The sequence below is a fragment of the Macrotis lagotis genome, chromosome 1, assembly GCF_037893015.1.
Source record: "Macrotis lagotis isolate mMagLag1 chromosome 1, bilby.v1.9.chrom.fasta, whole genome shotgun sequence".
In the NCBI taxonomy this organism is placed as follows: domain Eukaryota; kingdom Metazoa; phylum Chordata; class Mammalia; order Peramelemorphia; family Peramelidae; genus Macrotis; species Macrotis lagotis.
The window spans coordinates 561896128-562018023 of record NC_133658.1 but is presented as its reverse complement, the minus strand read 5'-3'; the positions used below and the strand labels follow the sequence as shown (position 1 = coordinate 562018023).

Sequence of the window (121896 nt, the reverse complement as noted above, 5' to 3'; positions counted from 1 at the left end):
ACTAACAATATTGTGATCTCATCTGACATGTATGGAACATTCCACACATTTTTACTTTTCTCTTTTAATTAAATTTTCTCTCCCCCTCTTTCCAATGAAGGAAAAAAAAGAGAAAAGAAAAACACATATTCATAAAAATATGCATAGTTAAAAAAACAAATTTTCTCATTGACTGTATACAAAAATAGCTCGGTCTCATTCTGACAAATCTATCACCTGCCTCTCAGGAGAGGTGTAGTATGTTTCATTACTGATCCTTTGGAATGATGGATGATCATTGTATCAATCCTAATTCTAATAGTTTATCTTTATAGATTGATTATATAACTTGTTCTCCTGGTTCTACTCATACCATTTTTTATTATTTTATAAAATTCTTTTCAATTGTTCATTTTTATAATATTGATATTATTGTATAAATTATTTATCTGTTCTGCTCAATTTACTTAGATCATACAAGTTTTTGTAGAGATAGAGGTGATGCAGATCATCAGACTTAGATATTTACATTTACCTGTGTGACTGAGCAAGTCACTTCATCTATCTGCCCTGGTTTCCTCATCTGGAAAACGGGAATAATAATAGAAGCCTAACTCCCAGGGTTGTTGTGAGAATCAAATGATATAATTGGTTCAGTGCCTGTAGCTTATAGGTGTTATGTAAATGTTGGTTATGATTGTGATGTCTTTGAAATAATCTGCTTCTTTGTTTCTCATAGTTCCATAATATTCAATCATATTCACAAACAACAACTGAAATCCATTGTAGAATGTGAGTCTGAGGACCAACATATGGTATCCCTTTGTACCGATTACAACAAATACGACCCATTCTGGAGTACTGGAGAATTATTATAGACCTATGTCTTCAAAAGATAAAGTGCAAGGGAAGTTTGCATTTATATCCATTTTTACTGTGGAATTCTATTATATGACATTTAGTTCTTGGGCCAATTTTTCCTTTGTGTTATGTTTGGATTTCTTTCTAGGGCCTTGGATTCTGTTTCTGGACCAGATGCTCCATTTCCACAGAATAGATGAGTGTATCTGCAAACATCTACTTGTCTGTAAATATCTCTGCCAGGCTGAACTGATTCAGTTTGGGTTGCTTAGTTTACCTGATGATACTGAAGAGAGAGAATATAAGCTTAGTCCATAGTTCCAGTACTAAAATGTACTCTGAGTCTCTAATTGTATGTAGAGCAATGAAGATCTCAACCAGAGGAGTGGTCGCAGAGATTATTCTATTCCCCCTAAGACTACTGATAAAGGAAAACTAATGCCAGACCATTCTATAATCAGACACTTAGAGCTTTATGAGAATGTTCTGCTTGATAATTGCTGTCTCTTCCAAATTTTGACTTTGTTTATCATTTGTTAATCTATATTTATATAACTTTATATTTATGAAATTCTTTAAATGTCATTCATTTGATGTTCACAACCACCCTAAAGGTGTCATCCTCTGTATTTTGTCAGTGATTAAAGACAAATGGCTGAGATGGCCTTCTAACCTAGCTCTTGTGGTTCCAAATCTACCATTTGTTCCACAGATCACAGTGGCTCTGGGGGCAATTTATTTGCCTATAAAAATGAAAATCCAATAATCTGACCCAGCGATATAAGTATGCTATCACTAGGTGACACTATTGAACTGCAGCCCTATGATCTAAGTAGGATTATAGATAGAGAGATTTCAGAGACCAGCTAATCTAAACCCCTCATATTACAGATGAGGAAACAGAGGGCCAGGGATGTGAAGTGATTTAACCAAAATCACAGAGCTCACACTCTGCAATTTTTAACCCCATCCTGCCATAACCAGAGTAACTGTACCATGCAAGAAGAGGTAGGGTTTAGGGAATAGGATATAGTAGCATTTCATTCAGTAAAGTGATTTGCATCACTTTAAAAAATGAAAAATAAAATGCATATCAAAATAGCAAACTTAGCTTGAAGCAACAAATCAGGAAATTCCTTAAAAGTTCCTCACTAATCTTTAATGTTTCACCTTGAATCTTAAGTCCTTTTGGGTGATTTGTTCCCAGGCATTGGTGTGTCTAAGGCTGCTTAACTCTCAGTGGTTTGCCACACACCATTAGGGTAATTTTCTTTCCTGGGTTATATGGAAGGAAGGAAGATTGTAAGCCCTCATAGGTGTGTGTGACATGGATTTATTTGAGGCAATTCAGCATTCAGTTTTTCAATATTAATGTGACTGATATAAGAAGGAAGGGACAGTGGAAAGAAAGGAAAGAATCATTTACTAAACTCTTACTCTTATAGGTATTGTGCTATGTTTTAAAAAGTATTATAAGGTGCCACAATTATTCTAATTTTATGGTAGAGGAAACTGAGGCAAACAGAAGTTAAGTGACTTGTCCAGGCTCCCACAGTTAGGAAGTGTTGGCAGCTGGTTTTTTGAACTCAGTTCTTTCTTACTCCAGGTCAAACACTCTATTTACTTTATCCCAAGTTGACTGGTCAGTTATCTGATTTCTTTCCATTACTCATAGTTAAACACAGACTAATAGGATCCCTACAGAATAGGCTGTTTTCTCTCAGGAATGCATAGATTATGTATCTTCCCTAGACCTAGATTTTAATAGGTAAATTCCAAGGAAGATACATCAGTCCCAACAATACTTTTCATTGCATACAATCATGATCCAATAGCTTTTTATAATTTTCATATATCAGCCATACTCTATTCGGTGCTATAAATAGTGAATCTTGTATAGAAAGAATAGGAGTATTTGTGTTCTGAAGTAGGTTCTATTGATCTAAATTACACATTATAGAAGTTCAGATTTAGAGGGTCATTACAATTCTGAGCTTCTGTAATTCTGTGATTTAGATCACTAGTCTTAGGGCATCCCAATTCCTGGATGACTGCCATCATGGGTGGGATGGGTAATTACATGTGCTCATCTCCAACTCACCTCTGAAATTTCCTTTTGGTCTTTTCCAAAGGTCAGTTCTCCAATTCTCTATAATCATCCTCCGACTTCTATAGAACTTGAAAATTTTGACCAATCCACATTTCTAGTAAGTTCTTAATTAATCAACAAGAAGCTTTTGAATATCTACTATGTACCAGCTATTAATCTATTTTGGGGTTACAAAGACAAAACTTACCCATGTGTGAAAAGGAAATGATTATTCAAGTTCAAGGTTGTGATCCAGAAACTCCTATTAAATAAAAGCATCACTTGACATGAACTCTTTTCCATCGCTATTTATGAGGAAACTACTTTTGGAGTTCATATAAACTTTCAAAAATCTATTCTTTACATGGTTTTTACTTAAAGTGTTTGATGAGGGGTGCAGAAATTCACTACTCAAAGGACAGGAGAAGAATTAAACTCTCATTGTATGCAATCATAAGAAACACTAATCAATCAATTTCAAAATGAAGTAATTTGATGAAAGGAAAAGTTTTTTCTTAGGGGTCTGGGAAAAGAAAAGGTTTGCTTTCAATATCATAATAAGGATGTTGATTAAAATTTTGATGGATCTCAGTGAATACTTAGGTCAGAACAAGGACCCAGATTGGAATTTGAAACTTTAAATTTCATATTTTCCCTTAATTTTCACATTTGAAGATAATTTGAAACCTGAGAGTGTTTTGAAATTTGAAAAAGAAAGCCAAATAATCATTCATACTAATAAGAGAGGAATCCAGTCATAGAATTTTCTGTCTAATCTAACATTTATCATCTATCTGCTTATCTAACATCTATCATGCATCATGTCTTATCTTTGACTATCTATTTCTCATCTGATTATCTACTTACCTAATCTGTTAATCTAACTTCTATCATATGTGTCTTTCTGTATCTGTCTGTCTATTTATCTATCTATCTATCTATCTATCTATCTATCTATCTATCTATCTATCATCTATCTCATCTATCTGTGTGTGTATCTGCATGTGTGTTAATTATTTTCCATCAGCTACCCTACTTTTTGGACTTCTTAATCATGTCATGATGTGGCCTAGGAATCTCATCTTTGCAAAATTTCATCAGGCTATAAGACTGAATTAGCACTGACACCGACACCTCCTCTGTATTCTCAGTCTTCCTGGGGGTCAGAGTCGTAAGTTCCCAAATCTCCAGTTAAGGAAGAGGCCGAGGCAATCAGTTCCTCTTTTCCCACTTATTGAACTGCTTTACAATTTCTTTGGACTTCTCTAAAATACTCTCTTAATTGGTAATTTCATCCTTTCAGCTTCCTTTTGTGTGTTGCTCTACCACATTAGGGAATGTCTTTTTTTATTTGTGTTTTCATCCTGGTGGCTTAGCACAATGGTGGCTAAGGTACTTAATAATTGTTTATTGATTGACTCAAAAACATAGGGAGAGTACCCAACATTTTATTTACAAAAATTCAAATTGCATGTAATATAGGTTTTTTTATAAAATGGTATAAAAATAACATCTTTTATTTTGTTAATTTGAGAAATTCTAAAATTTTATTTTAATAGGCCACTCATTCACTTTCAGCTGTTATTACTCAAAATTACTCACAAAGTTTCTTTATAGTTTTATAATATTTTGTTAGCTGCAATATTAAGTTCTTCTCTCCTCTCTAAAGGTAAGTATATGAGTGAACTTCTAAGTGGTCAAGGGTAGAAGCTCTGAGCTAAGGCTACCACCTTCTTATTTGCAAGAAGACCACCATAATTGAAGCATCAAGAGGAATTGAATTTCACTGCAAATCCATAGGATTTATACTTCTACTATTTTCTGAGAGTGGGCTAATTGCTTGGGACTTCCTGCCACTTCAATTTTTGCCCATGATTGCCTACTAGGAATAAGGGATTAGATTTCTCTGGACTCTTAAGGAGATTCCTAACTAGGAATTCTGAACCTAGAGGGAAGTTCAACTGGTTTAAGGTATGACCACAGCTGCTATCAGTATATGCAACTTCCAATAGCACCACCCTTCTTTATTTTTGAAATATACATATATATATATATATACATATACACTTACACACATAATATATATGTATATATATGTTTCCAATTATATCTAGTAATAATCTTTAACATTTGTTTTTTTTTAATTTTGAATTTCAAATTCTCTTCCTCCTTACCTTTACTCCCCATCCTTGAGAAGGCAAGGAATATAAGACATATATATATATATATATATTTAGAGAGAGAGAGAGAGAGTCATATAGAACACATTTCCATTTCAAGCTTGTTGTGAAAGAAAATACAAACCAAAAAAAAAACAGAACAAAATAAGAAAAATAAGAAAGCAAAAAAGTATACTTTGATCTGTATTCAGAATTTATCAGTTCTTTCTCTGGATGTGGATAGCAATTTCTCTATTAAAAAAATAAGACAGGGCAGCTAGGTTGCGCAGTGGTTAGGGCACTGGCTCTGAAGTCAGGAGGACCTGAGTTCAAATTGGACTTCAGATACTTAATAGTTTCCTAGTTGTGTGACCTCAGGCAAGTCACTTAACCCCTTTGCCCCTTAAATAAAAATTCTAAAAAAAATAACAGAAATTTATTTTCTATCCTTTTTCCCTCAATACTCTATTGAAAAAAAGAAAAAGCAAATTTCTTAACAAAAATATATTGTCAAGCAAAATAAATTCCCTTGTTGGCTGTATACAAAAATAAATGTTTCCTTTTATATCCTAAATCTCTTAACATCTCTGTAAAGAAATGGATAGAATATTACTTAATGATTTTTTTTTAGCTTTTTGCAAGGTAATGGGGTTAAGAGGCTTGCCTGAGGCCACACAGCTAGGTAATTATTAAGTATCTGAGGATGGATTTGAACTCAGGTACTCCCGACTCCAGGGTCGATGCTCTATCCACTGAGCCACCTAGCTGCCCCATTTAATGATCTTTTGAAGTCATGAATGGCAATTGTATTGATCACAGTTTTATTATTTCAAAGTTGTTTTACATTAAAATGTTGTCATTGCATAACATGTTCTCTTGATTATGCACATTTCATTCATCAGTTTGTCCTAACAAGTATTTCTTTTTTAAGAAAGTAATGCTATAATATAAATTTTTCTTTAAGTCCTACTTACTACTTACTTCATTCTGAATATATAGTTCATTCCATGTTTCTTTGAAATCATCTATTCCTTCAATTTTTTTGGAACAATAATATTCCATCAGATTCAAATAGCAGAATTTATTCAGGCATTCTCCAATTAATGGACATTCCCTTAGTTTCCAGGTTTTGGCCACCACAAAAAAGAGATGATACAAATATTTTTGTATGTATAAGACTTTTTCCCTTTTTTAAAATTATTTCCTCTGGGTATAGACCTAACAGTGATAAAGCTAGGTCAAAAGGCATGCAATTGAATACTATGTGGTATACACATCTATTTAAAAAAACTAACAAAAACTTTTCCCCAAGTGAGTAGATTGAAATATTCATTTCTTCACGTCTTTGTTAAGATGGGGAAGAGATGGACAAAAAGGCAAATAAGGATTCTGAGTGATTTTCTTCTTTAGGATCTAGGACTGAATCCATTCCTTTTGTGGGAGGAAGGGGTGTGACTGCTATGATTTAGATTGCATGAACTTCTGCACAGCTAACAGCTCCAGGCTGAATAGCTATTTCTCTTGGAATAGTGGAACCTCCCCTCAGGAAGATTTGAATTCAAATTCAAGCTAAGATATGTATTAGCAGTGTGTCATTAGTAAGTCACTTAACTGCCCTGTGACTCAATTTTCTCAGCTATCAAATGATGATGTTGGACTTGATGGCCTCTAAAGTCTCTTCAGGCTCTCAACCTGTGGTCCCATCATAAATCTATGATTATGCTACTTGGAAAGCAGTTAAGAAAAAGCAGACTCCCAAAGATAAGGATTGGCACATCCTCTCTCCCTTTCTTCCTCCCTTACTATGCCTGCTTCTCCGTCAACATAATGAATAAAAGTCACCTTGCTTTGTAAGCCCCTGCAGGATTTGTTCTATTTAGGGAGAGTTCTGTTTGCAAGCTGCTGTGGACATTCTTTGGGGAATGTGTAGGGGGCATTTTTATGTACAAAAGAAAAGGCGTGTGTGTGTGTGTGTGAGTGTATGTGTATTGTGACAATGTGTGTGTGTGTGTGTGTGTGTGTGTGAATGTGTGAATGTGTGATCTCCAGTGCATATTAGGGGTGATATCACAAAGGACAGACAATGCAGAAAAGCAGGTTTGCACCTAAAAGGGCTTTGCAGTGGAAAAATTCCATGGCCTTCTGCTGTTTGGTAAAAAATCACCTACATCTTAATAACCCTGAGAAATGTCACTGAAAGAAATGGCTGCAGGAAACATAAAAAAAAAGATTCTTTCAACTATGTTATAGTATCTTTACATATCTATACACTGACTTTCAGAGGACATTTTTCTTTTAAAAAAGGAATAAAAGGAAAAGAGTCAAAGAGAGAGAGAGAGAGAGAGAGAGAGAAAGAGAAACAGAGAGAAACAGAGAGACAGAGACAACACACACAGAGATATTAAGACAGACAGACACAGACCAAGAGACAGAGAATGAACTTTGAACTTGGGAGGGAAGTAAGGAGGGAAGAAGAATAAGAGAACACATGACTTTTTTTTGCAAGTCAGTGTTAATTCAGTCTTGATTTTTGTATTACAATTATTTTGTATTACTTGATTTTGTAAGTGCTTTTACATAGGGAGTATCTATGACAAGTAGCCCTTACTGCTGCTTTAAAACAGAGGAGGAAGAAGGAATGTTGAGGAAGGAATTGAAAGCTTTTTTCCTTTTATAGAAATAAGCACCTCACTAAGAATTCAAAAGATTAAAGATGGATCATTAGCTAAAAGATTCTTTCTCAGATCACAGACCTCACAGGAAATGCTAACCATTTGACAAATCTCTAACATCTGTTACTCCCCCTCTTTTGGGCAAGGGTGAGGGAGAAAAAAATCACTACTACCCTGAAAAACCAATAGTAAACCTCAATCACACTTTTTCTTTCATTCCTTGTGTGATCTTTGATGCACAATATTTTGGTTTAGATGCTAAGCAGAAGAGTAAGGGGAGAATAGCTAATTTATTAAGGCTAATTTGCCTCAGTCCTTTGACCTCTTCCACAATGGGTCAAAACAAGTTGATGCAATGAACAGAAGCTCTACAGATTTAAAAATGGAATGAGTGAAATGTAATGGACTGGATTTGAGGAAGGCTGGTTATTTGCTAACCAACAATTTAGTCATTAAGTGTTTTGAGGCACTAGGAAGGACAAGTGGAAAGCTATTCTTTGCTTGGGGACATTGAGGACAGTCTAATTCTAAAGCCCAGAGAAGTCTTTATTCTGCCTGCTTGACTGCTATGTGCTTTCCTGAAAACTCCAGGCTGGTGGATGGATTAAGTATTTGAAAGAGAGAGAGAGAGAGAGAGAGAGAGAGAGAGAGAACAAAAGAAGAAAGACAAAGAAAACAATGGATAGTGCAGGAAAAAGGAAAAGAAAAAAGACATTTTGTGATTTTGTCCCTTGTGAATCCTATGTCAATTTGGGGAGTAAAAATAACCAATGCCTTCTCTTCATTATTCTGCCTTGTTGCTAGGTGGTTTTGCTTCTACTTTTTTTTCTTTTTCAGTTTTTGTAGAAAACCAGTAACATTTCAAAGATGATTTTGGGTAAATAAATAGCTTAGAATGCTAGTGGAAAAAATGGGAGGGTCAGACTGGTCTACCATATGCTTATAGCCATTGCTATCATATTAATCCCAGTTAAAATGAAAAATATCAATATTTTTTAGCTGCAGTAAGAAGTTGAAAGGATATATCCTTTAACTTATATCTCTTATTAAGCCAATAAAATCTCTGAAGATCATAATGTTTGGAATGGATACTGTTGATCCTAGAGACATTTATAAGCACCCTGTTTCAATTGGAAGCAAATGCAGATGCCACAGTTAGCAACTGTTTAAGGAGGTGATTCACATCTGATGTCCCAGATGACAAATGGGTCAGAGTAATATAAAACACCATTGCTCTTATTTTCTCAACAGGATAGAGACCAGGTGTTGCTTATTTGAAGTCCCAAGAGGAAAGATTAGAGAGTTTCCATTTCATGACAGGGCAGATCACCTCCAACTGATTCTGCAATGCAAGTGTACTTGATTGGGGGTGGTGGAGGCTTGAATGATGGTGGTCTCTCCATGCTACAGGAAAGAAAAAAAATCACTGTTTAAATCCTGACTATGACACATGGATGCAAAGGTTAAAATTAATTTTTTTTAATGAAGAGGCAAAGAAATCAATGACAAAAAGAAAGATCCCAAATATGCAAAATTATTTAAAGAAACATTTTTTCTGATGATAACAAAAGACTTGAAACAAACTTGGGAACCCATTTATTTGAGATGGTTGAGAAAATAGGAGCTTATATAGCTGAAGGAACATTATTGTGCCAAAACAGACCACAATGTGATGAAATATGAATTTATATAAAGTGATGTAGAATAAAATAAATACAACAGAAGAATAAGCTACTCAATACTTACAAACAAGCAAAATTTTAAAGCATTCACATACACAGAAACTAGCAACTAAATTCAGGATAATTTTAATGACCAATATTGAACCCAGATAACAATGACTATGAAGACCACATTCAGTAGATGTACATTGACATACTTGTTGAATTTTTCTGTTTTTCTTTGTTTCTCTTTGCTACAAGGGAGGATTTTGGGGTGGGTGGAAGAGTATGTAGGGAAGTGATTGTGTTATAAAAACAAATATATTAATGAAGTTTATTTTAAATAAAAATTTAAAAGTGGGGGATTTTGGTCACAGAAAGGAAGTACAAGTTAAATTGAGGACTAGTATCATTGCTAAAATTATATGGCATATTGAAATATTTCTGTACATGGTTGAGGTTGTTGAGAAACAAGTCATGTGAGAGGAGAAGATTGAGGAACTGATCAGCAAGAGAGTTTGGAGAGATTAAGGTCCAGGTTAAGGAGAAGGCTACAATAAGGTCCTGAAATTTTGAAGAGAGAAAGCAAGCTGACCTTAAAGATCTCTCTCTCTCTCTCTCTCTCTCTCTCTCTCTCTCTCTCTCTCTCTCTCTCTCTCTCTATATATATATATATATATATATATATCAGCAATAATGAAATGATATAGAATCAACTTTAAAGGAGAAGTAGATGTTGAGTGACTATGACAGAAAGAGGATTAGAGAGTAGCAGTGGGGAACTAGATGGATGCTAACTCCTCCTGACTCTGGACATCAAGAGGCAATGGAGAAGCAGTCAATCTTGGAGAGTGTTACTAACATGTAGTATCTACAGAAAAAAAAAATCCAAATTCTCATGAAGATAAAAAGAGAAGGAATATGAGAGTAAGAGATTTAAAATGAAAGGGAATTTAACCATTAGCATTATCACAATTGTTATTATTCAATCATCCAAAGCCAACAAACAGTCCAAAAGGAGAATGAATGAAAATAGGGACCAGGGAGGATAAAAGCTAGTTTACTATTGGGGAGGGCAGCTTTACTACATGGTATTCCTTGTGAAGTCAGTCTTTGTCCTTCAGGTTAGGTAGACCTCAAGAAAGGGATATTATGGCTTCTTGATACTAGTGGAGCAGGAGTTTGGAGGAAAAGAGTTAGTTGACTGATTCCACCAGGAATCCCCTGTAACCTAGGGAAAATCACTTAACTTCTATGGACCTTGATTCCCTTATCTATCAAATAGTCTATAGGAATTATTAGTTTTGGGTTTTCTAACTCCTAATTTTTCACTTTAATTATTGATTTTAGGATAGTGTTTTTTTCCATGTGTACATAGTTTCATTTATTTGAGTATTCTCTTTACTACTTTAAGTCACATGTACTAAATGTTTTAGCTATTGAGGTCATAAAATATCATCTCGGTGTGATAGGTCTGGGTAATATACCTCTTTGAATTTGGGTAAGTATAGCCTCCAAAGGTAGGTATATATATTTAGTCTGAAATTAGGCTCATACTAAAAGCCTTTCCAACTTGGAAGGGTCTTCCAGATCTTCTATTTAGCAAGCAAAGGTTTTGAAAACCTATCATTGGCAATATAAGTTAAAAATAAAGGTAAAAAAGTGGTAGTATACTTCAGAGATGTGAAGACAATTGATTGAAGACATATGAGCTTAGAAGGTTTGACTACATCACTGTATTTAAGAAGATATAAAAAAATGAAGAGATCTATGCATATTACAGAGCAAGGGTGAAGTAAGAGATAATCTTAGAAAAAGAGTGGTAAGAATCTCTCTCTCTTTCTCTCTACATATATATATATATATATATATATATATATGTATATATTATATAGATATAGATATAGTTTTTGCAAGGCAATGGGGTTAAGTGACTTGCCCAAGGTCACACAGCTAGGTAATTATTAAGTGTCTGTGGTCAGATTTGAACTCAAGTCCTCCTAACTCCAGGGCTTGTGCTCTATCCACTGTGCCACCTAGCTGTCCCTGAAGAAGCCCTTAAGAATATATTATAGAATATATATATCCAGAAGGAAGAAATAGATGATAAATTCATAAAACAAATCCGGCATAGAGAAATAATATAATAGTGATAGGGGATTTCCATGATATAGACATATACTTGAGCTCCCTTTCTTCTAAAACAGAACAATTGATTCCTTAATAATTATTTTATCCTTCAAAAGCTGAAGGAAACAATGAAGAGTACTGATATTCTGGACTTGATCCTGACAAAGACAGAATTTGTTGCCAAAGTAGAAATGGAATGAACCTTGGGAAGCAGTGATCATTTCATCTTAGATTCTGTGATAGAAAATGGGAAAAGTCTAATTAGTATACCATAACTTTTAAGAGAGAAGTTTTCAAAGAGGTAAAAAAGAAAATATTTAGTATCTCATGGACTGCAATTATATGAAAGAGGTCAGACTAAGATGATGGATGTACATAAGAATGAAGTGCTGTCGAGACAAATAAAATATTTTGATAGAGAAGAAAAGGGAATATTATTTAAAGAAGCCAAATGTCGATACATAAAAATGCATTGAATAACTTAGGTTTTTTGTAAGACAATGGGGTTAAGTGACTTGCCCAAGGTCACACAGCTAGGTAAGTATTAAATGTCTGAGGTCAGATTTGAACTCAGGTTCTCCTGACTCCAGGACTGATGCTCTATCCACAGCACCACTTAACTGCCCCTAGCTTCTTCTTTTTTTTAAAGAGGAAGATGAAATGGATTAAAGTTGGACATAAGGGTAGATAACAGGAGAAATACAAAAGAATTGCATAGTCAATCATTGTACTTCTTGTTCAAAGAAGACCAAAATGATATCTCTGTGTTAGGATTTGGGTTGTCCAACTGTGACTGATCAGACCAATATGAGCTTAGAAGGTTTGACTGTGTGAGCCATGATACCTGATGACTGTTTAATAGTGTCTCCCATGACTCACAATAGAGTTCTTTTTGTTTTTTTTGTCAAGACAATAAGGTTAAGTGACTTGCCCAAGGCCACACACTAGGAAAGTGTTAAATGTCTGAGGCCACATTTGAATTCAGGTCCTCCTGACTCCAGAGCCAGTGCTCTAGGCACTGCCCCCTAGCTTTCCCCTTGTTTTTTTTCTCACAATTGATTTCAAAGTTCTTTAGAGAGACCTTGAAAGTGTCCTTGTATCACTTCTTCTGAACTCCATGTTTGTGTTCTTTGTAAAATAGTCTTTTAGGCAAATGGACATTTAGCATTCAAACAACGTGGCCAGACCATCAGACTCACACTTTCTGCAGTAGAGTTTGAATGGTTGTCAGTTCAGCTCCCAAAAAGACCCCAGTGTCTGGTCCCTTATCTTGCCAGGTGGATCTTCAAAATCTTTTCAAGAAAATTCAAATGGAAGCAATTGTTTCCTGGCATTCACTGGCAGATTGTCCAGGTTTCACAGTTATACAACATTGAGATTAGCTCAATGACCCTGCAGATCATCAGTTTGGTAGGCAGTCTAATTTTTCTTCTTTCCCACCCTTTCCTTTCCATCTCCTGAATGCTGAGCCAGTTCTGGAAATGTGTATGTGTCAATTTCATCATGTTTGTGTACATTCCTGGAAAGTATACTGCAAAAATAAATATCCATGACATTCAAAATTTATGATGGATCTATGTATGGATGGTGTGGTGTTGGTTGGTGGAGAACTTCTGTATTCTTCTTATTAATTGTAAGACCAAAATGATTACAAATAGCAGAGAACTGATCTATACTCTATTGCATCTAAGATTCAGAGACTACACTGAGTACATAATTATATGTAAACAAAAAGTCACGTACCAATTCTCCCTCCACTTTACTCTTGACTTTTAGCCTTTTCAAGTTAAATAACACATTGGCAATGCAGTAGCTGACCTTGTTACTGTTTTCATTCTCTTTGAAGGCAACAAACAACATGGTTGAAAACATCATGCTAAAAAGTATGAGAGCAAACACATAGTCCTGTTTCACTCCATTAGTGACTGGGAACACACGAGAGCATTATCCATTATCCAGAACCATGCAAGCATGCCATCATGAAAGTGGCATATAAAAGTATTGAACTTCTCTAAGCAACCAAATTTTTGCCATGATCTTTCATAAGCCTTCATGAATGTCTGAATCAAAGGTTTTTGTCAGATCAGCAAATGGACAGAAAATACCATATCAATTGCTCAGCTGCTCCTTGGCCTTTTTGGAAGCCACATTGACTCAGTCATATGTACCTCTTCCAGATGAAAGATCAGCTTATTAAGACAGACACAGAGTCTGGAAAGAATTTTGCTGGCAATAAGTATGAGAGAGATCCCTCCGTGATTGTTACAGGACAACCTACTATTATTATTTTAGTATTATAAAGTTAATGGCAGGAATGTCAAAGCTTTGGATGACCTGAAGTTGGCAACAATGCCATGGAAACATGTGTTATTATTATAGCTATAGCTATGCTAGGGATAATAGTTAATACTACTACTCAAGGAGTGATGACAACTGATGTTGAAGACAGAAGGCTGAACTATTTGATTGCCATTTTAAATATTGGCTTATATTGAGGAGGATGGTCTTTAGAATGGAAATAATGGGACAAAAATTATTAATAGGGAGTATAAATCCAAAATAAGTGAATTAATAGAAACAAAAAACAACTCCATTAAACCATATTGAATCTAAGATAAGAATAATAATATAGTAATAACTCATCTTTACTTAATATTTTGAGATAAACAAATTCCCTTACCCCTAACCCCTAACCCTTTCTTTCAAGGTCTTAATTTTTTGCTTAATATCTGGACAATACAGATAGAGGAAACCAAAAATGCAGAATCTCACTGATTAATGGACTTTACCCTTGATGCTCTAAGAGATCTATACAAAATACAAAATTCCATTTGTTGATAAATAGTTTAGTGAGCAGACCTTAACAGAATTATCTTGACCTTTCAGGAGGTCCTACCAGGTCAATGAACACTTCCATGATAATACAGATGTCAAAATATCCACATGGGCCAATGGGTTGGTAGAAAGGCAGGCTGCAAGCTATTAGGTGAGGACACTCATTGGTCAAGTGCTCATGGCTATCTTCCCATGTTGGGCAATAGAGGAATGACCAGAAATAGAGGGGAAACAAAAATAACTTGGGAGATTTCCTTGTAATTGAGTCACCTTAGCCATGCTGGACCAGTAAATAAGGATGTAGGTCCTCTGGTTAGCTCCTTATAATTAAGCAAGTGAACATAAAACCTGCAGTTCAATTCTCTGAGGCCTCCTGTCAGAACTTATGATCTCTATCTCAATGGAATCATATCGAAGTGATTAATACTAATTGGAATAAAATAGAGGTCAACAAAATAGGGGTCCAATTATTTGTCTTTAACACCCTAGATCACTAACCCCGGATGTACTACCTTCCAGGATTCTGATGGAACTTGAAGATGCAATTAATGAAGAATATATTACTGAATGCTTTAGATTGGAGATTTGCCAGAAGTACTCAATTGGATATCCTTGACAAGAAAGAAGGGTATTGCCTACCTGAGTTTATATGTAGGTAGACTTGGAAATGTTTGAATGTCCAGAACCAAAGAGAAATGATCAGTGATCAATGTCTATTTGAATGATGACTATAATGATATGCTCTGTACACTAATTATTTGTCATTGGTTCTGTTCAGGATTCAAATCATTGCCTAGAATGAAGACATTTATGGCAAACTTGTCAGCTATATACAACTATATCTCAGTGTGATTTATGAATCTCAAAAAATGGTCACATCATTCAAATCCACACTTTATATTTCCATCAAACTGAAATGTATTACCATATTTTTCATAGCTTTAACCTCATATAATATGAATTTGAATATATGCTATCACTTTATGGTATTTCATTATTCACAGAAATTTAACTGCATATGGAATTTAGTTGCGTATGACATTATAATAGCTAGCTGATATAATAGCACTTTAATATTTGTAAAACACTTTTCATGTTTGATATCTCATTCAATACTCACAAAAACCCTGTAAGGTGTTATTACACTCCCCATTTTACAGAAGATAAAACTGAGGTTAGGTGAGTTGTCTAGGGCCACACAGAGTACATGTCTAAGATAGGATTCTACTTCAGGCTGCCCAATTCCAAGTCTAGTTTTCTTGCTGCTATGCCAACTAGGAGGAATAGCTAGCAAGCTGTGAACTAAAATCTGGATCTTAAAAGATTTCAGTAGGAATTACAACAGACCAAAATATAATGATACAATTTGATAGAGATAAAAAGTAAAAGCAGATACTTAAAGTGAAAATAAAGTGGACAATACAGGATTAAAAAATGACCCATTAATATGCCAACAAAAATCTGGGATTTTTAATGAACTTCAAGCTCAAAATGATTCAACAATGGGACACTGGAGTCAGAAAAGTCAATGTTATCTTTCTTAGGTTTTCATAATACAAGACTAAGTCCAGAATGAGGGTTGCAGTTGTTAAATTATCATTTACTTAGATTGTATCAAATCTTTGCAACATTGTTTTCTGTTCTGGGAACCACATTTTAGAAAAGGCATTGACAAACCACAGCATGTCCAGAGGAGGGTAATCATGGTTATTGGAATGTTATGGCATATAAAGATTCATTGAGGAAATAAGATTTTTTTTTAGCAGGCAAAAGGAAAGATTTAACACATAAGAATTGTCTTCAAGTATTTAAACCATGGTAATTTGTTTAAAGAATCATTATTAGTTTGTTTGATCCTAGGAAAAAGGAATAAAAACAAAGGGCGCAATTTGTATGGTTATATTTTTCTCAAAATAATGAAAACCTCTAACAAATATTTCTGTCCCAAGGTGCAATGGACTCCCAATTGAGGAATGTTCTTTCTAGCAGTTTTCAAGAAGACCAATTATCAGGGATTCTGTAGAGGTAATTGCTGTTCAAGGATGGCTTGGACTAGATGACCTATGAGTCAACTGACTCTAAACCTCTGTACTTCTCTAATCCTTGAAGAAATGAGTCTGAGACCATTCCCTCAAAATAATGTGGCATCAGAGTGGGACTTCAGTGATTAGAGATAGATGGATGACATTGTATTCTATAGGGGACAATTAATAATGCCTCTCATTGAGACTATGTAGTATTGGAAAACTATTTTCACAAATCCCCTTCACTTAATCCTCACAACATTGTGAAACAGACAGTTGTCATCTCAATTTTATAAGTTAGGAGACTGAGGCTCAGAAATTTTCAATAATTTCTTCAAGGTTATTCTGTGATTGGATGGCAGTAGTAAGAATAGAACCTAGGTGTTTGGATTATGCTTGTTTTACAACTGTGCAAAGAATCCTTTGAAATCATATGATATCTCATATATGAATGTGGATCACCATCTCCACTCATAGCAACAGGTGATATGGAAGAATTTTTCATGCATTAATTAATTTGAACTAATTGTGAGTTATTTTCAAATATGAGCTTTTTATTCAAAAAAGGAGAATTTATATTAGGGGTTATTATTACCAATGAGCTGCTATTACTGATGATGATAATGGTGATAGCTAACATGAACTCTGATTAAATATAACTAGAAATTCTGGTATATAGAGAATAGTCAGTTGAGTTGGGGGTGTGAGGAAACCGCTAACTAACTCAAGAGTTCTTAATTTATTTCATGTAGTCTTTTGGCAATCTAGTGAAGGTTGTGAACCCCTTCTCAGAATATTTTCTTAGACTAGTCTTTTTTGGTGGAGTGGACAATGTGGTCACATAGCTTGCCCACACAGCTTTTTAACTTGCCCAAGGTCACATAGTTAGTAAGTAATCCACTATACTACCTAGCTTTCTCCAGAATAAAGTAATTGAAGGAAATGTTAAATTTCATACTGAGATGAGTAGAAATAATGATGAAGTTTTTTCCCCCATATATTTTCACAGACCTCTGGTATTTATCAACTGAAAGAATATAGATTAAGGGGGCGGCTAGGTGGCACAGTGGATAGAGCCCTGGCCCTGGAGTCAGGAGTACCTGAGTTCAAATATAGCCTCAGATACTTAATAATTACCTAGCTGTGTGGCCTTGCCTTGCCAAAAAAAACCCTTAAAAAAGAATATAGATTAAGCACCTGTGGTCTAAAGCATATATATATATATATATATATATATATATATATATATATATATATATATATATATATAAAGCATATATAAGAATATAGGTTAAGCACCTGTGTCTAACACACAGATTGAGGCTATGCAGCCCAGGACACAGTCAGAATTAAATTAAAAAGCAATTGGGAAATATATAACAAAATAAATAAAAATACAGTAGAGCATAAGTAATGCTAATGTGTAGTTTTCCAAGTCAGTATGTGCCAGTGAAGATCCTTAATATTTAGTAACTCCCTTGTGCATTTGAGTTTGACACCACTGGTCCAAGGTATGACCTTCCCCCCCACCCCCCCCCCGCACTGTTGAGGTAGATTGCTAGATTAGTAGTAGAAATTGTGAGATTTGAACAGTTTGAAGATTTGAATGTCTAGGATTTTGAAGTGGATTGGGGTAGGGAAGAAGACTGAGCCTGGGACCAAACTTACTGGAGAGGTAACAGAGTATTTTAGAATTCCATAGATGATAGATACAAGGGTCCAAAATATAAGGGAAAAGTGATTGCTGAATAATGTCAATAGAAAGGGCTTAATATGGGAGTTGAGAGCAAGGACTATGCCAACTTCTGGTTTTGTATATAAGAGGATGTTGGAAAAAAGAACAGTTACTCTTAGAGGGTGTTGAGACAAGTTTTATTCAGAAGAAAGCTAGATTTTAATGAGGAAGGTGGAAAGAATATGAGCAGAAAAGGTCCAGGATGAAGGGGATTTTGTTAACTAAAGAGGATAGTTCCTGGGGTGCACAGGGGGAGGATAGGAACTGAATAAGATGTGGACTAAGTTTGCCTTCACTGCTAATCCTTAACCCTCTCTTGATCCTGAACTGATTTTATTTGTCACAAGGGGCTTCAGGTGAATGTTGTAATGACCATTAGATTCTGTGGAAGAGCCTGAGGACCAGGCAAGGGAACTGACATTCCATGAAAGAAATATTCCTCTCCCTCCCCCATGTTAGTACCTGGGAAAGAGCCTTGACTACTATGTGTTAGTTTAGTTGTGCCTCTGTACATAAAGAATGGGGCATCAGTTGGGAAAGTCAGCTGTTATTGTTTTCAGTTGAAACGGGGTGGGGGTGGGTTGCTAGATGATCACAGACCTGGAGCTGCAAAGGACATCTGAGGTCATCTAGCCCAAGCCTCTTATTTTACTGATAAAAAAAAAACCTGAGTCCCACAAATGAGGGAGCATTCCTCCACAGGAAATGCATGGAACCTTTGGACAGAACTATTTGTTAGAAGGTTTTTTTCATTATTTTGAGAGAAAAATCTACCTGGGCAAATTATACCTATTGTCTCTATTTTTTTTTCTACAATTAAACAAATCAATAATAATTCTTCAAACAAATTACTGTGATTCAACTACTTGAAGACAATTCTCATGTGCTTTCTAAGTTTTTTTCTTTTACATGCAAAATATTTATTTTCTCAATGGATCTTTATATACTGCAACATTCAATCCCCCAATAACTCTGATCTGCCTCTTCTGAACATGTTGTGGTTTTTTAATGCCCTTTCTAAAATGTGGTGTTCAGAACAGAGTGCAAAGATTAAGTGACATGTTCAAGGTCACACAGGAAGTAAAGGTCAATGCGTGGATATGAATATCAGGACTCTGAATCCAAAGGCAGTGTTCTTCAGTCTGGATTCACAGTAACTGACAAATTAATGGTTAAAGGACTTTAAAAATGGTTTTTCCCCTTTGAAACATAAGGACAATAGCTCATTTGTTGATAATGCTTAAAGTTTTGCAGAGCTGTCTCTAAATATTTCATGACTCTGTAGGGTAAGTGTTCTTATGATCACCATTTTGTAGAAGAAGAAACAATTTTAGTGACTTGCCAAGGGCTGCCCAATTTATAGGTGTCTGAGGTAGGATCTGAACCCAAACCCTACCTCCAAGTTCTGTGCTCTATCCAATATACTATGTAGTATCTCTTCAGATGTAGAAGAAGGCATATGAATCCTTCACCCTTTTCCCATCTCTTCCACCTCCTACATCTTTCAAAAAATTCTCTAAAAGCTCACTTTGTAGGAAAAATACTGGAAATTTTTCTTGAAATTACTTTCTATTCTCTAATTTCACACTCCAACATTCAGGCCCAGTTAGACCTAGACTGTTCAGAGATGCATGAAAATGAAAAATAATGAAGACTTAAAAGAAAACCCAATTTAGGTTTTGGATAGGGGTGAGACTCATTTCTCATTTCATGCACATTGATTTGTTCAGCCTGATAAATGAATGACTTCTAAGCCTTGGTCAAGTAAATGAAGAACAGTCTTAGGAGACTATATAGAATAGTAGAACGCACACCACACACACACACACACACACACACACACACACACACACACACACAGACATAGATTCTTAGCATTAGCACCCTTTGGTTCAAGTCCCAGATCTGCCCTTCATAGTTGTGTTGTTCTAGGTAAGTCTCTGAGATGTAGTCCTTTTATCTCTAAATTTATGATTGCTGAATTTTTAGTTTCCACTACTAGTATAGTTATGAAGGAGATTCTATGTATTAGGGTAACTTATAAATTGCAGCATATTGGAGAAGGAACTGGGTCTGAAGCCACAGGAAGTGAGTTCAAATCATTTAAAAAAATTTTTTTTTTAGGTTTGTTTTTTTTTTTTGCAAGGCAATGGGGTTAAGTGGCTTACCCAAGGCCACATAGCTAGGTAATTATTAAGTGTCTGAGGTCAGATTTGAACCCAGGTACTCCTGACTCCAGGGCCAGTGCTCTATTCACTGCTCCACCTAGCTACCCCAAGTTCAAATCCTTCTAATTTGACATTGGGCAATTCATTTTTTTTAAAATTTTTATTTTCTCAACTGTAAAATAAAGTTGTGCGTGGGGATAGAGGTTAGACTGGATAATATCTACAGTTGCTTCCAACTCTGAATTCTGGATTCTTTTATTCCTTTCTTTATATTGTCTTGTTGTGTTTCAGGGTCCCCCCCCCCGTTAAAAAAGGGGCCCAGCTCTGTGGCCACAGTGGATAGAGTGATGGCCAGACATCAAGAAGACTCATCTTTCTGAGTTGAAATCTGACCTCAGATATTTACTAGCTGGGTGACTCTGAGGAAAGTCATTTAACTTTATTTGCCTTGTTTCTTCATCTGTAAAATGAGTTGGAGAAGGAAATGGCAAACCACTACAATATCTTTGCCAAGAAAACCCCCAAATAGGATCACAGAGTCTGACATGACTGAATTAATGGAATAATCACAATAACATCACCAAAATACTTCGGAGTATAAATTAAAAGGAATCTTGAAAATAGAATGTGAAAAGTACTACCACCCTCCACTCATTGAGCGATCTACTTCCAGATAGAAGTACTCACATTTCCTTCCAGTACTGACACCACTTTCTTATTCCAAGGCCAAACAGAAGGAAGCATATAAAAAGCAATCCTGCCACCATCACTGGCCAGGGCACTCCACTTGTTGTCTTCTTAGACATAGTACCTGAAAAAGATCCATCAGCTTCAGGGTTCAACAAGATGACTCAAAAGATTTCCCAGTTTTCTCTGACTGCTCTTCAATTTTTTTTAAATTAGGACAATGAAGTGATGTTCTTTTTAGTCAAGAAACATTAAAGCATAAACTGGCTATTCTAGACAGTGGGGCAGATATGAAGGCAAATAAGGGACAGAACCTTTCCTCAAGGACCTTATAAAGGAGATGAGCTGCACAAATCTACAATAGTTCAAAGAACTATGACTTTTTTAGTATCCTACTGCTTTTCATAAAACTAGATCAGGTTACTTTTCTACCTCTATAGACAGTGTGATCCTGGGCATATCATTTCACTCTATTTGCCTCAGTTTCCTCATCTGTAAAATGATTTGGAAAAGGAAGTGGGCAAACTGCTTCAGTATCTTTGCTAAGAAACCCCAAAAGGAGTCATAAAGAGTTGGATATGACTGAAACAATTAAAAAAGATTCTTCATTTGTGGCCGAAGAGGTTTCTGGGGACATGATGTAATCCAGAGGAGTGGTAAAGCTCTTTGCAAATCTTAAAGCATTATATAAATGGCCATTGTCATCCTCCTCTCTCCCTCCTCTCCCTCTTTTTCTTCCTCCTCTTTCTCATCCTCTTCTTCCTCCACCTCCTCCCCCTCTTCCTCCTCCTGATTATTTATTACCTTACAGGCACCAGACTTCATTAAGTTATCACATTGAACTCGTGCTAAGCTCAAATAATATTTATATAGCAAAACAGGGGTGGGCTAACAAATGTTTGAATGCCTAGACTGTCCAGGAAAAAAAAAATACATGCTCAAAAATTTTGAATTTAATTTTCATTATTAACATTTCTCTAAGTCTAGATTATCAACAAAGCAATAAATCAAGCCTTGCTTTGTAGTGATAGCTGATTCCTGAGATGTAAGTGCTTACATTGAAAATTTAACAATTCACTCTCAAGTCAATTAGAACTGACTTGGACCCACCCCTAGCTGTGGTTGAAATTTGTGCCTGTCAGTCTTCAGCTAGGTAGACCTCAGACAACAGGCACATACATTTCAATGCCAGAATGAAGCAGACTAGAACAGGATTTTCTACTTCTTAGAACTCTAAGCCTCTTTCAAAGCACAGAGTAGATTCTGCCTCCTTCAGAAAACATAACTGATTCCTTCAGGGGCTAGAACTCTCTGCCCCTGAAATGACATTCTAATCATCAGCATGATTGTGTTAGAAAGAATAATGAATAACAGCAACAAAGGGAAATTAAAAACTGGATTCTTACAATAATGGCCAAGCTTGTAAATGATCAAGAGTTCAGGAAATGCAGCTCCCTTCCTACTTTGAAAAAAGTATATATACTGTCAAGACATAGTAGGCATTTTGGTTAGCTTTGTTAAACTTTTTCTTTTCTTCATTTAAAATCTTTGTTATAAGGGAGAGTTTGCTGTAAAGAAGAGTAAGTCCTAACCCACTTGGATATATATATATATATATATATATATATATATATATATATGCATATATATACACATATATATGCATATATATACACACAAATACATATATAAAAATACATGTACACATGCATATTCCAAGTACACACTTCATATGCATAATATATATATATATGTACATACATACATACATACATATATATATAAAGCACATATATCCAAACAGGTAAGGACCCACTTCTTTGTGCAGTAAACTATCCCTTATAACAAAAATATATGTGTATGTTATATATGATATATTAGATATAAATACATAATATACATGAAATATATACTTGGAAATATATATATATATTGGATACATATGAAATAATATATATGGAAATAAAAGTAGTATAAAAATGAAACATTAAATTAGATTTTTCAAAAAGAAATTATTTTGAATAACTTAGTGATTTCTTTTATCCACCTGTGTTTATATGCTGTTTCTACTGCTCCAGCTCTAGTATGATTTAAACTATTTGAGGGCAAAGGATATTTGTTTTTTGGTTTCCCATGTTTTACCTAATATCTGTCAAATATTAAGCTCTCAATAAATATTTATTGAATTAAGTTAAATGATAAATAAGTAGTTTAATAACTACTAAGTTTGCAATAAATATTATTGAATTAAGTTAAATGATAAATAGGAGTAGGGCTGAGTTTTGAGACATGACAGATCACTTCTAAATAGGACAATTTCAGAGAAGATACAGAAATTTCATGGAAAAGTGGTATTTGAATTGACTCTTAAAAGATAGGAAGATTTCAGTAATCAGTGGCGGGAGCAAGGCAGTCTGGGAATAATAAAATATGTGACCAAATAATGGTGGTTGGAAGACAATAAGATGGTTTGGAGAATAGTGAGTAGCAGTTAGAAGACTTGAAGGAGAGACATAAAAACAAGGTGGAAGAACCTTTAAATATTCTGTGCCTAAGAAGTGTGAAACTTGACCAAAATTAATGACCTAGCTCTGATATGTAATGTTTGTTCTTCATTTTTGAAGAAGACTATGACATCAGGGAGGTGATGCCATGACAAGGACATGAATTGGATTTGAGGGAGGGGTGCTGTGCTAAGTCACCAGACTCACTTTTTGCTCTAGAGCCATATGTATCCAGTAAGCAGATATGGATCTTGACAACTGGAGGTGACCCTGGACATGAGGCAATCAGGGTTAAGTGACTTGCCTAGGGTCACACAGCTAGTGAGTAGCAAGTGTCTGAGGTTAGATTCGACCTCCTGTTCTCCTGACTCCAAGGCCAGTGCTCTCTCCATTGCACCTCTTAGCTGCCCATCAACATTGCTCTGACAGATATGACCACTAGTAAGAACTTTCTGATCTTTCAGGATATCCTGAATGTCTTCTATTGTTGTTGTTCAAAAAGTGTTGAATTGAGTCCTGAATTTATGTAAACATATTTCCCATTCTGTCAGCAACGTGCTTCTAAGGTCTTAGTAGCTCATTTATTCTTGGGGTCTTCTAGGCCTTCATTGTGAATTAAATGACAAAGGAATAAAGCAGAGGCAGTAAAAAGAGTTCTGAACTTGATTCAGAATGTTTGAGTTTCAAATCTGGCTCTGCAACCTTCTGCATGGGCAAGTGATTTCACTTTTCTGGGCTCATGTCTTCTCATTTGTAATATAAATATCCAAATAAAGTCTCTTCTAAATCTTTGAAAATTTAAGTAACTAATTTCCCTCCTTAAAAGTCTAACTGATTAGTAGAAAAAAAGATGCTTCATATTCCAGAATTCCATATTCCAGAATAAAAATATTCCAATGTAGAAATGAAATGGTTAATCACAGTCAGTTTCTGACCTCTCCTGCACTGGGGGGGGGTGTGGGGGTGTGGTCTTTGTTTTCTCAATAGAGAGTCTTTAAGGCTATGTCTCCCTTGTAAGAAAATATTTAGTCCTTCCTTTTTTTTAGGGTTTTTTTTGGGTAAGGCAATGCCCAAGTCCACACAGCTAGGTAATTTTTAAATGTCTGAGGTCACATTTGAACTCAGGTCCTCATGATTCCAGGGCAGGTGCTCTATTTACTGTGCCACCTAGCCTTTCCAGTCCTCCACTTTTGATAACCTAATTGCATAATAAAAAATAAAACAAAAGCAAAAATTAATATTTAAACATAAAGGAAAGGCAATATATGATGCAATCATTAGCATTTGGGGTCCCTGCAAGTAATTCCCTGGTTGTGCTGAAGGGGATAATATGTGATGCTCTTTATTAGCCTTTGAGACCATAGGTATTTGTCTGAGAATCTCAGCTGTACATGATCAAGCTATAAAATCAGAATGTGATCCAGATTCTCTTCCTTCTCTCCCCTCCCCTCTCCTCCCCTCCCCTCCCCTCCCCTTCGAAGATAACCTATGAACTATGCCAACAGCTGCATAGAATGGAACATGTGAGTTAACTGGTATTTCTGGCCAACAATTTTCTGACCAACAATCTCTCTTAATTCCAAAGAGGGGAAAGAGGATGAACAGGAAGATTCAAAACAAAAGAGACATTGTGGCTAAAGAACATTCATCATAATCAAAAGGATTCTGTGGAAGCACCAGTTCTTAAGGATAACTGATAGAAACTTCTCTAACATCTTTCAAACAAAAGAGAGATCAAGTTTAGGAGGTGATTAGGTTCAATGAAATAGTAGACTTTTCCAAACCACACAGAGATCACCAAAGAAAGTTAATTATTTTTGATTTAATTCTTTTGAAGAGTTGAAATTTGCTTCATATATATATATGTATATATATAAAAGTATAGGGAGGATATTAATATTTAACCTTATCTGAAAAAGTTCTAGGGGAAATTCAAGGTTTAGGATGATTCTGATTGCTGCCACCACCATCAGAAATAACTTAATATGTTTTTGTGTACATTGTTTCTTTTCATGTCACTAACAGTTTTTTGCTACTTTCAACTATATTCATTGAATGGATCATGCCCCTCCCCCCTCCAATTCCTTGTAGAGTTCTCACCATTCAGTGTTGTGTCTGCTCCTGAAAGGATTGACTTATAGGTCGAAGTGAACATCCCCAGAGCTGTTTGAGGAAAAACAGTTGAAAAAAATCAACCTAAAAATTTTCTTTTTTAAGAAAAAAGTTTCTTAAGTTTTCTTAAGAAAAATACGTTTCCTAGCTAAATTTATTTTCTGACCAGGAAGAGTAATTAAGACATTTTGGCATAGTAGAGAAACTACTGAGCTTGGAGTCAAGAGACCTACTTTAAAATCCTGATACTAATGTATTATCCAAGTTACTTTGGTCAGGTCATTTAATCACTCTGAACTTCTAATTTTTATCTGTAAAACAGGGATAATAACAATTTGTACTATCCAGCTAACTAGATTGTTGTTCATATCTTGGTTGATGAGCTGTTCATAACATTGATTTTCTTTCTGCAAATTCTACCAGGTTTGTTACTCAAAATTTGCATCTCTTCCAGCACCAAGAATATAATAAATATTTGTAGAAATGAATTTCAAAATTAAATTCCATTCACCCATTGAGCAGTTCCCTATGATGAAGCATCTGGAGCTTTGGTACAGGGTACTGATATTTAGGAAGCATTTCTTTCCATGGTGGATTCCTTTGCTTTGTTGTACTCTTTCTCACTTGCACTATTTTAGCATCCTTATTCTGTCACCCAACCCTAGGTTACTACATAGCATCTTAATCTTTTCTCACCACTGCTTCTCACTTTCACTTACTCCTTCCAGCCTTCTCTCAGTGACTGAAGAGTAGATCAATGACTATGTATTGAAGATATGGGTGGATCTTCCAGGGGAATCAATAAATAGCTTTCTATCTTGCATTGTCTTTGTGACCATAGGCAAGGGTCTTTCAACACTCCAGCTAATTCTCTAGGGTTATAAGTGGCAGTGGTGCTAACCTATATTGGTACATATATCTCCTCAATGGGATGGGATAAACTGTTCCATGTCTAATTCTCCAAATTTCCTTGGTTCAAGCATTCATAGTTATGACTTTACCTTTGAGCTTTACTTGATTCTCTTCTCCAACCGCACTCTACTCTCAAGTCAAAAAGAATGTGAAGAATTTGCTCTTCACTCTAGATAAATCCTTCAATATCTCTTTGCTGTAGGATATTGCTTTTTTTCCTTCCATATTTGTAATTGAATGGGTTAATATGTAATGGATAAATAATGAGCCAGTACACTGGCTGATAGAAATGAGTAACTAAAAGAAACAAAAGAAAAGGGACTAAGGTCAACTCTAATTAAAAAGAAGTCATCTAATTTTGTTCCTAGAACCTTCATTTTCTACTCCCATTTTCCTTATCTATAGTTTATTTTTAATTTAATGAAATACCCTCCACCCCCTACATTAGTCATTCAATGATCTCATGCTTTTTTGTCCATTACCTTCTATTTCCAAATTAAAATCTGTTCTCACAAAGGAATTAATGCATTCATGTATACTAAGGTGTAAGTAAATGATAACAGTGCTTTACCCTCTCTCACAGGGAGATAAATAAATCAACTTTTTGGGAATACCTTCTTTTTTCATGGGTATAGGGCACTTCCAGGGTGAAAACTCCCTCTTCCAAGGTTGTTTGACATCTCTTAGAGAATTAACTGGGACATTGAAGGATTGTAGAGTCTTTAGTGGAACAGCAGTTATGAGAGGTAGGAGGTGACCACAAACCTTTCTGATACTGAGAAAAGTCTTTTATTAACTTAATCCCTATTCATTCTGTCTGTCTCAGGAGAGGGATCATCATTTCATATTTTAAGAAACAATGAAGGAGGATTAATTTGTTTGTTTGATCTATTGGGAGGGTAGTCCCTTCCCTCTGAAATAGGAATTTACCTACTTAGCAACTATGTAGTCTAAGATCTGAGAGGATCCCAAGTATATAAGGAAAGAACAGTAAAATTCCTTATTTTTTTCTTCACCATAATGCACCTCTTGCTAACTTATTATTTCTGTTGATGGCATTTTCTATTCTCTCCTGTCTCTTGCTCTCTATATCCAGTCAATTGCAAAATCCTATTGATTTAATATCAGTAATAATCCCTGGAATTAAATCCCTCCTTTGTCCATTTTCATTGCTTCCACTATAGTTTAAGACTTCATCTCTTCTTGCTTTCTGATGTATCCCCAGTGTGATGAATTTCCAATTCATCCTTTATAAAATGATCCAAGGAATACATCACTTCAATAATGTTATTCCTTTACTCAGAAATGTTCATTATCTTTCCATTGTTTGTTGATAAAAATAAAAATTCCCGATCCCACCATTCTATAGTTTGGTTCCAACCTGCCTCTCCAATCTTGTCTTATCATTCTCCCTTATCTCTCCTTTTGTCAAACTGCCCTTTTTTATCTCTTATTTTGTCCTGTTCTCAATCACATCTGTTTTAGCTCATTCAATTCCCCATAATAGGAAGGAGAGAAAGGGGCAAAGAGAAGGAAACAAGTCTTTATTAGGTGCTAACCAAGGGTCAGATAATATTTAGTACTTTATAAATATTATCTCACTTGATCCTCACAATGACCCTGTGAGGAAATTGTTTTTATTATCTTCATTTTACAGTTCAGGAGACTGAAGAGGAAAAAGGTTAAGTGACTTGTCCTGGTTTATACAAATAGTAAATGTCTGAGGCCAGATATGAAGTCAGGTCTTTCTGACCCTAGGTCCACCGTACTTTCTACTGTGCCACCTGCCTCCCCTCTACTCACTCAATCTAATTTTAGTTTTTTGAAGTCTCTCTTTGCTTTAGTTTTCAATTCTGACTTCTACTCTTCTTGAGATCTTCCCTGATCTCTCTTTCTTTCCCAAAGGAAGAGTGATATTTCTCAAATTGTGCTGTTTCACACTTACCATTCTCCCCTTATAATAAGATTATGATGAATGTTAGGTTAACATTTATTCAGCCTTATAAACTTTGCAAAGAACTTTCCTATATTATCACATTTGACTTTCACAACAGCCCTTTAAAGTAGGGGTTATTATTATGTTCATTTTGTAGACAATAAAATCAAGATGAAGCTAAGCTAAGAGGCTTACCCAAGATCACTTATGTTACATTTGCTGTATTTATATTATTCTTTTATATACCTTCCTCTTCTCCCTATTACATATTAATTTGACTATAAGCTTCTTGAGGGCAAAATCTGTGTCATTAATCTTGTTCCCAGTTCCTTGCAAAATCTTTGCATCTTTATAAGTACACAATCTTTCTTTGAGGTATGAAACTAAACTTAGCTAATAGTATTGGAGATATTAGGAGACGTATAGATCAGTGTGGAGGGTTCCTAACTAGGATAGGAGTTCAACCTGAATCCAGAACTGGAATCTGGGCTTCTAACAGGAGCTAATTGCCTCTTCAAAAGACAAAGATTCTTAAGGGGAAGATTCAGTTTCTTTTACACAAAGGAGAGAAGTAAGATGAAACCAAGAAGGGAAAAAAAAGTCTTGAGAAATCTGTTAAAGAAAACATATGCTTTATGGATTAGGATGGAAAGGGTTAAGGTTCAGAATTTTTTACTGTGAAGTCTTCATGAACTTATTTTCTTGTATTGTCCTATTTTCCAGAGATGAAACCCCACTGAATTAACTTAACAATGCTCATTTGCAACTGAACTCTATTAAACTCTCAGTGTACTTTAAGTTGAGTCAACTGTAATCCTAGCTAGTTTTACACTACTGATGGAGATTTGTCATCTAGTATGAGTGGAAATATAGTTGCATATGTTGGATGTATTTGCTTGCCTGAGGAACCAAAAGGGTGCAGCTACCATCTGTGGAACTTTGACTGAATGTTAAGTCAAAATTCCCTAAGCCTGAGGATAGCAAGGGTGATCTGGGAAGGATCTAAAAGGCCAAGGTTTCCTATTGCTTCCAGGCCAACTGTTGCTAGTATATAAGGCTACTGGGATCAGATGGTTCTGGAAGAGATTGTAAGAATGGTGTCTTTGCACAACATCCCTCACTTTCATCCAAATTATGTGCATGTCATCCACTACTCTTTCTTATTACCATGTTACTAAGTTCAATTTTCAGGTGGGAGAAGAGACAAAAAGGGAGGAGTTTATAGCTCTTTTCCCCCATCTAAAATATTTTGAAAATATCAAGAGTGATGACAGTGATTTTTCAGTTTTTAACTGGAATTCCTCAGCCTCTAGGACAGGAAAGAATCACAGAATCACTTCCTTGATGTCATGGTGCTCTTTAAGTTCAAAGGAAATTATTATTGTTATTATTATTATTATTACTATTATTATTAATTATTACTTTAGTCAGCCTAACTCAAACTAATCACCTGTTTGGAACCCTTTCATATAAGCAGAACATCCTTCCTCTTTGGTCTAAAGTTCCTGAACCCTCTTACTTCTACTTGTTCTCCCTTCCCTTCTATTCCCATCCTTTTCTCATGCCACTCTGCTTTGGGTAGGGGTTGCCCTCTACTCCTTGATTTTTTGTGGTGCTCCATAAACACTCAAGGCATTCTCTGTGGGGTGGACTCCTTAGTATAAGGAGTTTCTATATGCCTTTCTCTTGCAGTTAATCAAGTTACTACCCATGTCTTGTGGAGTTGTGATTACCTTTATTTTATTTTTTATCATGCTTATTGTTTTCATGGGTGTAGAGAACTCCAGATGCAGAGCTTCTTCTGCCAATGCAGATTGGGACATATTTTGCCACTTAGAGTCTTAGAGAGCTGTCTCAGATGCAAAGAGGTTATGCGATATGCCATCAGTCACCCAGCCAATATATGTTAGAGCCAAGGCTTAGAGCCAGGTCTCTTTCTTCCTCAAGGCCAACTCTTTCCATGCTGTGCCAGACTGATCTTTTATTTTTCATATAAAAGAAAATGGAGTCAAGGTGATTTGCCTAGGCATTAATATGATGGTTTTTCCAGAGTGGAGCAAAGCATTAGTCTTAAAATCAGAAAGACATAGCTTCTCACCCTGCCTCAGTCATTTGTTAAGCATGTGACCATGGGCAAGGCAATTACATTCTTTCTGCCATAGTTAACTCATTTGTAAAATGTGGATAATAATAATACTTACCTTACCTTCTTTATAGGATGATTTTAAAGGAAAATGCCTTAAATGCCTTCAAGTGCTTTAAATATGAATTATTGATACACATGAATACTAAATATTACATGTAGCCTACTGGTTAGTACATAAAAATGCTCCTTAAGCATTATTATTGAGTTTGTTTCACTAGAAATCTATTTGTTCTTATTTCCTGCTTGCCTCACATTTCAAAAACCTATTGAAATAAACATACTAGGAGGGGAAAAATCCAATTACCAATGCCTGTCATGAATTTTGCCAAATGTGTCATCTAAGATCAGATGCCACATTACAGTCCTATCTAACAAGTAGAACATGTTTCAAAAACAGTTTGTGAGGGAGCAATCAATATTAGCTTGTTGGATCCTAATATGTTTTTGTGAACTGTTACAAATAGCTCAACTTGCATCAGGGAATTTTTCCTCAAAGCTTGTCAGAAAAAAAAAGATGACCATGAGTTAGAAAGCTGTAGACTTTCCTATTCTTGCGTAAGTGAAGCCCTGGGAATATTGCCTGCATTGCCAATGGAACTTATTTGTCTCCAAAGTCACTTAGTGGAAGCTATCATTGCAGCAATGGATTTATTTACAAGTATGAGAACCATTTTTTATGAGCTCAAATTAATAGTAGCTCTAATAATCACTCATATTTATGAAACAGTTTACAGATTGTGGGATGTTTGTTTCACAGATGGGTAGTGCAAATGTTATTTTACACATAAAGAAACTGTAGTGAAGGGAGTTGTCTTGTGTCACACAGCTAACAAGTGAAAGAGCCAGACTGGCTGTGTCTCCTCTGTCCAAATTCATTACTCTTTCTATTTACTATGCTACTAAATTCAATTTTCAGGTGGGAGAAGAGGCAAAAAGGGAAGAGATGATAGCTTTTTTTAAAATCTAAAATATTATGAAAATCTCAGGGGTGATTTTCAAAGAGTTTTTGACTGGAAGCCTCTAGGGCAGGAATTACAGAATTACAATCTCAGTTTTGAAAAGGATCTTAAAACAAAGAAATAGCATGTCTGGGCACATCTGGGGATTCAGTTCCTCTATTTTCCTGGGGCCACTGATGGTGGTCAACAAACCCTGGTTGAGGAGGGTGATAAGGTGATAAGGCTGGGGCTTAATCTAGGGCATTGACCTTGTAGAGTATATTGACTTCACCAAGAATCTATTATCAGGTTTTATATATATATATATATATATATATATACATATATATATATATTTAACATATATATATATTTATACATGTTCATGTTAATGCTCTTTTCTTTATTTATTGGAATATTCATGTTTTGTTAATGTTTATTAAATTCATTAATTTTTTAAAGTATATGAACCACAGTGGATTCTCAACCAAATGAAGGATTAAAAAAGGAGTGAGTTTTAAAAAGATTAGACAGATAGGTAGACATATAAAGAGTCTCTAGATAATCTGATTTTTTGAATTAAGTTAATTGATGATAGCTTTGATGTATTTATTTAGCTTCAAAATAATAATTGCAAGCGATTTTGTTTGTTAAAATTTGAGGGGAAACTTCATTAAAAATCATTTCTTCAAGGAAGTATAAAGATTTTCATTGAACTAATCCTTTGTTTCAAGTAAAATATCATCAATTTCTTTTTAAATATCAGTGGTCAGGGGAAAAACATTAAACAATGAAGGAATTTAGGTCTTCAAGAACAAGAAGGGAGCTTAAAAAATCATCTAACTAAATTCCTTCACTTTTCAGATAAGGGAATAGTCTCAGACTTAAGCTGTGGAAGAGCTGAATTTAGAACAAATATCTTCTGAATCTCATTTCAGTGCTTTTTATGTTTCTCAAGTTTATAAGGAAGCTAATAAATCCATCCAAGTTAAAATAGAGAAAACCCAAATGATTTTAGACAAACAGTAAAATGATTTTTTATTTTTTCTTTTTTTTAGGTTTTCTTTTTCTTTTTTTTTGCAAGGCAATGGAGTTGAGTGGCTTGCCCAAGGCCACATGACTAGGTAATTATTAAATGTCTGAGGCTGGATTTGAACTCAGGTATTCCTAACTCCAGGACCAGGCTCTATCTACTGCACCACCTAGTGGCCTCCAAAATGATTATTTTTTAAAAAAGGAAAAATGAACTCAACAGGAAGCATCAGGAGACCCAAGCTCTCGTCTATGCTTCACCCTATTGTGACTGGACCAAATACTTTACTTTTCTGGGATCTATGTTCTCTTTTGTAATGTGTGTAGGTTCTAATAGACTACCTCAAAGGACTCTTTCAAATTTTAATCTCTAGGTGAAAGGAAGAAGAGGAAAAAGAATAAAAAATCAATTGATCAATCAACAAGCATTTATTGTTTATACTATGTTCCAGATACTTGAGATGCAAAGGAAACTGTGAAACAATTCCTACCTTTAATGAGCTTATAAGTCTAACAGAAGATACAAAATGTGCACTGAAAATTAAATGCAAAATATAGAAATGATGAGAAATATTTCTTATATATAGCACAGGGCTGTTATTATATAACTCAGGTCTCTTTTCTTTCCACCATTCAACCAAAGGAGACTTTAATTCCTGTTAGAAATGGGAGACCAGAAACTTGGCCTCTCTGTCCTGCCTGAAGAGAAGGGATTTCAGGCTAGGATAAAAAACTATTTTCTCCTTTAAATATGATTTGACTAGGTTAATGTGTTTTTCAGGTTCAATCTAACTTCTGGTAGCTATTTCATTAATCAGTATGGTAGGAGTCCCAAGTTCTATATCTTAGGCTTGACCTCTTTCCCACCAAATGCCATACATAGCAATTAGCAAAGAAACTCATTCATCCAATTTAATAGTTGAATAGAAATTGAAGAAAGTACACATTTAAGAATAAATACCATACAGTACAGAATGAGAGAGTTTTTTAATTGGGAGCAAAGTAACAAGAGGGAGAGGAGAGAGAGAGAGAGAGAGAGAGAGAGAGAGAGAGAGAGAGAGAGAGAGAGAGAGACAAAGTCACTCCTAGATCTCAGACAAGGGGGGATTTCTTGAAGTCTCTAAGATAGAGACATAATGGAGTCTGCTAGTTTCCTTCAGTACCCTGAAATAGTATTGGCATCTTCCATCTTCTTTCTTGAAGTTGGAAGCCATTAGGACCCAAAATGATTCCAGAGTCTGAAGAGACAAGTGTCTTAGAGCAAAACTAAAAATCTCACACAGATGTAGGGCATTGATGTCCACCAATGATGATAGAATCCAATACCAATATACTTTGAGACTGGGGTTTTATATACATACACACACACATATGTAACACAAAGACTTTGTGACAGGATGGAAAAACACACAGTTGGGGAAATAAGAATAGCCTTTTGAAAGAGGTGGCATTTGCATTGAGTCTTGAAGGAATTCCAAGAGTCAGAGTTTAGAAGGGACAGTATTCTAGACATGGATGGCATCTTGTGCAAAAATACAAAGATGAGAGAATGCATGTAGGTTAGAGGAAATAGTAAGTATGCTAATTTGTCTGTAGAATAGCAGGTATAAGGATGGAATATTGTGTCCTTACCAGGAAGTTTAGTAAGGAAGACAATCAAATTTAATTTGAACATGTTAAGTTTGAGATATTTAATGAGATAATTAGGTGGAAATATCTTGCAGGCAATTGGAGATGAGGGCCATATATAAGGTGACTATCATCTGGTAGAGAAGATTGTTGTCTGAAAGTAGAGTGGAAAGAAAAAGAAGAGGTCTCAAGACAGAACCCTGGAGTATAGCTCTGGGATAAGACATAAATGAGGAACCTTCAAAGGACATTGTCAGTCAATCAGTAAAAGTTTATTAAGCATCCAATAAGTACCAGAAATTATGATGGTAACTAAAGATAAAAGGGGAGAAAGGAAGGTAAAAGATTGAGCATCAAGGAACTTACAATTCAATGGGGGAGGAAGAAAACAAATAAGCAAACATGTACAAACCAGCTATATATAGGATAAATAGTTAACAATTAGCAGAGGGAAGATACTAGAATTAAAAGGAGTTAGGAAAGGCTTCCCAGAGAAGATAAGATTTTATTTGGAATTTAAAGGAATCCAGGGAAGCTTGCAGGAAGAGATGAAAGGGAAGAGAATTCCAAGTGCAGATGATAGGGAGAAAAATATGCCTGGAGCTTGGAAATGGAGTGCTTTGTTTTTGAAACAGCAATGAGTCCAGTGACATTGGATTCAATCAATCAATCAGTAAATATTTATGAAGCACCTACCATGTGTCCTCAGGCACTGTACTAAAATTGAAGAGCACATCATGTAAGAGTAAGAAAATAGAAAAGGTACAGATAGGAGGACGTAAGCTTATGAAGTCTTTGAACACCAAGGAGAGGATGTTGTATTTGATCTTGGAGGTGATAGGGAGCCATTGGAATTTATTGAGCATAGTGGGAGGAGCAGGAGGTGTGGGATGGTCACTTTGTGTGATATGGATAAACAATTTGCAGCATATGGACAAATACTTTAATCATTTTAGAGGTGGAATGGAGGATGGGTTGTAGTGAGGGAATACTTGAGGCAAATGGACCCAGCAACAGGTTATTGCAATAGTCCACATATAAAGTGGTGAAAGCTTTCACCAGGGTGGTAGCAGTATCAGAGTAGAGAAGGGGGTTCTATTCAAGAGATATTGTGAAGGTGAAATTAAGAAGTCTTGGCAACAGATTGAATATGGTGTGACAGATGATGAGGAATTAAGGATGATATCTTCAAGGGCTGGAAGAGGAAACTGCTAGACTTCCAATTTGAGATATCTGAAATGCATTTGATGATGTCAGATTGGAGGTCATCAAAGATATTAGGATAACATAGGCAGATCTGAGAATCAACAACATAATGATGACAATTAAATTCAATGAGATTACCAAGTGAAATAGTATAAAGGCAAAGAGAAGAGGCCCAGGACAAAACCCTATAGTACATCTACAGTGAGAGGGCATGGTGTGGATGAGGATCCAGCAAAAGAAGCTGAGAAGGAGTGATCAGATAGGAGAACCAGGAGAGAGTAATGTTGAGAAAGGGTAAAAGAAAGATATTAATAAGGAGAAGATGACCAACAGTGTCAAAGATTTCAGAGAAGTCAAGAACAATGAGAACTAAGAAAAGACTTTTGGATTTGGTAATTAAGAGATCATTGGTAACTTTGAAGTGTGGTTCCAGTGGGAAATAACAAAATTGGAAGTAAAATTTTACACAGTGAGTGAGTGAGAGAAGAGAAAGAGAATTACTTATAGATGGCCTTTCCAAAGAGTTTAGCCACAAAGAACTATGGTTAGTGGATATGGAAGGATCAAGTAGATATTTTTTGAGGGTAGGGGAGACATGCATTTATTTGTAGATAATAAGGAAGGAGTCAATAGACAGGTAGAAATTGAAGGTAAGGATAGAGTGGAAATGATTGAGGGGGCAGTCTTTTGGAAAAGAGATAGAAAAATGGAATTACATATGTGAGTGGGTTTGGTAAGGAGTAAGGTCACCTCTTCATATGAAATGGGAGTGAGTGGCAGAATACATTTGAGGGATATTTGATGAAGAGGAGAGGATTAAAAAGAAGCATGGTAGTGATACCACACATATACATACATTTAACAAGCATATGTTTCTCAGAATTTTTAAGATAGTATTTAAGATGTATTTCTGTATGTTGATTGAAAAAGTTTTTTAAAAGTCCAATTTCTAAGTCTCAAAATTTTTCATTTTGTTGAAAGCTGAATCTGTTGTAGCAAGGGAGGCAAAAAGTAGTACATACAGTAGCCTAAATTTTTATCTTTTTTCCCCAGAATTTCTATTCTCATTTCATTCAATGACAGAACTAAGCAAGGTAGGCATCTCTCTGGAGTGCAAAACTAAAGGGGATTCAGTGATGCACTGCAAATAAATAAATGTACTTCTTTTATAAATTTTACTTTTTAAAAAATAAATACATTTCTTTTCTGAAGCTAAAAAATCACACTCTCCATGACATGATAGTATTTATTTTGTGATCAGTCAAGTAACTTGTACTATAGGGAATGCTCAAAGCCTCTGGTGAACAATAACAGATTGGTACAAATTTTTTTTTGGCACAGAGCAGTGAGGACATGAAATTTTAAAGCTTCAGGTAGTGTGAAAAAAACTTTCTCCTGATCTAGAGAGAGATACTACTTTGAACCAATGGATGAATGAAGGCACAAATGAATAGTCAAAAACAATGATAAAATGATGGTGATGCTGATGATGAATAGAAAATGATATTCATAGTTCTTTGCATTGACTTATAGGACACTATCTTTGTCAGACAATTTCAATGAATTTAGAGATTACTGGAAGCCAGATATAAAGGTATCATATGTATCATACAATAGACATTTTTATCCAACTGGCTAAATTTCCTCCAGGGCTTCTCACACTGATCAATTCCTTAATAATTCTACATCTGATCTGATTCATACTGAAGGTATCAGAAACCTAAAGTACAATTTAGGTAATAGGAATATAAGTTTTACTGTTAGTAACATTTGATTAGCACAATTTACTTCATGCGTTAAAATACAGAGTAGTAAAATTGAAGGCAGGAGGATTTATTTCTTGGAGACTATACTTAGTATTTTTTTTAAGTTGAGGTCAACACAAAATTGTATTGTACAATTCCTTCAAATGATTGATCTTATTATACCAGGGGTCTCACCTTGGTTCAGAGGATAGATTAGAGGGGGCTTACAGAGTCTCCAAGTACAATTAAGCAGTCATCTGAAGGATCATACCACCTAGACACTGGTAAACCAAGAATCACAGAATGGCAGTGTTTGGAAACATAAAGTTGTTCCTTAGAAGAACCCTGTAAAGCAGGTAGTGAAAGTATTTTATACATTTTGCAGGTGAATGAACTGAGGATTACAAGGGATTTTAGAGAGATCATCAAGTTCAACTCCCTCATTTTACATAAAAAAAAAGAAAAAAATAGACCCAGAGAGGTCAAATGCTTTTTTCCCTAAAGTCATATGTGGCAACCTGATATATTCAAACATATCTCTCAATAGACTAATTGTCAGTATGGCCTTTCCTCCCTGACCTTCTACCTTTGAGCTACTCAATACTATGATATGGTTGACAACAGTTTTAACATGAGGACAATGGTAACATACCATTTATAGGACCATTCTGGTACTTGCTGGGCACTGATGGTACACCATAGTGCTGCTCTGATATGGGAAGAAGAGAACAAATTCAAAACTCCCCTAGCAGTCAGACCATAATCAATAAATAGTCCCGTTTCTTATCTTCTCAGGTCATGGGGTAGAAAGGTTCTGGTAAAGGCAAGGGATAAGGATGCCTTGCACAGAATAACCCTCACTATAATCAATATAATTGTGTAAATCATGTCACCAATCAATTGTTTGGCTGGTGTTGTCCTCTGCAATATAAAAAGTTGCCATTGTTAGCCTAAAGTCACACAGTAAACTTAGCTAGTAAACTAGCTAAGATTAAAATCTCAGGCTTCTTGAACTCCCCACTGGTGCTTTTCCCCCTTCCACCACTTTTGGTGTGTGTGTGTGTGTGTGTGTGTGTGTGTGTGTGTGTGTGTGTGTAAAACAAGCATGACAAAATTGGAAGGAAAAATAATATAATATATGACTATATAGTGCTACGGTGATAACTACTACACTTAATTTGTTTTTAAAAAAGAATTTCTTGGTAGGGGTTCTGTAGGTCCATTGTTTTTAGGTAACTTGAAATCTTGTGAGAAATGGATCAAATGATAGAATGTGAATTCTGCTCTTCCTTACTCAAGCTGACTCTCTATCACCATGTTAGCTTCTCATATATGGATCTTAGGTGTGAATATACAAAGTATGTTATCTGGCAATAATTTCACATGTGTTTAATATGTATATACATACATATCAATCAATCAATCAATTTCTATCTTCTTGATAGTTTATTTTGGCCTATGAACAGTGAAGCTACTACTTTTATATTTTTCTAATTCAAAATCTGGGGCTCTTTGAGTAGAGAGAAGTATTGAAAAAATTTTACAGAGACAGAATTGACCAAACTCGACAACTAAATATAATAGGCACCAAGGAAAATTCAAGGAGGAGCCCAATGTTGTGAAAGTGAGTGATTGGAAAAATAGGTGGTATTTCCAATGAAAAGAGTAAAATTAGGAAAGTGAAGTTTGGGAGAGAAAAGGAGGATTATTCAGGACAACGTGTATTTGATATGTTATTGTGACATTCAAGTACAAATGACCAGTAGGCAAATGGCAAATAAAGGGTGGCATTCCAAAAAGAGATAGAGATTAAGGCTGAAGATAAAGACAGGTGAGTCATCCGCATAAAATTGACATTTAAAACCAGAGAAGCAGATGAGAACAGGAAAGAAGACATATTGTGTTGAAAAATATCATCCATATTGAGAGAAGGAACTATGGAGTTTAAATGCAGACCAAAGCTTACTAACTTCAATTTTTAAAACTTGTCTTAGGCATTATTTTTTCCCTCTAATTTTTTATTTAAATTTGATTTTTCTTTCACAATATGACTCTTATCTATTTATTTTAGCATGGCTATACATATATATAGCCTTATTAGAATGCTTTCTTTCAGGGGGAGGGAAGGAAGGGGAAAAATGTAAAACAATGGTTGTTGCTGTTGTTATTGTAGCAAAAATAGTTGTTGAAAACTATTATTGCATGAAATTGGAAAAATAAATAAAAAATATTTTTAAAAAGACAAAAGATATAGAGGAAATAAAAGAAAAGATAGTCCATGGTAGTTACCTCCTCTCTGTTTGCATAAACCCTCTACTAAGCAGATCCTCAATGCTCACAAATACTCTGAAATACTTAGAGGGGGTAAAACAATTTCTCTAGCTTCTCTGTTCAGTTTCATTACCTTCTAATAAGAGAGTATTTTTTAGGCTTTAGAGATAAGGCTGCGATGTGTAAACCAGATATTTTATATCTCCAAATAATAAACATTTAGATGTAGTAGAGAAATGGAGAGTCAACCCCTAGGAATATTACAGCCAAATTCCAGAACTCCCAAGTCAAAGAGAAAATATTACAAGCAGCCAGAAGGACACAGTTCAAATATCGTGGAGCTGCAGTCAGGATCACACAGGACTTAGCAGCAACTACATTGGAAGCTCGTAGGGCTTGGAATATAATATACTGGAAGGCAAAAGAGCTTAGAATGCAGCCAAGAATCAACTACCCAGCAAGGCTGAATGTCCTCTTTCAGGGAAAAAGATGGACTTTCAATGAACCAGGGGAATTTCAAACATTCCTGTTGGAATGGTCAGAGCTGAACAGAAGGTTTGATCTTCAGATACAGGACTCGGGTGAAACATAGAGATTGGAGGAGAAGGGGAAAATATGAGGGACTTGATGATGAACTACATGCATTCCTGCATGGAAAAATGACACCGATAATACTTATATGAACCTTCTCTGTTAATAGAGCAGGTAGAGGGAGCTTTTATAGTTGAAGCACAGGAGAAAGCTGAATTTGAAGATAAAATATGGTGTAAAAATGGAGTCAATAGAAAAAAGTGAAATGTAATGGGAGAAAGAAAAAGGAGAGGGGGAATAGGCCAAGATATTTCACATAATAAGATTTTTTTATTACAATGAGCTATTGCAATGATATGGAAGGGGGGGAGGCAAGGGGGAATGAGGGAACCTTTGCTCTCATCAGAGGTGACTAGGAGAGGAAACAACATATATACTCAATGGGGTATAGGCATCTGGAGTAAGAAGGAGAGAGGGGGGACAGGAGGAAGGGGGGGGATGTGAGTGATGGAGGAGAGGAGAGGATGGACCATGAGGGGAGAGTGGTCAGATATAACACATTTTCTTTTTTACTTCTTTCAAGGGGCTGGGATTGGAAGGCCTGTCCAGGACCATAGGGCCAGGTGGATGTTGGGCCTAAGGGGTGGTATGGGGGCTAAGGGCCTCTTGGCCCCAGGGCCAGGGATCTGTCTGCTGCGCCACTCAGCTACCCTACAGCAGAGTCAAAGTGAAAGGAGAGAGAAAATATAGTACATGGTAGTGGAGAAATAAGAAAGGAGGGAGTTGCGATCAGCAATGGCAACATTGGAAAAATATGGAAGTAACTTTTGCGATGGACTTACCATAAAGAACGTGATCCACCCATGACAGAGTTGTTGGTGTTGGAACAAAGACTCAAGCATATTTATTGTCATTATTATTATTATTATTATTATTATTATTATTATTATTATTATTATTATTATTGGGGTGCAGGGCAAATGGGGCTGGGTGCCTGGGGCCGCATAGCAGGGTGATCGTTGGGTGTCTGAGGCTGGATTTGGACCCAGGTGCTCCTGGCTCAAGGGCCAATATTCTGTCCACCACCCAGCCACTTCTACCATTATTACTATTTATTTTATTTTGGGTCTTTTTTTTTTCTTTTTTTTGGATTTTGCAGGGCATTGGGGTTCAGGTGGCTTACATGTCACACGGCTGGGTGATTGTTGGGTGTACAGGGCCAGATGTGGGCTCGGGTGCTCCTGGCTCCAGGGCTGGTGCTCTGTCCATTGCACCACCTGGACATACCTACAATTATTACTATTATTTTTTTTAATTTTAATTTTTTTCTCTCCCCTTTATTGCTCAAGCAAGTCTATATTTATGGGGGGAGGGGGCATTTTGTTTACTCTTAAACAAGAATATTTTATTAATGTATAAAAAACATTATTTGTACAAAATGAGAATAAATATTAAATTAAAAAATTAAAAAATTAAAAAAAAAGAAATGGAGAGTCAAATTCTTGTCAGTGTTGCTCATAGGCTAAGTCTGACTGTAAGTCTGAAGGGAGATTCAAATTGAACTCTTTGGATGGGGATTTCTGCAATTTGCCTTGTGACTCTATCTCAAACCATAGTAAGCAGAAAGGCCATTTAATTAGCAACTGTTTAAGAAATGAATTGATTTGTCCTGTAAATTCTAAGGGAAGCAGCTGTTGATTTCTCTGGGGAGGTCATCAGTTTTGACCAAAAAAAATCCAAACTCCCAAAACCCAGCCCTCTCCAGGATTCCAGTTTTTTAAAAATATAAGAGGCAGTGTGATGCAATGGGTAAGGCAATAGCTTTGGAGTTAGTATGAAATTTTATCTTATAACCTATAGTCTTGTGAGATAGTAGAATATCATCCTTATTTTTTTTTAATTTAAAGAGTAGAGAATGTACCTATGTATTACCTTTATTCTGTAGATATCAAGTATGTACCTAGTTATTTATGTACTTTATTCCCCATTAGAAAAAAACTCATTGAGGATAAAGTAGGAACTTTTTTGCCATTCTTTATATGTCTCCAGATATTAACAGAATGTCTGGCAAATATTAGGTGCTTTATAAATTCTTGTTGATTGATTGAATGATTGTCTCCTTGTAGGTTCCAGAAGCCATAGTAGAAAAGAATCATGAACTTGGGAGTTAGGAAGACCCTGGGTTTGAATCCACAATATACTGAATCTTATATATATTTACTAGGCAATTAAGTGTCTGAAACTGAATTTGAACTCAGGTCCCCCTGACTCAAGGACTGGTGTGCTATCCACTGTATCACCTAACTGCCCCTAACTATAGACTAAAAGCATATAACCCATTGGCTATGACCCTGGCTAGATCACTTCACCTCTCAGTTTCAGTTTCCTAATCTGTAAAGTGGGGATTAAAGATCTACCTCAGAAGGATGTTATGAGGATTAAATGAAATACTACTAAGCCTTATAGCAAGCTATATAACAATGCTAGCTGACATTAAAAATGCTTATTGAATTGAACTTCAGATATGTTCTGTCTAGGGCAAAGTTCAGTGGCAATAGGGCTTCCCTTGTTCTTGATATTAAACTTCCAAATTATTGTGAACTTTCTTCATTTCCAAGTTACAGTGCTGACTCACTGAGTGTTTAGTCTACTGAAAGTCCAGGTTCTGCTGCCCCCTCATCCCTCAAATCCCTGGAAATATAACCTAGTTTTGCTTCCTCTTTCCTATGTTTGTACAATTGATTCATTGAACCCAGATGAAGGTGATTCTCTACTTGCAAAAATTGGGCTAAACTAAAAAAAAAATAAAAAACCATCAATGTCATTTTTCTTATTCTCTTTTCCTTTGTGGTCTAAAAGCACTTATAAGGAACCAGACAACTCTTTGTTATGAATACAGCTACTGCTACTTAAGGCAAAACTCTAACTGGTTGAGCTGTCTATATATGAAGCATTCTTTTCCCTCTGTGATTTTCTATAATTAAAGTGGAAAAAACAGACTTGACTGAGTTTGTCTCTAGGATTTACTGAAGGTTTTTATGATTACTATTCTCACCAAAGGATGGTCTTTGCTCTTCATGCACTAACAAATTACTGTTGAATGTGAGAGATATACATGGATATGCCTACATATTAAATAATTTTCTTATTATTTTTCTAGAATGGATGCTTGCTTCAAAATTAGAAAAAACTGGGGTTTGGAGAATTTGGATTTGTTATTGGTTACATCAGTATAGAAATCTCTCTCCAGTGTAGATAACCAACACATCAGCAGTTAGGTGGCCTTGTGGATTCATTCTAGCCTGCAGTCAAGAAGATGGGAGTTCAAATCTGACTTTACACACTTATTAGCTGTGGGACCCTGGTCAAGTTACATCACTTATGTCTACCTTGTCTTTAAAATGGGGATAATAATAGTACATACTCCCATCATTATTATGAGGATTAAATGAGATACTGTCTCTCAGACGAGAGACCCATCATGATGATGGGCTCATAGCTTTTTGCCCTTGGAAGAAGAGGTGTTCCATAGAGTGGCAATCAACTCGACAATTATACTGAACAAATGAATATTACAGTGAAAGGGTAGACTATATTACAATGAGGGCCTTGGATCACTTAAATCTTGATCAAGGAGGCTTATCAATTTCCATGTCACTAACAAAAGGAGAGGATCCACATTTTTTGAGACACATCTGAGCAAACACAAAGAACAAGAAAGCACCCATTAGTATAGACTTAGAATTTCTTTTATTGTCTAATTAGATGTTGGTCAGGGTAAATCTTTAAAAGAGATAGTCCACACTGGTTGGTTTCTGGATGAGGAAGTAGAAAAAAGGGGAAATGATCTCAATATAGTAAGTAATTATTAAATATGAGAAAAAAATAATAATTTCTTATACACCGAAACAGGATGATTAGTCCATTTTTTTTGGTCCAACTGTATTAAAGAAAACTATATTTAACATTGTTCAAAGAGTTTTTCTAACTTCCAAAGAGCTTCATTTAACACTCAGAAACAGTCTAATGATTGGGGAAAATAAGAGTCAATAAATATCTAATGATCCCTTGATAGTCTTTCATTATCATTTAACAAGTTAATTAGATGACGTGGGTTAGTAGAAAGAGTGAGAGGCTCAAGCAGAAGACCTTAGCTCAAATTTAGATGTTTCTGTGACCAGGAGTCAATCAATTGTCTCATCAAATTTGAAAGAAGGTAGGACTAGGTGAATCTTAATGTCATTTCCCACCATAAACCCTATGATCTTAGATGGCAGGTCTTTTAGAAAACCCCAGAGGGAAATGTAATGCTCACTTTCCATTGAGGTACTAAATCACTTAATGGAAATAAGAATCCTTTGGATTCCTCCTATATCAGTTCCTTCTACTTGACCACTTCAATATATCTTTGATATGTAGATTAGCCTTTCATTGGTACTAATTACAACCATCTTTGACTTATTTCTTTCTGTGATTTTTTGTTGTTCATTTTTTTAAGGAATTTTTTAGGTTTTTTTTTTTTTTTTGCAAGGCAAATGGGGTTAAGCGGCTTGCCCAAGGCCACACAGCTAGGTAATTATTAAGTGTCTGAGATCGGATTTGAACGCAGGTACTCTTGATTCCAAGGCCAGTGCTTTATCCACTACACCACCTAGCCACCCCCCATTATGCCACCTAGCCTCCCCTCTTTCTGTGATTTTTGTCTGAGACATTTACTAAACCCTTTTGTCATGAGTGAAATTAAACAAAATTTCTCCAACATACTTCTCCAAGCAAGACATCATTTTATTAACAGGGGCATGCTACCTGGTCAATAAAAAAGCCACTGGCCATCCCAGTTTCTAGCCAAAGACCTTGAGCAAAAGGAAAACTCCACTTTTATAGGCTTTGGAGAATACAGAACAAAGAACAGAACAGTTTCTTTTCCCGACTTTTCCAATTGATTTTTTAAACTCCTTCCTGATTTCTTCAAGGAAGTCTTTCTGGGCTGGAGACCAATTCATATTCTCCCCAGAAGTGCTAGATCTCTCTGGGTTAGAATCTGGCTATTCTAAGTATTTCTCTGGCTTTTCTTCATTTTCCTAGGATCTTGTGTTGGGGGATGGGCTGGCTCTCAGAGGTTTGCTCTTGAAAACCCTAGAGACTTTATTCACTTGGTTTAGTAATTCCAAGGACCAGCCAGTAGGGGGTACTGGTTGATTTCTCTGGAGTGACTGAAGCCCTCTCCCAATTCTGGGGGGAGTAAGGAGGGGCAGTGGCGTCTGAGTTGACCTTGAACAATGGGCTGGGCCCTGGGGAAGGAAGCCAATCTCCCTTTCAGCTGAATGTGCTCTGTAGCTCTGTAGTCCACACTTGAGCCTGAAGGGGGTAGGGCAGTGGCTACTGTTTGTTCCTGGAAGAATGCTCCACTAAAAGTATGGAGCTCAGGTCCAGTTGGACAATTTCCAGGTGTGCAGACTTGCCCTCCCCCTGGCCTAAGACTCCATGGCTAAAGTTGATTCTTAGACCTGCCATTCACCAAAGCCTCTGTGGTTAAGGCCTGCCTGTCTTCTGGAATCCTCCTGCCGCTGTCCCTGCGCTTGTCTCTGTTCTGGCCCTCTTATCTTCTTTCCCGGTTCACCCACAGTCCCCTGAGACAGACCTTGTTGGTAGGTGTTCTTCTAGCTTCTTTTTCTGGGTTTTGTCAATTGAATTTCTATTAAGAGATTTCTTTCATGTTATTTTTGAGGGGCCACTAGGAGTACTTAACACAGTGCCTGTCTTCTCTCCGCCATCTTGGCCAGAAGTCAGGGAAGGAATATTTATTAATGATTTTGAATGTAGATTCCCATTTCTGGATGCAAGTCAAACCTTGACAATATATTGATCCTAAGCAAATCAGTTAGCATCAGTTAGGCAACTATCTAAGAATGCAAGTCACAGAGAAAGTGTTGTCTTGTGTTGATATAGGGAGTTTGTGGATGTCCACTTATGTTAATTCCACAGCTCTGTAGGGTCTTTGATCTATAAGTTGGTAACTACTCCAGGATTCAATTAATCAATAAATATTTATAGAGTATCTACTGTATATCAGATTCTAGTCTAAGTACTAAGAATACAAAGAGAGACAAAAAAGAGTCCCTATTCTGAAGATTACAATTTAATAGGAGAGAAAATAAACAATATATACAAATAAGCAATATATAGAATTAATAGGAAATATATTCCTAAGTCGTTTAACAGTCTATGTTAAATGTTGAATGATAGCACTCAAATAATCTATATATCATCTCTGGTTCTCACTACATGCCTCCTGGATGAGATATTTTATATCACTTTGATACCACTTTTCTCATACAAATCAGGGTTGACAGTTTTCTACCACAGGACCTTTCCATTGTACATGAACAACAGAAATGGACTCTATAGATTGTGGCATCTTATTATTCATTTCCCTATAATATTATGATAGAATATTGAAATTCAGAGGAATTTCTTTTTTTTCATAATACATCATTTAGAATGATTAAGAGTATTACACATCTTCCTAAATGACAGTTCTCTTCTTCCTATTTGGGTTTAGGCCCATTTGTTCATCCATATATAATACCTTTCCAAGACAGGTGAACTGATGGACTAACTCACAGAGCCATCTGTCTAACTGGATTCCTTACACTAGACAATAGGTATTATGTGCCCCCCAAAACACATAAATTGTACCTGTGTAATTTGTTAGGGCCCATTTTTAAAGAAAAAGAGATTCTGTATCCCACTGGAGATGCTCTGTGGTATTCTTAAGTTTAATGTAGTTAGCATAGTGTGATATTATCCTCTCTATTATCCTTCCATGACAATAGAGAACAGCTCTGGGGAACATAATTTTCCATTTTTAATGTTTCCCTGGATAACAACAATCAGATTAAACAAAGTTATCACTATGGTTACATCCAGGAAGCAATGTTATCTTATCATTTACAAGGGAAATTGCCTGTTGTGCTGGTCCAAACTAAGTTTAAATTTAAAAAATATCCATTATAAAGGTATCACAATTTTTAAAATATTGATGATCAGTTTTCAAGATAATTTAAAGGGAAAGATTCCAAAAGATTGGGGGAACATCATGGATAGTGTTATGATTTCAAAAAAGTGATTGAAAAGACAGCAATAATTATGGATCCACATCCCCCCCATAAAATCTTATGAAAAATGGTCTATAAATGAATAAAAGGTAGTCTTGAATAATAGATAAATTTCATTCAAAAGAACCTATTTCTAATTAATTTTGATAATATTCCTAATTGATCAGCATGATTTCAGTTTCACTAGCAGCCTCTAGGAAGGGAGTCTGAATAAGCAGTGTAAAATTGCTTTAAAAAACTTGGTACAAATGAGTTAAAAAAAGCTCTTCAAAACTATTTTTTTAAATTTCTTTGATAATCAGAAAAAAGCCTAAGAAAATATCTTTAAAACTCACAGATGTGTTTCAGGCAAAGCATAAAAAGTTGACTTCCATTCCCTATTTAATTACACTTATTAATTCGAGGATTAACAATGAGACAGGGATGTCAGAACTAGATGACCAGAGTAAAACTTTTTGTCCTTTTATCTTTGTCCTGGTGACAGCCTCATTACTATACGTGGTCAAGCTCAGAAATGTCTGTGAACATATCCATTCAATTTTTAACTTTGTCCTATTCTGGTTATTTAGATTTAGTTTGAGATGGGGTTTTTGTTTTCTTCTTTTTCTTACTAACTACTGTCTAAGCAATAACAAAGAATGATAAGATTCCTTTCTAAAATTCTTTCCTCCTTTCTATCCCTATAACATGTATTAAGTTACAAAATAATATGCATAGTGCTAGAACGCAACCAATCATATGGTCCCTACTCTCAAAATTTTGTAACTATCTGGGGACATTAAACATGTAGATTACAATATTCAAGAAAACAACATAAGTGATATCATAGGACAGTGTATGCTAAGTGAGAAGTTCAGACAATGATTTCAGAAGAATCCTCCAGAGGAGGATTAACTTTAAAAAAGTTGATAGCTATGTCTATTAATAGCTATATTAATAGCTATGTCTATTAATAGATATATTAATAGCTATGTCACTGAGGGGTAGAAAAGCTGTGAAAGCCTTAACATGCAGTTAACAAAACACAAAACAACAGACTGTTGTTTATCTGTTCTGGAAGAAGATCATGACATCAGGGAGATGATGCCAAGACATGCAAGTGAATTGGATTTGAGTGAGAGTGTGTTGTGAAAAAGTCACCAGCCTCGCTGTCTCCTCCAGAATCATCTGAGCCTAGTGGCCAGATGTGGCTCAGGATCACTGGAGATGATTCGGGATGCAGAGAGACACCTTGGCTTTACAAAATTGGTGTCATGAAAGTCTTAATATATAGGTTTCATCTCAGCTGCGAAGGCTGGAAAGAATTTGGGTGAGTGGAAACAGCAGGGACATCCTAGGCAAAAAATGTTAGGGTGAAGAAGGAAGAAAGGAGAGGGAATTTACTAGTCTTCTTAAAGAGAAGTTTATAGAAAGGAGAAACATGAGACTGGGAGGAAGGTTGGGGCAAGATTATGGAAAGATTTGAATATTGGGTCCAAGAGACCAGACTTTATATTTATGAGTAATGAAAGCCGTTAAAATGTAACTCTAACTGGGGAGAAAGGGAGTATATATTCAGAAATGAAACTGATGTTAAAAAAAAGAAATAACAAAATCAATATAAAAATAAATGGAGAAAATGACATGTAGTAATAAAGCAGCATGTAAATGAGAGGGAGGAAAGTCAATGGACCTAACAATATAAAGGCGCAATGAATTAACCTCTTGTATCAGAGTTTTCTGCCTCTGATCTAAGTATTTATTGAATATTGACCAGTAAATAGTCAACAAACCTATACTAAAATCCATCTTGCTATGTACCAGATATGGATGGAGCACGATGCTAGGTGCTATGATGTATTGTAAATACATTGTCAATGCCTTTAAAACACATTAGAATTTACTATGTGTCTAGTAGCTAAAAGAGAGATATTTATTGAATATGCACAATAATTGTGGGAATGGATTTATGTTGACAAAACTACTAATTCATCTGGATGTCACTTAACCTTCACGGGCCTCAGTTTGTTCATTTATAAAATCAAGAGTTGAACACAAAGGTAAGATAATCTTTATGTCCTTTCCAGCTCTATATTCAATGATTTTAAGCCTTGTTCCCTAATTCACTATAAAAGGGAAGTTGGTATATCATGACAATTTCTTGAGGTTTTGAAAAACTTCACTATAACAAGATCTCTCTTCTCTGACAGGGGCTTAGCACACTGAACCCAAGGGCATCATTGGAACAAGACTCTAATTAAATATTGCTCAAATTATAGAAGTTATACCTTGTTATCAAGATGTCTTGAAAACCTTCAGCATTAATTTTTTGGTCAAAACTTATGTTAAATCAGTGACTAATTATATTCATTTTAGTCTTCAAGCTTACTTAAAGAATTGCTATAGGAATTTAAAAATCTTGTATTTGACTCTGCAGTATGATGTGATATTATTGAATCAAAAAGCAAATAAGCTCCGTTTTTGAAAGTTCTTTGAGCAAAAGGCCACAAGATGGAAAACATCATAGTCAGTCACTGCCTTCAAGGGTTCCTGCTTCTGTTCTGGGCTCAGAGGACCAATACACTATAATTTAGACATAGCTATGTCAAATTACAAACATCTAGCCTTTGTTCACTCTCCCTCTGGGGAAGGATTTGTCAAAATGCAGAAAGCAATGAAAATATAGTTTTTAAAGGGAAGGAAAAACATTAAATTGCCTGTTTGCTATGAAAATCACCTGGGGCACCTGGCTCAAGTAAAAGATTTTATGTATATATCTATATGTCTGTGTGTGTGTGTGTGTGTGTGTGTGTGTGTGTATTGAATCCCTATACTATATTTCTAATACTGTACCAGTCATTGAAGTTACCACCAGCACCACCACCACTATCATCATCATCATCATCATCATCATCATCATCAAGAAGCAGTATAGTTTAGTGGATAGAGCACTGGATTAAAAATCAGGGAGATCTGGATTCAAATTCTTCCTGTGTTTTCTATATTCTCCATTACTGTAATATACTGGAACAACTGACCTGGAGATAGAAAGACTCACCTTCCTGAGTTCAAATCCAGCCTTAGATACTTACTAGCTGCATGACCCTGAGCAAACCCTTTTAATTATATATATATATATATATATATATATATATATATATATGTGTTGTATTTTATAGCATTTAAATGTTATAATATACAAATGTTGGCTACATATGAATATATGTAATATATACATATAAATAGTAATCACAATATAAATGTTAATTATATATATTATATAAGTTATAGTTTAATAGATATATTATACATCAATATAGAAATAAATGTGTATATTATATAAGTACAAACTAAATGCTATTTATATATAAATATACATATATTTTATATATTTATGTGTGTACTTAATATACAAAGATACATCATATAATATCTGAAATATGTACAGAAAATATATAAGTAACACATGAATGCTAGCTATATGACTTTTCATATATGAATATGACTACAAAATTTCATATAGATAACATTTACATTGCATTTATAGCACCATCCATGTTAAGCATTTAATAATGCTTATCTCTTTTGATACAACAATTCTTGGAGGGGTATGCTTCCTCATTTTACCCAGATAGGAAATGTCTGAGTCTAGATTTGTACTCAGCTCTTCCCAACTCCAAGACTAGCACTCTATCCACTATACCACCTACTAGCCAGACTCACTATGCAGTGATCCAATTCAGTGAGAGAATCAATGACCTCTGTGAATGACTGCTAAGTACTACTCTCTTCCTCCTCTTTTTTCATATACCAGGGGATGGGACATTTCTTTCTTCCTTCAACATAAATGAGTTCTTTCTGGCAGTCACTGCCTCCCACAGTTAGGAATTACCCCTGGTCCCTACCTTGAGGATGAGAACCCTGTTTCCCACAGAATGTAGAGCAATGGGATCAGGGGCAACAATTCATAGTGGAGGGAAAAATTGGGTTTGGCCTTTCCTAAATATATGGTCCTTTTCTATCTCTAGGTCTCCCCAAATTACATTTGGTGCCAATAAAATTTTTCTTCCCTTTCATTTCTGTAATTTGTTTAGCTAAACTCAAGGACTGGTATATCATGAATATTTGTTGAATTAAAATTTATGAAGTGCTCCCTTTAACATGAAATCCCCAAAGATAGAAATGACCAGGGACTTTATTTTTTCAAATTAATTTGTAGAGACTATAATACTGTGTACTGTGCTTGAAAGGGATCTCAAAGGTTCACTAGTTCATTCTCCTCCCTTTACAGATAAAGGAAATGAGGCCCAGATTGGTGAAATGATTTATTCAAGGTCCCATGGCTGGTGAATGGCAAAGCTTCAAACCCAAGGTCCTCTGGCTCTATATCCAGAATTCCTTCCCTTGTACCAAATTTGGTAACTTCTGAATGTAGAGTGTGAAGTAGAAATTAAGCATTCACATTGCATATCTCCTTTCCTTGGAGGCTGAAGGTCAGTATCAATCTTAGGACAATTGGGATTAATGAGGCTGCTTCTACAGTGTTTTTAAAAAGAAGTCAATGGTCTATATTTTTTGAAGTACAATTCTCCAGCTAATGTCATTGCTCTCTTAATGGCTTTTTTATGCCCCAGAAAGACCTGATAAAGTGAAATGGCACATTTGTCAAGAAACCTGGGCAGCTGTGGTTACAGGTACAGCAGAAATGCAAAGTGAGAGGTCATATTAAAATGTTCCCATTCCAAAATATAAACAATTCATTCTTCAAGGAAACAAGGTGACATGTTCATTTTTAATTTTATTTAGAAATACACTGAACCCTCAATTAATTTGTAATCAACTAAATAGGACACTCAAGGTAATGGTACTTTTTTCAATGTCAAAAATTTAGGCTAAACATAGAAAGATCTGATGCTCCTCAAATAATGCAAAGGTCAAAAGGCAATCAGCAAAGCTAAAAGATAATGATTCTCTATTTGGTCAGCAAAAAAGCCAAGGGGCTCTCTAAAAACTGAGTCTTGTGGGAAACAGAGCAATGAATATGAGGAAGGTTGAAGAAAAGTACAAGAAAAGAGAAGAGTTGGGGGGGTAAATATTCTCCTCTCTTCTCTGTTCATAATCCCATTTTTTCTAGTTTCTCTCCTAAATCTGTCCTAACTTTGACTTCAGTGTTCTTCCTAGGCATCACTACTACTCCATCCTTAACTTTCACTTTTATTCATTGACAATCTTGACTGTCAAAAATAAATTACTAACATTTACATAGCACCTTAAGATTTGCAAAGTACTTTATAAATATCACATTCCATCTTCATAACGACTTTGAGGTAGAGTACTATTATTATCTTCATTTTACAGATGAGGGTACAGACTAGCAAGGGTTAAAAATGACATCTCTAGTCACATAAGTAGGCTATGTCTGAAGCAAGATTTGAAGTCAGATCTTTCAGTCTCCATATCCAGTACTCTATTCTCTACATCACCCAGCTCTAGTTAGCTATTTCAGCTTCATATTGTCCTCTGAACTTGAATCCTTTGCTGCCTTATTCCCAACTTGTACTATTCGTGTTTTGTAAAATTCTGGTCCTGGGCTACTGACTTCCTTCATTGTTTTTACCCCCAGACTTCTGAATATTGTTACTGGTTATGTCCAACGCTTCATGACCCTATTTAGGCTTTTCTTGGCAAAGATACTGGAGTGGTTTTGCCATGGCCTTCTCCAGTTCATTTTACAGATAAAGAAACCGAGGGAAACAGGGTAAAGTGATTTGCTGAGTCCAGATTTGAACAAGTCTTCCTGACTGCTCTCCTGGTGCTCTATCCACTGTACCACATAGAGGTTCCAGATTGTTGAACACCACTAAAGTCACACAAGTGTGACAACTGGATCCAGGCATTTATGTTAGCAAATTTCTACTCATAACATTAGCATGGCAATCCTTTTATTCTTCCTTAATTGACTATAAGACCTCCCACAGCAATTTTTTCTTCTGTCCTCAATCCCTCAATCCTCTTGCACCACTCACTTTTCCACTTCTCTCTCTGAAGAAGCCATCATGAGCTTCCAATTTTTTTCTTCTCACACCTCAAAGCCCTTCAAAATCTCTCCCCTTATGCTCTCCTTTGCTCCAATGTCTAAATAAGATCTTGCTTTTCTCCTTACCAGGGTAGCCCTTTCTACTTGTATCCATGATTTTCCCCCTCCTGATTCCTCTAGGAACTTAGTTACCCCTTCCATTGTTCTCTCTATCACTGATCCTTAATATTTCCCCATCCTTAGGCTTCCTTCATGATGTCTATAAATATGCCTAGGTCCTCCATTCTCTAAAAACATTTACTTGACTCTATCATTCTCCTCAAGCTCTACTCTTCTTCTCTCCTCCTTTTCTCACCCCAACTCTCAGGAAAAAAGAGATCTACACTCTCAGTTTCCACTTCCTCTCCTTCCCCTCCATTCTCTATGCCTGGCAATCTAGCATCAGACTTCACCATTCAACTGAAACTATTTTCTCCAAGATTCCCAATGATATTTTGATTGCTAAATCCAAGGACCTTTTCTCAATTCTCACCTTCTTGAGCTCTTTGTATCATTTTACACTTTTATTAATTGCTCTTTCTAGTGCTGTCTTTCCCATAGTTTTTATCACACTACTTTCTCCTTGTTCACTTCCCATCTCAATCCTTTGGCTAGATATCATATATATCTAGCCCTTAACCATCAGTGTCCCTAAGGTTATATTGTGTGTTTTCTTCATATCTGTTCTTTTCTCTTTTTGTATCCTTTCTCTTAGTCATAGCATCAGCTTCCATGGTTTCAATGAGCATGTTTTTGCAAATGACTCCTTGAGTTAGATATCCAACTTTAATCAGTCTCCTGGGTCCCATTCCCACACCACCAACTGCAAATTATTTATCTTTAGCTAGATGCCCCATAGGCATCTCAAGCTAAGGCTTCCAAAATAGAATGGGGTTAAGTGACTTGTATGGGGTCACATAGGTAGTAAAAGTCTGAGGCTGGACTTGAACTTAGGTCTTCCTGACTCCAGTTCCAATACTCTGACCATTGCACCACCTAGCTTCCTTGTTGGATTTAGTTGAATTGAATTGGGCTGGACAAGAAAACTGATGATAGAAAGATGGTTACTACTCCAAACTCATGAGGATAGGGAATAACAGGTCAAACCATTTGACTTCAAGTATAATATTCTTTCCTTTATATAATCAATATATATATTGATATTTCCTAATATCTTTGAGACTAGACTGTTTTGAGGTCCCTGCTATCACCAGAACTATGATCCTATGATAATCTTCTAGCTCTTCCTCTTAAATAAAACTAGTGTACAAGAAGCTTGTTTACCTGTCCTGGTTGTGCTGCTGAGAGAAGGTGTAATGATGGATGTGTTAGAGACTGTCATATTGGATGAATCTGTTGGACTATTCACATAACCTGCAATGAAAATGGCAAACAGAACATTTATATTTCTACTATTGTGTAAAAATTCAGGGAAAAAGTGGGGGGGAAAAACCTTGGACTTTAAATTAGGAGACTTAGGTCTGAATCATGACTCTGCCAATTACTAGCTCTGTGACTTGGGGAAGTTATTTAACTTTCCTGAACTCCAATTTCCTTATTTGTCAAATAAGGATAAAAATATTTGCATTGCCAATGAGTGTTGTGAGTAAAGTGTTTTGTGAACCTTAGAGCTTTATATAAATGTGAATTATTTATGCCTATTCACAGATCATTGTATGGATCAAATGAGATAAAGTATGAAAAATGCTTTGTAACACTTAGCAGGTGACATATTACTTTAATCCCTACTTCTGGGGAACCTAAGGTGGGGGGGGAGATGGCTTGAACTTGGCAAATCTGAACTATGGTAGGCTAAGTTGATCAGGTATCCATATTCAGTGTGGAACCAATGTGGTAAGACACTGGGAATAGGAGGTGCCACTTGGATGTCTAAGAAGGCATGAAGTGGTCCAGGTTGGAGATGGAGTAATCCAAGTTTAGGTACTGATCAGGTGTGAAATTGGGTCACTGAAGGGCTCCCGCACTTCAGTAGGTTTAAGATAGGAAACTCAGTTGCCCAGTTAAAGCAAAGATCTGGGTCTGGAAATCTACAAAAAATTAGTTCTTTGGAAGTTGGTACTAATGTAGCTTTTTTATTATATAGAGCAGGAAGGAGACAAAAAAACCCCAACACCTGCTCCCACACATCCACACCTTCAGCCCATCCTCATGTAAACACACACACACACACATACAAACACACAAACATATTATGTAATTTAGACAGAAATTGAGACCCCTAGATGCAGGAAACCCAACCAGTGAGAGTGAAAGGGGGTTATCTTGGGAGAGAACATGCTCAAAGTTGAAGTTTAAGCAAAATAGTTATATACAATACCCTAAAAATGGTCTTGATGGAGAACACATAATCAGCGCCAAATATGGGAGGGGCATTCCTCCAAGAAGGTTTTGGGATAATTTATTGATACCAGGGGTGTGTGAGGCTCAGATAGAGGGAACTTCTTTACTGGGATCAAACATTGGCAAATTGTTTAAATTGACTTTCTGAGACAAAAGCAGGGAAAAGATTTAGAGATCATTGAAGTCAGTCAGTTTTACACAATTAGAAGAAGGTACTAACATTAGTAGCTGCCTGACACTCGGTTAACACAGGTCAGAACAGTGGACAAATAAAACTTGTCAGTTTTATGGACATTTAGGCCACTTAGCCTAAATGCCTTCACATCATTATAGCTATAACATCAAACAATTTAAAAATTATAATTATCACATTGATTTTTTTAAAAGTATCTTATAATCCCTAATATATACTATATGAATGCTACAGTCTCATTGATGTTATGGAGATGACTCAGGGTTTTTAGGGGCTCTCCTGATAGAGTGTAAGTTTTGGTAATTTCTACCTCTCTGAAATGATTTCTCATATGGAACTGATGATAGATGAATGTCTATTTCCCAAGGATCCACTTAGTTAAGTTTGGAAAATCTCAGCATCCAGTTAGCCACATGGTGAATTTTTTGATCATGGCAACACTAGAAGATTTTCAACTAAGATACAGCAGGGTTGTAAAGAGCATTAGCAGAGAAGATGCCCACACCAATCATCATCATCATCATCCTATCTGGTACATAGTAGGCAACTAATAAATGCTGATTGACTAAATGATAAACAATAATGTCTATCATTTATTTTTATTTTTAAGCCTTACAAAGTTCTTCATATATTATTTCATTTGAACATTACAACAAACATTTCAAGGTATGTGCTGTTATAAAGTATTAATTAAAGGAAATTGAGGCTGAAAAAAAACCTAAGGGATTTAGCTTAGTAAGAGTCTGAGGTAGATTTGAATTCAGGTCTTTTTGACTCCAAATCCAATATTTCAATGCTTTACCCCTTTAGCTGAAAAAAAAAGAAACAAAGAAAGGAAAATTGTAGACCTCTGCAGTGCTGAAATGACCTTATTATTACTACTAGGATTTTGAGGCTTGTTAGTTTGTTTCTATAGTTAAGAATGTATATATGTTTACAGAAATTTGCAGGGTTTGCTGATATCTGTCACATCTTAATTTGAATATCCTTTTTTTTTATTGTTGTTTGTATTCTTGTTTTTTGCAATTGGCCTCTCAATAGACTTTCAAGTCCTTGCTAGGTGTAGTGTAAACACTGATCCTTCATCAAATGAGTGTAAAATCATCACTGAAAGTCTGTCTTCCCACACTACTAGAAATGAAAAATTATTTACATACATACTCACATTGGATAATACTGACACAGTAAATAAACATAAATGAAAGTATATTATATGTAATAATACATATTTACATATTATATGTGTGTCAACCTCCTTGTCAGTTTGTACCTCCTTGGAAAGGACACTGCCAAGGTAAGTGAACTTGTCCACAGTACTCAAAACTCCATTTGCTGTTATCAATGGTTCCACATATGGATGGTGTGTTGCTGGCTGATAGAGCACCTGTGTTTTCTTGGTGTTAATTGTTAGGCCAAAATTAGCACAAGCAGCAGAGAATCAATCTATACTTCGTTGTATTTCAGCTTCAGAGGCTGCTTTGAGAGCACAATCATCTACAAACAGAAGACCATGCAACAACACTCCCTCTACTTTGGTCTTGGCTTGTAGCCTTTTCAAGTTGAAGAATTTGCCATCATTGCAGTAGCTGACCTTGAGGCCATGTTCATCCTCAGTGAAGATATTCGATAACATGTCTGAAAACATCATGCTAAAAAGTATGGGAGCAAGGTCACATCCTTATTCACTCCACTGGTGAATGGAAAATCTCAATATCATTGTCTACCATCCAGAACCTGGGCATGCTCGCTGTCATGAAACTGATGTACAATAGTGATGAACTTCTCTGGGCAACCAAATTTTGACATAATTTTCCATAAACCCTCAGGACTGATGGTATCACAGGCTTTTATTAGATCTACAAATGTTGCATATAGACCTCCATTCTATTCCTGTTGTTGGGCAGCAAACACCACATCCACTATTCCTTGACCTTTCTGAAGCCACACTGGATCTCAGGGAGGTGACCATCTTCCAGGTGAATGATCAGCCTTTTGAGGACTCTGGCAAGAATCTTACTAGCAATGGCTAAAAGAAAGATAACTTTGTGATTGTCACAAGACAATCTATTCCATTTAACTTTATAGAGATGTTCGATGGAGGCATCCTTGAATTCTTGGGGGATAAACCTCTTCATGCCATAACCTGGAAAATTTCAGTCAGTTTTTGGATGAACAATGGACCACCCACCTTGTAGATCTCAGCAGGAATAGACTCAGCACCAGGTACTTTTCCATTTGAAAGGAGCCTAATGGCATTCAAAAATCTCTTCTTCAGTTGAAACTTTAGCTAGGGACTGGTTGACTTCAACTTCAATGGCTTGTTTCTGTCTTCCCATTCTTCAATGGCTGCAATTTGTCTTAAACATAGAGATGTCATTTTGGCCTTTTTCAAAAAAAAAGGACAAGAAACAATTGACTTCAACTTAAACAGTCAATGACTTCTGCATTGATTGATGATGGTCTGTTAAGAGCACTATGGAAGTGTTCAGCTCATCTCTCTAAGATCAAGTTCCTATTGTTAATCAATGTAGATCCATCAGCACTGAATAGTTGAGATGCCCCATATGTCTTTGACCAGAGCTAGCTTTGGGAGGTTCCCCAAAAAAGTCTACAAAACCATTGTGTTGACCTCATTGCTATATGCCTGTGAGATCTGGACAGTCTACCAGTGCCATGTCAAGAAACTAAACAACTTCCATTTAAATTGTCTTAGGAAGATTCTGAAGATCACCTGGCAGAAGATACCAGACACTGAGATCCTTTCTTGAACTTAACTGCCCAGCATTCTAGTGCAACTACAATGGACTGGACACATTGCTAGAATGCCAGTTGTATACTTCCCAAAAAAACCTATTTTATGGAGAACTTACACAGAGCAAATGCTCCCAAGGGAGTCAAAAGAAGCAATACTGAGACATCCTGAAATTCTCATTGAAGAACTTTAGATTTGATTGCACAGCATGGGAGACACTGACACAGGACTGCCCAGCATGGAATGCCCTCATTAGTGAGGGTATTGTACTGTATGAAGAAGGCAGAATTGAAGCAGCTCAAAGGAAACATGAAATCCATAAGTTTAGAGTACCCACTCCAGGTGTTCACATGAACTATTTGTGCCCAACCTGTGGTAGAGCATTCTGAGTTCATATTGGTCTGATCAGCCCCAGTAGGACACACTGAAATTTGTCTCAAATGTAGTATGTCATTTTGGTCTTCTTCAAAAACAGACAAGAAATAAACATGTGAATGACAATATGTTGTTATTATTCAGCTGTTTTCATTGTGTCCAACTCTTTGCAACTCCATTTGGGGTTTACTTGGCAAAAATATGGGGTGCTTTGTCATTTCCTTCTCCATTTTGTTTTACAGATGAACAAACTGAGGCAAACAGGTTTAAGTGACTTACCAAGGCTCACACAGTTAGTAGATGTCTGAGGCTAGATTTGAACTCAGGAAGATGAATATTCCTGATTCCAAGCCTGGTTCTCTATCCACCTGAAGGTCTACAGAGCCTAGTTGCTCTCTCTATATTTTTAAATATGGTTAAATAACAAATAGCAGCTCTTTCTTTTAAAGAAAAATATATGTGAAAGTCATCTTACCTGTTGTGCTATTACTGCTGCTAGGAGATGTAAAAGTGGAGAAAGTAGATGCTGTGATATTGAATGAATCTGTTGGAATATTCACATAACCTACAAAATTAACAACAAATATAAATTTATTTTTTCCCCATCTTTTAACTAGTAGCCTTCTCTCTGCTGCTTCCCTTTACCCCATCACCTACTACCTAGTTCCCTTTTATGTATTATTTTTCCCCATTAGAATATAAGCTCCTTGAGAGCAAGGACTATCTGGGGATATATTAAGTAATTAGACTTCCAATTCCATCTTTAATGTTTTCTGTACTGCTACAAATACTGTACAAATATAAACCATTATTTGTGTCTTATTTTATTTGACTTTTTATCTGCATATGTCTTCTCAACCAGAGTCTAAGTTCCCTGAGGGCAGGGACTATATATCAAATGTCATTGTGTCTTCTGTAGTTCCTTATACACAGTAGGCACAATATTAGTGTTGGTTAGACAATTAAAAAAAAAGAAAGAAAGGAGCTATGACTATGGGACACAATCCAAGGCCATGTGGTTGGGATTTTTTAGAAGGGACAATTTAATGTGAAAAAAATAATTGGTGTTCTATAAATTTTTTTCAAATTTTCAAATTTCAGATTCCTCCCAATATTTCTCCATGGGTAATGGAACCACCATCTTAAGAGTCTTGCTGAGTGGTTTCTGGCATATTCTAGGGGGAAATTGAATCCAAATTGAGAGCAATGTGGAAAGAGATTCATGTAGGGGAAGCTGATTCCTCAACTTGTCACAGGTTTCCAGATTGTCTCCTTCAAACTACAAGAATGATCTCTTTGAGTGAGACTGAGCACTATCTCTTGGTTTGAGCTGATATATTATCTAACTCTCAGATGAAGTGCTTCTTCATATAATTCTTAGTTTATTCTAATATATAAACTCAAATTTCTGTTTGCTGTTTTGTTTGAATAAATAGGCTTCTTCAGTATGAGTACACAAAATCTTTTGTGTAATCAGCTTGTAGTGAGAAGGAACTAAGCTGGCATATGTCAGCTAAGGATAACAAGCCTTTAGACCAACCAAAAAAGTAACTATCCCCTCTAAACTCAAACTCATACTATTAGAACAGAGATGTTTGAAGGGAGAAGACAGGCCTAATTCTAGCCCAAATAGTTCTTTGAATATTATGCTGGTGATTTACATACTCAGTTTTTCTCCTCTGCCTAAAGGTGAGCTAAGTCTCAGATCTTATCTATTGATGCCATAAACAAAGTACATCTATTAGACAATCCGTAAAGACATGCATATCTTACACCTAAGATGAAATTTTCTTACTCAATAGTATCATAGATTTAGAGTAAGAAGTGACCCTTGATAACATCTCATTAAGGAAATCTCTAGGCTCAGAGATTCCTAAAAGTCAGGTAGGAGGATACAGACATAGGCAGAAAGAACAGATCAATGTGACAATTCTAGAGTGTAGGCCAATTAGAAAGTAATGGAAACCTCATGGATTGTTGCATAGAGTTCAGCTGCAGATACTGTAGTCTTTTCTTCATGGAACCCCTCCAATCTGGAGGAATTTTTCTTAGAATTATACTTGCCAGTAAATATTTGTGTTGAACTGAAGTCAAATTGAATTTTATAAAAGATGAATTATGCATGATGTCCTGTTCTAAGTATCATATGTAACCTGACAGCCCTAAAAAGACACATTTTGAATGGGGGAAAATATTTATTGGTCTTGTTAGGTAGGTAACTCACTTAAGGAAAAAGCTATTTTTCTGGATGAGATATTCCACATTTCATTTCCAGGGACAGGAAACAAAGTCATGCACCAAATTGTCAAATTATTAGATTGAATTGGCTGATAAGGCTTCAGAATCTTCAACTTAGATATTAGTTCATAAAAACCATTATCATTTTTCTTCTTTTCAGTGGTAATGCATATACCTAGAAGAGAATAAGGAAGTTGGTTATCCACTATCATTTAGTATATGTGCTATAAAACTAAAACTATCTAAAGTATGGGGATCAAGAGAAATACAAGTGATGGTCCAACCATAACCTGCCACTTGAAAATAGGGGAATGAGAGAGTCTCTTCTCACCACAGGCCATCACTTTCTGATACCAGAAATAAGAAATCTTTACACAAAGGGTACCTGATGTCAGGTTGACTGTGGAAGTGCCAGAGTTTTCTTCTTACAACTTTGTTACATTTCAACTGTGATTTAGGAGATGCAGGGAATAAAGGAGGTACATGTCTTTGGCTGTTAAACTACAACAACAGAACCTAAAAATGAATGCTGCTTGAAGGCAAAGCATAGAAAATTGGGACAGTTTTCATTCATAGGATTTTCTTAAAGTATGGATTCTTAGCCTGAGGACTATAGAACTCTTAGATTAAAGTGAAACAAACCATTACAAGCCATGAAAATATTTCTTTTTAATCGAATAATCTAATAAAACACTGCTGTGGTTGGATTTTTTAAATGTAAAATCATTCAACTAATTCAACTAATAATGGTAGAGAAATGATTTGAGAAACATCCACAATAACATACCATCATAGATAGAGCTGAAAGGGATCTTGGAGGTTATTTTATTTATTTGTTTTTCCAAATATATGCTATGATAGTTTTTACCAACCATTTTTAGCAAAGTTTTATATTTTATATTTTTCTCCCTCCTTCCATTCTCTCCCCCTCTCCTTGACAGAAAGCAATCTAATATATGCTCTGCATTTATAACCATGTTAAACATAGATCTATATTGATCATTAAATGTCTCAATCTTACAGATGAGGAAACTGAAACCTTGAAAAATTAAGTGACAAGCAGAGTCACACAATAAGTGTCTGAAAGAGAATTTTAATCTAGGTCATTCTGATTGACAGTTAGAACCCTATATTAATTATGCCTTACTGTCTGGGCTTGTTTCCTTCTAAAAAGCAAAAACAAAAATAAAATTTTGTGTGTGTGTGTGTGTGTGTGTGTGTGTATACATATATATGCATGTATGTGTGTATAGTATATTTAAATGTTAGTGATGGTGATTGTTGCCAGTGAAACATTTAAAGACCAGTGAAAAAAATAATAGTAAAAGGGGAAAAATTATTATCACAGGTGGAAGAAGAATTATGCTTTGAAGCAATTGAAACAAGATGCTTCTTATATAGTATGTTATGTTGGGTCACCTATAGAAATAATTGCCTTTCTTTCTCATCGGTTGAATTTGTCTTCAATGTGTTTTCCTGATCAGTACCTTTTAATCCTTTTTTTGGGGGGGGGCAGGAATTGAGGTTAAATGACTTGCCCAGGTTCACACAAAGAAAAATTGTCTGAGGCTGGATTTGAAGTCAGGTCTTCCTGACTTTAGAGCTTGTGATTTATGCTTTGGGCCACCTGGCTGCCCCTCTTTTTAATCCTTTGTCCGAAGAATAGCTCCAAATAGTCCTTCTCTTTGCGATGTGGCATCCCTTACCTTTTCTCAGTCTTCATAACTCTTTCCCGGGAAAAGATGATGTTCTTTTTTGTTTGTTTAAAGCAATCAATAACTAATTGAATTTTAAATAATGTGATTATTGAGGATTACTTATTTAATTGAATATCATCAGTCTGAGGAAATTCTGTAGATCTATAAAAGGTTTCTCTTTACTTATTGTTAACCAAACAAATGAAAAACAGATTAGCATATTTGCCTGTGATTTGATTAATTCAACCATTCTTTTGTTCTGAGAAATGTTTTCTTCCTCCTAGAAGGAGCAAGCTGAGGTACCAAAAAGCCTCTGGCAGACAATAATATGTTTTTCTTGGAATTAGAATGAATTTTGAATGCCAAGAGCAGGTTAGCCAATGACTTTTACTCTAGCGCATCTGTCTTCTGCAAACATTTTCATTGACTCATTTTCTCACCTTTTTTGTTTTGAAGAAACTCTCCATTTATATACCATGAGAGGTTTGCCGTGGGGAATATATTCCTCACCAAACAGTTAAATTTTATCTGCAGCAGAAAGGGAACACAGAGATAATCATTGATATGTTCAGTTTATGTGGGGATTTGAAACTTCTTGCCTTCTGATAACGTTGGACACTTAACACTTCTATAACCAAGAGATTTTTCTTTCTAGTACCCTGTCTAATAAATATTGGCTGTCCCATGAGTCTATGTTGTTGTTTAGTCTTTTCAGTCATTTTCTACTCTTGGTGACCCCATTTGAAATTTTGTTAGCAAAGACACTTACCATTCCTTCAATAACTCATTTTACAGAAGAGGAAACTGAGGCAAATAGGGTTAAGTGACTTGCATAGGGTTTCACAGCTTATAAGCCTATAGGGCCATATTTGAACTCAGGAAGAAGAATCTTCTTGATTTCAGGTCCATGATTCTATCCACTGTGCCACCTAGCTGACTTTTGGGGTACCCATATATGGGTAATCCCCAATTTACAGATTTGAGTGTCTAAATATTTGCTTTTAATTTGGTTGTTTTGGAATTTATCATACCTTTTTCCAAATTTTCTTTCTCTACAACAATAATGAGGAAATTCCAATAATCTTTGGATTATTCTCCCCATTTTAAAGAAGAAATTGAGATGAGAGGTCAGTGATAATCTAGATCACTCAGTTAAGTATAAAAAACAAGACTGGACCCATACTTTGACTCCTCTTTCCATTATATCATACTGCCTCTCATAAAAGCATATTTAGTTTATATTCAACCAATCTATCAGCAAGCTTTTATTAAATGCCTACTACAGGCAGGTACCATACTAGACAAGAGGAATATGATTATGTGAAATGTAGCTTGCTTTATTAATTTGCAGGTTGTTTTTCCCTTTAGATTGTTAGCTCCTTGAGGGCAGGGTTCATCTTTTGCCTCTTTATATCCTCAGTGCTTAGCACAGTCCTGGCCCATAGTAGGCATTTAATAAAGGTTATTGATTGATTGATTACTTTGAATCTTGGATTCTAAAGGCAGCTAGGTAGTGTGATAGAGAATAGAGTGGCAAGGAGTCAGGAAGATCTGAGTTAAAATCTGGTCTCTGACACTTAGTAGTTGTGTGAATCTGGATAAGTTACTTAATTTTTTTCTGCCTAATAGTACCTTCCTCTCAAATTTATTGTGAGGATCAAATGAAATAATATTTGTTAAGTTCTTAGGATAGTGCCTGGCATGTACTAGATAATTAATGTTTGTTTTATTCCTAAAGAATTCAGTTGTCTTAAAATATCACTAATGAACCATATGGTGGGTATATATAATGACTCACTGTCTTAAAAAAAAACACCTTGGTTTCCCTATTTATATATTGCTTTAAGGTTTGCTTCACTCTGTAATCATTTTTTTTCCCCTTTGGTCTAAGCATAGGGTATAGAGAGTGGAAAGTTGGAGTCAGAAAGACCTAGATTCAAATCTTTTCTCATATGTTTCCTTTTCTCAAAATGATCATTGGGCACATCATTTACTTTCTTTGTGCCTCACTTTTATCATCTGTATAATGGTAAAAATAACAATAATAAAATAAATCCACAGAATCTACTTCACAGAATTGTTGTGAAAATCAAATAAGATCAATCAGGAACATAACACTTAAGAAGTATCTATCATTCAGGAAATTACACATTACTCCAAAAGTCTTAGTGCAATTTTAAGGTATTGGTGCTTAAAGCTTCATTGTTTTAAATAAACTGCATTGTTTTGAAGAGCTATTAAAGTTTTAACTACACTAAGGTTTTTGGGTCACACAATATTCTGTGATAGGAAAATGAAGTGGATTAGTGAGGGAAGAAGATTTAAGGATGGAACAAATGATAATTACTATTGGATAGACTATCAGTGATGGATCTGTGATAGAACCTGATATAACCACATCAATGAAATAAGAAGTAATTTTGTATAGCTAAAAATAGAAGTTTTGTAAAACCTGGACATATATTATTTCTTTTGATCTGCATAAAACTAAAACATAAGGGCTATTCGTCCCCCTCCCCCCCTTGAAGATGGAGATGAAGAAGAAGAGAGATTATGACTTGCCCAAAGTCACACAGATAGTAAATATCTAAGTCTGAATTTGAGGATTCCTTATAAGAAAAAAATAAAAGGGAGAGATTTTGCCATTTTTTTCCTGGTCCTAGGTCAACTCCAGGCATTGACAGAAAAATTGTTAATATCAATTTTAACATTATCTATTGCTCCCTCTTAATGATTCTGGTATTATCAGAATTCCAGAGGGCAGCCAGGTGGCACAGTGGATAGACCACCAGCTCAGAAGTTGGGAGGACCTGAGTTCAAATCTGACTTTAGACACTTTATAATTGCCTGACTGTATGACTTTTGGGCAAGTCACTTAACCCCATTGCCTTGTCAAAAAAAAGAATTCTGGTAATGTCCTTGCATTACTACTCTATATTAGGGTGAGTTGAGTCATGGCCTAACTCCCCACCCTAACACCTTTCTCTGTAAACAAATTCAACTTGAGATTGACCACTGTGAGGAATGTAGGGCATTGTTGGTCTTCTCAGGGTGTGTGTGTGTGTGTGGGGGGGTGCCCAGTGAATCCATTACAAAGGGGGAATGGCCCCAGTCAATCACAAAATGGGGAGAGTTTTCCTAATCCCATTCCAGAGATAACAAACCCAAGATTAGAAGAATCCAGTTCTCAACTGGTCAGGAGTGACCGAGAGATCTTGACCTAATGAGTTTGAGCAATTAGGTAATCAAATATTATCCCACACATCCCCTGTGATTATTGGGGTTCATCAGCATATCATGCATTGTATGATGGGGGTAATCATATTAGAGACATGTCATGAGATGGACAGACCTCTTAGGTTATAACTCAAACTCTGAGAGTCTATGAAAATCCAAGAGGGAGGGGAGTTTCTGAAGACTAAATTACCTGATTTTCCAATGCTACCTTTTGCCTCATGCTAATTAAGGCACCCATATCTTGCAAGGTTCATGAATAAAATCTTCAATTTCTCTCACTCTAAGCAGGTTTTTCTTTCATTCATTTATAACAACCACCTTCCAAAGTAGTGTCTGATAACCTTAGCCCCTTCCATTGGAATTCTTGGCATGAAGGGCAAAACAGCTAGAATCCTTGCTCACAATGACAAGGGCAGCTGATTTCTCAGGATCAGGTCTTGCTGCCTTGTATGACACTCTTCCCTCCACCTTTTCTCCTAAACCTATAAGAACCTCTCTTGTAGGTCTTCTTGTGGGACATCCCCCAGGGTGGAAGGTTAGTTACCCTATTCTCTCTTATTAAAGAAATTTTAATTCCTCAACTTACATGTTTGATTTATTTAAGTACTTGACTGTATTATTTCAAAAAAGGTGATTTGTCTTAGCATGCCTTAGCATGACAAACAAAACCAAATCAAACCCCTACCACCTCCCTGTCTGAATTTCTCTACCTTTTTGTGCTTGTCAACCCACTATCCAAGTATCTTTATACTGCCTTAAAACCCTCACTGCAGCAGCTCTACTTGGGGATATGGGCAAGTGTTAGCTGGGGACAGGGAAGGGTAATTGGAGCATTATATTTCAGCTAGATGTTGATAGGAAAACATCTGATCAAATGAGAATGTTCAATTTCCTCATAAACTTGTTTGTCTTTTAAATATTCTTCTGAAATGGATCTATGATCTCATCAATTTAGAGATGTTTTCCCCAATGAAGCAGTTCACTACCATGCTATACAATGATCAAAATTGAAGTGTTGAGAGAGAAATCATATATCCTGAAGGAAAAAATATATATATATATATATATATAAGAGATAGCAAAATTATATAATAAGACCATTTTTAAAAATAAAATTTAAATTAATAGTCTTTGGTCTTTGTTCAAACTCCACAATTCTTTCTTTGGATATAGATGGTATTCTCCATCACAGATACTCTAAAATTGCCCCTGATTGTTGCATTGATGAAATGAACAAGTTCATTAAGGTTGATCATCACCCTGATGTTGCTGTTAGGGTGCACAATGTTTTTCTGGTTCTACTCATCTTGCTCAGCATCAATTCATGCAAATCCTTCCAGGCTTCTCTGAATTCACATCCCTCCTGGTTTCTAATAGAACAATAGTGTTCCATAAAATACATATACCACAATTTGTTCAGTCTTTCCCCAATTGATGGATATTCACTCAATTTCCAATTTTTTGCCACCACAAACAGGGCTGCTATGAATACTTTTGTACAAGTGATGCTTTTACCCTTTTTAATGATGAGAAAGAGATATTATTATTATTATTATTATTATTATTATTATTATTATTATTATTATTACCCCCATTTACAGAAAAGGAAACTAAGACTGAGGGAGGTCCAGTTCTATATCTACTTCACTACTAAAAACAAAGATTGTAAAGACAGAAGCTATCTTTCTGAAAGACATGGAATTTGGGAAGGGAAGAGTTTATAGGTTTTTTGGGGAAAAAAATCCAGCAGTGGGGCTGGCTCATATCTTATAGTGACAATACAGTCATTCTCTTTCTCAATAATTAATTGAGAATAATGCTCAATAATCAAATCCTTTAGTGGAAAAGCTCTTGATGAACATAAATCTTGATCTCTTATAGTAGTTAAGGTTTTCAAAAAGAATTTAGGTTACTTACTTCTAAGGTATCAATGGAGTTGTTCTGCATGTTCATGGAGATTTCTGGTTTAGCTATAAAGGAAGATATAAACATGGTTAGTTGTACTGAACAACATTTCATAGGGCTTGTCAAGGCCAGGTCCTGTGTGTGTGTGTGTGTGTGTGTGTGTGTGTGTGTGTGTGTGTGTGTACATGTGTTTGTGTGTGTGTTTGTGTATGTATGTATACTTCCATGCTTATATCCTCTACTTAATCACCTTCTATCCCATCTCCCAAAATGTTCCCTTCATATTCCTGCTTCAGAGTCCCTTGATTTCCCTTTTCCCAGAAAGCATGGTATTTTAATTTTTTCCCCTATTTGATGATCTTTTCTTTGCTGTCCTATATGTACTGATTTTGGTTTCTACATTCACTGTATCTTCAATTTTTATTTGTCTCATTCACTTACATTTTCTTGATACAAACTTGTTCTGTAGGAGTGTTAATGCCCAATTTAGTAAAAAAATCAAAGGAATATAAATTTTTTGAGAGCAGATTTATATGAGTTTCTAGTGTTGTATTCCAATTACCCAGGATATCTTCATATTTTAAAATCTAATTTGATTGCTGCCTCCACTTGAATTTATATCCCATTCAATTGAAACACATCCCACACTTCTCTCCCTATTACACAACTTTTCCTCAGCCATCTCACTGCTATGCCACTCTGATATGGTCCATGGAAATGCCACTCTCTTGAGAGTGTAGTTTTTTTTTTTTTGTACTACACTTATCTGTTGCTTCTGGCTTCTATTTCATTCTATTTCATCAACTCATCTGTTAACCTGCTGCCCTGTCCCACAGAGACAGTGATCACAATGTCTAAGGGATATTTATTTTGTGAAATCTCTTTAAAAGTGTACATTCTTTCTTGATCTAGGAAATCTAGAACTTAAGTTTGTCGTCCTTTACAAAAGTCGTTCTCCAGCACCTTGTCATGTGTATTGCTCATCTTCTTGAATGTTATGACAGTGGAGCATAAACCTGGAAAACTTCTCAAAACTGTAAAGACTTGGAGTATGTGGCCCACCCTATGCCAATTCAGAGAGTCTCAGCCTTGCCAAATCTGGAAAGGCTCATCTCCAGAGTTCACTGCCAAGAAAAATTTTCTTTCAACCACAGTCACTCACAAAGACAGTTTACTAGGACTCAGAGGGGATGTCAAATCTGTAGTCATGGAAGGAGATTCCATACCGGTGGAATTAAGGAATATTAATAAAATTTAACACAGGTTTCTCTGGGCATCTTCAATTCTAGCCTGGAGACAATTTTGAGGGGCCTTTTGAGCATATTCAGTTTCCTAACATGGAACCCACTGCCTGTGTCTTTAAAAACAGCAAGTCTGAGTCACGTACTCTTTTTCTGCCATCTTTTGATTGTTTTCTTTTCTGCTGAACTCAACATGGAATTCCAAGAACTGAACTCGGGAGAGGGGAAGGAGTTTCTTTCCCTTTCTTTTTTTCCTCTCTTAAATTATTTTATTTCTAATTTATAGATACAGATAACAAAGTTATCATGTAAATTTTGTTTTTATTCCTCCCCCAAAGCTACCAGATACAAATAAATGCATGCATGTATGTATATAATATATATATATATATATATATACATATATAATTATTCTATACATCCTTCTTTTTTGTTGGTTCTTTTTCTGGATGTAGATAGTGGCTTTCTTCATGTTCTTTCTAGTCAATTTGGATATAGTTATAATAGTCAAAATGACTTTCCCAGAATTGTTCCTAAAACAATATTGCTATTTCTGTACATAATGTTCTCCTGGTTCTGTTCATTTCACTCTTCATTATTTCATGAAGCCTTTCCATGTTTTTCTATGATCATTGAACTCATCATTTCTTATAACACAGTAATAGACCATCACAATCATATGCCACAACTTCTTAAAGATAAATCTCTAAGAAGTGGGTCTCAGGTGTTTGGTTATTGGTTTCAGGTGTCAGAAGTGATTTTTTATAGGACCCAAGAGCTATGGACAACCTTGGAACCAAGAATACAGGTAGGATGGTACAGCCAGTCCAACATGGAAGCCCCAAGAAGTCAGGGTGTCTTGAATTCAAGTCTAAGGGAAGTTTCACAATTGCAACTGGGACTGGGGTCTATGGGAGCCATGCTAAATCATAAGTCTAATAATCCTCTTTCCCTTTTTTAGATTCTGACAATATGCAAGGGGTGAGTGGGATTGTCTCCTTTGAATTGTGGGAATATTTGTCTATTTGTGATTATATTTTTGGAAGTAAATATTCCTTTGTAAAAGTTCTTGTTGAAAAAGTCAGTGTGGTTTATCATAATTGTAAAGACCTCTCATTTTGAGCTCCCACATTTTCTCTTGCCAATGTGGAAGATCATTAAACTGCCACTTTCTCTTTGCTTACTAATTAGCTGGCAATTACTCTAACTGTTCCTACAATACCTTATTACATATTGTTTCATTTCCTCTCTCCTCCTCTAGAGGCATTTCAATTTCTGGCTGATATTTTGTTCTTTATTTTCTGATCATATATTTGCTGTTCCATGTCAGGAGCTATCTGTAAGGAACTGGTTTAGAAGTTTTGGGATTGAGATCCAGTGGGGAATAAGGAGTGGAATAAGAGAGAAGGTAGAGAAGCAGCATCTAGAGGAGCAAAGAGCTGGAGAGAAAAGACTAAGAATTTTCAGGAGTGATGAACTGAAACTGGCATCTACTAACTGGGAAGATCAATGAGTTTTGGCAAAAGTCCTGGAAGGTGATGTGGAAAATCTTTCTGGCATCGTTTGAACAGACTTGTACCTAGAGACCCAAGTTTGTTTAATGCTTAATTCAGGACCTAGGTTATACTGATCAGAAACCCATTTGGATCAAAGATTGATAGAAGGAATGTGGAGATAATAGAAGCATTTTCCTACCGGAATTATTATGAGGATCAAATCATATTTGTTAAAGTAATTAGCACAATTCAATTATATGTACATGCATGTTTGGTTGATTGTATGTATGTATGCACACATGCATTCTTTACTCCTAGAATGATCTCCTGGTCCAACCCAGTATTTTGAAAATATGAACCAAAGGAGACTTCTGTGAGAAAATTTGAATTTATAACCACCACTACAACTGGCAAAAACAATGAAAAACTAAACCTCAAAACATCTTTGAAAACAATGTAAACTAAACTTAAATAAAAGAATACAAAAGATTAAAATTAAGTTAATTAAATGAAGTCCTATAGGAAAAAGTCCTATAAAGAAGCAAATGTTCTCAGAGCAAATGTCAGAGATTTCATCTAAACTTTCTATAAGCAGATAGCTAACTGATTTTGTTTGGTATGGATGCAGACCTAGTTCTTGTTGTTAATGATGAGAATTATGGTTCCCATAAGCCTTCATGAAACTAGAAGGATTGGGTTGGCCTTTAGGAGTCTGGAGGGCTGGCTTGATTTTAAACCTTATGGAAGTGTCTAGCTCCAGCATAACCTGAAAGTCCTGAGGAGTTTAGCTCCTCTTAGAGAAAGATTTCTTAAGTTTTTTTGAGTTATGGATATCTTTGGTCCTCTAGTGAGCCCTGTGGATCCCTTCTTGGGTCCTTGAATGTATAAAGTAATGTTCTTAGGATCAAAAATAAAATATTAAATTAAAATAAAAATATCAAAATACATATTTGAACTATAAGTATCTGAAAATCTTTATATCTCTATAACATATTTATATTTATCCCTATCCATATCTCTGTCTTTATCTATAATAAGTTCCAAGACCCCATGAATTCTGGTTTAATTTATAGGCAGCCCTGAAGTTTGTTCCAAAGCAAATCCAAAAATCCTTGAGGAGACAAACCTAGAAACACATAGAAGTTCTGAGAATCTAATAGACCAGATATGACCCAAGACAAAGTAGGAGATAACCAAATTCTTTCAGTTGTGAAATTAGGGCATTTTAAAAAATAGGGCTAAATACTTTATTGTAAGCTATTGCTTGACTGTCTGATGCCATGAAAATAGAGGAGGCATGTTAGTATTTTACTTAGTTAATCATTCATTTGCATGAGCTGATATAGAAATTAATATTAGTATCTAATTCAAAGAGATTAGAGAAGGGTCTATCCCTGAATATGTCTAGTAGCAAAGGAATGCTGGTAGAGTTGAAGGTTCCTAGGACTGTAGAATGCAATCATTGTACAAAGCTAAAATAGATAAGGTTTATCAGTGAGGCAGATTGTCCCTGGGTTAAGGCTGAACCTGTGATAGACAGTTGAGTTCCTTCCAAAGCATGAGAGGCTGGATTCTTGAATCAAGAGACAAAGAGTACAGTGATGTGGAAGGTGTTGCAAGAAGACTGATGGCCCCCTTTGTCACTTGTAAGATGGAGATCACAATGTCAGGGGGCTGGCACTGTTTAAATTAGTCAGTCTGCTAAGAAACAAGGAAAGGGAGAAGTAAAAATCAGAGATTGGAAATGGGAAGAATGGGAAGAGATAGAATTTTATATATATATATTTCTTTTTTTTCCCTGAAAACTTGTTTATTTGAAAAGTCCTGTTGGTTTGAAAAACAATTCCACCCTGAGTATATATATATATGTATATATAGGAGTGAGAAGGTATTCCTTGCAACTCATTGATTACCTGTGGAACCCCTTTTCACCACTAGCAAGCAGGCAATTTTAAGACTGGGGAACAAAAAAATCTAGGACTTTTATTCACAATTCTCTTTGTGCAAGGAAGGGTCCTTAGCAAAGAAGTCACATTTTCAAGTTCCAGTAATCCTACTACTCATGATTCCCAGGTAAAGTGCTGCTCAGGAACAGGAGACTTCCTTTCTACATCATCAGGCAAAGTCTCTTTAAAACTTACCTGACACCAGCCCTGGAGTCAGGAGGACCTGAATTCAAGATTGCTTTAGACACTTAAAAACTACCTAACTGTATGACCTTGGGCAAGTCTCTTAACCCCTATTGCCTTGCAAAAAACAAACAAAAAAATCCAGAAAAAACAACCTACCTGAGTACCTTCTAGGGGAATGTGGGTGTGGGAGTTAAGGGGGAAGGGAACAAAAAAGTACCTATGGGAAGGGAGGAAGGATATCTTTGGAATATCAGGATAAAGGGGACAGGATCTTCTGAAAAGATCAACAAACTAAGAACAAATAATTAAATTTAATTTTGTCTTGAAAAATACTTTGTTTTAAAAATCTACAGCTACTCAAAGATAGGCCTGTAGGGTCTACACATGACTTTGCTTCAGTGTCCCCAGCTATATATCCTGTGTCAAGAGTCTAACCTTTTAAAATCCTTGTCGATCTTTAAGAAGCTTTAAATGTACATGAAGTGACTTTTGGATGGAATCTTTATATCAAGGTCTCCTTCAGATCAGTACAATGAGACATAAAGCTGACAAAGTTCTGAATATCTGCTTCTCCTTTCAACAGTTGGTCAGTGGAAGGGTTTCACATTATGGTTTTGGTAAGCTGTGGAGCATGGTCTGGAATCTTCAGCCACTCAGACATCACAGTGAGCTGTGCCCTGTACCATGTCTTCTGGCACTATTTGATCCCCAAAACCTATTCTGAGGACATCAGCAGGAGCAAAGAGTAGCTACTGATGAAGGTTATCTTTAAACCAGAAAGGAGCCACAATGCCTAGCAGCATTTCATTATGACCAATGTTGTACTTTGGGTTGTTCACCAATAATTCAGTAGTCCTCAGCATAGTGTGCTGCATTCTCTCCATACATTTCCTTAATAACCAGGCCAACAGAGAAGATTTTGGGGCTGTTGGATGTTAGGATGACACCTGTGCAACTTTGATCATTTTCCAGTTTTTCTAAGCTTATTACCAATTCAGTTAGTAATTCTAGAATTAAACTGTTCACTAGAGGATTCTTCAGCTTGATTGTAGCAACTCCAAGATTTTGATCCAAATCCACTGGAATTCGGTGATTATTATACGATCTTCTTGATGTTGTTGCTGGAAATCCTATCTAGCTGGGCATGTTTCCACACTGTGCGGAGTGGAGAAGGTTCCTGAGCAAAGGAGCCCCAGACCTGGGCTTTGTCCTTTGGGTTTTCATATTTTTTTCAATATATTAGGATACTCTGCACAAGGAATCAAGGCCTCCTTAAGATCAGTACAATGAGAGAGAACTGGACTGTCTCCTGATCTTTGGTGGTTCACTAGAGTATAGATTAAGAATTGGAGAAAGTTCATAATTCAATTAGTCTAATTGCCTCACTTTTCAGAGGAGGGAGCTAAGGTGAAATGATTTGTCCAAGAATTTAGGGTTAATGAATAACAGAGACAAAAAAAAAATGAACCTAGTTCCTTTGCCTCCAAATAGACTGATCAGTCTGCCAATCAATAAACATATTTTAAGCACCTACTATATGTCAGAATGTGGTTCCATGAATAGAATGCTGGGGCCTTGAGTCAGGAAAACCTGAGTTCAAATTTGGTCCCATACACTAGCACTGTGACCATGGGAAATCATTTAACTATTTGACCCAATTTCCTCAACTTTAAAATGAGCTAGATAAGGAAGTAATGAACCACTCCAGGATCTTTGCCAAGAAACTAAGTGCTGGGTATATAAAAAAGAGGTAAAAGACAGTCCCTGCCCTCAAGAAATTACAATGTAATGAGGGAGACTATATGTAAACAAATATGTACAAAGCAAGCTCTATACTGAATAAATAGGAAATAATTAGCAACCCAAAACATCAGAATTAGAAAGGATAGGGGTAGTCTTGCTAGGGAAGGTGGGATTTTAGTTGAGACTTAAAAGGAAGTCAAGGAAACAGAAAAGAGAGGATTTCAGGCATGGTGGGGGAATGAGAAAATGCTTGGAACCAAGGGTTGGAGGACCTTGTTCATAGAAGAGTCAAGTGCTCAGTGTCATTATATTGAAGGATATGCTTGGGGGAATAAGATGTAAGAAGACTGAAAATGTGGTATGGGGAGGGGGCAGGGAAGTATATAGCACTTTAACTGCCAAACAGAGCATTTTTATTTATTTCTGGAGGCAACAGAAAAGCTAAAGGAGATTAATCAGTGGAATGGGGTGGGATAGGGGTTATAAGTGATATGATCAGACTTAAGCTTTAGGAAAATCACTTTAGAAGCTGAAAGGAAGATGGATTGAAATAGGGAGAGACTTGAGGTAGGCAGAACCATCAGCAGACTTGCAATAATTTAGTTGTGAGGTGATTAAGGCATTTGTTCAGCTAGTGGCAATGTCAAATAGCACTTTTTCCAGTGCACCACAATATGTGAATTAGGTTTTCACCAAAGCATTCCCGCTATTCCAGTGCAATGATTATTTTCATATTTAACTAAATCCACACATATAAATATACCCAGGGAAGTCCTTATACTTTTTCTCCCCCCCCTTACAATCTTTACCATTCATAACTTCATGTCACCCACCCACCTTCATGAGCAAATTTCTACATGGGATTTGACTTGTCGAAGTACATTCAGGGAATTCACATCCATGGATAGTTATAATGGAAGGAACCAGATGGGAATTCTTGCACTATCATAATTTGGTTTCCCTGTATGCAAATTGGTAAAGGAAGATATAAATACAAATTAAAATGTATTTGGCCTGATAACAATATTTTATAAAAAGAGTGAGAATGATATGGATAAAAGTAGAGAGATTACAAAAATAGTTAAAAATTGATAGAAACTATTTGACAATGAATCTTTATAAAACAGTAAAAACAACAAAAAACAAAAATTGAAGATTTAAATGTCAGAAGTATTACTACTTTAAGTCATTGCCAGAAAAACTTCAGTTAATGAAGATTGTGCTGCCAAAACCAAAATTTAGATTTTTATCCATATTCTGGATGGTTGCTTTGGTCTAATTGCAAAAATATAGAAAATATTATACCAGGATAAAGCTTCATTTCAGGAGCCGGATTAAATGTTGAGTAAATAAGACTATGAACATGTTGAATTGGTGGCAATCCTAAACATTTTTTTTGTTTAAAAAAAAACTTCAAACACATTTTAGCTCCTCAGAGACATGACACATTCCACTCTGGCTCTTAAACCAATGACTTGAGATAATGAGGAAGAAAAAAAAAGTGTGTGTGTGTGTGTGTGTGTGTGTGTGTGTGTGTGTGTGTGTGTGTGTGTTCATATACAATGATTTTTATCTAAGGCAAGTGGTGGGATGAAAAGCATTCAGAGGGAGAAAATGTATCCTGGAAAGTCTAAGGTTTTCATATTGTTGAAAATGAAGCAGTCAAAAGGAAGTCAGATGACACTGTTAAGGGGGAAGAAAGCTGAGGGGATGCGGAAGAAAGGTGATGGTGGGTAAAACCAGACCCTAGTCTTCAGGGGCAAGGCAAGCAGGATAATGTCAACACTATACATTTCTTGCCTAAGATAAAGCCTTAGATTTCATACTCTAGTTCCTGCTCTGAACAAAAGCAAAACAATTCAAGACATACCTACAACTAGGCCTACCCATTCTTCTAAATCTGTAATTGTTTTCCCTTCTTTGTTCAGTAGTTTCAGGCATTTTTGACTCTTTGTGACTCTATTTGAGGTTTTCTTAGCAAAGATATTGAAGTAGTTTGCCTTTTCCTTCTCCAGGTCATTTTACAAATGAGTAAACTGAAGTCAACAGGGTTAAGTGACTTGCCCAGGATCACATAGCCAGTAGGGGGTCTGAGGTCAGATTTGAACTTAGAAAAATGAATGTTACTGACTCCAGGTCCATCACTCTATCCACCATGCAGCCTTGGGAATTTATAAAGATAAATAAATAAGTTTTTAAATAAAGGTAAGGACTTTTTGGCCAGTTCTGGCGCACATAGGGTCAAAAGAAAGACAAGTCTCTAACTATATTTGCAATTAAAGAAGCAGATTTTTTTTTTAGGTTTTTGCAAGGCAAACGGGGTTAAATGGCTTGCCCAAGGCCACACAGCTAGGTAATTATTAAGTGTCCGAGACCGGATTTGAACCCAGGTACTCCTGACTCCAAGGCCAGTGCTTTATCCACTACGCCACCTAGCCACCCCTAGAAGCAGATTTTTTATTTCTTTTCCAATATTTCAAAATAATAGATATTTTGGATTGCTGCTTTACTTTCTCTTCACCCTTTATCAACATTCACAATTTAAAATTTAATTCCTTGTTAACATAGACATGGAGAGAAATCAAAACCAAGGACTTCTCTTTATTTAATTTTTCCTTGTATCACTGGGCAACATGGTCATAGAATTTTCTCATTGTCTTCTGAAATTTTTTCTTGTTGAATTTTTGCATTGTAAGCCAGGCCAGAGAGAATTGTTAGAGCTGAATTACATACTCCTGAGACTCAAGAAATAGTAAAATGACAATCTTGACAGGTCACTTTCCTGGAAGAGATTCATTCTAGCATATCTGGAATTGGTCCTGTAAGGGACCAAGGGGCTGAGGATAGAGGGAAGCATATCATTTTCCTGTTCTCTTTCTACTGCTATGCCATTGAGTTCCAGTAAGCAATGCCATATGATTAAGTTTTTAGCAATTACAATAAAAGTGATTTCCAGTACTATTGGGGAAAAAGTAGAGTTACAAATAAGCCATTGCTCACTAACTGGCTAACAAGTCAACACTGCAGCTTTTTATTTTATCCTATTTCATTGACTGAATTTTTATTGTTTTCGTTGCTAACTTCCTGATCCAAAATAGAGAATATGAAAAATAAATTAGGTTTTGATTGGACTACTCAGAATTAGATCTTGTTCTCTACATTGCAAGGCAAAGTTCAACACAAGAGATTTACCTGAAAATATTAGTAAGATTGAATAGAGAAACAGAAAGTTCTTACCAAAAACTTTAATTCTGGTGACATTCTTCAGTATTTTGTCAGGTTGGATTGCAACATTGCAGGAAAATTCTCTGTCATCATCAGAGATTTCAATGGATGACAGGTAGAGTCCATGGTCTTTAAGTTGGATGTTTCTGTTCTTCAGAAAGGTGTTGTTTTGGAAGATAAGAGTTTCTTGTGTTCCATTTTTCTCCTGTTGAGAATATCATTAAATTCGATCTTCAGTTATCAAATAGATTGATTTATTTCAACAAGCATTAATTGAGCCCAATATTTGTCAGGCATTAGACTGCTAGGGATACAAATACAAAAATGTAGCAGTCTTTGCCATCCACAACCATTCATCATATCAAGAGAGACCATCATCAATGGTGTTGGTGTGATGGTTATGCTGGTTAACAGGCAGGCAGAGCTGTAAATCACTCATACTCACTTATTCCTTTTTGTGGTTTGTGCTACACCTACTTGAGCTACTCTTTCAGCTCCTCTCCTCAAAGAGTGACTTTTTTCCCTCAAATTTAGTCTAGGGAAGATAGCAGAGTCTCTGCCTAGCTAATCAGAGCAGTCACTACAACATGCATGACTCATGGCCCAGGGGGAGTCTCAATGTCATTATTCTATCTGTCCTGAACCCCCATCCAGAGACCTCAATATGATAAGATGCTATTGTTTTACATCTATCTCTCTCTACTTGGGTCTCTCAATTGTTGCTACATTTAAGTTATAATAATATACATATAGATTGGGAGCATTTAGCACAATTGCTACTTAGGGAGAACACAGAAAGATACACAAATTTTTAAGACTCAGGGGAAGCATCTCTTTTCAAGGAGAGGCATACTCAAAGATGTAGTCTCAGTACTCTGATAAACAAGGGAAAAAGAAGGGAGAGGGAGTCTGAGATAGAAGATATGAAGTTTACCAAGTTCCATGTACAAGCCAAAGAGAATTTATCAGAAGCAAAAGATTAGCCCAGATACATCCAGTGCATAATATACTCACACAGACGTCTTCTTAAAATCTGGCAATAGCTAATGGGAATTTTCCTTCATGTTTTCCCCTTTCCAAACTCCCTACAGTCTTTCTACCATGGCCCTCTCCAGTCCTGGGCTTTTTCTCCTCCCCTAAAATGCCTTAGAATGGAAAAATCTGATTTGTCAAAGTCAGATCCCTATAGTCCGAAGGTTAAGTGGCAAAATTCCCCAAGTGATTGAAGAGAAGACCCTGAGAAACCTCTGCATGAAAACAGCAGACATCTACTTCAAGCTTCTTACTACATATGTGCATAATCAGTTAGTCAATAGATATTTAATAAACACCTACTCTGTGCCAGGTACTATACTAAGCAATGTAGATACAAATATAGATAAAAGATAGTCACTGCTCTCAATGGGACTAATGGGAGAGACAACATGTGAACAACAAATATGTATGTATATAGAGGATGTAAACATACACACATTTATCCATCCATCCATCCATCCAACCATCCAGCCTTCCACCCACTTTTCTCTCTCTATCTCTCTCTTTCTTTCTCTCTTTCTCTCTTTCTTTCTTTCTTTCTTTCTTCTTTCCTTTCTTTCTTTTCTTCTTTTCTTCCTTCCTTCCTTCATTCTTTCCTTCCTTCTTTCTTTCCTTCTTCCTTCTTTCCTTCCTTTCCTCTTCTTTCTTCCTTCCTTTCTTCCTTCCTTCCTTCCTTTCCTTCCTTCCTTCTTTCTCTTTCCTTCTTTCTTTCCTATGTGAAGGCAGAACTCTCCTTCACATTTCCTCAGCAGCTGCCTGGACTTGTGCATTGCAGGTAACAGGACCAAGGACAAGGACCCAGGGAATGAGCTGGGAACTGAAATCTGTGGTCATATCTACATTCCCCACCCTCACTCCACTGCTACTCAACTCCCCAGCTCTTACTTGAGGCTAACGCTAGGGTAGGCTGCTAGGTGGCTGGCCCTGGAGTCAGGAAGAATTCAAATCCTGGACAAGACCCTGGGCAAGTCACTCAACCCTGTTTAATCTCAATTTCATCATCTGTAAAAATGATATAAAGAAGGAAATGACAAACCACTCCAGTATCTTTGTCAAGAAAATCCCAAATGGGATCATGAAGGGTTGAACACAACTGAACAACAGCAACTCTAGGGCAACGGGAGAGAGGGTGCAGGGAGCACCATTCTACCACAAGCAGGTTCCTGCAGTGGAATTTTGGGGGGGGTAATAAGCATAGAAACTGAATTGAATACTCCTGAGATGATTAGTCCTTTTTTTTCCTCACTGGGACTTTGAGAGCTTCTTAAAAAAAATCTTCAGGTTTCTCCAATTTTAAGTCTTGAACACATGGGATTGGGGAAAGGAAGAATCCAGAATGTGCTATTTCACACAGTATTTTTTTGTGATAGTTAAATGTTTGAATTCAGTCACTAATGGGCCAATGACCTTCAATGGCCTTGAAGATGCTTAAGTCTTTTACCTAAGCATCAAACAGCCTCTTGGGGAAATTCAGTACTGTATTATTTTATCTTTCTTCATTTAAAATATACTAAGCTCAGGGGCGGCTAGGTGGAGCAATGGATAGAGCACTGGCCCTGGAGTTAGGAGTACCTGAGTTCAAATCCGGCCTCGGACACTTAATAAGTACCTAGCTGTGTGGCCTTGGGCAAACCACTTAACCTTAACCCCATTTCTTATCCTTTTTTTCCCCTTTATGCATGATCAGATTCAGAATAACTGGATTCTTGCTGTTCCTCACCCATGGTTTATGAGGTACAACAAAATACCTTTTGGTTAATTAATAACAGTTGATCTCATCTCCACACCTTTGTAGATGCAACTCTTCCCCCACCTTGCCTCTGCTTCCTACCAGTCTCATTTTCTTCTTGGGAGTCATCTGGATATGGTGTTAAATATAGATCAGGAAGACTATAAATGGCCCTGGATGCTAGATAATCAGGGTTAAATGACTTGCCTAAGGTCATGCAACTTGTAAGAGTCAAATATCTGAGGTCATATTTGAACTCAGGTCCTCCTGAGTGTAAGGCTGGTGCTCTATCCACTACACTACCTAGCTGCCCATAAGCACCCATATTGATCGTTGGGTAGGGGGTGAGGGATGATCTACAACTGTGATATCTTTAGGAAAATCTCTATGCTAAAAAATTCTTTCACCAGAATCAGATCTTTTGTAATTGATAAACTTTATAGACTTGTCTGAATTACTGAGAGAATTAGAAATGACTTGTACTAGTACCTGTCATGGGTATACCTTGAACCTATATCTACATGATTCCAGGGATAGTTTTCTCTTATTTATAATAATATAGATGACAGAGGGAGAGAGGGAGAGAGAGAAGAAGAAAAGAAGAAGAAGAAGAGAGAGGGAGAGCATTTATTGAATACTCACTTGAACTAAGCACTGTACAAAGAACTGGAGATGCAAAACAATAGGGAGCTGGAAGGGGGAAGATCAAGATGTAGAGGGAAGGAGGTTACTGGAGGTGGGGGCAGGGCAGTCATCATGAAGGTGGAGCGGACTGGAGAATGAGCAATCAGTGAGGAGGTCTCAGGGTGGGGGTCATCCTCAGGGGAGCAATATGCATGATTCATGCCATCCTTGCTGTACATATTCTCTCAACGACTGCCTTCTCATTTTATTCAATTCTTGTCCATGTTTCCCTGCTCCCTCTGACATGCCAAGCAAATCTTCTATAAAATATCTACCCAACATGCACAGATAATAGTCACTAATATTGGACCCATAATAATATTAATTTAATAGGTAATAAAATGCTTCTTAAGTTATATTTTAGAGATTGCAAGTCTTTTGAGGGAAATTAAAGTACTAAAAAATGAAAAGCCACATTTTATTCTATGATGGGATGAGAATAAGTTGCTGTGCATTCAACTCTCTCAATCCCACAGCTATCAATTAGAAACAAGGACTTAAAAATATGAGTAGACTTTTTTTGTCACAAGGAGATACACAAGGCATTTAATTACTGAATGTGTCAATGCAATGATCCTTTAAAGCAGAGAGTCCCCTCCCCCCAAGGTTAGTCTCATACTTTTCTAATTTTTAAAAAAATATTTATTTATTTATTTTAAATAGCAGCAGACTGGTCTGGTAGTTGAATCAAGGTAAGACAGAGTTCTGAAATTTGCTTCCCCCATCCTTTTACAATGTGACCTTCAGAAAGTCATTTGATCTCTCTTCACCCCTCCATTTATCTAAGCAGATGTCTCAGCAGGATATTGAGCTAAGGTCTAAAGTATTGGTAAAAAGAGTTAGCTAGTCAGTGAGTTCCTGCTCATTCAAAACACCATTACTCTCTGACTGTATATAGTACAGTAAATTATTATTCTTTGGGGTGAAGGGGATGGGAGGTGTTATGAACAAAGTAAAAATACAGCCTTTTTTGGGGAAACAGTCTATTCTAAAACCATTAGGTGAGAACACTACAAAGCAATAAATACAGCAAATATAAATGAACATATATTGAAGCAATTCAAAATATCAGATAATTAGGATAGTGACTAAATTTTACATATATTTCTCCATTACAAGTGGGTATTTTTGCCATTCCTCACACATCATCCTCTCTCTCATCTCCATGCCTTTGTATTGCTTGTCTTCCCAAGTCTAGAATACATACTCTCTTAGAATAACTAGTTTCTTCTAAGTTCAGCTCAATCATGGGGCATATTTTTTATTTTTTTTAATATTTTTATTTTTTTAAATTTTTTGTTTTTTTTTCCATGGGGAATTTTTCTGAGTCCTTCCTCTCTTTTTCCCACTTCTGCTCCAAATAACATTGAATTCACTTTTAATGTATTTTTCCTTTGTCTGCATGTGTCTCCCTGAAGAGCATGTAAGCTTCTAGAGGGCAAGGTTTCTTTGAATTTTGACACTGACTCTTCAATATGTTGCCCATTGCCTGACACATAATAAATGCTTGCTTATTGAGTGAATATTACTATTTATTATTTCTCTTTTAAGACTCAATCAATGTGCAAGTTTCAGGTCAGTTTTTCATTGAAAAAACAATAATGCTTACCATCCACCAGCGAAGAGTAATCCCAGATGAAGCTACTGAGAATATATTTTGAAAACATGGGATTTCCAACGTATGGTTGAATAATACTTCTACTGTATAGTTACCTCCCCTCTCATCTTGTGCAACTAGCAAAAATGAAAAAAGAAAAAAGAAAATATCAACAATCATATTTTAAGCTTATAAAATTTCTTTCATCCAAAGAACATAAATACTTTCACCAAATGTGATCCATTAATCCTCAGAATATTCCTATAAAATGGAGAGGAAGCAAGTACTATTGCCTCACACTTTGCAAGGATAAAACTGAGTTCCCAGGAAATATAAGACAGAAAATCATAGACAGAAGAGAACAGAATTTAAATGGAAATTCAGCAGCCTCTTCAGTCTTACCCTGAATTAACTGTCTAGTCTCTGGTTACATTTGCCTGGTTCACAAGGAAAAAAAATCTTTTAACCCAGTATTCATTTTGGCCCTTTAGATAAAAGTAGGAATAATGCACGTGTTTCTTCTAAATGAACATAGGCAACCTTTAAGAAATTACAATGCAAAAATAAAACTGAGCTGACCCACAGCCTTTAAGTGGTTTTACTCTACTTTGATACTACTGAGGACAAATTTTTAAAGCATGAAATTTCTATGTTATGGTTCTCTTTGGAAATCTCCTTCTAATCAAGTAATGCAATAAATTTAAAATAGCTTCTTCTCATTTCATTACCTCTACTCTTTCATTTTCTCTCTCCTCTTCTTTCCTTTTACTTGCCCATTTCTCTCTCTCTCTCTCTCTCTCTCTCTCTCTCTCTCTCTCTCTCTCTCTCTCTCTCTCTCCTGCATGAGGACTTTGCAACTTTGGGAACTGATGTTTTTGTTTTTAGAATTATAATTTTTATTATTTCACATAGATGAGATATAGATCCATCAAAGTATATTTCCTGGGCAAAAGTAGCAGATGGACTTGTCCTCACATTCCCAAGTAGCTCACATCAATGAGTTTGAAGGAAGATCACATCAAGAAGGAAAGGAGATTAGACCTGTTAAGGGGGCGACCAAGAATATAAAACATCTCTAAAGTTTTAATAATTAGAGAAATGACAAATCTTATACTCCACTTTATTTTATTTTATTTTTTTTTAGGTTTTTGCAAGGCAAACGGGGTTAAGTGGCTTGCCCAAGGCCACACAGCTAGGTAATTATTAAGTGTTTGAGACCAGATTTGAACCCAGGTACTCCTGACTCCAGGGCTGGTGCTTTATCCACTATGCCACCTAGCTGCCCCTATACTCCACTTTATAGGATAATTACATATATACACAAATATACATGAATGCATATATCCATGTATACAAATCTATCTCTATCTCCCTGCATCTCCATCTCTATCTCCATTTCTATCTCTTTCTTTATCTCTATCTATACACATAGAAAAACCTTAGAACCTGATTTGTCTAAGAGCAAATCTGAGAAGTTTTGGTATATAACTATGTTCCAAGTACTCAAAATGTATCTTTCGGGCTCATTTTAGACATTCCTCTGCTGTGGGATGGGAAGAGAGGAACTATTTATTTCCTTTAAGAATCCTGAGAAAGAGGGCAGCTAGGTGGTACAGTGGCTAGAGCACCAATGCCGGAGTCAGCAGGACCTGAGTTCAAATGCTACCTCAGACACTTAATAATTGCCTAGTTGTGTGACCTTGGGCAAGTCATTTAACCCTATTGTCTTAAATAATTTTTTTTTTGCTAGGCAAGGAGGGGTTAAGTGGCTTGCCTAAGGTCACACAGCTAAGTAATTACTAAGTGTCTGAGGTCAGATTTGAACTCAGGTTCTCCTGACTCCAGGGCCGGTGTTCTATCTACTGTGCTACCTAGCTACCAAATAAATAAAAATTAAAAAAAAAGACTCCTGAGAAAGCATACATACTGAATTTTTAACACTCTGCTAAGTGTTGTTGTTCAGTCCTTTCAGACTGTTCCTGATCCCATTTAGGGTATTCTTGGCAAAGTTACTGGAGTGTTTAGCCATTTCCTTCTCCAGATTACTTTACAGATGAAGAAATTGAACCAAACAGGGTGAAGTGACATGCCCAGGGTCACACACCTAGTAAGTGTCTGAGGTTGGATTTGAACTCAGAAAGATGACTCTTCCTGACTTCAGGTCCAGGCTCTGTCCACTGAGACACCTAGCTGCCCATTCAGACCATCATATTTTTATACTAGTCCTACAGCACCATAGTTCAGAGAATAAAAATACATAATATACTATCTGGAAGGCCTCATAGGAGAGAAAGGGAGCAAAATGACTTCTCAAAGCTGATGGGGGAGGCCCATATTAATGCTTTGTTTTCAGAGAAGAGGAAGCCAGATGTAAATGACTCTAAAAGCCAATAGGAAATGCTGATTCACTTCAAAACCCACTTTTTCAACAGACATTTGTATATACGTTTATTTGTAAGTGCTTTCGAAATGATTTTCCTCCCACATGAGGTTTATCTACCCAATGAACTTGGCAGCTTCCAGAAGGCAATGTATCTTCCAATGGGCAGGAACTGTGGCTGACTCACCACCAGGAAGGTGGGTGAAATGAAGGACTCCTTGGTTTTTTGCCACTATCAAGTATAGGAGTCAGAATTTGCATGAATCACAAAACACATCAACAGAGACAGTACATGCCTTGCCTGGAAATCAGGAGGCTCAGGTTAGAAAAAACAAAGGAAAAAAAAAGTCCCTGAGATTATTTTGCCTAATGAAGTGGAAGAAGAGGAAGGAGAGGGGAAAATGGGGGGGGGGGGTCAAAGAAAAGAGAAGTCCTTCTGGTGGGAAATGAGCTCACACATAAGGATAGCTAGTAGCAGATAATTGGATCATAGATTTAATTATGGAAGTAATCTTATTGTCATAGTCTATCCTCTTTATCTAAAAATGGAGGGCTAGAGTAGTTAAATGTTTTCTCCAAAGTCATAGTCTATTGTTGTTGAGTCATTTTTAGTCATCTCTGACTCTTTGTGAAGTCATTTCGGGTTTTCTTGGCAAAGAGACTGGTGTGATTTGCCGTTTCCCTCTCCTGCTCACTTTATGAATGAAGAGACTGAGGCAGACAAGGTTGAATAACTTGCCCATTTACACAGCCAGGAAGTGTCTGAGGCCAGATTTGAACTCAGAAGGATGAGTCTTCCTGATTTCAGGCCTTTCCAGTTACAGGTAGCAAGTGGCAAAGGGAATATGTGGACCTAAACTTTGACTCCAGATCCAGTATGCATTCTACTGTACCACAGTGTTACTTCCTAGGATTCAAATCAACTGCCAGGTTTGACAGTATCATAGCTTTCAAACTTATGGTGATCATCTGTTCTAGTCTGGCCCTGAACCATTTCTGAGAGGTTCAGACCATGATTTTGAAAGTGATCTGTTGTAAAGTTATAGTCAGAACAGAATGGGATTAGTTCTGCCTCCATGAACATGATCTCTATTTCTGTAGTAGTTTAAGGATGGTTTAGATAGCTACAAGCTTAAGAAAACTAGGTTCACATTCTATTTTTTTCTTTTTGTAAAGAATGTACTGACTCCAGGGCTGGTGCTCCATCCACAATACAACCTAGTTCCCCTCTCTTTCCTTTTCGTTTTTTTTTTTTTTTTGGCAAGACATTAGGGCTAAGTGACTTGCCCAAGGTCACACAGCCAAGTAAGTGTCTGAGATCAAATTTGAATGCAGATCCTCCTGACTTCAGGGTTGGTGTTCTATCCACTACACCACCTGTCTCCTTTCTTTTAACTTGTCACCTCTCACTCTCCTAACCATGGATCACTGTATAGACCGTGGTTTGTTCTTCTTAAAATAATGGCCTCTAGGGGCAGCTAGGTGGCAGGGCAGCAACTCACCCTGGAGTCAGGAGAACCTGAGTTCAAATCCAACCTCAGACACTAAATTGCCTAGCTATATGACCTTGGGCAAGTTACTTAACCCCATTGTCTTAAATAAAATAAAAAAAGAAATTAAAAAAAAATATGGCCTCTAGAACTGAAAACAATAGTTCACATATGATTTGACAAAGATAGACTACAGCATCACTACCACATATCTTTTTTTGTATGTTATATTTCTTTTAATACAGTTGAAGATCTTATTGGTTGGGGAGATTTTTTTTGGTTGCTATGTTAGAGTTAATTCATATTGAATTTTCAGTTCCATAAATCCCAGGTCTTTGTTTTTTCCACATGTACTGCCATATAGATATAGACTTATAGACATATAGACATATGCAGATACAATGATTTTTAAAAAAATTTAAATGTAGGACTTTTCCTTTATGACTTCTAAAATTCATCTTGTTAAAGCTGATATTTCATTCCAGATCACACTTTTGTTCTCCTGATTCTCTTATTCAAGGTGGGAGCCATCTCTCTTTGTATTCTTTTTAATTCTAATAAGTGGAAAGAATACTGAATTTGGAGAAAGGAAAAATGTGTTTGAATCCCAGCTCTGATATTGACTCCCTATGAGGCTTTGCCAATCACTATTGCCTCTATGAACCTTAGTTCCTCATCTATAAAAAGAGGGAGATTAGTCTAGATGACCTCTAAGTTCCCTTCAAATTGTGAATATATGTTCCTATGAACTGTCATATTAAGAAAAATAGGAGATGTGAACTAAAATGTCATGACAGAAGTCATAATCTATTCCCCCCTCCCTGTCTCATTAGATTATTATCCACAGAATGCCAACATCTTTCTCTGAATTCAATGGGAGTAGTATTTCCAAAGTGGAATGTTGAGGAAGTATGACCTATGGTAGCAGACTGTAGCAATCCCATGTCCTGAGAACCAAACTAGAAGCAGTTGTGATATGAGGGATGGGCAATAATGAATGGCATGGTACTACATACTATCACAGTCTCTCTTAGGTTCATATCCTTTTGTTACAAAAATGGATCCTAGTATATTTCTCAGATTTCTTTATTTTGGCCAGGTGTTTTCCATTTAGAATGATATTATTTAGATTTAGAAAAGATCTAGATGGTTTTCCTACTCAGCTCTATCTCACAGATGAGAAAACTGAGGTCTGGAGAATAATCAGTATCAGAGGGGTAATAAATAGCAAAGCTAGGATTCAAATCTAGATTCTCTTGAATCCAAATCTATAGCAGTCTATAAGATAGCATTAAGCTTTGCTATCTTTTTATCTCTCTCTTTCTTTCTATGTATCTTTGTTTTGGGGGTGTCTCTATCTCTCTCCATCTCTCTGTTTCTGCCTCTGTATCTTTTTTCCCTCTCTTCATAACTGTCTCAGTCTCCCCCATCTTTGTCTCTCTGTCTCTCTCTCTGACTTTGTATTTGTGTCTGTTTCTCTTTGTTTCTCTCTTTGTCTTCATCTTGTCTGTCTCTTTCCCAATGTGACCAAGTCATATTTATAGTCATATTTATTCCATGGTAGAACTAGGAACCACCCACTCTTTGATGCATTCATTGCATTACTTTCAAAACACTTGAATATAGCACTTGAAACAAGGATATTCTTGAATTGTATTCCTGTGGGATTTTTTTATATCTCTTGCTCACTAATTCTATTCTTGGATCTGAAGGCACTTTTTTGAACTGGATCCAGTTTAACTGAAGCAACTTTTTGAGACTAGATTCAGGAACAGAAGTAGTAGGTAAGAGATGTGGAGAACACACACACACACACACATACACACACACACACACACACATACATATTCATACATTCCTATGTATATGTTCATAAACATCAAGTGTATATATATGTATGTATGAATGTATAATTTTATACATATATATATATATATAACATAAAATATGGATGGATAGATGGATGGAAGACTAGATAGAATGGAATTTATATTAAGCCTTAGGGTTCACCAAGCATTTTATATATTTTATTGCATTTGAACTTCCCAATAACATTGTAAAGAAGGTAGACACCTAGGGAAGATTTTATCTCCACTTTACATACTAGGAAATTAAGATCATAAAGACTAATTAACTTGACCTTGGTTATATGTCACCATAAATAATGTGAATGTATGCATCATTTAAATAAATCTAGATAAATAACTTTGCATGTGTAGCACATGAAATTTCTGTCTCTCTTGTCTATATGCTTTTGTAGACCCTGTCCCCCCAAATAACATGAGAATATTTTTGACTTACATTTATTTGTCATTATATATCATAGATGCAGAATTGGAAGGACATTCAAAGGTCATCTAATTCAAACCCCTCATTTTACAGGGAAGGAGACTGAGGATGGAGTTGAAGTGCCTTGCCCAGTCTCAAACCAAAGTCTTGCTTCTCTCAAGGTCAAAGCTTTATCTACAACTGTGTAGAGTGGTGTCTCTGCTTTGACCCTTTTAAGGGTCCACATCCAATCTCCCCCCACCTCTAGGATGGTACTTGAAACCCTCCTTTGCTTGTCATCATATGTAATACCTTCTAAGGGAAGGTCTCAAAACTTCTTGCTTACAGAGACTAACATTAACATTTGAAAATGTTGCACATGACCCCATTGAAAAAGTGATAGGAAAATTAAAAGAACGACAAGTCAAATGATTTGCCAAATTACCAATAGGTGGTAGAGAGAGTCAGAGAATAGTTGGCTCTAGAACTTTAATGCTCAGCTAGACTTCCTTGATTAAAGTTACAGATGATCTATTCTCAAGGCATTCTCCCCCTTCCTTGATTACCTGCCAAATCAATGAAAGACCTTTCTTTGAGCAAGGTCAGGCAAACAAAGCAATCAGGTCCCTGGATGCCTTGATTCCTCATTTTGAATTCAATTGTTAAGAGACAGCTGAAGCAGTAAATAGGAAGGAAAGAAGCAGGCATTTACTATGTCTTCTCTGTGCCAGAAACCTAGAGAAATGGTTTATAGATATCATCTCATTTGTTCATCCCCAAAACCTTGAGAGGTAGATGCTATTATTATTATTATCTTCATTTTACACCTGAGGAAACTGAGGCAGGTGGAGGCAAAAAGTCTTACACAAGATCACACAGCTAGTAAATTATTGAGGTTATGTTTGTATTCAAGTCTTCCCAATTTTCCAGGTCCAGGGCTCTATCCACAGCACCCCCTGGCTATATATAAGAGTGGGTTTGGTGTCACCAAACTGTGGGTTTGACTCCTACCTCAGATATTTCCTGTCTTTGTGACCATGGGCAAGGCATTTAACCCCACAACTTTCCTTATCTGTAAAGTAAGGATAATTTTTCATACCTACTTGACTGATAGGGACCTATGAGAATTGAATGAGATAATACATGTAAAATGTTTTGTAAACCTTAAAGCATTACCTGCATATTAGTTCCTAATTTTATAGTAGTTAGCAAGACTAATAAGAACATGATATGAATCATTCATCCTTCATCCTTCTTCCCTGGCTTATTAACTTTTTTTGTCTTTTTAGCTAAGTAGCACAGTAAATAGAGATTCAGTCCTGATGACAGGAGACAAGAAGACCTGAGTTCAAATCTTGACTCAGATTCTCACTACTTATGTGACCCTTGGAAAGTCATTTAACCTCTATTTGCCTGTTTCTTTATATGTAAAATAGGGATGATCATAACACCTATTCAGTAGGGTTGTGAGGAAAAATTAGATAATTGCAAAGTGCTTAACATAGTGTCTGGCACTAAATAAATGGTAGCTATAATCATTATTGATTATATGTGACCAGTTAAGGGTTGCTTCTGTTGTCCACTGGCTATGTGGTTTTTGTTGCTTGGTTCTGGTAATCACAGACATTGAGATGGAAGGGACCTTAATGCAACTTTCTCATTTTACAGATAAGGGAACTGAGACCTAAAAACGATGTAACTCGTCTAAAGTCACACAGGTAGCAACGAAGTGATCGAGGCTGGGTTTCTAATGAAGGTTTTTTTGATTCCACATTGAAGACTCTCTCTACTGTATATCTCTTGTGCTATACTTCCAATCTCCTCCCCCCATCCCCTCACCTCCCACCCCTCTCCTTTCACTTTTGATTTCTTCTCCCTTTTCCTCTCATGTCTTTTTCCCTTCTCTTTCTCTCTCTTTCCTCTTTTTCTTTGTTTTCTCTCTCTTATCTTTCTTTCTCTCCTCTTTTTCTCTTTCTTCTCTTTCCATCCCTTTCTCTCCCTCTCTCTCTCTCCTTTTCTCTTATTGTCTTTGTTCTATCTCTGTATTACTCTGTCTTTTTCTTTGTGTCTCCTTGTCTCTTTCTGTGTCTTTGTGTCTCTCTCTCTCTCTCTCTCTCTGTTTTTCTGTCTCTCTCCTCCCCAACCCTCCCTCCCCCATGGGAACTAGCATTTTCATTTTTAATTCTTAAAAAAGAGGAATCCCTTTTGTTTCACATAAAACAATTGACTTGTTTTATAATGCTGACTTAACAAATGTAGTTGCTGTCATTTGCACTGTTGGGGATGATAAGGAAAGTAACCTTGAATTAAGTGCAAGCCTTCTTATTTTGTTTTGTTCTAAATCATAAATCTGGATTTGCAAAGGACCTTAAGCTTCATCTGGTCCAATTCCCTCATTTTACAGATAAATCAACTGAGGTCCAAAAGAATAAGTTATTTGCCTAAAGTCACACAGTGGTATCAGAAGAAGGATTTGACCCCCTTCTTCCTCCCCCTGCAAGGCTTTGGATTGAGAAGTTATCTGTGGCAAGCCCTTTTAGTGTTTTTATGAAAATCTAATTACTTTGACTGAAAATGAACTTCTTCTATTTCCTGTGGTCATTCTCTAGCCTTTTGTTATGACATTCTAGATTTTCATCTATCGCTCAGGGTTTTGGGGATGAACAAATGAGATGATATCTATAAACCATTTTTCTTGATTTCTGGCACAGAGAAGACATAGTAAATGCCTGCTTGTTTCCTTCCTATTTACTGCTTCTCTTCTCCCCATCCTCCCACTAAAGCTAAAGAATAAGTCTATCTGACTCTGTAATCCTGTTCTAATACCCATTTGTACTTCCTTAGTATTAAATTGTTGTTTAGTCATTTAGTCACCTGTGACTCTTCATTATCCCATTTAGGGTTTTCTTGGCAAAGCAAATGGAATGATTTGCCCTTTTCTTCTTCAGTCCACAGGGCAGCTAGGTGGCATAGTGCATAGATCATCAGATTTGAAGTCTGGAAGACTTTTCTTCCTGAGTTCAAATCTGGCCTCAGACATTTACTAGTTATGCTATCCACAAGAAGTCACTTAGCCCTTTTTACCTCAGTTTTTTTTTTTTTATCCATAAAGTGACTTGGAAAAGGAAATGGCAAAACCACTCCAGTATCTTTTCCAAGATAACTACAAATGTGGTCACAAAGAGACAGATCTAATTAATCCATTACACAACAACAATCTTGAATCAACAGCATAATTTTCATGGTCCTAATGTGAATGTAATTGGAAAGGGTAACATTAGACCTCAAAACCATCCTTGGAGTAAATATGAGACTGAAGCTGATAACTGTGAATTTCATAGGATAGTGGACTCCGAGTTACAAGAGATTCCAGAGACCACCTAGTCCAACATCCTCATTTTATATACAAGGACACTGAAGCATGGGAAGATAAGTGGCCTGCTCCAGACCACATATTTGGTAAGCATCAGAGGCAGAATTGGAATCCAGCTTTTACAATTAAAGGGATCCCTCTCCCTCCACTGTCCATTAAGGATAAAGATCGAGCTAGATCTGTAAAGTTTAAAGTAAAGGGAATTCCTGGATGAGGATGAGGATACTGTCTACTCATGTAGGCTGGCGCCTTCTCTGCAACTTTTCATTCTAGAGAGCTGCCTAGAGTACAAGAGTCAAACCCAGACTGGTGGATTCTTTGATACTCTGAAACTAGATTAAAATGTAATTGAAAAATATTTTGAAAATAAATGAAAAGACAATACAATGTAGAAAATGCTGAATTGAGATTTCTAAGTCAATATGCTATACAAAGGGATCCATTTTAATTTGATTTTGATAACACTGGCCAGTGGAACCTAAGTGACATGTTTATACTGATTTACATATATGGTAATTATTACAGGCAGAATTTGAACCCAGGTCTTTCTAACTACAAGGTCAGGTATTGACCCACAACACTATCTGCTCCTGAAGCTAACATGCTTCCAGAGCTTTTCCCTACCAAAGATAAATGAAGCCTCTATTCTGACATTCAAGCTATAGTTCCCACAAAGAAAAAGAGAAGATTCAAAGAAGTTTTCAATGTTAGACATCATGGAGGATCTTCAATGACGGTCTGTCTCTTAGGAGGAAAAGGGGAAGTAAAGTCCAGGAGGCAGGAGAGCAAGAAAGCCAGTGGGAGGCTTTTAGCCACAGTGAAATCCAGGTCCCAACAGCTTGACAGCATCAGAGGTCCAGGTAACCATAGCAAGGCAACAGGGAGGATCCCAACCCCAAACAAAGTCTGAACCCTGGGAACACCAGGACAAAAGACAGGACTGGGTTGGGAACAAACCAGGGGAAAACAAACCTCTGCAAAGGCAAGGCCTGAACTACATAGGTAACATCTTGGCCAACAAGTCACAGAGCGGAACCCAGTTACAGCATCAAAGAAAAGCTTGTATCTATACTCCCTATACCTTAGGAGCAGAAGTAAAACAACAAAGATGATCAAAAAAAGCTAAAAGAGCACTCACTATAGAAAACTACTTTGCAGACAAAGATGATAACAATGCCATATCTGAAGAAGAAATCAGTGAAAAATTACTCACAGGGGAAGTCTCTAAACATACAATGAATTGGACTCAAATATAAAAACTCATCAAAGAGCTTAAAAAAGAATTTTAAAACCAAAGAATAGAGAAAGAAGAAAATGGAAAAAAGAAATGAGAGTCATGCAGGAAAATTATGAAAAATTGACTAGAGAATTCAATACCTTTAAAAAGGAAACACAGGGGCAGCTAGGTGGCGCAGTGGATAAAGCACCGGCCCTGGAGTCAGGAGTACCTGGGTTCAAATCCCGTCTAAGACACTTAATAATAATTACCTAGCCATGTGGCCTTGGGCAAGCCACTTAACCCCATTTGCCTTGCCAAAATCTAAAAAAAATAAAAAGGAAACACAAAAGGTAATTAAATTAAATAAAACCCTAAAAATTAGAATTGAACAAATAGAAACCAATGAATCTATAAGCCTATAAAACTCCATCAAACAAAAAACAAAGGCTGAAAAAAATTGACAAAAATGTAAAGTACCCTGTATGAAAAACAAATAACCTGGAAAATAAATCCAGGAGTGACAATCTATGAATCATCCAACTACCAGAAAGCCTAGATCAAAAGAAAAAAAAGAACCTGGAAAACATCACACAGGAAATTATAAGGGAAAACTGGCCAAATCAGCTTGAACAAGAAAGCAACATAACCATTGAAAGAATACACAAAACTCCTCCAGAAAGAGATCACGGGATAAAACTCCAAGGGCTGTTATAGTCAAATTCCAAAAATCTCAAATAAAGGAGAGAATATTGCAAGCTGAAAAAAAGAAAACAATTCAAATACAAAGGAAACACAATCAGACTCACATAGGGCCTATCAGCTTCAACAATGAAGGATCTGAAGACCTAGAATACTATATATTGGAGAGCAAAGGACCTGGGATTATAACCCAGAATGTACTATCCTGCAAAATTCAGCATATACTGCCAGGGAAAAAGATGGATGTTCCACAAAATAGAGAACTTCCAGAATTTCCTGACACAAAGACCAGGACTGAACAGAAAATTCAATCACCAAATATAGGATTTAAGAGTTGCATAAAAGGTAAATGAAAAGGGGAAGGAAAAACCAAAGCAAAACAAATGTTGGTCAAGACTATCAAATCGTATTCAATCCTAATAGGGATTATAACACTTAATAGGGATATAACACGTAATAGGGATATAACCCTTCTAATTCTTTAGAATTTTTACTTCTCTTAGGATAAAGGATCGAATATAATTGAAGATATTGGACTTAAAGGATATGGGTATAGTTTGGTCTTGTCTCTCCACTGAAGAGGTTCAAGATGATATCACTGTGTTTGAGACAAAAAGCCCTGATAAAAAGCAGTGGTATTAACTTTAAATTTAAGTGTCTCATTATCCTTTGATACATTTTAACTCAGCTATGCTGATGAAGCTTAGCACTTTGTCTAATGAGGGCATCTTAAGCTGGGCAGTCATGAGTCAGGGTCTCCCATAACTAAGTCATTTGTAAAGTTCTCAGGTGAGACTTCTAGAGCTTCCCAATACTTAGAGATCTTTAAGATTTTTGTAGTTAATTATATTCATGATTCACTTAACAGGGGGTTAAGCACCCTGGGTGTGTGTGGGGGTAAAGTGTGAGACAAAATAGACCTGGGGGAGGGGCACAAAGAGTCAAGAAATGATATGGCTTTGGATAATACTTTGGTTCATGAAGAGGACTGTGTGTATTGAAATTTACTTGAAAAGGGGGTAAGGTAAAAAGGATTATGATTATAATTTGATGCAATTTGAGTCAGTGCTGGGAATCAAGCAATCAAGTAAACAATCTGTGATGATATCTTGATTACAATAGGAGCTTATCAAGCAATCAAATAATTGAACTGTGTTTGATGATACCTGATTAATAATATTAGAGCACCAAGGGAACAGGCACAAAGATTTATAATTTTAGAGGGAAAGAAGGGAGAATGTGAATGCTGAGTAAATTCTATTCAATAGATTTAGCCTAGCGAGGGAATAAAATACATTCCCACTTGGGTTTAAAAATCTAACTTAATTTACAGGTAAGAGGGGGACAGGAAATGGGAAAGATAAGGGAAGAAGGGACTGATAAAAGGGAAGGTATAAGGGAAAATAAACAAAATAAAAATTTAAAAGAAAAGTCAAAGGGGAAAGGTAGAAAAATTTTGATGAGGAGGAATAAGAGAAAAGGATAGAGATAAATATAATTGGAGAAAGATAGCATAGAGGGAAATACAGATTTGGTCAACTTAACTGTAAATGGGATGAACTGTCCCATAAAGCAGAAATGGATAGAGAATGGATTAAAAACCAGAATCCTACAATATGCTGGTTACAAGAAACACATTTGAAGTAGAGAGATACATATAGGATAAAGGTAAAAGGATGAAGCAAAATATATCATGACTCAGGTGAAATAAAAAAAAACAGGGTAGCAATCTTGATCTCAGGTAAGGTAAAAGCAAAAATCAATCTCATTAAAAGTGATAAGGAAGAAAACTATATATTCTTAAAAGACACCAATGATAATGAAGCTATATCATAACTAAACATATATGTACTTAGTGGTACAGCATACAAATTCCTAGAGGAAAAGCTGAATGAATTACAAGGAGACACAGACAACAAAACTTTAATAATAGGGGACTTCAATCTCTCTCTCTCAGACCTACATAAATCTAACTGCAAAATAAACAAGAAATTAAGAAGGTGAATGAAATCTTAGAAAACTTAGATATGATAGACCTCCAGAGAAAACTTAATGGACATAGAATATTCCTTTTTTTCAGCAGCATATGGCACCTTCACCAAAACTGACCATGTACTAGGGCACAAAAACCTCATAATCAAATGCAAAAAGGCAGAAATAATAAATACACAGTTCTCAGACCATGATGCAATAAAAATTACATGTAATAAATGGCCATAGAAAGAAACCAAAAGCTAATTGGAAACTAAATAACTTAATTTTAAATAATGGGTTGATCAAACAACAAAAATAGAAATAATCGATAATTATAACCAAGAAAATTATACCAATGGTACATCATACCAAAATTTATGGGATGTAGCCAAGGCAGTTTTTAGGGAAAATTTTATATCTTTCAATGCCTATATGAATAAAATAGAGAAAAGGGATATCATTGAATTGGGTATGCAACTAAAAAAAGCTAGAAAAAGAACAAATTAAAGATCTCCAATTAAATACCAAATTAGAAATTCTGAAAATCAAGGGAGAGATTAATAAAATTGAAAACAAGAAAACTATTAATCTCATAAATAAAACTAAGAGTTATTTTTCTGAAAAAATCAATTAAATAGACAAACCTTTGGTTAATCTGATTAAATAAAAGAAAAAAGATAACCTAATTAACAGTATCAAAAATGAAAAGGATGAACTAACCACCAGTGAGGAGAAAAGTAAAGAGATAATTTGGAGCAACTTGCTGAACTATATGCCAATAAATTTGATAACTTGAATGAAATGGATGAATATTTACAAAAATACAAACTGCACAAATTAATGGAAAAGGAAATAAAATAACCCCATTTGAAAAAAAGAAATTGAAGAAACCATCAATAAAGTCCCTAGGAAAAAGGCTCCAGGTTGATGTATTTACAAGTAAATTCTACCAAACATTTAAGGAACAATTAATATCTACACTACATAAACTATCTTTAAAAAATAGGAGAGGAAGGAGTTCTGCCAAACTCCTTTTATAACACCGACAGGGTGCTGATACCTAAATCAGGAAGAACCAAAAACAGATAAAGAAAATTACAGTCAAATCTTAAATAAAATTTTAGCAATGATACTACAGTAAGTTATTACTAGTATAATACACCAAGATCAGGTAGGATTTATAACAGGTAGGCAGGGATGGTTCATATTAGGAAAACACTAAACAGAATTGAGCATATCAATTGCAAAACCAACAGAAATTATGTGATTATCTCAATAGATGCTGAAAAATTCTTTGCTAAATACAGTATTTTCTCCTATTAAAACACCAGAAAGGTTAGGAATAAATGGAGTTCTTCTCAAAATAATAAATAGTATCTATCTAAAATCATCAATAAATATTATATGTAATGGGAAGAAATTCAGAGCATTTCCAATAAAATTAGGGTTGAAACAAGGATGCCCATTATCACCATTACTATTCAAAATAGTATTAGAAATGCTATCTGTAGCAATAAGAGAGGAAAAAGAAGTTGAAAGAATCTGACTTGGCAATCAGGAAGCAAAGTTTTCACTCTTTGCAAATGATATGATGATATACTTAGAGAACCTGAGAAAATCATCTAAAAAACTCCTTGAAACAATCAACAAATTCAGCAAAGTGACAGGATATAAAATAAATCCACTTAAATCATCAACATTTCTCTATATATGAACCAAAAAACCCAAGAGCAATAGAAAGAGAAATTCCATCTAAAATAACTGTAGACAACATTAAATATTTGAGAATCTATCTCCCAAGACAAATGCAGCAACTATGAACTCAATTATAAAGCACTTTTTACCCAAATAAAGTCAGATCTAAATAATTGGAAAAATGTAAATTACTCATGGTTGAGTTGAGCTAGTATAATAAAAATGACAATTCTACTTAAATTCCATTACTTATTCAGTGCCATAACAATCACATTACCAAATAACTATTTTTACTGAGCTAGAAAAAAATAAGTAATAAAATTCATCTGGAGCAACATAATGACAAGAATAGCAAGGGAAATGATGAAAAAAAAAGAGGTAAAGGAAGGTGGCCTACCTCTACCAGATCTAAAAGTAAACTATAAAGTGGCAGTCATCAAAAGTGCCTGGTGCTGGTTAAGATCAATGGATTAGGATAGGTTCAGAAGAAACAATAGTAAATGACTACAGCACTTTATTGTTTAACAAACCCAAAGATATTAGCTTCTGGGATAAGAACTCACTATTTGACAAAAATCGTTGGGAAAACTGGAAAATAGGATGGCAAAAACTAGGCATTAGACCCGCATCTCATACCCTATACTAAAAATAAGGTCAAAATGGGTACACGATATAGACATAAAGAGTGACACCATAGATAAAATAATAGACCAAGAAATACTCTATCAGATCTATGGGAAGGGGACAAATTTATTACCAAACAAGGATTAGAGTATTTTGTAAGCTACAAAATGAATGATTTTGACTATATTAAATTGAAAAGGTTTTGCACTATTAAAATCAATGGTGCCAAAATTAAGGAAAGCAGAAAGCTGGGAAACAATCTTCACCACCAGAAGTTTTGAAATATATACAGAAGTGCATAAAATTTATAAGGTCATAAGTCATTTCCCCAATTGATAAATGGTCAAATTAAAACTATATATATATATAATATATTCACATGAAATATGAATATATGAATATGAATATATATAATATATTCATATGAAAAAATGCTCCAAATCAATATTGATTAGAGAAATGCAATTAAAACAACCATGAGGTATTACCTCACACCTATCAGATTGGTCAAGATAAGAAAAAGGGAAAATGATCAATGTTGGAGAGATTGTGGGAGGATTGGAACATTGATGCATTGTTGGTGGAGTTGTGAATGGATCCCACCATTCTGGAGAACAATATGGAAGTATGCCCAAAGAGCAATAAAACTGATCATTCCCTTTGATCTAGCAATGCCAATTCTAGGCCTATATTCAGAATAAATCATAAAAAAATGTGAAAAGTCATACATGTTCCAAAATATTCATAGCAGATTTTTTTTTGTAGTGGCAAAGAATTAATAATTGAGGTGATGCCCATCAATTAGGGAACCGGTTAAACAAGTTACGATGCATGAATACCATGGACTATTATTGTTCTATGAGAAACCATAAATGGTTGGACTCTAGAGGATGTAATACTGAGAGAAAGGAGCAGAACCAAGAGAACAATGTGTGCAACAACAACATTGTGAGATCAACTCCTCTCAGCAGTTCAGAGAGCTAGAACAACTGTATTAGACCAGCTATGGACAATGTAATCTCCATCCAGAGGAAGAAAACAAAACAAAACAAAACAAAATCCTTCAGAATCTGATAAATCCTTCATGAAAGTTATCTCTCATGTATCTCCTTCTCTTAATCTTAACTCCTTACACTGAAAATGACTAATCTGTAAACATATTTATCAAAAATATATGTACGCAATGTTAATCTGACTGTTTACCACTGAGGGGGGCAGTCAGAAGGGAGGGTAGAAGGAAATTTTGTAACTTAAAAATATACATGTGCATATAGATGAAAAAGTTTAAATTAAAAAAAGAAAATCCTATAGAAAGCCAGTTCTACTGCAAAAAAAAAATAAAGAATAAATAAAGAAAACAACAAGGCCCAACCATCTTATCTTTTACTTATGATACTCAATTTCTATTGCTTACCTTTGGGCTGTACAAGGAGGTTCTGGACCCTTGACCAAATACCGTCTGGAAACAAAGTAAAACTACATTCATATTTCCCACTTAGTGCAGCAGACACATTTCTCAAGTGCAAAGTCCATTTCAAAACATTCAGTGACGATTTAGTGAATGATATTAAGGACTCACAAGAGATCCCAACATCACAATGATAGCCATACTGAGGGTGGTAGATAGCTATTATTTCTGAGTGATTGGTGATCTTGGACCATTGTATCTGTGCCAAGGAGCCTCTCCTTTGAATCTGACATGTCAAGTTCACATCCATGCCAGGAAAAACGTAAATGGTTTTGCTTTCTTCAAATGTTCCTTGTACAAGGCCTAAAAGAAGAGAATATCAAGCATCAGTTTATCTGGTTTACTTTTCCTTAGTCATCAGGATCAGCTTCTGGGATTGCTGATCAAATCAGGGAATTTGTCAGCATGAGAACTCTTTCTCCTGTTATGGTGGCAGGGAAGAATCTGACTGACCTGGAGGATTTAATATCCAGATAGGCTGAGTCAACTCATTCACTTAACTAGGAACAGGTTGGAAAAATTATTTTTTGAATCTAATTCCACCTGTTTGAAAATAACATAGATCTTGATAAGAGAATTTTAAAATTTAAGATGATTTGTTTCCTTGGTTTGATAATGTATTTCCTATCTCTATTAAGAGTAATTCCATCCTTCCAGACACTAATATTTGCATCTTGGTGTCTTCCCTTTTCATGTTCTCTTCCTACATCTATTTGTTTGCTTGGTATTGTCAGATCTACCTTCACAGCATCTGAAAAACTCTGGCTCAGGTCTACCTCACCTGATTCCTGATCTGTTACCACAGACATGTAATTGAATTCATGATACTCAATTTTCTCTGGGATCCAATACACTCTCCACAGAGTTGCCAAAATAATCCTTTTAATGAACGATCATGATTTCAGAGGACTGATGATGGACCATGTTGCACATTTCTGTCAGAGAGGTGATGGATTTGGGGTGCAGAACGAGATAAGGGAATAATTTGCTTCACTTCACCATTCACATTTATTACAAGGGTGTTCTTTTTTGTTCATTTGTGGAGAGGAGGCAATATATGAAAAAAGAAAATAATTTTGTTCATTGAAAAAATCCAAATTTTTAAAATTATTCTAAAATGGAAGACTGCTTATGCCAGCCCTATGCAAAGAAGCTTCAATGGTTTTATAAGGTCTCTAGGAAAATCTAAACTTCTTAAGTTGACATTTAAATCACTTCATAATTTGCTTTGGCTTATGTGTAAAGACTTATTGCACAGCACTTCCCTTAGTGTACTCTAAATGTCTTCTGAACTGACACTTGCTCAAACCCAATATTCCATCTTTTATGTGACTTTGTAAAGGTTTTATGCCCCTTTCTGGAATCCATTTTATACTTTCCCTTATTCTTAGAATTCATAACTTCCCTCATGGCTCAGTATGGATGTTGTTGTCTTCAAACTCTATTTTTAATTTTTTTTTGCTTTTTATCCTAAATCATTATCTATAGACCTAAGTGTTTACTATAGTTTTTTTCCAACTCCTTCCCTCCAGAAGAATGTCATTCCCTTGAAGGCAGGGTTCATTTCTTTGTTTTGTCTTCATATCCCATGCACCTTGTATAGTGTTAAGTACAAAAGAAGTTCTTGTTAAATGATTGTTGGGCAAGATTGGCATGGTTGAATTTTGGACCTATATGGTACAACATATTTTATAATGAATTAAATATATATAATTTGCATGTTTTATATATATATATATATATATATATATATATATATAAATAAATACTATTTCAAAGTAAATTTCAGATGGAAGTCTAACATTTAGATGATTGGGATAGCTAATACAATATATAGAGGAGGGGCTCAAACTGAGACAAGTAAATGTTTAAGAATTATGTTTTGATAAATATTTCTATATAATTATTTCCTTTATAGTTCTATTTTTCTATGCCTAAAAATAGCATTTTAATAAGGGATAGACTTCATAGATTTCAAAAGGTTTGAGAACATACATACACAAATACAGACAAACACATACATGCAAAGTTTAAGAAACCTTTGCTAGAGGGAATAACATCATCTTAATAAAAACAACCATTACACATTCTATCCTCCCTGTTCAAGGTACTAAGAAAGAAGGGGAACATTTAGCTGAATGGCTAGTCTTGGAAATTAATCCAATGGTATGAGTTGGAGTCTTATATCTAAAATAAAAAGGAAAATTTTAAAATCTAATTGACAGTTCTATCTACTCTGACTCAGCAGTTTGAAGCCAGAGATGCAAAAGAATCCACGCTTATTAAGCTTCCTTACAAAATGGGACTCTTCTTTCTTATTTAAAGTTGCTTCAGATTGATAGAACTTATCAACCTTAGTTTTAGCAGACATATACAACCTTGGAGGACCCATAGCTATGTTAACACCACATCAAAGGAAGATTTTTGACATGGATGGGGGCCAGGGAGGAATTTTTAAATGAGTATTTCCAAATGGTGAGTTTAAATAATGATACTTCTCACAAGGTCCTAGATAATAATATTTGCCATAGTTGAGTATGTAACACAAAGTACTGAAATATTATGGTAAATATGATCCAAATAAACAATGAAAGACTTTATTTTTTTTTAAGACAGTAAGCAACAGAGACCAAGTGAGGGTTTTTGGCAAAAAGAAATTGACAAACTATCATAGATGAAAAAGCTGGGGTAGTTACAGGTTAGTGTAATATAATGTCACTCCAAGAGAGGTATATGGTGCTTCATAACATGCATGTGTTTTTTTAATTAGTCTATAGTAATGATTCTGCAATGTTCTCTTTGATATAGAAATTCTTCACAAATGCTTCCTAATCATTTTGGTTTATCTGAATAATGCAGTTAATTCCAGAGACATTGGGGTATGCTCTAATATTCCCATATTATGGAACACAAAACTCATCTTTCCCTTTTCTATTTTTAAATGTAGCTCTTGAGTCTCAAGTTTTACTGACATAAGGATACTCTGTTTTGTCTCCCAGGTCTACTATAGCACATACCTCATTAAAGTCCAAGATATGCTCAACTCCCAAGGACCCTTGTATTTGCTCGAGAAGTACTTTTTTATATTAAAAAGATACTTAGGAGAGGAAACAGTGTTAAAGAGTCTCTCTGAATCTCCAGCATACGATTTCGTCCTAGTGTTTTAGTATCATCCTGGCTATCATTTAGAGAGTCTTTCAGTCGCTAGAAGACACAATTTCTTAGGTTATTTAGGAGTTCTTTTTAGGAAAGGGCAAGTAAAAATATCTTACAAAAGAGAAGTAAGATCAGTTTCTATTCCTTTTTTTCATATTGAGATGTAATATCTGTTAAGTCAAAATGGGAGACATTTTTGTTGTTCAGTCATGTTTGTTTCTTGACTCCATTTGGGTTTTCTTGGCAAAGACACTGGAGTGCTTTGTCATTTCCTTCTCTGAGTCATTTTACAGTTGAGTCAACTGAGGCAAACAAGCTTAAATTACTTTTCCCAGTGTCGCAAAGCTGGTAAGTGTTTGAGTCCAAATTTGAACTCAGAAAGAGAAGTCCCCCTGACTCTGGGTCTGTTAATCTATACACTGTGCCAATAATTTTCATCTTAGTGATTATTTCAAAAGGCATTTTTACAGGTCATTGAAAAGATAAACAAAGGCCCCATTTGCTCTTAAAAAATAATAGCCGTCTGAAAATAAAATACAGCTAGGAGGCTTACCCCAGATGAGATGTATCTGGATGAATGAATAAATAACTCCGTATGTCCGTTTCTTCTCCATAGTTTCCAAAGTAGCCTACATCAGTAGTTCCATTATGATCATAAGAATGAATTGGTTATTTTAAGTAGAGTAAATAAACTAAAATAATTTGTTCCCATACAAAAAAAATACCCTAAGAATATGATATAGAAGCTCTTTATCATTTGATAGTACTTCAGGAAATGAGCATTAGACAGGAAAGCTATGTGGTTTGTAGCTGAGGTTTACTTCTAATTACTAAGTGTGAAAGTCTAAGAAGGTTCCATAAAAGGGTGATTAGAGTCCTGGTCTTACTTCCTTCTTCTCAAAGGTCCATAAGATAAGACTGACATTTGCACCCTCTCTAATGCTACAGATGATTTTTTAAAACTGTTTAACTTTGTTCAACTTTAAAGAGGAGGAAAGGCATACAGAAAGAATTGTGATCTAAAACCAAAAGTTACAAAGAAATAAACTTTTAAAAAAGTCATGCTTTTTCTAAGAGAGGGCATGTTAACTCATGTGTCTATTTTGAAATGTTATCCAGAATTTCCCTCTTAAAGGAGAAACATTTAAAGTTTTCCAGTGAAGAGGCTTTATTGAAGATTAATTTGGGAATATAATAAAGAAAATAAGAATAAAAAGAATAAAAAAGAAAAATATAAAAAATATAATAAATATATAAAATATTTGATATAATGTAATACAACCTATTATAAAATACAACATATTATATCATATAATAATACATACTATAATTTGATAATAATACAAATAAAATGAGAAATAAAAATTAAGAATAAAAATACAGTAAAGAAATAAAAATAAGCTAGGAAAACTAGGCATGGCAACTATGAACCAGATGGATTTTTCATATTTTTTTCTTTAGGAGAAGTACAGTGGATTGAGATCAAGTCTCAAAGTCAAGGAGACCTGGGTTCAAGTCCAATTTCTCTGCACACTGACTATGTAGCTCTGGGTGAATTATTTAACTTCTTGATGTTCTAGGCACCACTCTAAGACTGTAACTTTTGTAGAAATGGTGCTGACTTGCATTGGTAGAGGAAGCTTCCAAATCTGAGAACTAACCTCTGCTCATAAATTTCCTATTTATTCAGTAGCTAAAAGAATCATTTAACAAATGGGAAATCACTGGGTTATACATATATATCTTCATTTTTCACCTTTACCTTATTGCTGTAGAATTTCAAAGAAATCCTCTGAATAGCAACAAGTAAGAATGGATTGTTTTATAGATTTGATTATCTCCTTGCTCACTTCTTGAAGGAACATATTAATTCACCAAGAATAGAATGATTAGAGGACTTCCCATCTACTCTTCTCATTTATTCCTCTAAATTACACTTGCTTTATGCTGACCAAGATACTTCCTCTTTGGCTGGTGGTCAGTATATAGTGAGCAGGAGCAGGAATTCTTGAACTCAGTCTAACCTCTGTCACTGAGCAATGGACCTTATTTAAATGAGACTTAAAGGAAATTCCCAACCTTGTCCTACTCCCTAGACATCCTGTGGTTGTGTAAGAAGAGAGTGTTTACTGAGCAAAAACTTTAACATTCTAAAATTAGAAAAACTGAAACCAAGGAGGATTAAGTGGCTTGTCCAGAGACCAAAAGACAGGAAAGGTAGGGTTGGCATTTAAATCCAAGACTTCTGATTTCAAATTTAGGGCTCTTGTCCCTAAGATACATGTCTCTTAGAAGAGATATAGGAGAAAAGGTAGGATGAGGTATAGCAGAGAGAGAGAGAGAGAGAGAGAGAGAGAGAGAGAGAGAGCTGAATTTGGAGTCCAAACAACTTTGACACCTTACCTGTGTTAGTTTGGGTAAAGCACTTAACCTGTTTGTCTCATACTTGTCATCTGTAAAATGAGTTGGAAGAGTAAATGGTAAATTATTCCTGTATCTCTCCCCCAAAACCCTCCAAAGGGGGTCATTAAGAGTCAGACACAGCTGAACAACAAGAACAAGCCTGAAAGAACATCACATCTCATCTGGAGTATTGTCTATAGTTCTGAGTATTGTGGTTTGAAAAGGATAGTGACAAATTATTGTCCTATATTATTCTACCATTGGAGAACAACTAGATTGTTGGAAGGAATTTCACTTCATATCATATGATGATTAGTCATTTATCTTTACAATGTTATTGCTATTAAACAAGAGGTTTTGGTTTGGTTTACTTCACTCTATCTGTCTATTCAAAGCTCACCAAGTTTCTCTGAAATATCTGATAATTGCAGTGATTCTGAAGACTGACGATAATCATGCTATCTAAATATCCTGCCAGCTGCAGCAAGAACCTGGAATCAGGAAAAATTGAGTTCAAATTCAGCTAGAGACAGTTACTAGTTTTTTGACCCTATTGCTTAACTTCTGACTCAATTTCTTCAATTATAAAAGGAGATTATGATAGCACCTCTCTCTCAAAGTTGCATCGAGGATCAAATAAATTAATATTCATCAAACAATTTCTGTCATACAGTAGTTACTTAATAAATGCTTGCTCTTTTTCATCTTCCTTGCCATTTTGCAGAATGCAGAAAGATGCAGAATGACACAGGGTTTTTCATATGATCAATGTGGGAATTTGCTTTGATTCTGAGAATTTATTACAAGTTTTTCTTTTTTTCCTTCACCCCCCAATTGGAGTTAGGAAGGAGAGAAAATGTTAGTTGAAAAAATTGAAAGAAATATTTTACTACATCTGGGTATATTTAGGTTACAGAACAGAAAACTGGAGAGGATGGGGGTGGTAGAATTGCGAGGATTGAGTGGTGGTGAAGGGAATGATAAAATAAGAATTCTCAGGTGTTGAAGGGTCATGATATAGAGGGATCAGACATTCTTTGTAGAATGTGGAGCATGGAGAAATGGATGGAAGTTGCCAAAAGAAAACAAAAAAAACAGATTTAAGTTTGATGTCAGAAAACACCTCCTAACTATTTGATTTTCACTAAAGTGGAATTGGCTACCTTGAGAGATTACTGGTAAGCAGATCCTGTTCAACCACCTGGGAATGCTATAGCAAATGTTCTTTTGGTATGTGGGTTGAACTAAATGACTGCTCACATCCTTTGTTCCTATCAAATTCTGTTATTGTGTAACTTAAGACAAAATTGTCCACTATTTCTAAAAGTGTCATTAGAAAAATTGTCAGCTAACTTTGAATTGCCTTAAATATTTCAGTCATTTTTGTTGTTTTAGAATCTTCATGACTTTATTTGGGATTTTCTTGGCAAAGATCCTAGAGTGATTTGTCATTTTCTTCTCCAGTTCTTTTACAGAGGAGGTAAACCAAGGCAAACAGTGTTAAAAGACTGGCTCAGAGTCATCCATCTAGTAAGTGTCTGAGAACAGATTTGAACTTTGGAAGAAGAGTTTTCCTGAATTCAGGCCTAGAGTCCTATCCAACTGCACTCCCTAGCTGCCTGCTTTAAATAGAGCCTCTTCAAAATCCAGTAAAATAGTTTTAGTAATAATGACGCTCATAACTACAAATATAGAATCTGGTTATTGAGTGATATTCATTAATCTCCTTTAAATCATCTATATGCAATAATACTTCCTTTAATAAATCACCTGGCCAATTTTTAGCTATGTCGCTAAATTATAAACCAAAAAAAGCCATTTTACCAAAAGAAATCTTCAGAACTACACAATATAAAGTAAAATCTGCAATAACATTACAAAACTCTTCTGTATAGAGCTTATGCCAGTTCAACCCAGTTGAAGTTAGACAGAAGTAATCATCTACAGAAGGAAAAGATTGCTACAGCCTTCTTCTCAACATATATTCAGTGGAATGTAATCTCCTTGAAAGCAGTGACTTCCATTTTTGTTCACAGCACCAAGTGTCATATAGGGCAAGGAAGTCAATAATTACTGTCCAATTGGATTGAATTATACATACATTTGTACTAACTTTCCAACATAGGAAATTTCCTCATCTAGAGTTTCCAATATTAAAGAAATTCCAACTCTGGTCTAAAAAAATAGCAGCTCATATTTACAAAGCAGTATATAAAACAAGGCAGGATAATAGATCTCATAGGGATATGACTTTAGTGTCAGGAAGACCTGGGTTCAGTCCCTTCCTTTGATTCTTATTGACACATGAATGTCCTTTCTCAAAGAAATTCTGTAATTTGCAAGAAATTTGCCAGTCTACTTGAGAATAGTTGGTTTTCTTACCTAGAAATCCTTATGCTGATAAATTAATTCATAGGTTCCTTTATATAAAAGCACATAACTTCATGAAGGAAATAGTATAAGTTTATGAAAGAGTTCCTTATAATGGAATTGTTTTTTCACTCCCACTCCCATTCTCCTGATGCCACTTCCTAGCATGGAAAGGAAATCCTGTCTCTGAAAGTGTTCATCTTATGAATACATCCATCACCAGCTAGGGTTGAAAGGATGGCATGAAGCCTTCATCATAAGACCCCCTGTTAAGGGTAAAAGTTCAAACAATATAATCACCCAAATTCTTCTTCATACTCTCTGGCTACTTGATTACCACAGAAGGAATTCCTTGAACATTAAATCATATGTAGAGACATGGAATGTCAGCTTTTGAGGGAATCTTAGGAATCATTTAGTCCATTCTGTTATTATAAAGATTAAAAACATTGAGGCTCAGAAAAATTAAGTGTTTTCCCCAAGGCCACAAAGATTAGGGTCAGTTCTCTTAAAAGCAGAAAAGAAAATAAATTTACCCAGAACTTATATTTGAGTTTCTATGATTACTAGTTGTGTGCTTTTTGTTGTTGTTCAATTGTGTCCAGTTTTTGTCAATCCCATTTGGAGTTTCCTTAATAAAAATATTAGAGTGGTTTGCTCTTTCCTTCTCTAATTCATTTTACAGATCAGGAAACTGAGGCTAGGGTGGGAGGTAAGCATAGAGAGTGAATGTGAGAGAGTGTGTTATCATGTCCCCACAAGCTGATCAAGAACTTAGTTTTCTTGTTTTTAAAACATTTAAAAGCATTAAACTCTATTTTACATCAGAATAAAGTGATTTTTTTGAAACTTAAAAAATAAATTAAAACAAAATAAACATCAAAAAAGAATCCAACTCCTAACCATTGCAGACAGACAATTTCTCTGAAACTTTGTATAATGCCTTTATAAACTCATATTACTATATAAGTGGGAGATTATCTTATAAGTGGGAATGTCAGAGAAGTAGAAACCTACCAGGATCATTAGTATCTCTTCTTCCCTCTCCCCTCCCTAGTCCTTTGAAACGTGAAAAGATTTTCTCGTCTTTACAAAGAACCAGTATGGAGTTGGAGGACTGAGTTCTGCATTCAAAGTCAGAAAGATCTAGTGGATAAGTAATCCTAGATGAATCACTTAATTTCTCTGAGCCTGTTTCCTAATCTGTACAATTAAAGGGTTGGGTTTTATGTCCACTAACATCCCTTTGAAATCTAAAGCTATGATTCTATGTTGTTTAAAATATATTTTCAAAAATTCAGGAAAAGGAAAAATTCAAGTTTCTTTTCCAAGATTCACTTTTTTTTTTAACAAAGAAAATTAAAAAAGGAGTCTTGTCTCTAATCAGCATTGGACTATCAAAGACAGTTGCTAGGTAATTTATAGATGAAGATCTGAGGGATTTTCCCCTTGGTGAAAGAGAGGTGTGTGTGTGTGTGTGTGTGTGTGTGTGTGTTGAGTGAAGAAGAAAATAGCAATAATTTGCTATCCCTAGAGATGTACATGACTTGGAATGATAGGACACTGCCTCTAGGACTTCTGTATTAGACCCAATTCCTCAAGCTCCTATACATGCAGGTCTACCTCTTCATAATTCAAATGACAGTTCCTCAATAGCTGTTTGCAAGCAGTAGATGGCACCAACAACTCATATTCACAAGTATCCCAGGTGATGGGAATTTCACCCACCGACTTTTCAATTCCAGTAGTGTTTTCTTAAGGCCTTTTCAGCATGAGAATAGGCATCCTCTGTGTTTAAAAATAACTTTTCTAAGGAAGACATGTCAATCTCCTCTATCATTCTTCCTGTTCACCAAAATTTCAATTGTACACTATTTCTTCTGGTGCATATATGAAGAAAACAGAAACAGTCAGCTCCACATAGAAAAAGGAATCTTGAACTTCTTGAACTTAAGAGACAAATTCAATTATTTACAAAGAGAAGCAGGAACACACGTAATTTCTGCTCTAAGCAAGCCATGACTGTATTTTTGGGGGATCAAAATGTCTTTTAAATGTTACCACCCTACACTTGTCTTCAGGGAGAAAAGAACAAGCCCAGAAACAGAAAACTGAGCCACAGAAATAATAATTGAATATAGTGAGTATCAAGGTCATTCATAGACCTGTTTTTGACTTTGACTCTTAAATCATAATTCAATAATTAATGATAATGGTAGTATGCTTCCTTATTGAAGCTTTTGTCTTCCAACAAGTCATTCAATGAATAATCAAGCATTTTTTAATATTTATGATGTGCCAGGTCCTATGCTAGGTAATGAGAATAAAAAGACAGAAACACAATATTGTTTCCCTTCAAAAGGTTTACAGTTTAGTAGGGGAAGCAATAGGTACATCTACAGGTAAATTCAAAATAAATGTAAAGTAAATAAAAATTAATTATTACTATAGGAGGGATTAGAATCACAGGTAGGACCTAAAAGTGAAACTCTTTAAGCAGTTAAATAAATTTGAATTCACAGTATTCATAATTACAATTATGTAAAATATGGCTATTGGTTCTAGTTCAATGGAAATAAACTTTTCAAAATCAAATAATATGACCATTTAGATAAGAAAAGAAGCAAGTATTTGTTGAGTACTTATGTGTCACACACTTTACTAAGCACCTTACGAAAAGTCAGTATTTCATTTGATTCTGGAAATAACTCTGCAAGGTTGGTTCTATTATTTCCACCTTACAGTTGAAGCAACTGAGGCAAGCAGCAGTTAAATGACTTACTAGGGTCACATAAACAATTAGTAAGTGTCTGAGATGGGATTGGAACTCAGGTCTTCCTAACTCCAGGCTGAGAACTCTTATCTACTCTGCTACTAGCTATCTCCAGGTGGATTCATTATTTGCATTAATCTCAAGTATGAGGTGATGCTTGAGCTGAGCCTTAAAAGAAGGTTGGATTCCAAGAGACTGAGGTGAGATGTAATACATTCCAGGCATGAAGGACAGCCTTTACAAAGACATGGAGATGGGAGATGGAGTGCCATGGGTAACAGAAAGTAGATTTAGCTTGATTGAAATGCAGAGTATGTAAAGGAAAGTAGTATAAAATGAGTTTGGTAAAGTAGGTTAGAAATAGCTTAAGAAGTGTTTGAAAGGCCAAACAAAAATCTATATTTTATTCCAGAGGCAAAAGAGTGCTAATAGAATATCCTGAGAAGGATAGTAAAATGGAAATTGTTTTTGTGATTGCTGTTGTTCATCCTTTATTCTCAAAGATGTCCAATGATATCACAAGGATGATGAATTGGATTTAAGTGAGCAAGGGCCATGCAAAGTCATCAGCGTCATGCTCTCCTAGAGTCAATGGAATTCAGTGGCAAGACAAAGGTCAAGACAACTGGCATGGGCCCAAGGTAGTAGGAGATCTTGGCTTTTTAAAAATAAGGTCTTTCCGGGCAGCTAGGTGGTGCAATGGATAGAGCACCAGTCTGGAGTTAGGAGGACCTGAGTTCAAATGTGACCTCAGACACTTAATAATTGCCTAACTCTGTGACCTTGGGTAAGTCACTTAACCCCATTGTTTTAAATAAATAAAATTTAAAAAAATAAACTAAAGTCTTTCTCAAGTCTCAGTTTATCTGAGGCAATTCCCATTCAATTACCCTCACTTTAGGAATATCAAGTATTTGACTTTGTCAATATATCAGCAAATACTTGTTGAACTCTTATACTCAACCACTTCCTGATGGGACATCATCATCATCAATGCCTTGGAACATACAGAATATACATCCTCTTCATTTGCTAGATAATAGTCTTCTTGAGGTCAGGGACCATCTTTTCTTAAAGATCTTTTCTCTTTAGCATTTAGTGACTTACACATGGAATATACCTAAATATTTGTTGGATTGAACTGAATCCTCATTTTTAGGAGATCTGCAATTGATTTGAGGAGAAAAGATAACATTTTAAAATAATAAATCAAGGATAAGAGCAGTTCAGTGTATAAAGTGGATAAAAGGGTGAAGGGTGAAGAAGTCTGACACAAATTAGCTATGTGTCTATGAGCAAATCTCTTCACCTCTTAGCATCACAAACAACTCTGATCATTACAGATGGAGGGGTAGTTTCAACACTTATGAAATTCTAATCTAAACTAAAACAAACCCCAAAGGATGCAAGACAGTGCTAGAATTTGCTTCTTTAGAGCTAGATACAAAAACCTAATTCTGCTATGAACTACAAGACCTTGGGACAAAATTTCTTCATCAGCACTGGATGGGGATAAAACTTTTACTTTCTATCTTTTGGGATTATTAGGATGGTCAAATGAGATGAGTATATAAAGTTCTTTGCCAGCATGGCAATGTCCTGGAATAGAAAGAGAAATGGATTTGAAGTCAAATGACCTTTATCACTTAATCTCTGGATAATTTATTTATCCTCCCTGGGCCTTGGTTTCCTCATTAATAATATGTGAGGCTTGGACTCAATGGACTTTAAAGTCCATTCCAGTTCTAATTTTATGATCCTATTATCCCTGGGGTAATAATAGCTTTGATGGGATTTGCTTCCTAGAGTCAAAGATAGTCAAAAATTTAAATTACACGGAGGTTCTTTTCTGTTGTCTTCCTAGAAATTGTGACTTTATCATGTATAACACTTACTAAGTTTTTTCCATAATAATTTTGCCTCAGAACACATTTGTGTAGAGTGTCAACTAACTTTTTCTTTTAGGTTTTTCAAAAACCTAAAGGCAAATAGGGTTAAGTGGCTTGCCCAAGGCCACACAGGTAGGTAATTATTGTCTGAGGCCACATTTGAACTCAGGTACTCCTGACTCCAGGGCTGGTGCTCTATCTACTGCACCACCTAGCCGCCCCCCCCAACTTTTTTTAAAAAATAGATTTTTTTCCCCAAGTACATGTAAAAACAATTTTAACATTCTATTTTTTCAAATTTTTAAATCCCCTATCCCTATACCCCCCCTCTTTTTGAGATGAGACAACCATCTTATGGAAGATACTACAGATAATTCTCAAGGCCCTTGGCAAGTTAGAAGCAAGTTATACTCAATTTTCTGTCTATTTGAATGGATTCAACAGAGGACCACAGTGCTCAGTACTAACCTAAATGGTTATTTAGGTGTTTGAGAGGTTATTTTTTCATAATAATTTCCTGGATACACTTATTTTCAGTTCTGTAACCCAGCTCTGGTTTTAAAAAAAATGCTGTAAACTTATTTTGAAGTGAAGCTATTTAGAGGATGTCTTCACCAATATTTTGTGGTTAACTTAGAATAACAGAATATGAACTGCTTAAAGGCTAAGACTTTTAAGGAAGAAGAAAACTAAATAGATTATGTACCAGGAACTCTGTGAAGCCCTTTAAGGATATTGTCTCATTTGCTATTTATTTCATACAACAGTCCCAGGAGGTAGTTGCTAATCTGATCCCCTTGGTAGAGTTGAGTAAGTTAACATGTCCACAGGTCTTGTCCAGAGTCAGTCAACTAATAACTGTCTGAGGTTAGATCTGAACTCAGCCCAGAGCTTTATCCATTGGGCCACCTAGTTGCCTTGGTTAAAGTTTTTCCTTTATATTCCTAGGAACAAACACAATGTCTGGCACATGATGGGTGTTTAATAACTGCTTGTTGAATTGAATTGAATTTAGCATTAATACTATAATTATACTTCTACTTTCCTTTGATATTTTGTATTAATCCTCTGTTGTGTTTCTCTGAGAGATGGAGATCCATAAAGTCTAGGGAATGGCAATTCCTATCAAATTCTTTTCCTTTTCTACCCTTCTCCCTTTTGTCTGTCTGTTTCCTCCCCTCCCCTCCCCTCCCCTCTCCTCCCCTCCCCTCCCCTCCCTCTTCTCTCCTCTCCTCTCCTCCCCTCCCCTCCCCTCCCCTCTCCTCTCCTCCCCTCCCCTCCCCTCCCCTCTCCTCTCCTCCCCTCCCCTCTCCTCTCCTCCCCTCCCCTCTCCTCTCCTCCCCTCCCCTCCCCTCTCCTCTCCTCCCCTCCCCTCTCCTCCCCTCCCCTCCCCTCCCCTCTCCTCTCCTCCCCTCTCCTCCCCTCCCTTCCCCTCCCCTCCCCTCCCCTCCCCTCCCCTCCCCTCTCCTCTCCTCCCCTCCCCTCCCCTCCCCTCCCCTCCTCCTCTCCTCTCCTCTCCTCCCCTCCCCTCTCCTCCCCTCTCCTCTCCTCCCCTCCCCTCTCCTCCCCTCCCCTCCCCCCTCCCCTCCCCTCTCCTATCCTCCCCTCCCCTCCCCTCCCCTCCCCTCCCCTCTCCTCTCCTCCCCCCTCCCCTCCCCTCCTCCTCTCCTCTCTTCTCCTCTCCTCTCCTCTCCTCTCCTCTCCTCTCCTCTCTCTCTCTCCCCCCTCTCTTTTTTCTTCCTTTCTCTCTCATCTCTTTCCTCTCTCATTCGCTCTTCCCCCCTCCCCCTCACAAACACACAGACTGAGAAGGCTGTGAGAATTTTCCACTGCCTATTTAAGGGTAAATTCTCTAAAAGAGCAAGTTGAAAAATATAGTAGAAGAGATTATAAAATAGCCAAGCTGTGAGAAAGCAAGTGGAAAGAGAAGGGAAGTGTCACATATTAAGCACCTACTAATTGCCAAGTCCTCTTTTAGGTGCTAAGGGTAGAAATATGAAAATGAAATCATCATTCAGCTTTCACACATCTTGCCTAAATAGAAAATCTATACAAGGTAAACACATATGCATTAATTTTAGAGGAAAGGTACTAGTGGTTGAGTGGATAAGCCACAGTTAAGGATTAGCCATTGGGATAAGATATGTAAAGGGATTTTAACTTTTCAAAGATATCATCCCATTTTTTTAACTGAATCATTGCTTCTAGTGGCAGACTTGATTTTTTAGCTCTAGCACCTCAGTTGTCTATCGAAGACATCACAAAAAATAAACAAAACAATCAAGTGTCCTTATCCTATATATTCTAGCCTTAGTCATGTTGATCTCATCTTTAGAGCCCCTGACCCAGGCAGATATCATCCAAAGAGTGTGATTGACCAATGTAAGACATCATCTTGATGAACCCCTGAACCATACCTTCTTCTGATCTTAAGTACCCATTACTAGAAATAACACTGATCTCAGTTCAAAGATCCATATTCAGAGGTCTGATATTAACTTAAAAGCAGAGACCATTCAAAGGAAGGGTTCTTCATCATTTTTTTTTGTGTCACAGACCTCTCTGGTAATCTGGTGTGACCTATGTATAGGCATATATGTATGCATGTGTATATATAGATGAATGTGTGTGTTATATAAGTGACTTTAGGGAAATGCTAATCTTCAGCTAAAGATAAGTCAAAATGAAGATGTTATGTTTTTTTCTTATCCAAGTTCTTAAATTCATTGAAACCCTGAAATCTAGTAGTGGATGGAGGACTATGAATCCTAGGTTAAGAACCCTTGATCTGAAGGTTACAATTAATGGGAGAATTTGTCTCCCTTGGGAATAGGAGCACATAATGAAAAACTTCTTTCTTACATAGTTTCAGATATGGCAAATTCACCTATGCAAGTAAGAGAGAAGAACTGGACTAATGGCAGGAATTCTAGAGATAGATAATGCATATGCAGATCTGTATATTTTTGGCTACTTATCTACAAAAGTATACAAGGTGAACTTCCAATCTGACAAGTCATTATTACAATGTCATTGTGAGGTGCACTTTCCTGAAGGGAGCATGAGAAACATTTCTAATGTAGGCTAATTCAGTCATTTGGGACAACACAAAATAATCACATTCTGTGAAACCCAAGTAAAATACTATCTACATTTAAAGTAATAATCAGCTATAAAGGAATAACATTTCTACTAGTTTATAAGTGAACAATGAATGTATGAATGTATGGTAGTGTTTTATATGTTTTAAAATCATACAAATAAAATTTTGCAAAAAAAATCATGTTTTTCCATTCAATTTATGCTTTCATTCTTTGATCAAAGAGAGTTTGGCTTTATTATTCACCATTCCTATCAACTGTGCAGAATCAAAAGAGTTATAGAAAAATGATGTGTTCTGTTTGGTCCCATCATCCATCATTAACAAAATTGCCCAGCTACATTCTATTCCTTTACACTGGTAGGGGTATACAAAGCAGATAGTGGTCAGAGTGATTTCCAGGGACAAACTTGAGTTAGAGCACTAGCTATTGGAAAAAAATCTCATTTTATTTTTAAAAATATGTATTATTTGTTATAAAAAGGTCAAATACAGAAACAAAGAGAATCATAGCATTAAATGGGGAGCCAGGAATTCAAGATTCTGGCTTGAGAATTATTTAATTGGGATACTTAAGTTATATCCTCTCTAAACCTCAGTTTTCCAATAAGTAAAAGGAGGAGTTTGGATTATGTCATTTCTACCATCTCTTGTTTCCTTGTCATTCTATGAATCAAACTAAAGATAAAATGATCCTTCAGTATAGGTCAAGTGCATGAGTGCTAAGACCATGCATTATTCTTTGTTTTCTCCATAGTTCTTTGTACATTGTTGGTACAATAAATGAATGACTTCCATATTTACTAGTTGACTATGACTAGCATTCGATCACATGAGTGCTAGGATTATGCCTTATTCTTTGTATTCTTCACAATTCTTTGTACATTATAGGTTCAATAAATGAATGGATGCATATTTACTAGTTGACTAGACCTATGAGAAAAAAAGAAAATTATAATAAATTAGTTACAGATTATCTTCATTCTGGCAGATGCACTCTGAAATCCCAATGGTATTTTTTCAAACCATGGAGGCCTTTTTTCAGCTCTTTGAAAATCAGTGTCATAGTAAATTAATTTTAGTTTCATACAACTTGGTTGACAAGAAGAATTTACTCAGTTTTTCTTACTCTCTTAAAGTAATTTTTAAAAACTTAGTCCTTAAACAAAACTAAATTAAACAACAAGAAGAAGCAACTAAACTTCAGAAATATTGGTTTGGAAATGAATTGTTTGAAAAATGAATGTATTGATTACATTAATTTATCAATTAGAAGTGTTTGAATTGGCATTCTCTCCATCTTCGCCAACCCAGAATCAAGAGTTCTTAAATAGAAAAGACTCCTTCAGAAAGTCAGGCACAAGAGACATCCCATCTGCATACAATGAGCAGTTTTCTCTCTCTCTCTCTCTCTCTTTCTCTCTCTCTCTCTCTCTTTTTCTTTCAGCTTTTTAAATGATGGTTCTGTTTTCTCTGAGTAAAACTGTCTCATATGAGTTATCATCAAAATTCATATTAATTTTGGAAAGAACACTAATGTTTACCCTTCATTTTGAAGAAGACCATGACATTAGGGAGGTGATGCCATGACAAGTACATGAATTGGATTTGAGTGATGGGGAGCTGTGCTAAGTCAGCAGCCTCACTTTCTCCTCCAGAACCATCTGGGTCCAGTGGCCAGGATATGGATCGGGATGACTGGAGAGCATCCTGAATGTGAGGCAATCAGGGTTAAGTGAGGGAGGTACAGGAACTGGATTCAAATTCTGGTTCTTCATGGGATTTTGTAGACAGGCTGAGTTTCAGTTACTTCATCTGTAAATAGATGGGGTTTTGCCTTTTAGGTCTAGTCCTATCCTATAAGTCTGATCCTCTAGGGAATCCATCTGTTTATTGATTTTTAAGAAATACCAACTAAGTTTTCAATAAAATGTTTTGTTAAGATCTGAGAAACAGGTATTGGGAGAAAAAATGTGTCTTTGTTGGGGATAGCATAGGGAGAAAAGAAGAGCAGAGAACCTCCATCCTAATGAATTCAATTAACTAACAAATGGTAGGTACAGAGGTGCAGAAGAATATTGGTTAGTCTGTACCCAGACTCATTCCAAAGATTCTAATTTATCTTATTTAGGTTTTTTTTTCCCTTTCTCCAAGAAGTGACAAAGTGGGAAATAAAACAAAATGAATCTATTCTTATTCAGTTTTGACTCCAATCTCATATTGTGTTCAGATATTGGATTTCCCTGGAAGCTTCCTATCTTGCCATCATCTTATTGCTTCCCTGAGAACTAAGGGTCTGGGCTCAGAGTATGCTTGAGTCATGACGAATCTCAAATGGATGATACAATTTGACTGGGCTTTGTAGCCAGCAGTAGTCCCTAAATAAATTAGTGTTGGAGTGTAGGTGATATTTTGAAGCTCGAAAGGAGGAATAAAACCAGTAATGGTCTTTGCCTAGAATAATGATTTTTATAAAAGAAAGTAGGAGCAGATTGATGCTGACTAGTCTTGCTGGCACCATAAACCCAGAGTGGGTGGTATTTGCCTGCCTGGGGATGGCTTCTTTGATAGTAAAGGGGTAGAATGTTCCCCCTGGGCTTGGTTTTACTCATTTCAGTTTATGTAGTTGTTAAGACAACACCTGCTCCTGACTTTCCTTTTACACTTCACTCCGGAATGTTTCTTTCTTCTCAGCAGTAAAATGTCACATATAAACCCAAGGCCTGTCAGGGCCCACACACTGGAGGCTAGCCCTCTAAGTTTCGCTGACACAAACTTGATCAGCCCACTTCAAGGCCTGGGGTGACACAGTAATAAACCAGTTCTCCTTGGGTTGAATTAAGCTATAGCATAGGTCAGTCCTCCCTTCTTATAGAGATGATGCCCAGGCTATTGGCCTTGGGCTTTATGATAGACAGAAGATATCATGGCCTTTGATTATTTTCCATTTTCTCAAATAAAAAAGGATGCCATTCCTGCTGTGTTTCTCCCCCTGCTTCCCCGTCCTCCTCCCCGGGCCATCTGGCCTAGCATTTAGAACAGGAAACTGAAAACTAGCATGCTGTGTCCTTACCTGAATGCTAATATCGGGATTTCCATTCTGTTAGGTGAGCCTCAGTTCTGCTACACACCATTGAAAGAGAAACAAAGAGCTATAAGAAAATAATGAGCCCCATTTTCTGATGGGGGGGTAAAGCTTTTTTTGTTTATTTATGAAAGATGAATGAATGAAAAAAGCTTTTATTGAATGTTTTTTATGTACAAAATACTTTGCTAAGCCCTGATGCTAATAGAAAACTAAATAAACCTCTGCTTTTAAGAAGTTTGTTAGATAGAATATGAACTTTATACACACATACATTTATACATATACAAGCATGTATATGTTTATAAATTGGTTTCAGCTGCAAGTTAGATGAAAAGGTCCATAATTCTTAATATACAGGGCAAAACAGGTGTGATAAGTGTTCTTTATTGTCATTTTCACTGATAAAACCATATGCATTTCTGATATTGCTTGAATTGACTCTGCCAAGGACTTTATTGGTGAGAAATAAAAATGTCTTAGGAAGGAGAAGGTGAGGTGATTGGAAGGTTAAGAGAAGAAAAGGTTGTTTTTTTGTTTGTTTGTTTTTTTACAAATGTGAAAGTTAGTTTGAATGAACTGGTTGTTAAATTTTCAGAAGTAACATTTACCATTCAGAAATAGACAAATGCAACAAATATAGGCTTGATTTGTGGTTTTATTGATTGTCTAGACCTAAGAAAATGATGAAGAAAATCTTAATAAAGCAGATTAAGCTTAAAAGTGTATCTTGTAAAAGCCTGGAAAGACTTACATGAACTGATGCTGAATGAAGTGAGCAGAACTAAGAGGACATTGTATGCATTAACAACAACACTGTGTGATGATCAGCTATGATGGACTTAGCTCCTCTCAGTTGTTCAAAGAGCAATGAAAATTCTAAATGACTTCTGATAAAAAATGCCATCCACATCCAGAAAAAAAAATGACAGCATTTGAATGCAGACCAAAGTATACTTTTTTTCATTTTCTAAAATGTTTTAGGTGTTTTTCTTTCTCATGTTTTTTTCCCCTTTGGTTCTGAGTCTTCTTTCACAAAATGACTAATATGGAAATATGTTAAACATGATTGTACATATTTTAAAATTTAGCCTATATCAGATTATTCACTGTCCTGGAGAGGGAAAAGGGAAGGGAGGGAGGTAGAAAAATGTGGAATCAAAATCTTACAAAAATCATTGGTGAAAACTATTTTTACATGTAATTGGAAAAAATGAAATAAAATATTTTTTTAAAAAGGAAGTACTTAAAAAAAACTGTCATGTATCCAGCTTCCACCCTCCTCCTTCACCTTCTCTCTCCTCCTCTTCCTCCCCCCCCCCAGTTGGTTGTTAAACATTTCAGGCTTGTTGAGTTTTATTCTCTGGTGGTATATCCCAGTGAAAGTCTCCAGAAGACAGTGTTTAAAAAGGCAGTCTGGAACAAGCTTGAGGAAAAAGTTAGGACTGAAGAAATGGATCTTGGAGTTTCTAAAAAACCAAACCCAACAAAAGAACAACTTTCTTTCCTCTATTATGGATGACCAAAATTTTAGCCAATCTGAAGAAATGATAGCAGTTTTAACAACTAACCTATAAAGTGGATGGGAGGGATCTGAAGGTCAGACACATTTGAAATGTACAGAAAGGGAAGCTGAGTTGAAGGCATAATTGGAAAAATCTTGTTCCAGGTTTCATAAGTGACAGCTGGGAACTCAGCAAAAACAGGTCTAGGAGCTGATTAGGTGGAAGTATCAGTAGTTGTTATATAGGTCCCTTATATGAGAAGTCTCAAAAATCTTAGTCCATTTTTCATTTTAATAGTTTAAAATTACACTAAGACTTTTGGGACACAATGTTTACAAATATAGAGCATCTTTAACTAGGGGAAGCTTTGTTGTAGAATGTATATTCCTTGAAGATTGAGGATTGAATCATTTTCTATCTTTGTATCCCAAGCACCAGTACAATGCTTAACACATAGAAGGCACTTAATACTTCTTGGTGGCTGATAATCAGTACTGGTTCATTGAGGAGACCATATCTCTTAATAGAATTAAATGTGGGAATGTGAGAAATGATTATTTTTTTCACCAATCAATTAATATTGATGGGAGGCTGATTTTTCCCCCTTCCATTTCCTCATTCAAGTCCAGTCTCTCAAAGAGATTATTGACCTTGTCCCCAAATTTACCCTGCCTAGGCCATCTTATCTAGGTGGAATTGTTAGCATATCTAAATAAAAAAAATCTTACAAAGAGAATATAATCTAGATGAATTATGGCTAATTGTATTCTATTCAGACAGGTTTGGGGGCGGCTAGGTGGCATAGTGGATAAAGCACCAGCCTTGGAGTCAGGAGTACCTGGGTTCAAATCCTGTCTCAGACACTTAATAATTACCTAGCTGTGTGGCCTTGGGCAAGCCACTTAACCCCATTTGCCTTGGAAAAAAAACCCTAGACAGATTTGAGTGAGAGGGTGGGGGAGGGGGCTTAGATGCCTTTGTCTAGATTGTCCAAGTGGAGATGATCTGGAAAGAGAGAAGTAAGAATGACAATCACAGTCATAGTACTCCTGGCCCTACATTAAAATAGGTCCACCTCTCATTATACTATTCATTCTCTCATTGTGAACCACTCAGAATTGATTATTACATATTATAGAAACCTGCTCTTCCAGGGGGCATATAAGCCTTTGTAGGCCTCCATGATTTGTCTTTGGTTTATAAGAGAAAGTCAAATGACCATCCTTTTCATTAATTATAAACTAGCCATAATTAATAAAATCATTAATTACCCAGAAATTATGTCTCTTGGATTTTTTTTCATGTCACAATATAAATATCTTTCATCTCCCATTATAGAGATCCAGAGCATTTGTCTCAGATGACTATAAGAGACTTTCCCCAATTACTCACCCCACCCAAAAGAGGCTACCACCCCACAGCACACAAGAGAGAGTGTCACCTAGTAAATACCTAACCAAATGGAAAAGGAAAAAAGCTCAAGCTCAAATAGGACTTCAAAAGCCTGTGTCATTAATTCACAGATTAATACAGTCTTAGAGTTAGGTAGGATGAGCTTTAAAGGCCATCTAGACCATCACTAATCACTTCTGCTTGAAAACCTCCAGGAAGAGAAAAAGCTCACAGATGGGACAACTCATCCTACATCAA

General features: G+C 35.9%; 1 protein-coding gene and 1 pseudogene across 1 annotated transcript; both read right to left on the bottom strand.

Annotated features, from left to right (window-relative positions):
- Nucleotides 1–5620: 5620 nt before the first annotated feature.
- Nucleotides 5621–103878, bottom strand: CD96 (CD96 molecule). Its single transcript, XM_074214448.1, has 12 exons — nt 103675–103878; nt 99912–100268; nt 82788–82912; nt 77743–77935; nt 67906–67958; nt 63192–63279; nt 61041–61229; nt 59292–59381; nt 54420–54509; nt 25605–25667; nt 21001–21124; nt 5621–9164 (listed from the first exon to the last, which is right to left on the bottom strand). The coding sequence occupies exons 1-12, from the start codon at nt 103733–103735 to the stop codon at nt 9056–9058; spliced, it is 1542 nt and encodes a 513-aa protein (XP_074070549.1). The 5' UTR covers nt 103736–103878; the 3' UTR covers nt 5621–9055.
- LOC141507774 (enoyl-CoA delta isomerase 1, mitochondrial pseudogene) lies at nt 72876–75348 on the bottom strand (annotated as a pseudogene).
- Nucleotides 103879–121896: the final 18018 nt, after the last annotated feature.

What these genes read in the sequence shown, in the direction of transcription:
- CD96 (XM_074214448.1), bottom strand. Translation starts at nt 103,735, where the DNA reads ATGGAGAAGAAACGGACATACGGAGTTATTTATTCATTCATCCAGATA. An exon ending in CCTCCTTGTACAGCCCAAAG is followed by an intron (nt 82,913 to 99,911) that starts GTAAGCAATAGA and finishes CATTTTTGCTAG; the next exon opens with TTGCACAAGATGAGAGGGGA. An exon ending in ACTCCATTGATACCTTAGAA is followed by an intron (nt 63,280 to 67,905) that starts GTAAGTAACCTA and finishes TTTCTGCTGCAG; the next exon opens with ATAAAATTTAACTGTTTGGT.